Source organism: Symsagittifera roscoffensis, chromosome 6 (genome assembly GCF_963678635.1).
Source record: "Symsagittifera roscoffensis chromosome 6, txSymRosc1.1, whole genome shotgun sequence".
Taxonomy (NCBI): Eukaryota; Metazoa; Xenacoelomorpha; order Acoela; family Convolutidae; genus Symsagittifera; species Symsagittifera roscoffensis.
This window is the reverse complement of record NC_087067.1, coordinates 19,054,814-19,167,966: the sequence shown is the minus strand read 5'-3', so window position 1 is coordinate 19,167,966 and position 113,153 is coordinate 19,054,814. Positions and strand designations below refer to the sequence as shown.

General features: G+C 35.2%; 2 protein-coding genes across 2 annotated transcripts; both read right to left on the bottom strand.

Moving 5' to 3' along the window:
• Nucleotides 1-58,532: 58,532 nt before the first annotated feature.
• Nucleotides 58,533-62,101, bottom strand: LOC134848045 (uncharacterized). Its single transcript, XM_063865380.1, has 4 exons — nucleotides 61,754-62,101; nucleotides 60,944-61,168; nucleotides 59,922-60,021; nucleotides 58,533-59,013 (listed from the first exon to the last, which is right to left on the bottom strand). The coding sequence occupies exons 1-4, from the start codon at nucleotides 61,938-61,940 to the stop codon at nucleotides 58,839-58,841; spliced, it is 687 nt and encodes a 228-aa protein (XP_063721450.1). The 5' UTR covers nucleotides 61,941-62,101; the 3' UTR covers nucleotides 58,533-58,838.
• Nucleotides 62,102-66,987: 4,886 nt separating this feature from the next.
• On the bottom strand, nucleotides 66,988-111,402 carry LOC134848632 (neurogenic locus notch homolog protein 1-like). Its single transcript, XM_063866151.1, has 5 exons — nucleotides 111,368-111,402; nucleotides 110,891-111,078; nucleotides 109,998-110,022; nucleotides 100,285-105,246; nucleotides 66,988-67,198 (listed from the first exon to the last, which is right to left on the bottom strand). The coding sequence occupies exons 1-5, from the start codon at nucleotides 111,400-111,402 to the stop codon at nucleotides 66,988-66,990; spliced, it is 5,421 nt and encodes a 1,806-aa protein (XP_063722221.1).
• Nucleotides 111,403-113,153: the final 1,751 nt, after the last annotated feature.

The following is a 113,153-nucleotide window of genomic DNA, read 5'->3' as shown; positions in this document are numbered from 1 at the left end:
TACCCCACCCCTTTTTTCTTAGTTTATTTTGCAACTGCAAAATGAAGCCGAGTGTTATATGCCAATCTGACAATTGACAACCATCTTAGATGACTTCAACTTTTCACATGCAATCAGGAAAACTCCGGGAAAGAAATTGAAAACCAAAACTCAAAAAAAATACAAAACTGAATTACCAAACACGTGCAACCAACTAATTTATAATCAAATCAAAGTTCAAAGCAAGAAAAACTCAAGTACATCGTGTAAACCAGAAACGATTACATTTTCGTTTTCTATAAAGGTTCCCCACCCGATCGCTCGTCATCATAAAATACTTGGTTGCATTTATTGCCCTTTGCAAATACCTTTGATAAAATTTCTACGCAATACAGCTCTAACAATGAAAAATTATCTCATATTTTAGAAAAGAAAAAATTTGAATGATTGAAAACAAAAAAAACATCAACAAAAAAATCAGCTCAATTCACAAAATTCAAAAATGTATGCGGTTTGATTTGAATCGCTGAACATAAGGAAAAGATTCGGAGTGCAGTATGAGCGATGTATGAGCAAAAAAGGGGGGCTGGAGACAAAATGTTTCAGATTCTCTAGAGTTTCATTACCAATGAGGAAAACTGTGAGTTCAGAGCATTCAATAAAGGTATACAGAAAAGGAGTAAAACCAATAGTTTAATTTGCTGTTGTGTTAAGAAGAACAGCAAGCATGATTTTTTACAAGTTGAAAACGTATAAATTGAGAATTTTTGTAGAAATAAACCGCAAAAAACCTCAAATTGTCTCTATAAACAAAATTAATCCATTTAAAATTACGTCTAATTTAAACTGGAGACTAGAGAAAATTCAACTACATAGTGAGTTAGGACCGAGGTGTAACTCATAGAGTAATTTCGGATAGGGTACACCGTCTGCTCGTCACGCTATCTTATTTTCGGCCGGATAGATTCGTGCAACTTCTTAGTCTAATACCGATCCTAATCTTACTCTTATACTATCTAGTCTCAGGTTGTTTAACTAGTCTCTGCTAGGCTCAATAGATCTAGGGTATACTGGTTTATTGCGGCTGCTGAAGTGCTCGGGAGAGTCCAACTAATTTCTAAGTTAAATTCAAATCTCTCTGGTGCTGAAATTACAAGTAACTTCAGCACTTACAAATAAGTGGGTTGTTAGTTAGATGGATCATGATTGGTTAATATTAAATACTTTACATTGGTAAAACATTTAATTTATCCAATCATAAAATATAGTTTAGATCAGGTTCCACCCATCCGGGTTTTACAGAGTTTTTTAGAACAGTTCTTCTGTAATTCAAGGATGGATGATGGACGTTGGTATTTGGCGAACATCATTTTTCTTTTGTTTCCTTTTTGTTAAGGAAGTTCCAGGGATCTGGGATTGAGGACACAAGACGTTGTGTTCTTCTTGTGACAACGACTGAGTCTCTGCAACAGCATCAATTCTGGTTTCAGAATGGTTGGCTATGTCAGGTTTTTCTGTTCTTCGGAAAGAACTTCTTTTGTGTTTGATCTAGCTCGGGAATGGCGTGGAGATTGTGCGTGGAGGGGATGCCTGGTTACTCGGATCTGTACGTATACTTGAACATCGAGGTGGTCATTGGTCTAGTTCAATGAAGTCCTTTTCTGCGAAGTCAAGTCGTACTCTAAATCCTTTGAGTTGTGATTGTGAGCGGCATATCGATTGTAGTTGGTCATTCTCTCTCGAGTGTAGTGAGGTCGTCTTGTCTTTTGATGTTCGTCCTTGGTGTTGTATTCTGATCTATATATTGCATCATGTAATTTTACATTTTATAAATCTTTTATTAATTTAGTATTTTTTAATAATGATTTTTGTTAGTTGTTTTCACAAAAGCTTTTTGTTTTAGTTCGGTTATTTTGAAGAGTTACTCACCCTTGAGTAGCTCTTATTAAAAATAAAGGTGTGGTCACAAAGCGTGGATGTAGCACGGTGGGTTAGGCCGGCTATAGAGCATGCTCAGGACGTCCTTTCCTGGTGGGTTAGGCCAGGTGTGGGAGTATGATTTCATGCGGTTTTTATGAGGGGTCCTGTTATGTGACAACATTTTATGTTGGGTTTGTTGTGGTTTTACTTATGTTTTGTTGGTTATGTACTTTTACTAAAAAGCGAATTGTTTGTGGTATGGGTTTGTCTTTTGACTTTTTTGTGTTTTATTATTTCTTTCTAAGACTTTGTAATAGTCTTCAAAAGAATAAATTATCCAGTTTTAAACTGGGTTAATCCGGTTTGGGTACCGTTGGTTTCCTTTTCTTAGTCATGCTGTTATTTTATGATTTGTGGTATTTAGTAAGCTGCGTTGGTTAGTTTTGTTTAGTATATGATTCCTTTCCAACCGGGTTAAAGGAAAGTTTGAAACTTGTTATTATATGTTAGAGTTGTTGAGTGTGAAAACTTGAAACTGAAATTCATTATTTTAAACAATTCTTCGTGGGCGAGCTGTGCGAGTGTGGATAGAATTTCTGTGCGAATGAATGAAAATATCAAAAGGTTAGTACTGCAATTGCATTTTATTAATTTACTGCATAGAATTTGGAAATTTACTGCTAGTAATGGGGGAATTTTAAGATACAAATTTTCATCATATGTAGAATTACTGCTTTGGGGGAAAATTTTATAAATTAATTTACTGCATTGGTATTATATTTATTTAATTGTTGGTGCAAAAGTTAAAAGGGTCTTAAACAGTTTTGAAGAAGTTTGCTATTTTTTATTTTTCTTTTGTGAATTTTTCAGATGATCGAAGATGAAGGCTAAAAATCTAAAGAAAACATGAATAAAGAATGGTGAGTTTTTTAATATTTTAATTAGTTAGTAATATTCATTTAATTCATACTTACCTGTTAGTCGTCGGGGAAAAAACCGTGGGGGAAGATGTCGTGAATTAGTTCTGAAGTTGTTAGTAGTTTAGCTAAGATGCGGATGATATTTTTAGTTTGAAGCAGTGGCCAAAGCAATTGAAGTGCCTTAATAGTGGTTAGTTCTTCAGTGCCTACTGCAAACTCATAAGGTGTGTTTTGGATTAAGTTATATAATTTGTGGTTAAATTTAGTGTTGTGGATGAATTCTAAAATTGGGATCTCTATAGGCTGTACAAACTCGTGCGGGATAAGGAAGGGTCGGGATTCTTCGGCGTTGAAGGTCTTGGTGATGGGGCAGAAAATGTACATTTGGGTTATGGGGTCATAATTACGAAGAATACCATGGAGGTTAGTGTCTTTAATACAATATGTGAAATTTAGGAAATACGGTGAAGTGTATTTTGAATTGATGAATTGGAAACGATGGTGTGGTTGTCTAGAGGGTGTGTGGAGGTCAAAGTGATTTTGGATGAAACGATAATAACTATATGTATGTGTTTGTTTAGTTCGCAACATAATATCGTGTGAGCAGTGTAAATCTCTTTCGTGTGGTGCAAGGAAATGAAAGGTTAGTGAAAAGATTTGGAAGCGTTCTTTAAAACTTTCGTATGCTTGTGTGTTTGTTAGTGCTTCTGAAATAATGTGATCAAACTTTCGGTCGAAAATATTTAGTGTAAATACATATGGTGTCTTGATGAAAAATTTCTCGGTGATTTGTGGATTAGCGAAGCGATCGTCGTCTAAGAATTGATCTTGGTTAGCTCTGATGATGTTGTGATCGTAGTATTCTAGTGTATATTCATTAGCTCTAGGTGCAGTGTGTATTTTTAGTGATTTTTTATATCCTACGTAAGTAAATTGTCTAGCGGTGAGTGGTGTAGTTAGTCGATATAGCATGTCTTTGTTTCGGTCTATATCGATGGAAGTGTTGGTTAAAGGTAAGCAAAGAGGGTTAGTGAAATGATAGTATGAGGTCCAAGAGAGAGTGGGCATTAAAACGTATTCGTCTACAAAGTTGCGTGTTTCGTTAGCGTCATGTGTGGTGTTTAAGGTGTATTGTGGAAATGAGGGTAAAGTGATAGCTAAAAATTCTTTGGTGTTAGTATGCTGGGGGTGGTTGATGTATTCACGGGCTGTTCCTGGTTTTGCTGGGAAAGGATGGTTGGGGAACTTTCTTTTAAAAGTGCGGTAAGCTCTATTAGTGTTGAGTGAGGATTCAGTTGATGTGGATGATGGTGCTAATGATTCAGTATAATTTGAAGAGGGTGTAGGGGGATTGGATGAATTGGTAGTGGAGGAGATTTGGTTTATGGTCGGGGTGTTAAGGTGGTAGGGTTGTTGTTGGAGGGTAATAAAATTGTCTAGCTCTGGGGAGATTCGGGGGGTGTCTGGAGATGATTGGTCAGAATGGTATGAGGAATAGGTTGGGGTAACTTGGGAAGCATAAGAGGGTGTGGGAGTGATCGGGTCAGGGTTATTTGACAATATGGGTTGAAAAGGAGGTTGAGAAAAATGAGAAGGGTTATGAAAATTATTGGATGGAGATGGTTCTGAGTCGGCAAATTCATCGGGGGTTTCAATATTCGGGTTATTTAGCTGTGAGATGGAGTATAAAACTGAAATTTGTGAGTTAGTGTCGGAATTCATGCCTGATGTTACATTGCTAGATGGAAAATCGGGTGGCGGAAAAGCAAAAAGTGGTATTATTGGGATTGAAGAAGGAAGGTTGGTTGGATGGGAATTTGATCGATGGAGTGATCCAAGTTGGCGGCTCATCGTGGGCTAAAAAAATTATTATTTTGAGATTGAAAAGCGGTGGTATGGGGTTGTTCAATAATTTGTTCATAAGTATTATCATCTTGTGATTGATGTGTTATTATATGTTGGACGGGACTTTGCGATGTATTGAGTCTAAAATTGGGATTATGTGTGATGGCTAAATTTCGAAAATTTCGTGGGACTAGGGATAGTGGATGGTTATTTGGTAGGGGTGGTAATTGTGGTGCCGTTGGCTGTGTGTCGACATTGTTATGTTCTTCGTCGTATGTATTTTGTCGTGTTGTTATTTTTGTGTTATATTCTTTTATTTGTGCGTCTAAAAGAATTTTGTTTATAGATGTGGAAAAAATTCCAAAAAATCCTGCAAAGAGTATGCGTGCTACGCTTGCTTGTCTGTTTACTTGTGTGTGTATAGCACATGTATTGTAGATTCCTTTTAAGAGTGAGAAAAGAAATCCAATAAAGTTGAACATTGCGTATAAAATAGTCAATTTTTCTAAGATGTAGTAGGGCCATCCTAGAAAATCGAGGATCTCATTTTTGAGTGTAACAAAGCTAAAAATGTTGATTGGTGATATATTTTGGGGACGGTATTTTTCGCCGTTTAGATATATATAATCTTTAATGTCTTTAAAATATCCGCTATAGTCTTGCGTGTAGATATCGGCAAATCCTGCGGTTTCTGCAAGTTTGCGTAAATTTTGGTCTATTGATTGTCTTTGTATAGTGTCCATTTGTGTTAATAATTCTTGGAATTGTTGTGTTCTAATGTGATGTTGAATATCTGATTTTGAATAGATTCCTATTGATTGTAAGTCTATATTTGGGTTTCGAGCAATAGCGCGAATGCTTTCTGGTGAAAATTTTTTGAGTGATTGCATTAATGTGGGATATGGAGTGAGAAGATAATATTTGTTTTCATCAGGGTTTAGTTGTACTACATTGTGGCTATTTTCTGATCCACATGGGACTGCGGTATCCCAGAAATAGGTTCTTCGTGAAAGTGTATCCACGAAATGTACTTTATTCTTATAAAAGATAGGGATTCTTTTATAACATCGTTTATCTTCAAAAACGTATAGTGGTGATACTTTTTTAGTACAAGTATAAAACCATAAGATGTTTCCTTCGTAGTCTAAAAAATTTGATCTATTTCCTGATAATAAGTATCCTGCGTAGGGTATTTTTAATACTGCTAGTGCAAGTGATTGTAGTATTTGTGTTCGTTCTAATTCGCATAGTTGATGTAGTGTTTCTAATTCGGAGAGTGACATTTCTTGAAAAATGCGACTAATTGTATAGTCTAGTTTCATATCCAAATGAATATCATAGTGGATATTACCAAAATATGTAGTATTCATTAGTGATAATTCTTGTAAGCGTGTGCTTCTGGTGTCATAAGGTTTTAGATGTCCACCAGGTTGTCCGTTGCTTTTTTGAAAATTAACTGGTATATAGGATGTTCCTTCGTTTGGAGGATGACCTGTGGCGTATGGGTCGATTTTTACTTTACCAGTGGTCATGTCGAATCCTTTTTCATATTCAACTAATATTTCAGAGTATTGTGTTCTGTGAAGTGGATTCCTGTATTTACATGCAAGTTCTGTTTCTTGATATATTTGAAAACGTGTCAATTTATTTTCTATATTATCTATGTTTCTAAAATCGGAACTTAGTTTGCGTGATGGATGGACTTGTTCATATGGAATTGATTGTATGAAATATTTTTCGTGAAATTTTATCATACGAGCGTGTATTTTTGCTACTTGAAATGTTGTACATGTGTCTTCGGGGAACCAAACAATTGTTGCTTGTGTTCTTGTTGTAGGGTCGCAATATCCTTGATCATTTTTACAAGGTAGTCGGATTCCTTGATAGATCATTGTATTATCAGATAAATCTCGTGTGAGTTGTATTTTTTCGAGTTGTATTTTCCAATCGAAAAACATTATTTCTTGGTATCCTTTATTTTTTGTGTCTGCTTTGCAGTTTGATGGGTTATTTATACCAATGTGTGGTATCCAATGTTTGTCATGTAGGTCATAGGTTAATCGTCCGTGTGCGCCGTTATACGGGTATTTTTCGTCTAGTTTTATATGTCCTTGGTGTCTTTCAAGTTGTGATTGATGTACAGAGTCTGAAAAAACTTGAAAATTAACTAACTTTCTTTGGGAGTTTTTATTTTGTGTGATGTTTAGTCTAAGTAATTCATTTTTACAATCGTCGGGATTGAGATGTAAAAGACGTTCTATATTACTTTGGTAGAATGATTCATGGTCAAGTCGGTTTTTGTTTCCGTTCGAGACTTGTGAACAATGTACTTTCTTTTCGGAAAATGTTGCTGTGAATTTATAACCTGTAACTGTTGTTGCTCGGGCTTTTGAATAGAGTGTTGCTATTATATCTGTGGTTTCTATAGCTTGTGGTTCTGTTTCACATTGTGATACCTGATTGATTGCATATTTATGTAGTGTTTTTTGTTCATTTTCTTCGCAATCGTAATGTGTTACTAATAAATCTTGTGGTCCTGTACGAGGGGAAGGGTTTATGTTTTGATTTGAGGTTATTAGAAAAAGGGTTTGGAGAAAAATTAATAATTTTAGAATATACATGTGTATGATAATCCTGAGTATGGGTTATAAAATGTAATGTAACCAATTGTGTTTTTGGTGTATCTGTCGTATTTGTATATTACTTCAGTAGTTATAAACGGTGGTGGTAGTGATTGAGCTGTTATGTTAGGTGGATTTAATGGGTAGGGATGTTGGGTAATGTTATTTAACTTAACTGTGATTTCAAACTTTAATTGTAAACTGTTTTGTTGGAGTATTTGAATATTGTGATCACGGATATCGTTGTGAATATCTTGGCGATATTGTAATCTATTAAGTGCCCAGTTATGAAGGCGGTTACTTTCTTGATGTTGTCCAAATAGTGGTGGAGGTGCTGTGAATGTGTTCCAATCTAATCTTAAAGGAATATTTATTGATGATTGTTCTCGATATCTGGCGTCGAGATTATTTGGAAAATTTAAGTTAAAGGGTAGTGGTGAAAATTGACTTATTGATGGTGTTGATGGTAGTGATAATGTTTCTGGTAGTGATGAGGATGTTGTTGTATCCGTAGAAATATCTATGGGGTCATTGACTAAATTTGGTTCACCTTGTGTGAATGAATTTGTAGTCCAATATGGCAGTCGTGATGTTAGGTTTGGGGGGTTAAAGGGATTTTCACGTATCTGTTCAGATGTTGGTGTTGAACCTAAGTAGTCTGAAGGTAGACTTGAAGTGCTTCGTTGTGAAAAAAGTGTAGGAGTTTCTGGTGTGATACCAGTGGTGTTTTCTGGAGTGGTTTGTGTTGGGGATTGAGGTATATCAAAATGAACTCGGGGAGTTTGAAAATTTCTATTTCGTCGAGGATGTATAATTTGTCTATTTATTTCTGCTGTGTTTTGGTTTTGACTAAGGTTTCGTATTCTACTTAGTTCTTGTGGTAGTGTTGGGTAAAGATTATATGTTGGTTCACTTAGGGATGCTTGTCGTTGAACTGGTTCTAGTGGTTCAGATAAACGAGCGTGCCGTTCTTCAAAAGTGTATGGATTGTCTTGAAAAGAAATTCGTGTAGATGTTTGAGGATTTTGAGTAGTTGAAGGTGGTGTTGGATTATCTTGGGATGATGTCGGTGAAGACTGATTCTGTGACTGTTGGGTAGCAATTTTTGATGGATTTTTGAATTGTTACTTTAGTGAGAAGGTTTATGTTTATTATAATATTCTTCTAAAAAAATAATTAAAAAAATTGTTGCTAGGGCAAACGTGATGATTGCTTTCTTTATGCATTTACATATGGTCAAAATGAGGGATGATAGAAATGTTATGAAAATTACAAACAATAAAAAAATATCAGTTCTACTGAAAATTGTTCGTATCATTTAGACAAGTTGTTAAAATCGTACCTGTGGATATATTCAAGGGTTTTGGAAAGTTGGAGGAATAGTTCAATTATTGTGTAGAAAATTAAAAAAATGTTACAAAAAATTATTATGATTATTAGAAAAGATTCAATGATATCAAAAAGAAATATTATAAAGGCTTGAAGTATTGAAAAAAAATGTTTAAAATTGATAAATATTTGAGCGACTGTTTGAGAGAAAAGCATTTAAGAAATGATCTCTTGGTCGAATATTTTTTGCTGTTTGAGGCGATTTTCTAGTGTGGTCGAATTATTTATTAGTTTTTTGACAAGTGGGTTGAGTTTTGTAAAAAATTGTTGGGGGCAATTTTCATGGTGACTGGGAGGTCGTCTTTTGCTTTATTTTTGTTTGTCAAATGATCCGGGGTATGGTGAGATTTTTATACTTTAGGCTAATTAAAATCTTCATTTTGTTACTTTAGGCTAAGTTATCAAATTTGTTTTGGGGGTATTCGTGGTCTGAGTTGGGGAAATATTGTTGATCTTTGGGTTATTAGATAAGGGAGGGGTACGGTATTATGGTGATATTTATTTTAACTGTCAAGTTGGAGTGGTTTGCTTATTTTTGACCTGGAGGTTGTGAAGTTATAGTTAGAGATGTGCCTGGAGTTCTAGATTATTCGTCTAATTGATCTTAGTTTGAGTTAGAGAAGGTGGCGGATTGGATGAATCCTATTGGTTGATTATGAACTAGAATTATTGCGTACTTGTGAGCATGTTATTTTGAAAAATTGAAATGAAAAATGTTACGGAGGTTTCAAGATTGTGAAGTATGAGATCTTAAAATTACTTTTTAAATTCTACTTTCTTTAATATTTTAGATTGGGGGATGAACATTTTGTAGTTTTTACGTGGTTGATTTCGGAGTCTTGTTGTTTTTCTATGTTCTGATTTGTCTATTTCTTCTTGGGGTATTATTTGTTCTGTCATTTTTCTATTTTTTCTTAGTTTTGGAGATTCTTTATGATTTTGTGTATTGTTTTTGGTGGCGGTTGGTTTTGTGTTTTGATTTTCGGTGGGGTTATCTTTTTGTTCTGTGTTTTTCAGATGTGGTTCGTTTTGAATGATTTTTAATCCTGTGAAAGAATATAATTGGGTTAATTCGCGGAGTGCGTATTCTTTTGGGTAATAAGGTAATAGGTTGTTTCGATGTTGAACGATTTCTTTTTTGTTTGAGTCGGTAATTTTATATGTGACATCAGTGGGTTTTGCAATTATTTGGTAGGGTCCTTTTCGGAGGGGTTGTAATTTTTTAGAAATTCCTTTTTGAGTATTAAAATTAGGTATTAAAACAAATGTTCCAATTTTTAAATCGGAAGCTGGTGTAAAACGTGAATTGATTTGTTCATTTATGTTTTGTCTTTGTAATAACTTTTTCGTTATTTTTTGGTAAATTTCATTGTGTTTCTTATCTCTATTTAAAATCCATTCGGTGTGTGTACCGGAGGCTAATTTAAGAATTTGTGGGTGATGAAAATGATCTTCATCGTGTGTATGTAAAGGTAGGTTATAACAAATTGAGTCTTTAGTTGGTTGACAATAACCTTGTGCGTTTTTATGGGAATTTGCTGTAAACATTATTGGTTTGCGTGGCTTTTGGTTGAAAACCATTTCATATGGTGACATTCCTAAAGTTGTTGTGATTTGTGAATTATATGCTAAGGGGAATAATTTTACATCTGCTGACCATTCGGTATATTTTGTATCATTTCCGTTGATGATACATCTAAGATATTCTTGTAGTGAACGGTTCATACCTTCGACTAAGCCGTTTGTCCAAGGTGCATGAGATGTACGTGGTTTGTGTTTAATGTTGTATAAATGACATAGTGTTATTATTTCATTATTTATGAATTCTGTACCATTGTCTGTAACTAAAATTTCTGGTAGTCCAAATTTTGCTATCCAGTGTTCATAGAGTGTTGTGTATGCGTAATAAGCGTTACAATGTGGTACTGGGTTAAGTGCTACATAATGTGTAAATGCGTCAACAATTACCATAATGTAGGAGTTTCCTTCGGATGAGGGTGAAATTGGTCCTTTGGTATCAAATGAGATACGGTGATTAAAGTACAGACTTTGTCCTTTAAAATCTTGTTTTTGTGCTATTTGTTTTTGATTTGGGTAAGGTTTATTTAGTTGACATACTATACAATCATTGCATAGTACTTTTATCCAAATTGGTGCATTTGGGAAGTAAAAATTTTGTATAAAATTTGAATATGTTTTCTCTGATCCAGAGTGTCCTTTAATATTTTGTGTATGTGAAATATTAAAAGCTATAAGAATCATACTTAAAGGGAGACAGGGAACTGTAGATTCATTCAGGTTATACTCTAAAAGGTCTGTATTTTCGTTAATTGTTGTATTGTTAAACTTGCGAAAGTATCGGAGGAGTGTTTTGTTTCCTAGAATGGTTGAATCTGCTTTGATAGGTTTAGTTTTATATTTATGCCATGATTTTAGTTGTCGAATTACTGGGTCAAGGTTTTGATATTGTTTCAGTGTTGAAATTGTAATTGTTTCTGTTGGGGGGAGAAAAATGTTTTCGATTTCTAATTTAGATAAAGGTATTGTATCAAGTGGGTCGTGAAGGTCAAAAACTTGATTTATTGTGTATTTTGAATCATTTGTTTGTGGTCCTGATAAATTTATTTTATCAGTTAAATCTTCTTTTTCAATTAGTGGAAAATGGTCTTTTTTAGGTAGGTGTTGTTTTGTTCGTTTTTGTTGGGTGTTACTTTTTATCCATTGAGAATATGGGATTGGTTTGAAAGTTGATGTTCCAAGTAGATCAACTTCATAATGATTATTTTGACAATCTAAATAAAGTGGGAAATGTTGTAAGTTATTTATTTGTGATTGTTCAATATCAGTTTTAACTGCATATTTGCATTCTAATCGAGGTGATGTTTCGTTTTCTGCAAGGTAGAATTTTATATTTTTGGGTATTTCAACTGTTGTTTTTCGTGTAAGTAATTCAGGTGGTGTATTTCGACTTAAGGTGTCTGGTAATGCAAGATTTTTTCCTGCAGTCCAAACTATATGTAAGTTTGGAAACTTCATTAGAATTAATTGAAATCTGTAAACTCGGTGGTTTGGGTTAGATTTTTGTGTAAAAAGAAAAATGATTGGTTTGTGGTCTGTGAATAAAACTGTGGGATGTTTTGATCCAAGTATCAGAAATTCATATTCTGTCAGTGTATATATTATGGCTGTACATTCTCTCATTAGGGTTGAGAGTCGTAGCTCTGCTTGAGTGAATAATCGGGAGTTTGCGGATATAAGGTTCATTTTGTTTGTACCATTATGTGATTGTAATAGTGCTGCACCGATGCCAAAGTTCGAAGCATCGCACATTGCATAAAATGGTTGATCAGGGTCTGGAATTGTGTTTGAAATTTGTTCAGTTAAAAGTTTCTTTATTTCTTCGAATCGTGTTTGATGTTCTGTATTCCATTCAAAGTTGTTTTGTTGTCTAAGGATGTTATAAAATGGTCGTAGATATAATTGCATTTTATAAACATATTTACTTAAAAAGTTTAACATTCCAAGGAACTCTTGGATTTTCTTTTTATTTGTTGGTGGTTGAAGTTTTTGAATAGCGTCAATGCGTGATTTCAGTGGAGTGATTGTTTTTCTTTCTATGTTATGTCCTAAGAATTTAACTCTTGTCAAAAAGAAGTGTGATTTATCGGGGGCGGCCTTCAGATTTTCATTCTGAAGTATTTGGTGATATGTTTCTAAAACTTTGAACATTTCGTCTTTTGTTTGTGATTGCATAAAAACATCGTCTAAATAGGTGATTGCGTTTTTCTTGAGTATTAGTGGTCTAAAAATTTTGCTCATAAAGGCTGAAAATGCTGCTGGTCCTATGGATATTCCATAGAATAAGCGGTTGAATTCATATTGTTGGTTTCCGATAACAAATTGTGTCAAACGTCGTGATTGTTCATCTAGTGGCATTTGATTGTATGCACTATTCATATCGGCGGTTGTAAAGTATTTGCCGTTTATTTTTGTTAAAATAACTTGTATTGGTTCAATGGGCCAATTACATTTTGATTCATCTATGAGTGAATTGAGGTATCTAGCGTCGAGAACGATTTTTAATGATTCTCCTTTAGCTAGAATGATAACGGGGTTGATGAATGTGTTGCCTTTTGGTTGTTCCTCTTTATTAACCGGTGATATAATGTTGTATTGTTCTAAAATATCGAGTAATCTGTTTACTTTATCATGTAAGTGAATTGGTACTTTACTTGCTCTTTGTTTTTTGAAAACTGCGTCTGGTTTTAATGGGAGATGTAGTGATGAACTGATTTTGCCAACATCGAATTTTGATGTTGCATAGACTGATGAATATTGAATTAGCTGTTTGGCTAACTTTTCGAATTCGTCTTGTGTTATTTGTGAATGTTGGAAATTAAACATTGTTAAAAATTTCTGTTGGTCTGCTGTGTAGTTACTTATGTTGAATGTAGGTTTGAAATATGGAGTTTTTGTGAAATAATCCGTATTTCTGTTTTCGTTACTTATTATATTATTTATAGATAATTCTTCATTAAGAATTGTAGACTGGCAAATATCTAGTAATTGGAGTATATTATTTACGCGATAGGCTTTTTCGTGTATTGGTGATATTGTAGCGTTAGTTTCACAATATCCTAAAAGTCCTAAAGGTAATGTTACTTGGTAAGGTGTGTTGTTATAAACATGTAAGGAAATAATATCTGAATTCGAATTTTTCAAATATTTTATTGAAGAGATTGTGATTTTGAAAAATTTATGAATAGGTTTGAATTCAAAATCTGACATATAAAATTTTTGTTTGTTTTGTTCTTTATCATATTGATGAACTTGTTTTATTGAGAAATTATAGATGTTTCCTGATAGTGGTTTCAGGTGTTTTCTTTGTTGGTTAAATATCGGATAAAATTTTGAAAAGAATGGTGGTTGTTTATTTAATCTTTGAAAAAATGTTAATGATGTTTCTTTTGTTTTTGTATATTTATCTTTGATTAATATTTTACTATTTAGTATGTTAATTGTTGGTATATACTTTGAAATAAATGGTATACCAATGATATTATATTTAATATCAGTGATATGAAATATTTGTTTAAATGGCTTATTTAAAATTTTGCTTTGCTCCATTGTTCTGGTAGGGAGGAGAAATAATTGGATTTTTCCGTAGTTTATCAATGTTGATCCTTGTGCTGTTGCTAGCTTACTGGAGGTTTCAAGAGGTGTTAGCTTTGGATGTAAAGTTTTTATTTCATTCCATGTGGGAATGTTTATTATGTTTGATTCTGCTCCTGAATCAATTAAAAAATCTATTTCAAGGTCTGGTGGTTGAAATTCTTTATTTCTTGGGCTTTCTAAGAGAAATGGTATTGTCCAAATTTTTTCTTTGGGTTGTTCTTTTTGTATATTTTGATAAATGTGGTTTGTATTCAAGCATTTTGTTTTGGTATTTCTATTGGTTTGATTTGTAGTGTTTATCTCGTTTGTTTCTTGCGTTGTTGGTGTGGAATTTATGGGTGTAGTGTAATTATTTTGAAGAAATTCTGATTGATTTTCATATATATGTGATGGAAAGGGTTGTTCATATATGACAGATTCATAGTCATTTTCGACTTTTATCATATTGATAGCAAGAGTGTTTTCAGTATCACTTTCTGAATCTGATGATGTACAGTTTATTTGATTGAGTTGTAACGCATCAGTTACTGTGTCATCAATACCTGGAGGGTCTGATGTTGTTTCTGGGTTAGATTGTACTTGATTGATTTGCCTTTGATGTTTAGGTGTATTACTTCTATGACGATTATTAGAATTATTATAGTTATTATTATTCCTATGTGGTGATTGGGAATAATTTCTGTAACGATTATTATAACTTGGGTGTCGATTTTGTGAATTATTTCGCGATCTGTTTTGGTAGTTATTGTTTGGTCTGTTATAGTTCGATCTATTATATGAGTTATTCCTTGATCGATTGTTCGGGTAATTCTGGTTTCGGTTGTTTGAATAACTTCTATTTCTATTATAGGAGTAGTTTCTATTCCTATTGTATGATGAATTTCGTGATTGGTTGTTTGGATAGTAGTTATTTCTTGATTGGGAATTAGATCTAGAAACAAATCGTTGTGTATTTGAATTTGATCTGGAGTAGTTATTTCTACTATTTGGTCTATTGTAGTGATTTTGTGATGGATTATACGTGTTTCTTCGTTCTGGTGATCTTCCTCTATAACTTGAGTTATATGGTGACTGATTTCTTGTATAATTTGTATTGTTCGGTAGTGGTTTTCCTGAACTGTTGTTGCTGTGGACTGTTTTGTTCGGTAGATTTTGATCTTTTTTCATGTATTGATAGAATGATTTATTTGGTTCTTTGTATTTTTGAGGTTTATTTTGACTATCTTGCTGTTTTTGTCTACATTCGGAAATACTATGTCCGTATCGTCGGCAATAATTACACCATTTTTTGAAAGATGGTTTGCCTTTAAAGTTTGGGTTCTTTTCGTAAATATTAAGTATTTCAGTGATTTTATCAACGAGGTCTGTTTCTGATTCCTGTATATTATTAATATTAGTGGGAGTCGTTTCAATTCTGTTAACGTATTGTAATTTCAGATTTTCCGTTTCTTCTAGTTTCATCGTGATTTCTGCTTGTTCTAGTTTGTCTACTAGTTTTCTAAAATCTAAATCGGGTTCTCGAATTGAAGAAGGATGGGATGCTCTCTTTTTTATTGCTATTTTCCTTAATTGTGGTGTTAAGGTCATCATTAAGATTTCTGTCATCTTTGTGTTTTTATAGTCATGTGTATTTAATGAGTATGCTTTTCGAACTAGTGTTTCGATTCGTACTGCTATTTGCTTGATGGTTTCGTTTGGTAATCTGCGAATTTCATTACATAAAACTCTTTGTTGTTGTTTGTTTCTTTCGGAGTCAAACATTTTTGAAAATTCTTGTGTAAATCTTTTCCAGTTTGATTTTATTTCTTGAGGTAGTACTGAAAACCATTTTTGGGCTGCGCCATCTAAGGTTGTTTGTATTAACGCTGTGCGTCGATGTATCCAGTTTTGATGTAGTGGCGTATTAATTGGTTCAGGTCCAATATTTAAAATCAGGTTTGCTGTTACTGCATTTAAATAATCTTCTACAGAGTATTCAGGGTCTGTTCCTGTGAAAACCATTAAAGGTTTGTTTGATGTTATTGATGATCCACCCATTAGGTATGGATTCATTGTCATTTGTAGTGATTCTGCTGCATTTGGCATTTGAGAAAAATTTGAAAGTTGGTTTCTTGTTATTTCATGTTGTTGGAGATAATATGGGAGTGGTATTTCGTTTTGCATTTGTGATGGTTGATACGAGTGTGTAGTCATTGGATTTTGTTGTTGAATTGGTTGAAAAGATTGTATATTAATTGGATTTTGTTGTTGAATTGGTTGTTGATATTGTGCATCTATTGATTGTGGAGAAAAATTTCTATGATTTGTACGTGTTTTTTGTATTCCTTGTCTACGATATTCTTGAGTATTTTGTGCAAATATATCTGGTTGTAAGAAATCATCATCTGAGGATAAATAATCCATTTGATAAGATGTTTGTTTTTTATTTTTATTTTGTTGAAAAAATGGGTAATTTTCACTGCGATCCTGTGGAGGATTTGGTTGAAAATTTTTGGAATTATATTGGGCTGTTGGGTTATCCCAGTTTCGAGGTTTTGTATATTGGTTAAAATTCCTTTGTGGTTGATAATTTGTTTTTGATGGATGTGTATAATTATAATTATGGTCTGCAAAGTTGTTTCTAGTGAATGTTTTGCGTGTTTTTGATGGTATTGTCATGGGTTTGTATGTTTGGTAATCCATATGTGAATATTTAGGGGCAACCGAAGGTTTAACGGTTGATTGTAAGGTTACCTGTGTTTGTGAAGGATTTGTATTTCTTGGTGTTGTTAAATTTGGGCGTATTGGTGAAATACTTTGTTGTGTAGTTGTTGTGTATACGATTTCTTCATTTATGAAGTGTGATGGTGTCTGGATATCTTGTTGAGTAAGATTCCTAGTTCCATTAAGGTTTTCGTTGTGTATGACTGTAGAGTTTAAACTATTATTTTGTGTATCGGGTAAAAATGTATTATAGTTTAATGGTGTTGCATCGATTGTTAATGGTATTACTCTTACGTAATCTCTTATGTAAGATATTGTACCTATTGCTTGACTTGAGATTGATTGTGGAAAGCTTATAAATGCGGGATGAGACCATTCGGGGTCCCAAACATAATCTGATTGTTCTGTGATAGCGGTATCATCGTTCGAATTTTGGGGTCTAAAATTTTTTCTTGCTTGTGCAATTAAATCAATATTGTGTGTGAAATAATCTATTATGAACCATGCCAAAATTTTTTGTAAATCGTGTTTGGTATGTTGTGAAACGTCATCTTTCGTGAAATTTTCTTTAATGATGTTTAAATAACTAGAGAGTAGTGTAATTTCATGTCGTACTCTTAAATGTTTGGATGTTTCTGTCGGTGAGACATTTGTTAATGGGAGTTCATTTTCTAATATCGAAATATAACTATATATTATTGCGAAAACTTCATTGGTGAAAATGGAGTTTGCTCTTTGTGAGTTATGGTATTGGATGCTTTTTATATATTCTGAAAAAACTTTTGAAAATTCTAAATCAAGATCGTCTGTTTGAATAGTATATGTTCTATTATTATGGTTTGGGGAAGTGAATTCTATAGAGTAGATTCCATACTGTTGTGTTATGTTGCATATATCTTTTAGATAGTGATCTATGATTTGTCTTTTGATTTTTACATCGGGGAACTCTGTTTTACATGGACTGATTCCGGGTTCAAATAAATTTACGAGTAAATTTTGACAAAATATGTGTTGTCCTCTATCAGTATCTGCATCTACTATAAAAGGAAAGATTTCATCATCATCTGGAGTTTCGTCACCTGGGGTGTGCGTTGAACTCATTTTTTCGTTCGATGACTGTTAATATGTAATTATTAATGTGTCGAATTGGTTGATTCCAATTGTATAAATGTACTGGTTTGTGTTTATACTGTTTTTTTATTCTTCTTTTTCCTCTTTGTGATGAATTTGAAGTTGTTTCTGAGTCAGAAAAATATAATTGATCGTGTTGTGGGCAATTTTTATCTATTGATTCTTTTAGTTTGTAAAGTTCGTCTAAACTGTTGGTTTCTGATTCTGAAAATGCGTTTCGATTTTTTGAAAATCTTTTTCGTGTTATTTGTCTTTGTTTAGTTATTATTTTTCTCTTTAGTGTTTGTCGTTTTGTTCGAATGTATCCAACTGTTTGTGTATGAGGTGTGATTACAAGGTCGTATTTTTTGTTGTCTATTTCACAATTGTGTAAAATGATTGTTTGTTTATTTCCTAGGTTTTTAAATGACATAAGGTTTAGGATGACGGATGCAAAGGTTGTTAAATGATTTCTATTTTCTTAAACTGTTAGTTCTTACGATTTTTTGGTTAGCTTAACCTGGGTCTTTTGTTCAGGGTTGGAGAGAAAAGTATATCGATTCCGAAGAATGATTTTTACTTTCTCGTGACTAGTATAAGTTAAGGTGTTAACTTACTTAATCTTACTTAGGGGTAGTGATTGTGTTCAAGGGTTGGAGAATAGTAAATCGATCCACAAGGTTCAGGTATAATTAGAACGCGAGTAGTTCGTTAGATACTATTTTAAACTTACTAAGTCTAAGATTTATCCTGGGTCTGGTAAGAGGGGGGGTCAAGTGAAGGATGAATAACCGAAGTTCTTCACTGTTTATCCTAATTTGAATGATTAGTTTTGTGTAAAAATTTCTATTAGTCCTGGGTTTTTAGAAAGGGTTGGGTAGTGAATCGACGTTTGAGGTCGTTAGACACTAATTAAGTGGGTGGGGGAGAACAAAGTTGTTCTGTTTGATCCAAGGATAAGCCTTGATGATCAAATTTGAAATTTAATTAAGTAGAAAATGATTTAAGATCCAAGGATAAGCCTTGATGATCTGGTTTTAAAATTAAGTGACTTTAAGTTTTAATAAAATTTTAAATGTGTGTAAAGGAAAGATTTAGTGTTTTGATGATATTACTGAGTTGATGATTGCTGTTATGTTTTAGGTGATGAAGCTGGAACAACAAGATGATTTATGATTACTAACCATTTATTGTCATGCTGCTAATTTTTATTTTTATTTTCCAATAAATATTTTTCAAACATGTTTTGTATAATACTGCAGAATTTTAGGAAAACGATCTTAGATCTTTTTATCAATCGTTATTGTATAATATTAATTTTGTTTAGCGCCTGAAATGATTTTGAAGATTAACTTCAAGGTTTTATGTTTGCAAATGGAAATCTAAATTCATTGCAAGTAGTATTCGAAATATAAAAGTTTGTTCTGGCTTTTGCCGAACTATCATATAACTATACGGCAAGTTTCTACTTTGTCGTATGTCGTCTTTGGTTCGATGTCTTCTTCCAATTCCGGGTAGTTCTATTATGGTTCGGAATATTGGCTCGGATCTATTGAGTCGGAGAGACATTTCAATTAAATTATTGTCGTATAACATTTTGTAAATGTTTTTGTCTAATTTCTAATCTATTTTTGGTTAATTCTAATCTAGTAAGGTCTTGTTCGAGACTTATGGTCGCACCAGATGAGTTAGGACCGAGGTGTAACTCATAGAGTAATTTCGGATAGGGTACACCGTCTGCTCGTCACTGGTTCAGTGAACCAAGCATACCACTCGGCACATAACAGGACCCCTCATAAAAACCGCATGAAATCATACTCCCACACCTGGCCTAACCCACCAGGAAAGGACGTCCTGAGCATGCTCTATAGCCGGCCTAACCCACCGTGCTACATCCACGCTTTGTGACCACACCTTTATTTTTAATAAGAGCTACTCAAGGGTGAGTAACTCTTCAAAATAACCGAACTAAAACAAAAAGCTTTTGTGAAAACAACTAACAAAAATCATTATTAAAAAATACTAAATTAATAAAAGATTTATAAAATGTAAAATTACATGATGCAATATATAGATCAGAATACAACACCAAGGACGAACATCAAAAGACAAGACGACCTCACTACACTCGAGAGAGAATGACCAACTACAATCGATATGCCGCTCACAATCACAACTCAAAGGATTTAGAGTACGACTTGACTTCGCAGAAAAGGACTTCATTGAACTAGACCAATGACCACCTCGATGTTCAAGTATACGTACAGATCCGAGTAACCAGGCATCCCCTCCACGCACAATCTCCACGCCATTCCCGAGCTAGATCAAACACAAAAGAAGTTCTTTCCGAAGAACAGAAAAACCTGACATAGCCAACCATTCTGAAACCAGAATTGATGCTGTTGCAGAGACTCAGTCGTTGTCACAAGAAGAACACAACGTCTTGTGTCCTCAATCCCAGATCCCTAGAACTTCCTTAACAAAAAGGAAACAAAAGAAAAATGATGTTCGCCAAATACCAACGTCCATCATCCATCCTTGAATTACAGAAGAACTGTTCTAAAAAACTCTGTAAAACCCGGATGGGTGGAACCTGATCTAAACTATATTTTATGATTGGATAAATTAAATGTTTTACCAATGTAAAGTATTTAATATTAACCAATCATGATCCATCTAACTAACAACCCACTTATTTGTAAGTGCTGAAGTTACTTGTAATTTCAGCACCAGAGAGATTTGAATTTAACTTAGAAATTAGTTGGACTCTCCCGAGCACTTCAGCAGCCGCAATAAACCAGTATACCCTAGATCTATTGAGCCTAGCAGAGACTAGTTAAACAACCTGAGACTAGATAGTATAAGAGTAAGATTAGGATCGGTATTAGACTAAGAAGTTGCACGAATCTATCCGGCCGAAAATAAGATAGCGTGACGAGCAGACGGTGTACCCTATCCGAAATTACTCTATGAGTTACACCTCGGTCCTAACTCAATAGAAAGAATTGCTAAAAGAAGGACTTGTTTCAACAAGCTGAGCATTATGTACATTGTTCGAAAACGATCAGTCTCTGGGGTTCCAAATCAGATTTCTGATCTAAAAATTGAAACAATTTTTCAATAACTATCCAAATATTTTTCATCACAGAGCAATTTAAAAATTTACGTAACATGTTTCTCAGCAATTGCATTCTGGGTTGATTGGATTATTCTAATATAGTTTGGTTCAAAAATTTTTAGGCTAGTTGTTGTTATTCCAGAGCTAAGGTCAGTTTCTGTTTATAAAAAAAAAACTATTAAAATTTTCAAAACAAAGTTTTATATTATCAGAATGAGTAAATCTTTCCAGCTATTTTGGTTTCTGAGGAGACCGTAGGCAAAATTCGAACTATTTTAAAACTATTTTTCAAACTATGTCAATAATGAATAATTCAGCTCAATTTATTTGCAAAATGAATTCGATAACAACCGATAATGATTTTTCTTTTTTTTTCCAGCTTTTGATTGTCTTGCTGGGACTCCCACATCCTTTTGTTTGATTCTATGCGATGCCAATTTTTTTCATTTGTACTTGAAGATCTGATATCCGTTTTGATTAGTTTCTTTGATTTTTTTCCGATTCTTCCATTTTCAAATAATGTTCATCTGATGTGCTTTTCCATCGAGCAATAACACACATTGGCACTAAGCCGACAAGTTCCAAGATCAGGCATACATAGAGCAGAAAATATCCCCAGGAATATTTACAGCCATGCTCTTCATTTCTATAGTCTTTTTCGAGCCAATAAGTAGTAATTGAGCATGATGCAACGACCATAATGATTTGCAGCAAAAAAAGAGCTGCCGAGGTTTTTCGGAGAGAAACACGGTTCGTCTTCGATGTAAACACGCATTGTATTATTTCGACGACAATGATAGAGAGCGCTTCAAAAATTGTAAAATAAACCATAATTTTGGCTTTTTCACTCCAGCTGAGTCCACATGCTCGGCAATTATAATAATAAATGAATGAGTGATCACTTTCTAAATAAATGTCCGAAGCAGTAGTTGATATTTCAAATGAAAGTGTAATGGGTCTCCATGATTGAAGGTAATTCAAAACGTTAGTTCCGATCACCATACATTCACTATCCACATAACTATTATAATTGACACAATGAGACCAGTAATTTACCCGAACCATATCGACATTGGCAAATTTGCATTCCATGAAATAAAAGCTTTGTAAATTTGTGATAAATAAGAGTAAAACACAGACACTGATTAAGATAACCAGAATAGTCATATGGCTGAAGAAAAATTTCAAACGGCTAGCCATATTTTTTTTTTAAATTTCAAATCCGGTTGCAAAGTTGTTTAGCATTTTTGACGCACAAATTTTCTTATCAAGTTTGTGAGTTTCACAATTGAAAATTTACAAAATTTTTACAATAAATTTATTTTTTCGAATTGGGAAATGATTCATGAAACTTGCATAGGAGAAATATGAACTTGACTCAGCAAAAACACACTTACAAATAAAAATTTACAAATATCCAACCTTTATATTTCGGCTTGTAAATTGTCTATAGCAAGCTTCAAATGATGCTAACATCTGTACAATAGATATGGGCAAATAAAAATTGATTTGTTTTCAGTGTGTTTCACATTCATTCAAATTTGATTGGAAGCATTTTGAATTCGCGTGTTTTTCCCACACAAAATCAGGTACGACAGATAAATTCGGGCCTGGTCTCTCTTTCAATTAATTTTTTCGGTCCGACTGATTTTTTTTGAATTTTTCGAGCTCTTGCACTACTGATTCCCTAGAATGTTTATAGTTAACAAAATATTTTGCAAATCAAGTTCTGAGCCGTTTTTGGAAGGTTTTAATCAAAACAACTATCGGCACGTTGTTCAAAGCAGTCACCCACCCCCCTAATCCTCCTCCTCCTCAAAATTAGTATTGGCTATGAAGGAAACATTTGAAAACGTTTCAGCATTGGTCCAGTCGGAAATCGTAATAGAACCAAAGAACGAACCTTGTGACAAAAATGTCAGTCCAGAGTTGAGGTGGGTTTGTCGGCTTAAAATTATATATCGTACGTCATTCTCGTTTACCCGAAACTTGAGCAGAAAAAAAACTCGAAAAAATCAAGAATCCGACGGAAAAATACCGAGTGAACGTGCTTTTAAAATCTATTTAGCTAAGGCTTGTTTCCCTATCTCTATATGGCCGCAGTAACAGAAACAATAGTTATTTATTCAATATCAAAACTGTTAACAAATAATACAAAAAGTTTAATAAACGCATTAATTGACGGTCACCAAAAAACGTGAAGATCTTCAGTTTTTGTTTCAATTTTTTTGAAGGTAAAAAAATGTTTTTTTTTCTAAATGCAAATAATGCGAGTGCAGGGCCGATGAACTACAGGCATTAGTCTCTTCTGGTTTAAAAGTAACTGTCGTTCAGGGTATTCTGAGAGGCAGAGTACTCTATAGAAAATTAATTGATCATTGATTTCACAAACGTGTCAGCAAAACGAAGATAAGATGTCAAAAATTGGCTCTTTTCCAGTTCACCCCTTTGATTTTTAAAACGTGTCAGCGTGAGCAGGGCAACAAATTTTCACAACTTTTTTCGCTTGCAAAATGCCGTGTGAACAATTTTTGAACAGCTTTGTATTGAAATTTTACGAGGGGGGGACTGGAAAAGAGCCCAAAAATTTAATTAAGTAATAGAGTCAAATAACTTGAATCAGCAAAATGATTTGTTTATGTTCTGAATATGTGGAGATATGAAAAATGTTGACACAGGGAAAACATGGGTAAAAATTGAGTGTATTATGTAAAAAATTGACTTGAAGAAAAATTTGCAAGTTTTCTCTAAACAAAATTGGATTTAAAGACAAATACAATACAAATTTAGATCGAAAGAGTTCAAATCATAAAATCTCCTAAAAACTTCTTCACGAGGCCAATCTGTGCATTTTGAGAATCGCCAGACAATTCCACAACAAGGACGCTCCCTTTGTTCTTTTTTTGGTCCTTCGTTTATTTCCATCGTTTCGACAAAAAAATAAACATGTTTATTGACTTGTCTCTGGAATTCAGCTGGAACATACAGATACAAAATTGTGCGCCTATCCAGTGCACAGTTTGGCCTCGTAATGCTATCAGATATAACTTTGCAGGAAGATCTTTTCTTGTGTTTGACCATCACAAATATGACCGCAATTTTTTCAACACGAATGCTATGGATACTAAAACCAGAGTAAATGGAGAATTTTTTTTTAAATCATCGTAACTTAGCTGTCGAAATACGATTTTTCCGATAACTTTCAAATTTGTTGTTTTAAGATCCAGTTTTGACAAATATTTACACCAAATTCAAATCATGCGATCAAATTATCGTCTCTACAGAACCTACTTAAACATACCACTACTCTAAACAGACCAATGAAAGTTAACGGGGACGTTAGTTGTAGCATACAGATAAAAAACATAAGCAAAATTAAGAAATCTGGAAATTCGTTCTGACCGACTTTCATCCAATCAGAATTCAGAAAATAAAACCAGCTAACAATTGAAATTATCTTATTATTAACGATGAGAAATTTTGAATCAATTAGGCGCGGAAAAACAAAAAGAATTATTTTTCAATGAAATTTGTTTCAAACGCAAAAGCAAAAAATCCAAAAAAAAATACATTTTGTTTGCTCTGAGACAAATTGTTTAGTCGTTCACCTACCAATGTAAACGATAGTCAAATTAAATATGAAACAGAATGGGATACAATTGCAATATAAAATTTCCGCAAACAAATGCACCAAGCAATTGATAGAAACCCAGCACAATCTCTCAAAAAACTTTACGACGAAATAAAATCTGAAAATTCTTCAACAAATGTTCTGCCTCTCGCTTCTGCAAAATTTCGCTTTTTAGTAAAATCAAGAAGTAAGCAGCTTCCTCAATTTTTAAAAAATATATGAGAACTTTACATTACTGGAACATAAGCAACAACAAATGACAACCATTTTTATTGGTCACAAGCCCAGAAATTGGGCGATCATTTTTTCTTCTAAAAATGCCTACTTCATTTGCAAATCAATTCCACGTAACTGTGCGATGGTGCATTCCGTACAGCTCTGAGACCCTTTGAACAGCTTTTTACAATGTTTTGTGTTATTTTTAACCTTTAAATTCCGGTATGTTGGGTCTTATTGGCCGGAAAATCATTATACTTCGGATTGTCAAACTAGATTTTTGGCAGCTTTAAAAATCGAGTTCTGTACTGCTCTGCGGTTTGGTGGCAACTTCTATTTTCTGTTTTAATCAAAAAGATTCAGGAAATTTCATTTGCTAGCGTATTCCATGCAATATCGATCATGCAAAAAAAACGACCACAAAAATTTTTAGTGCTGGTTTGTTGACCCCCTCAAATGTATCCTGAATATTCGAACAACTTGCCAGAAGAAGTGTTGTCCAACAGCTATCAATTACTTATCCATGGATCAAAATTACACGGTTTCATTTTAAAGATTTATTGATAAAGTTGGAGTTACTGAACTTTGGAACGTTTTTGACGCCCAAATGGTCTCCGAAAAACGAATACAAGCAAAAATTTGCATTCGATCTAGAATCGACAATTTGGCAGAGCCAAAATATTTTTAAACCGACATATTTTAGTTTTAGTCAGGAATAAATTTGCTCTTTGATTTTTATAAATTTATCATTTCAAAATTTTCTCCAATTACACGTTCCGTCTTTGATCTCCTTGTATATGATAAACACTCTATGAACAGATTATTGTTTTTGTTTTATAACATTTTAAGGCTACGCGACAAAAGTTCTTGAAATTAGCTTTTTTCTATGCTATTTTATCTGTATTCTGTTTGATACAAACCCAAGGTAACAGCTCTTTTTATTTATTACGGACTAAAATTGCACAGCACAGCCTTTTGAACGCTTTTTTTCTGATTGGCTGGAAATTCCAATTGATAGCCAAATGTTGTAGAAACAAAATTTAAGCCGCTCAAGTTTATTTCATGTTTTTTGAGTTTAGGCTTGGAAAAACAAATGCTGAATTATTACACATATTGCGGAACTCCGTTAAAAATGGAACGAAAAACCAGCTGATTGAAAAATAACATAATCTACTGAGAAACCGTGGAATCCAAAGACAGTTTGTAAAATTTGTTTTTTTTTTCATCCATTTTTGTTTGCGTTTGAGCAATTTTGAGTGGTACAGTGTTTTAGTTATGTGTTTGTGAAATCCAAAAGAGCAAAGAAGATCAAAGAAAATAAACGATTTGACAGATTCCACAAAAAATCTGGTTTTGTCCTTTTCTGGAGTCCGATGACAATTCGCAAACCCGCATCCAACTCTACCCTAAACAGGCCTATCAAAACACAACACCTATTTATCAAACTACGATTGAAACTGAAGAACGTTGCTTGCGCTCTGTATAGAATTGTAAGCTATGGTTGGTTTACAACATCATTTTAAAACGGAATATGAGATAAGAATGATATTTTGTGCTGCGCATGTTTAATCTTTCTATCAAGATGCTCTGTTGTTCCGGTTTTCGAAGAGTGTGAGGAATAAAAATATGCTCTGGGTGGTTGTTTCATTCAGACCGAATTTAGAAAATTTGATTGCATTTGGATGGCCGATGTACAACAGTGCCGAAAATGAAAATTGTTCAACAATGCCGAAAAACGATGATTTTTACTACTATTGAAAAACGATTTTATTTTGGGAACATGAAGTTCGGCACTGTTGAACGCCCTGCTCAGGGCAGCACAACAGAGCTAAATTACAAAAGTGCTAAAATGAAATGTAAGTTTACAAAAGTGCCAAAAAGAAAGGTATAGTTCAACAGTGCCGAAAATCATCCATTTTTGGCACTGTTGACCAGTTTTTCATTTTTGGCACCGTTGCACCTTGGCACTGTTGTATGGCGCCCGTATGGGCATCGATCCGGAAATCTTTGAATTTCCTAGCAAGTTATGTTTGCACTAGACTAAAGTGCTGCTTGGTTACTGGAGTGATACTCTGATATTTAGTTTCAACTCGCGAATTATTTATGCGTGGCGAATTATCCGCACTCATAAGTGTTCCAAATTGAATTGAGGCAAACTAATTGGTCTTATTAATTCCACAAACGACTCAAATTTAAACACTTTGAAATTATCAGCCTAAAAATCATAGCTTGTCAATATATCATTTACCAAAAACTATGCGAGACTATTTAATGGGCAGTCAGAACATTCAGGGCTTTGCCTTGATACGAGCAGTCTTGCAGAATTAATTGACAAACTGCGGAATTAACAGGCAAACTGGGAAATCCAGTGGGTTAAAAAAGATCATAAAGAAGGATAAAACTATGGTATCCATTAGCAAATTGTGGAATCCACCGACGTTTTTTGGAGTTCGCTTCAACGGCTAAATTGTGTTTGCTTCGAGCAAGTTTCACAGAAAATGATGGCTTTTTCAGCCTCATTTAGTATTGCGATCAATTGACACGAGCGTTTGAATTACTAAAGTCGTTTTTAGTTGAATTGGAGGCAAAATTTTGTTCGTAGTAATAAAACCGAGCTTGGATGAATCGATGAATGAAAACGATAAGGTGCGGATGGAGTTGGGTTTGACCAACTGAATGGCCTTTTTTGACCTTTTTTTTCTATTTTGCGACGTCCATTTGTTGTTTGACTTGCCCTAAATACTTTCAAAAGGTGCCTTAGGAGCCAATATTAATTAATTTTAAGCAATTTTTTTTCAAAATGTGCTCAAAAGTGTCATTTTTGCACCGTTTTTTCTTTCTGAAAATTTTGCCTGCTAAAGTGGATGTGTTTATAGGGAGAGCTCGTAATATCAATTGTGATCACCCAAAGTTTCTTCGGTCAGCTCCTACGGAGGATGTTAACTTGGTTCAAATTTACTTTTGTCAAATTTTTATCGATCAGCAACATATTCACTGGAAGTCTGATTGCAACGGACAATTGATTCTCATTAAATTAACAAAAGTCTAAATATTGCTTTGAATATATTAAGCTTAGCAAAAATGCATTTTTTTTGTGATTATGTCAAATGTTGAATTTTATTATACTGCTGTTCCCTCCATACTCCCGTCCGAATCATTAGAATGAATACTATCTCGTCTCTTCCTATCTTCTTCTTGACTTTGAACTCTGATCGTTTTCAGACTCGAGTTTTTTTGACTTAGTTTCGGGGATGGCAACATAATAGTTGCTCGCTTGTCGCGAGAATCATCCGAGCGATCCATCTCGTATAACTCATCGCCATCCTCAGTCCGAAGCAATACAACACACATGGGCACTAAGCCGACAAGTTCAAGAAGCAGACAGACGTACAGCAGAAAGTACCCCCACGAATAATGACAGTCAAAGTTCTTGTTGTAATACCACTCAAGCCAAAATGTCGTTACAGTACAAGATCCGATTAGTAGAATCATTTGAAAGAGTAAGAAAAACGCAAATGTTTTTCGTCTTGGAACGCATTTATTCAGATGTTGACATCCACTCATGATCATGAGAAAAATCAGGAAAATGAGAGCTTCCAGAATTGTAAATAAAACGGAGAATTTAGAAGCGTCATTCCAATTAAAATATTGGTAATTTTGCTCCATAAAAATATTTTCGGGTACTTCGGGTAATTCTGAAGGCAAAGTGAAAAGATATGGCCACATGTTCATCCCAATAAAATAGCATTTTTTACCCGCATTTGCTATGTTTGTGTAGCAGTTGGACCAATAATTTACCTGCAAATAATCAACTTGATTATTCTGGCAATGCAAAAGGTAAGGGGTCTGCAAGTTGGCTACTGCTAATAAGACACATACACACACCAAAATAACTAAACTAGTTATATAACTCATGTATACTTTGTTCTTGCTATTCATCTTGAATTGGTTTTTGATCAGAAATTGAGAAAGTCACGACATAAGGTTGAGTTTGAGGAGTTTTTGGTTCGTGGGATTTTGATGGTATCAAGGAATTTGAAAACAAAGGGTTCAATTTCATTGTCTTAGTTTCCTTGCTCAAATAGATCTAGTTTTATATTGTTTAGGACCCTGAGAAACGTCAGGTTGATTCGTCAACTTAACTTGGGCTCTAAAACTGTCGACCTTAAAACTAAACTTAGAAACAAATACAATATAGACATGCATTGATGGTACACGGTGAAATTCGTATTTATATAGAAAGTCAGAATAAAGGTATCAAGTTTTCCCTAATCAAGGAACAAGCCAGCGCTTTTAAACAGCTTAATTTGTTTTGGAATTTCTCGCGCAGTCAATTAGAGAAACAATACACCAAAAAAATATTAGCTAATGAATAGAATATCAAATGAGCCGCAAATTACAAAAATAAACGTTTTCCTAAAAAATTTTATCGAAAAAATTATTGGCTTCTGATATTGCAAGTAAAACGATCACTACGTTTTTTCTTGCACTACTTGGTAAAATTGGCTCTGACCAATTTCTAAATCACTGCAAATTCAAATCAATGTGAATGAAAAATTTCGTCACGTGTTCTGACCTCAAACTGTTCAGTCAATCATGAATTTTGAAGTTTTCACACATGAGTTCGTCTGAAGAAAATTACCATTCAGCTGACGAGCCGACAAGAAGCAACCTCAAACATTCTCGACGTCACTCGGCTGACCAAAATCACGGACGACGTAGACGAAAGCGAAGAGTTAGAATGCAAGGCCCGACGCCGGAGAAAAAACCAAAAAGCAACAAACATCATCATTCGAAAGCAAAACGGACTGTAATTCCTGATACTGAAGAATCGTCGCCTGTTTTGGATAAGACTTCATCTTCAGGAGGTGATGATATTTTGCATAAGAAAACATACCGGGCGTTGTACATTATTGGAATGATAACTGCTGTGATAGCTATTGCATTCATAGCTGTAGGGTTCAGCCATCAAGCGGCCACGTGTAAATTTGGCAGTGTTGATTTAACGGATGATGTCATGGAGAGCATTTTCCAGGTAGGGTTTTGACACCTTAAGTGACTGGTGAAAAAGATAGTTTCAAAAGACGAATAAAAAAAAACTTCAAAAAACATTTTAAAACAAAATGGTATCAATTAAGTAACTTATAAGCACCTAAGTATATCAATGACCGAGAGGCACATTTAAATAGTATATGTTTGATTCGAGATTTATAAAAAAAAACCTCTGATCATGATTTCTTATATGATTTTAGACTCTGAAAACCAACCATGTTTTGATTCTAAATAGTGTGTAAGATGCCCAATGAACGTCTCCAAGTATAAAAGCGACATGGCATTGATTCAACAAAAATTTTTATCAAACTTTGAGGAAATGTCAACCATAGAAATTGAAGTGCCAATTATATCTGGTCCCAGACTCAGTAAAAGATAAATACGATGAGCCAGAAGGCCATGGAAGAGCTTAAACTCGTTTCTTCGCAAATATTGTTCACTTGGTCCGGCAGTAAGAGGTGTAGCATTATCTTGTTAAAAATCCCAATTTCTGTGTACTGTCGCATAAATGGCACTACTTCGGGTCTCATTTATGTACCTTTTGTTCTTAGATTTTCCTTCAAGGAAAATTAATTTAGTTAGAAATTGTTCAATAATGCCAGCCCAGTCCATAACTCCTGTTTTTTTTCAGCACTCATTTTGTATAGCATTCAGTTTTTGGTGTTTTTTTTGTTGTAATCGCAAAACTTATGACCATCATTGCTATGGAGGCAGAATCGAGTTTTATTGCCATAAAAAACTTCTTTCCATTGGCTTTTCCAGCGAAAGTTTTGGTGGCAAAAATTCTCCGTAATTTTTTGTTATTTTTGGACATTGTTTGATGTTTTAGCGATCTACATCATCAAAAACCGTCTTTCGTAGATTTCGCTAATAATTTTTGGCTTATGTCCCAAGAAGTTCCAGTTTCGACTGCTGTCAAAAATGAGTCTGCGCAAAAGTCTCGATCAATTTGCCTTTTTTCGCGATCTATGGTTTTTTCGTGACGCCCCCTCTGGAACCTGATCTAAACTATATTTTATGATTGGATAAATTAAATGTTTTACCAATGTAAAGTATTTAATATTAACCAATCATGATCCATCTAACTAACAACCCACTTATTTGTAAGTGCTGAAGTTACTTGTAATTTCAGCACCAGAGAGATTTGAATTTAACTTAGAAATTAGTTGGACTCTCCCGAGCACTTCAGCAGCCGCAATAAACCAGTATACCCTAGATCTATTGAGCCTAGCAGAGACTAGTTAAACAACCTGAGACTAGATAGTATAAGAGTAAGATTAGGATCGGTATTAGACTAAGAAGTTGCACGAATCTATCCGGCCGAAAATAAGATAGCGTGACGAGCAGACGGTGTACCCTATCCGAAATTACTCTATGAGTTACGCCCCAGTCATAACTCATCTGGTGCGACCATAAGTCTCGAACAAGACCTTATTAGATTAGAATTAACCAAAATTAGATTAGAAATTAGACAAAAACATTTACAAAATGTTATACGACAATAATTTAATTGAAATGTCTCTCCGACTCAATAGATCCGAGCCAATATTCCGAACCATAATAGAACTACCCGGAATTGGAAGAAGACATCGAACCAAAGACGACATACGACAAAGTAGAAACTTGCCGTATAGTTATATGATAGTTCGGCAAAAGCCAGAACAAACTTTTATATTTCGAATACTACTTGCAATGAATTTAGATTTCCATTTGCAAACATAAAACCTTGAAGTAAATCTTCAAAATCATTTCAGGCGCTAAACAAAATTAATATTATACAATAACGATTGATAAAAAGATCTAAGATCGTTTTCCTAAAATTCTGCAGTATTATACAAAACATGTTTGAAAAATATTTATTGGAAAATAAAAATAAAAATTAGTAGCATGACAATAAATGGTTAGTAATCATAAATCATCCTGTTGTTCCAGCTTCATCACCTAAAACATAACAGCAATCATCAAACCCACTAATATCATAAAAACACTAAATCTTTCCTTTACACAAATTTAAAACCTCATTAAAACTTAAAGTCACTTAAATTTAAAACCAGATCATCAAGGCTTATCCTTGGATCTTAAATCATTTTCTACTTCATTACATTTTAAATTTGATCATCAAGGCTTATCCTTGGATCAAACAGAACAACTTTGTTCTCCCCCACCCACTTAATTAGTGTCTAACGACCTCAAACGTCGATTCACTACCCAACCCTTTCTAAAGACCCAAGACTAATAGAAATTTTTAAACAAAACTAATCATTCAAATTAGGATAAACAGTGAAGAACTTCGGTTATTCATCCTTCACTTGATCCCCCCTCTTACCAGACCCAGGATAAATCTTAGACTTAGTAAGTTTAAAATAGTACCTAACGAACTACTCGCGTTCTAATTATACCTGAACCTTGTGGATCGATTTACTATTCTCCAACCCTTGAACACAATCACTCCCTTAAGTAAGATTAAGTAAGTTAACACCTTAGCTTATACTAGTCACGAGAAAGTAAAATCATTCTCCGGAATCGATATACTTTTCTCTCCAACCCTGAACAAAAAGACCCAGGTTAAGCTAACCAAAAAATCGTAAGAACTAACAGTTTAAGAAAATAGAAATCATTTAACAACCTTTTGCATCCGTCATCCTAAACCTTATGTCATTTAAAAACCTAGGAAATAAACAAACAATCATTTTACACAATTGTGAAATAGATAACAAAAAATACGACCTTGTAATCACACCTCATACACAAACAGTTGGATACATTCGCACAAAACGACAAACACTAAAGAGAAAAATAATAACTAAACAAAGACAAATAACACGAAAAAGATTTTCAAAGAATCGAAACGCATTTTCAGAATCAGAAATCAACAGTTTAGACGAACTTTACAAACTAAAAGAATCAGTAGATAAAAATTACCCACTTCACGATCAATTATATTTTTCTGACTCAGAAACAACTTCAAATTCATCACAAAGAGGAAAAAGAAGAATAAAAAAGCAGTACAAACACAAACCAGTACATCTATACAATTGGAATCAACCAATTCGACACATTAATAATTACATATTAACAGTCATCGAACGAAAAAATGAGCTCAACACACACTCCAGGTGAAGAAACTCCAGATGATGATGAAATCTTTCCCTTTATAGTAAACGCAGATACTGATAGAGGACAACACTTATTTTGTCAAAATTTACTCATAAATTTATTTGAACCCGGAATTAGTCCATGTAAAACAGAGTTCCCCGATGTAAAAATCAAAAGACAAATCATAGATCACTATCTAAAAGATATATGCAACATAACACAACAGTATGGAATCTACTCTATAGAATTCACTTCCCCAAACCATAATAATAGAACATATACTATTCAAACAGACGATCTCGATTTAGAATTTTCAAAAGTCTTTTCAGAATATATAAAAAGCATCCAATACCATAACTCACAAAGAGCAAACTCCATTTTCACCAATGAAGTTTTCGCAATAATATATAGTTATATTTCAATATTAGAAAATGAACTACCATTAACAAATGTCTCACCGACAGACACATCTAAACATTTAAGAGTACGACATGAAATCACACTACTCTCTAGTTATTTGAACGTCATTAAAGAAAATTTCACGAAAGACGACGTTTCACAACATACCAGACACGATTTACAAAAAATTTTAGCATGGTTCATAATAGATTATTTCACACACAATATTGATTTAATTGCACAAGCAAGAAAAAATTTTAGACCCCAAAATTCGAACGATGAAACCGCTATCACAGAACAATCAGATTATGTTTGAGACCCCGAATGGTCTCATCCCGCATTTATAAGCTTCCCACAATCAATCTCAAGTCAAGCAATAGGTACAATATCTTACATAAGAGACTATGTAAGAGTAATACCATTAACAATTGATGCAACACCATTAAACTATAATACATTTTTACCCGATACACAAAATAATAGTTTAAACTCTACAGTCATACACAATGAAAACCTCAATGGAACTAGGAATCTTACTCAACAAGATATCCAGACACCATCACACTTCATAAATGAAGAAATTGTACACACAACAACTACACAACAAAGTATTTCACCAATACGCCCAAATTTAACAACACCAAGAAATACAAATCCTTCACAAACACAGGTAACCTTACAATCAACCGTAAAACCTTCGGTTGCCCCTAAATATTCACATATGGATTACCAAACATACAAACCCATGACAATACCATCAAAAACACGCAAAACATTCACTAGAAACAACTTTGCAGACCATAATTATAATTATACACATCCGTCAAAAACAAATTATCAACCACAAAGGAATTTTAATCAATATACAAAACCTCGAAACTGGGATAACCCAACAGCCCAATATAATTCAAATAATTTTCAACCAAATCCTCCACAGGATCGCAGTGAAAATTACCCATTTTTTCAACAAAATAAAAATAAAAAACAAACATCTTATCAAATGGATTATTTATCCTCAGATGAAGATTTCTTACAACCAGATATATTTGCACCAAATACTCAAGAATATCGTAGACAAGGAATACAGAAAACACGTACAAACCATAGAAATTTTTCTCCACAATCAATAGATGCACAATATCAACAACCAATTCAACAACAAAATCCAATGACTACACACTCGTATCAACCATCACAAATGCAAAATGAAATACCACTCCCGTATTATCTTCAACAACATGAAATAACAAGAAACCAACTTTCAAATTTTTCTCAAATGCCAAATGCAGCTGAATCATTACAAATGACAATGAATCCATACCTTATGGGTGGATCATCAATAACATCAAATAAACCCTTAATGGTTTTCACAGGAACAGACCCTGAATACTCTGTAGAAGACTATTTAAATGCAGTAACAGCAAACCTGATTTTAAATATCGGACCTGAACCAATAAATACGCCACTACATCAAAATTGGATACATCGACGCACAGCGTTAATACAAACAACCTTAGATGGCGCAGCCCAAAAATGGTTTTCAGTACTACCTCAAGAAATAAAATCAAACTGGAAAAGATTTACACAAGAATTTTCAAAAATGTTTGACTCCGAAAGAAACAAACAACAACAAAGAGTTTTATGTAATGAAATTCGCAGATTACCAAACGAAACCATCAAGCAAATAGCAGTAAGAATCGAAACACTAGTTCGAAAAGCATATTCACTAAATACACACGACTATAAAAACACTAAGATGACAGAAATCTTAATGATGACCTTAACACCACAATTAAGGAAAATAGCAATAAAAAAGAGAGCATCCCATCCTTCTTCAATTCGAGAACCCGATTTAGATTTTCGAAAACTAGTAGACAAACTAGAACAAGCAGAAATTACGATGAAACTAGAAGAAACGGAAAATCTGAAATTACAATACGTTAACAAAATTGAAACGACTCCCACTAATATTAATAATATACAAGAATCAGAAACAGATCTCGTTGAAAAAATCACTGAAATACTCAATATTTACGAAAAGAACCCGAACTTTAAAGGCAAACCATCTTTCAAAAAATGGTGTAATTATTGCCGACGATACGGACATAGTATTTCCGAATGTAGACAAAAACAACAAGATAGTCAAAATAAACCTCAAAAATACAAAGAACCAAATAAATCATTTTATCAATACATGAAAAAAGATCAAAATCTACCAAACAAAAATGTATACAGCAACAACAGTTCAGGAAAGCCACTTCCGAACAATACAAGTTATACAAGAAATCAATCCCCATATAACTCAAGTTATAGAGGAAGATCACCAGAACGAAGAAACACGTATAATTCATCACAAAATCACTACAATAGACCAAATAGTAGAAATAACTACTCCAGATCAAATTCGAATACACAACGATTTGTTTCTAGATCTAATTCCCAACCAAGAAATAACTACTATCCAAACAACCAATCACGAAATTCATCATACAATAGGAATAGAAACTACTCCTATAATAGAAATAGAAGTTATTCAAACAACCGAAACCAGAATTACCCAAACAATCGATCAAGAAATAACTCATATAATAGATCGAACTATAACAGACCAAACAGCAATTATCAAAACAGATCGCGAAATAATTCACAAAATCGACACCCAAGTTATAATAATCGTTACAGAAATTATTCCAAATCACCACACCGAAATAATAATCACTATAATACATCTAATAATCGTCATAGAAGCAGTACACCTAAACATCAAAGACAAATCAATCAAGTACAATCTAATCCAGAAACAACATCAGACCCCCCAGGTATTGATGACACAGTAACCGATACGTTACAACTCAATCAAATAAATTGTACATCATCAGATTCAGAAAGTGATACTGAAAACACTCTTGCTATCAATATGATAAAAGTCGAAAATGACTATGAATCTGTTATATATGAACAACCCTTTCCATCACATATATATGAAAATCAATCAGAATTTCTTCAAAATCATTACACTACACCCATAAATTCCACACCAACAACGCAAGAAACAAATGCAAAAAATACTACAGCACAACCAGATCAAAATGCCAAAACAAAATGCTTGAATACAAACCACATCTACCAAAATATACAAAAAGAACAACCCAAAGAAAAAATTTGGACAATACCATTTCTCTTAGAAAGCCCAAGAAATAAAGAATTTCAACCACCAGACCTTGAAATAGATTTTTTAATTGATTCAGGAGCAGAATCAAATATAATAAACATTCCCACATGGAATGAAATAAAATCCTTACACCCAAAGCTAACACCTCTGGAAACCTCCAGCAAGCTAGCAACAGCACAAGGATCAACATTGATAAACTACGGAAAAATCCAATTATTTCTCCTCCCTACCAGAACAATAGAGCAAAGCAAAATTTTAAATAAACCATTCCAACAAATATTCCATATCACTGATATTAAATATAATATCATTGGAATACCATTTATTTCAAAGTATATACCAACAATTAACATAATAAATAGTAAAATATTAATCAAAGATAAATATACAAAAACAAAAGAAACATCATTAACATTTTTTCAAAGATTAAATAAACAACCACCATTCTTTTCAAAATTTTATCCGATATTTAATCAACAAAGAAAACACCTGAAACCACTATCAGGAAACATCTATAATTTTTCAATAAAACAAGTTCATCAATATGATAAAGAACAAAACAAACAAAAATTTTATATGTCAGATTTTGAATTCAAACCGATTCATAAATTTTTCAAAATCACAATCTCTTCAATAAAATATTTGAAAAATTCGAATTCAGATATAATTTCTTTACATGTTTATAACAACACACCTTACCAAGTAACATTACCTTTAGGACTTCTAGGATATTGTGAAACCAACGCTACAATAACACCAATACACGAAAAAGCCTATCGCGTAAATAATATACTCCAATTACTAGATATATGCCAATCTACAATTCTTAATGAAGAATTATCTATAAATAATATAATAAGTAACGAAAACAGAAACACGGATTATTTCACAAAAACTCCATATTTCAAACCTACATTCAACATAAGTAATTACACAGAGCATCAACAAAAATTCTTAACAATGTTTAACTTCCAACATTCACAAATAACACAAGACGAATTCGAAAAATTAGCCAAACAGCTAATTAAATATTCATCAGTCTATGCAACATCAAAATTCGATGTTGGTAAAATAAGTTCATCACTACATCTCCCATTAAAACCTGACGCAGTTTTCAAAAAACAAAGAGCAAGTAAAGTACCAATTCACTTACATGATAAAGTAAACAGATTACTCGATATTTTAGAACAATACAATATTATATCACCAGTAAACAAAGAAGAACAACCAAAAGGCAACACATTCATCAACCCCGTTATCATTCTAGCTAAAGGAGAATCATTAAAAATCGTTCTCGATGCTAGATACCTCAATTCACTCATAGATGAATCAAAATGTAATTGGCCCATTGAACCAATACAAGTTATTTTAACAAAAATAAACGGCAAATACTTCACAACCGCCGATATGAATAGTGCATACAATCAAATGCCACTAGATGAACAATCACGACGTTTAACACAATTTGTTATCGGAAACCAACAATATGAATTTAACCGCTTATTCTATGGAATATCCATAGGACCAGCAGCATTTTCAGCTTTTATGAGCAAAATTTTTAGACCACTGATACTCAAGAAAAACGCAATCACCTATTTAGACGATGTTTTTATGCAATCACAAACAAAAGACGAAATGTTCAAAGTTTTAGAAACATATCACCAAATACTTCAGAACGAAAATCTGAAGGCCGCCCCCGATAAATCACACTTCTTTTTGACTAGAGTTAAATTCTTAGGACATAATATAGAAAGAAAAACAATCACTCCACTGAAATCACGCATTGACGCTATTCAAAAACTTCAACCACCAACAAATAAAAAGAAAATCCAAGAGTTCCTTGGAATGTTAAACTTTTTAAGTAAATATGTTTATAAAATGCAATTATACCTACGACCATTTTATAACATCCTTAGACAACAAAACAACTTTGAATGGAATACAGAACATCAAACACGATTCGAAGAAATAAAGAAACTTTTAACTGAACAAATTTCAAACACAATTCCAGACCCTGATCAACCATTTTATGCAATGTGCGATGCTTCGAACTTTGGCATCGGCGCAGCATTATTACAATCACATAATGGTACAAATAAAATGAACCTCATATCAGCAAATTCTCGATTATTCACTCAAGCAGAGCTACGACTCTCAACTCTAATGAGAGAATGTACAGCCATAATCTATACACTTACAGAATATGAATTTCTGATACTTGGATCAAAACATCCCACAGTTTTATTCACAGATCACAAACCAATCATTTTTCTCTTCACACAGAAATCTAACCCAAACCACCGAGTTTACAGATTTCAACTAATTCTAATGAAATTTCCAAACTTACATATAGTTTGGACTGCAGGAAAAAATCTTGCATTACCAGACACCTTAAGTCGAAATACACCACCTGAATTACTTACACGAAAAACAACAGTTGAAATACCCAAAAATATAAAATTCTACCTTGCAGAAAACGAAACATCACCTCGATTAGAATGCAAATATGCAGTAAAAACTGATATTGAACAATCACAAATAAATAATTTACAACATTTCCCACTTTATTTAGATTGTCAAAATAATCATTATGAAGTTGACCTACTTGGAACATCAACTTTTAAACCAATTCCATATTCTCAATGGATAAAAAATAACACCCAACAAAAACGAACAAAACAACACCTACCTAAAAAAGACCATTTTCCACTAATTGAAAAAGAAGATTTAACTGATAAAATAAATTTATCAGGACCACAAACAAATGATTCAAAATACACAATAAATCAAATTTTTGACCTTCACGACCCACTTGATACAATACCCTTATCTAAATTAGAAATCGAAAACATTTTTCTCCCCCCAACAGAAACAATTACAATTTCAACACTGAAACAATATCAAAACCTTGACCCAGTAATTCGACAACTGAAATCATGGCATAAATATAAAACTAAACCTATCAAAGCAGATTCAACCATTCTAGGAAATAAAACACTCCTCCGATACTTTCGCAAATTTAACAACACAACAATTAACGAAAAAACAGACCTTTTAGAGTATAACCTAAATGAATCTACAGTTCCCTGTCTCCCTATAAGTATGATTCTTATAGCTTTTAATATTTCACATACACAAAATATTAAAGGACACTCTGGATCAGAAAAAACATATTCAAATTTTATACAAAATTTTTACTTCCCAAATGCACCAATTTGGATAAAAGTACTATGCAATGATTGTATAGTATGTCAATTAAATAAACCTTACCCAAATCAAAAACAAATAGCACAAAAACAAGATTTTAAAGGACAAAGTTTATACTTTAATCACCGTATCTCATTTGATACTAAAGGACCAATTTCACCCTCATCAGAAGGAAACTCCTACATTATGGTAATTGTTGACGCATTTACACATTATGTAGCACTTAATCCAGTACCACATTGTAATGCTTATTACGCATATACAACACTCTATGAACACTGGATAGCAAAATTCGGACTACCAGAAATTCTAGTCACAGACAATGGTACAGAATTCATAAATAATGAAATAATAACACTATGTCATTTATACAACATTAAACACAAACCACGTACATCTCATGCACCTTGGACAAACGGCTTAGTCGAAGGTATGAACCGTTCACTACAAGAATATCTTAGATGTATCATCAACGGAAATGATACCAAATATACCGAATGGTCGGCAGATGTAAAATTATTTCCATTAGCATATAATTCACAAATCACGACAACTTTAGGAATGTCACCATACGAAATGGTTTTCAACCAAAAGCCACGCAAACCAATAATGTTTACAGCAAATTCCCATAAAAACGCACAAGGTTATTGTCAACCAAATAAAGACTCAATTTGTTATAACCTACCATTACATACGCACGATGAAGATCATTTTCATCACCCACAAATCCTTAAATTAGCCTCCGGTACACACACCGAATGGATTTTAAATAGAGATAAGAAACACAATGAAATTTACCAAAAAATAACAAAAAAATTATTACAAAGACAAAATATAAATGAACAAATCAATTCACGTTTTACACCAGCTTCCGATTTAAAAATTGGAACATTTGTTTTAATACCTAATTTTAATACTCAAAAAGGAATTTCTAAAAAATTACAACCCCTCCGAAAAGGACCCTATCAAATAATTGCAAAACCCACAGATGTCACATATAAAATTATCGACTCAAACAAAAAAGAAATCGTTCAGCATCGAAACAACCTATTACCTTATTACCCAAAAGAATACGCACTCCGCGAATTAACCCAATTATATTCTTTCACAGGATTAAAAATTATTCAAAACGAACCACATCTGAAAAACACAGAACAAAATGATAACCCCACCGAAAATCAAAACACAAAACCAATCGCTACCAAAAACAATACACAAAACCATAAAGAATCTCCAAAACAAAGAAAAAATAGAAAAATGACAGAACAAATAATACCCCAAGAAGAAATAGACAAATCAGAACATAGAAAGACAACAAGACTCCGAAATCAACCACGTAAAAACTACAAAATGTTCATCCCCCAATCTAAAATATTAAAGAAAGTAGAATTTAAAAAGTAATTTTAAAATTTTATACTTCACAATCTTGAAACCTCCGTAACATTTTTCATTTCCATTTTTCAAAATAACATGCTCACAAGTACGCAATAATTCTAGTTCAAAATAGACCAATAGGATTCATCCAATCCGCCACTTTCTCTAACTCAAACTAAGATCAATTAGACGAATAATCTAGAACTTCAGGCACATCTCTAACTATAACTTTACAACCTCCAGGTCAAAAATAAGCAAACCACTCCAACTTGACAGCTAAAATAAATATCACCATAATACCGTACCCCTCCCTTATCTAATAACCCAAAGATCAACAATATTTCCCCAACTCAGACCACGAATACCCCCAAAACAAATTTGATAACTTAGCCTAAAGTCACAAAATGAAGATTTTAATTAGCCTAAAGTATAAAAATCTCACCATACCCCGGATCATTTGACAAACAAAAATAAAGAAAAAGACGACCTCCCAGTCACCATGAAAATTGCCCCCAACAATTTTTTACGAAACTCAACCCACTTGTCAAAAAACTAATAAATAATTCGACCACACTAGAAAATCGCCTCAAACAGCAAAAAATATTCGACAAAGAGATCATTTCTTAAATGCTTTTCTCTCAAACAGTCGCTCAAATATTTATCAATTTTAAACATTTTTTTTCAATACTTCAAGTCTTTATAATCTTTCTTTTTGATATCATCGAATCTTTTCTAATAATCATAATAATTTTTTGTAATATTTTCTTAATTTTCTACACAATAATTGAACTATACCTCCAACTTTCCAAAACCCTTGAATATATCCACAGGTACGATTTTAACAACTTGTCTAAATGATACGAACAATTTTCAGTAGAACTGATATTTTTCTATTGTTTGTAATCTTTATAACATTTTTATCATCCCTCATTTTGACCATATGTAAATGTATAAAGAAAGCAATCATCACATTTGCCCTAGCAACAATTTTCCTAATTCTTTTTTTAGAAGAATATTATAATAAACATAAATCTTCTCACTAAAGTAACAATTCAAAAATCCATCAAAAATTGCTACCCAACAGTCACAAAATCAGTCTTCACCGACATCATCCCAAGATAATCCAACACCACCTTCAACTACTCAAAATCCTCAAACATCTACACGAATTTCTTTTCAAGACAATCCATACACCTTTGAAGAACGGCACGCTCGTTTATCTGAACCACTAGAACCAGTTCAACGACAAGCATCCCTAAGTGAACCAACATATAATCTTTACCCAACACTACCACAAGAACTAAGTAGAATACGAAACCTTAGTCAAAACCAAAACACAGCAGAAATAAATAGACAAATTATACATCCTCGACGAAATAGAAATTTTCAAACTCCCCGAGTTCATTTTGATATACCTCAATCCCCAACACAAACTACTCCAGAAAACACCACTGGTATCACACCAGAAACCCCTACACTTCTTTCACAACGAAGCACTTCAAGTCTACCTTCAGACTACTTAGGTTCAACACCAACATCTGAACAAATACGAGAAAACCCTTTTAACCCCCCAAACCTAACATCACGACTACCATATTGGACTACACATTCATTTACACAAGGTGAACCAAATTTAGCCAATGACCCCATAGATATTTCTACGGATACAACAACATCCTCATCACTACCAGAAACACTATCACTACCATCAACACCATCAACAAGTCAATTTTCACCACTACCCTTTAACTTAAATTTTCTAAATAATCTCGACGCCAGATATCGAGAACAATCTTCAGTAAATATTCCTTTAAGATTAGATTGGAATACATTCACAGCACCTCCACCATTATTTGGACAACATCAAGAAAGTAACCGCCTTCATAACTGGGCACTTAATAGATTACAATATCGCCAAGATATTCACAACGATATCCGTGATCACAATATTCAAATACTCCAACAAAACAGTTTACAATTAAAATTTGAGATCACAGTTAAGTTAAATAATATTACCCAACATCCCTACCCATTAAATCCACCTAACATAACAGCTCAATCACTACCACCACCGTTTATAACTACCGAAGTAATATATAAATACGACAGATACACCAAAAACACAATTGGTTACATTACATTTTATAATCCATACTCAGGATTATCATACACATGTATATTCTAAAATTATTAATTTTTCTCCAAACCCTTTTCCTAATAACCTCAAATCAAAATATAAACCCTTCCCCTCGTACAGGACCACAAGATTTATTAGTAACACATTACGATTGCGAAGAAAATGAACAAAAAACACTACATAAATATGCAATCAATCAAGTATCACAATGTGAAACAGAACCACAAGCTATAGAAACCACAGATATAATAGCAACACTCTACTCAAAAGCCCGAGCTACAACAGTTACAGGTTATAAATTCACAGCAACATTTTCCGAAAAGAAAGTACATTGTTCACAAGTCTCGAACGGAAACAAAAACCGACTTGACCATGAATCATTCTATCAAAGTAATATAGAACGTCTTTTACATCTCAATCCCGACGATTGTAAAAATGAATTACTTAGACTAAACATCACACAAAATAAAAATTCCCAAAGAAAATTAGTTAATTTTCAAGTTTTTTCAGACTCTGTACATCAATCACAACTTGAAAGACACCAAGGACATATAAAACTAGACGAAAAATACCCGTATAACGGCGCACACGGACGATTAACATATGACCTACATGATAAACACTGGATACCACACATTGGTATAAATAACCCATCAAACTGCAAAGCAGACACAAAAAATAAAGGATACCAAGAAATAATGTTTTTCGATTGGAAAATACAACTCGAAAAAATACAACTCACACGAGATTTATCTGATAATACAATGATCTATCAAGGAATCCGACTACCTTGTAAAAACGATCAAGGATATTGCGACCCTACAACAAGAACACAAGCAACAATTGTTTGGTTCCCCGAAGACACATGTACAACATTTCAAGTAGCAAAAATACACGCTCGTATGATAAAATTTCACGAAAAATATTTCATACAATCAATTCCTTACGAACAAGTCCATCCATCACGAAAACTAAGTTCCGATTTTAGAAACATAGATAACATAGAAAATAAATTGACACGTTTTCAAATATATCAAGAAACAGAACTTGCATGTAAATACAGAAATCCACTTCACAGAACACAATACTCTGAAATTTTAGTTGAATATGAAAAAGGATTCGACATGACCACTGGAAAAGTAAAAATCGACCCATATGCCACAGGTCATCCTCTAAACGAAGGAACATCCTATATACCAGTTAATTTTGAAAAAAGCAACGGACAACCTGGTGGACATCTAAAACCTTATGACACCAGAAGCACACGCTTACAAGAATTATCACTAATGAATACCACATATTTTGGTAATATCCACTATGATATTCATTTGGATATGAAACTAGACTATACAATTAGCCGCATTTTTCAAGAAATGTCACTCTCCGAATTAGAAACACTACATCAACTATGCGAATTAGAACGAACACAAATATTACAATCACTTGCACTAGCAGTATTAAAAATACCCTACGCAGGATATTTATTATCAGGAAATAGATCAAATTTTTTAGACTATGAAGGAAACATCTTATGGTTTTATACTTGTACTAAAAAAGTATCACCACTATACGTTTTTGAAGATAAACGATGTTATAAAAGAATCCCTATCTTTTATAAGAATAAAGTACATTTCGTGGATACACTTTCACGAAGAACCTATTTCTGGGATACCGCAGTCCCATGTGGATCAGAAAATAGCCACAATGTAGTACAACTAAACCCTGATGAAAATAAATATTATCTTCTCACTCCATACCCCACATTAATGCAATCACTCAAAAAATTTTCACCAGAAAGCATTCGCGCTATCGCTCGAAACCCAAATATAGACTTACAATCAATAGGAATCTATTCAAAATCAGATATTCAACATCACATTAGAACACAACAATTCCAAGAGTTACTAACACAAATGGACACTATACAAAGACAATCAATTGACCAAAACTTACGCAAACTTGCAGAAACCGCAGGATTTGCCGATATCTACACACAAGACTATAGCGGATATTTTAAAGACATTAAAGATTATATATATCTCAACGGCGAAAAATACCGTCCCCAAGATATATCACCAATTAACATTTTTAGCTTTGTTACACTCAAAAATGAGATCCTAGATTTTCTAGGATGGCCCTACTACATCTTAGAAAAATTGACTATTTTATACGCAATGTTTAACTTTATTGGATTTCTTTTCTCACTCTTAAAAGGAATCTACAATACATGTGCTATACACACACAAGTAAACAGACAAGCAAGCGTAGCACGCATACTTTTTGCAGGATTTTTTGGAATTTTTTCCACATCTATAAACAAAATTCTTTTAGACGCACAAATAAAAGAATATAACACAAAAATAACAACACGACAAAATACATACGACGAAGAACATAACAATGTAGACACACAGCCAACGGCACCACAATTACCACCCCTACCAAATAACCATCCACTATCCCTAGCCCCGCGAAATTTTAGAAATTTAGCAATCACACATAATCCAAATTTTCGACTCACCACATCACAAAGTCCCGTCCAACATATAATGACACATCCACCACAAGATGATAATACTTATGAACAAATTATTGAACAGCCCCATACCACCGCTTTTCAATCTCAAAATAATAATTTTTTTAGCCCACGATGAGCCGCCAACTTGGATCACTCCATCGATCAAATTCCCATCCAACCAACCTTACCTCTTCAATCCCAATAATCCCACTTTTTGCTTTTCCGCCACCCGATTTTCCATCTAGCAATGTAACATCAGGCATGAATTCCGACACTAACTCACAAATTTCAGTTTTATACTCCATTTCACAGCTAAATAACCCGAATATTGAAACCCCCGATGAATTTGCCGACTCAGAACCATCTCCATCCAATAATTTCCATAACCCTTCTCATTTTTCTCAACCTCCCTTTCAACCCATATTGTCAAATAACCCTGACCCCATCACTCCTACACCCTCTTATGCTTCCCAAGTTACCCCAACCTACTCCTCATACCACTCTGACCAATCATCTCCAGATACCCCCCGAATCTCCCCAGAGCTAGACAATTTTATTACCCTCCAACAACAACCCTACCACCTTAACACCCCGACCATAAACCAAATCTCCTCTACTACAAATTCATCCAATCCCCCTACACCCTCTTCAAATTATACTGAATCATTAGCACCATCATCCACATCAACTGAATCCTCACTCAACACTAATAGAGCTTACCGCACTTTTAAAAGAAAGTTCCCCAACCATCCCTTCCCAGCAAAACCAGGAACAGCCCGTGAATACATCAACCACCCCCAGCATACTAACACTAGAGAATTTTTAGCTATCACTTTACCCTCATTTCCACAATACACCTTAAACACCCCTCATGACGTTAACGAAACACGCAACTTTGTAGACGAATACGTTTTAATGCCCACTCTCTCTTGGACCTCATACTATCATTTCACTAACCCTCTTTGCTTACCTTTAACCAACACATCCATCGATATAGACCGAAACAAAGACATGCTATATCGACTAACTACACCACTCACCGCTAGACAATTTACTTACGTAGGATATAAAAAATCACTAAAAATACACACTGCACCTAGAGCTAATGAATATACACTAGAATACTACGATCACAACATCATCAGAGCTAACCAAGATCAATTCTTAGACGACGATCGCTTCGCTAACCCACAAATCACCGAGAAATTTTTCATCAAGACACCATATGTATTTACACTAAACATCTTTGACCGAAAGTTTGATCACATTATTTCAGAAGCACTAACAAGCACACAAGCATACGAAAGTTTTAAAGAACGCTTCCAAATCTTCTCACTAACCTTTCATTTCCTTGCACCACACGAAAGAGATTTACACTGCTCACACGATATTATGTTGCGAACTAAACAAACACATACATACAGTTACTATCGTTTCATCCAAAATCACTTTGACCTCCACACACCCTCTAGACAACCACACCATCGTTTCCAATTCATCAACTCAAAATACACTTCACCATATTTCCTAAATTTCACATATTGTATTAAAGACACTAACCTTCATGGTATTCTCCGTAATTATGACCCCATAACCCAAATGTATATTTTCTGCCCCATCACCAAGACCTTCAATGCAGAAGAATCCCGACCCTTCCTTATCCCGCACGAGTTTGTACAGCCTATAGAAATCCCCATTTTAGAATTCATCCACAACACTAAATTTAACCACAAGTTATATAACTTAATCCAAAACACACCTTATGAGTTTGCAGTAGGCACTGAAGAACTAACCACTATTAAGGCACTTCAATTGCTTTGGCCACTACTTCAAACTAAAAATATCATCCGCATATTAGCTAAACTACTAACAACTTCAGAACTAATTCACGATATCTTCCCCCACGGTTTTTTCCCCGACGACTAACAGGTAAGTATGAATTAAATGAATACTACTAACTAATTAAAATATTGAAAAAACTCACCATTCTTTATTCATGTTTTCTTTAGATTTTTAGCCTTCATCCGACGATCACCTACAAAAACCACAAAAGACAAATAAAAATCGCAAATTTCATCAAACAAATTTCCAAAATTCTATTAATCTCTTACACATATAAATTTATAAATTCAATACCAATGCAGTAAATTAATTTATAAAATTTTCCCCCAAAAAGCAGTAAATCTACATATGATGAAAATTTGTATCTTAAAATTCCCCCATTACTAGCAGTAAATTTCCAAATTCTATGCAGTAAATTAATAAAACGCAATTGCAGTACTAACCTTTTGATATTTTCATTCACTCGCACAGAAATTCTATCCATACTCGCACAGCTCGCCCACGAAGAATTGTTTAAAATAATGAATTTCAGTTTCAAGTTTTCACACTCAATAACTCTAACACACGATAACAAGTTTCAAACTTTCCTTTAACCCGGTTGGAGAGGAATCATATACTAAACAAAACTAACCAACGCAGCTTACTAAATACCACAAATCATAGAATAACAGCATGACTAAGAAAAGGAAACCAACGGTACCCAAACCGGATTAACCCAGTTTAAAACTGGATAATTTATTCTTTTGAAGACTATTATAAAGTCTTAGAAAGAAATAATAAAACACAAAAAAGTCGAAAGACAAACCCATACCACAAACAATTTGATTTTTGAAAAAAGGACACAACCAAAGAAACATAAGTAAAACCACAACAAACCCAACATAAAACGTTGTCACATAACAGGACCCCTCACAAAAACCGCATGAAATCATACTCCCACACCTGGCCTAACCCACCAGGAAAGGACGTCCTGAGCATGCTCTATAGCCGGCCTAACCCACCGTGCTACATCCACGCTTTGTGACCACACCTTTATTTTTAATAAGAGCTACTCAAGGGTGAGTAACTCTTCAAAATAACCGAACTAAAACAAAAAGCTTTTGTGAAAACAACTAACTAAAATCATGATTAAAAAATATTAAACTAATAAAAGTTTTATAAAATGTAAAATCACATGATGCAATATATAGATCAGAATACAACACCAAGGACGAACATCAAAAGACAAGACGACCTCACTACACTCGAGAGAGAATGACCAACTACAATCGATATGCCACTCACAATCACAACTCAAAGGATTTAGAGTACGACTTGACTTCGCAGAAAAGGACTTCATTGAACTAGACCAATGACCACCTCGATGTTCAAGTATACGTACAGATCCGAGTAATCAGGCATCCCCTCCACGCACAATCTCCACGCCATTCCCAAGCTAGATCAGATACAAAGGAAGTTCTCCCTGAAGAACAGAAAAACCTGACATAGCCAACCATTCTGAAATCAGAATTGGTTTTGTTGCAAAGACTCAGTCGTTGTCACAAGGAGAAGCGAAAGAAAATTGTGATGTTCGCCAAATACCAACGTCCATCATCCATCCTTGAACTACAGAAGAACTGTTCTAAAAAACACTGTAAAACCCGGATGGGTGGAACCTGATCTAAACTATATTTTATGATTGGATAAATTAAATGTTTTACCAATGTAAAGTATTTAATATTAACCAATCATGATCCATCTAACTAACAACCCACTTATTTGTAAGTGCTGAAGTTACTTGTAATTTCAGCACCAGAGAGATTTGAATTTAACTTAGAAATTAGTTGGACTCTCCCGAGCACTTCAGCAGCCGCAATAAACCAGTATACCCTAGATCTATTGAGCCTAGCAGAGACTAGTTAAACAACCTGAGACTAGATAGTATAAGAGTAAGATTAGGATCGGTATTAGACTAAGAAGTTGCACGAATCTATCCGGCCGAAAATAAGATAGCGTGACGAGCAGACGGTGTACCCTATCCGAAATTACTCTATGAGTTACGCCCCAGTCATAACTCACCTCACTGTTTGGTCGGCAATAGTGCCAGTTTGAACAAATTGTTGATTTGACTGTTTTTTTATTTTTTGATGACGGTTAAAAACCTAAGTGCAGATGAGGAAAACTAGCATTTTCAGACCCGGACTAAATTGTTAAGTCGAAAATTAATTTTTTCAATGATATTAACTGTGATGATTTGCTCATGAGCAATGTAAAACTTTGCTCCATTTTGAAGTGAATTTTGATGAAAGCGGACATTGACATTGAGCATTTTCAACAGCCAAAAAAAACTTGATTTTGCGCTGATTATCTCACTAGTGTGATTGCGTTTTTCTCTTCAGTATAATTTGGAGATAAAAAGTAGCGCAACTAGAAAACTTAAACCTTGTTTTAAAGAAAAACTAAAACAACAATCTAAAAAGAAAGAGGCACTATGCTCTCAAAAATTTGCAGTGCATAAATTCGCCCTTCACTGCAAAGATTTTATAAGTTTTTTAATCCCTTCATGGTTAAAAGATTTCCAAGGTCTCTGTCCAAAATATAGTAAAGTCTTGAGATTTTCTTGCCGAATTTTTTATTTCATGATATCCCATGCACTCTCAAATAGGTTCGAATCAAGAATTTGAGAAAGCGGAACTGCATTTTTTTCTTCTAAAAGTTGCTATGTACTTCGGCTCAATGGAATGGATAAAATCTTGCTGAATGGCGATAACTCGTGGTGTAACACGCAAAAAATGGTAACATTATCTATAAACTTTGATTGCAAAGTGCTGCTGCGGTGAAAACTGCACCAGTTAGCAAGTTGGTGGTAGTTGTTAAAATGCAGAGATTCCACATGATTTCAAGAGTTTTTGATTGGTTGTTCTATCAAATTGACGATTGTTTTCATCCACATTTGGGCAACTTTTCTGGATACAAATAATATATAACTTGTCGTGTGAATTTAAAGAGAAGCGACACTTCTCACTGACGAGAAGGTTTTTGATACCAATATCTCCATTTTGAACACGGTATTGACCAACGAAGACGTTTTTGGCAATGTCTCTGCAGAAAAATTGGATCGCTAAACGGTCGTATACATTACAAACCAAGCAGATGCAAATTTTATTCAATAGTAGAAGCTGTAACTACACGCAGTGACGTTATTGCAGCATTCTGAAAAAGATTTGCGCAGTGTTGACTAAAATTTTCTCGAATCGTTTTCAATTTCAATGCCGTTGGTCTTCCTGATCACCTTAACTTGTCCGGTAGCTAGGTATCTCTTCGTATCGCAGCGTTGTCTACTACTCTCCGAACCAGTCTCGAATCTGCTGCCCTTGGTTTCAATGTTTGCCTCAACTTGTCTTACATTTTAATTTTTTTGAAATAGTCTTGAAATCTTTGATCTGTGGAGCATCAAAATTTTCGTCATCGAAAGATCACATTGACTTCTACCAATTGATTGGTTGCTATTTGAGTTTTAAAATCCTGGTCTTTTTGCAACTGGTCGCTGTAATTTTTGTCAGCAAGTGCCAAAACCTCAAATGTGTGATAACGAATTCAGAACTCTTAAGGCTGTTTTTCAGTGTAATTATCAGACGGAGCCGAATCATTTAGCAGGTTCAAGCTTTGTTACTTATTAGTCAACCGATAATGAAAAAACCGAAAGTTGTTTTTAATAAGAAAAACGTTTTGAAAGTTTAATTTTCTAGACCAAATAATAAAAATAAACAGCTTCTCATTTTGATCAACTGCTAATGAATGTTGCTAAGATTTACTTATGATAATTTAATTAATTTATTGGTAGCTCGGTTAATTTTCTGTTCATCCCCACACGCACAAAAAAACTACAAGAGCTTTAAAAATGTAACAAGACTGCTCGCATCAGGGCGAACCACTGAAGGTTCTGACTGCCCTTTATATTTTATGCAGTTGTATTCGCTTTAGGAAAAATTGATGAATCATTCAATATTTTTTTCAAGTTTTTTTTTGGGTAAGATTTTTTGCACAGCAAACGACTTTCTTCATAAATGCCGTAATCTAATGAGCGATGATGATTTCTAAGTAACATTGTGATTTGGTGTCAAAACCTTATCTCATCCAGGGCGGGGAAGGGGGTGAAATTGTGAACAGGAATGAAACAGTTGCCCTGGAATTGGTATTTGGAGTATGGAAATACTGTGCCAATGGAGAGTGCGCAACTGTGAGAAACCAGAAGCAAGATGCTAAAGTCGGCGAGCTCAACAGTAAGAAGTTTAAATGTTATTATTTCGAATACTCTTCATAGAAATATCACTACGTTATATTAAGAACTTACCCGCTGTTTCTTGGTCTCGAATGAAAATTTTTGTCATTTGCATTAAAAGTTTGCAACGGCGAGAAGGCTTCAAGAAAAGTTAAAATGGTCAAAATCTGCGGACACCAAAATCTGCAGACTTAAAATTTATCGCCGCTGGAACATTTTCAGGCTCTTTTCGATTATACCTCCGCCTCCCAAAGGATGAAAAATGAAAGAAAATTTTTTGCTCAAAAAAAGTGATCAATTTTTAAGGCAGGATATTACTATCGAACACGCCAAAATAAAGCAACTTATCTACTTTAGCCTTAAACAGGTTCTTTTATTTATTCTTTGCTGTATTTTTTTCTTATAAACTTCACGAATATGGGAACAAAAGCCTTTTCAACTGTCGTTCAATTCGGTAGGGCGACAATTCCTAACAAGAAAATATTCGTAACAGGCGACAATTCGTAACAAGCGACAATTTGTAACAATGCATTGGCAAGTAGAATACACTTGCTCCGCTGCGCTTACATCGGGCACGAGAGGAATAGTGCGTATAAATTAGTGTTTGCCACTGAAACTATAGTTACGAATTGTCGCTTGTTACGAATTGTCGCCTTGTTACGAACTGTCGCCTTTTTCGAATGGTCGCTTCACGGTTCAATTCGCAGTTTTGCAATTTATGTGCCGATTCAACGCTCTGAATATCAGCCCAGTATTTTTTAGTAAAACTAATTCAAATTCGTAATAGCGACTTTCATTTTCATTTTTTCTCGAAAAGGGGAAATAGGAGGAGATATAACTGAAAAAACACAACTTTGAAGAAGTCAGCAAAAACAGGCGGATAAAGTATGAATAGTTAGAAACAGTATTTGACATATTACGGAAGAATAGTTCAAATTATACAATCTCAAAGTAGTAAAAAAAGAAAAAGCCAATTTCAGTTGAACATATTAACAAAAAACCTCGAAAACAGGCGCTTAAGAATCAAGGCTCAAAAATTATCTCTTTTTTTCTATATTTGCTTGTAATATTTTGTAGTTTATCATTCTAGTATACATTTTGGAAAGAATTTTTTCTGCCATGTTTCAGAGGAGTTCCTTAAAATGGGTCAAGTTCAAGCAGCACAATCGATGTTTCTCATCAGCGAGTTCATCCTAGTCGGAATAATCACTTACCTGATAATAGCCACTGTCAAAATGATGACCTTAAAAACGCCTTTGCTTGTGTTAAACTCATGCTACCTTTTCTTCCTATTGGTCGGATGCTCTCTCTTCACTGATTGGCTGCTGAAAAACATCCGAATGTACGAGGGCTACTGTGAGCTCGGCGTACCTTTTATGATGCCATGGCTTGGGCTTGTCGTTTCTTTATATGGACTGTTGTCAATCAATCTAAACATGTTCTTCTTAAAATTTGCAGATTCGTGAAAACGAAAGCGCGAAACTCTCAAGTGTAATCAATCTCCGCAACTCTATGAAATTGTAATTGTTGAATGCTGATTAATTTTGTAACAAACTGACTCTTATTCACTTACTAAACTGATCGATCAAGTCATAATCTTAGAGAAATAGACATTTTGACAAAATAAAACTTGAATTGACTAAAGAAGCTAGTGGAATTATTCAGTATTACAGAATGATGCGTCTAGTGTACTTACTTTAGTGTATGTGCAAAAAGCCGAAAAAAATATTTAAGTAGAAAGCGATAAACCTGTTTAACTAATTTATGGAGAATTTCGCAGAACTGAACTGAAGTCTTATCATGGACCCTTTTGCCATCACGGACCCTTTTTAACCTTTTTTTTAAACAAAAATCTTATTTTTTGATACTTCAAAATGAAATTATTGCAAAAATTTGAGTTCTTTAACAAAATAGACGCAAATTTTAAACATCAAAAAATTTAATATGATTGCTTTGAAGAACCTTAGTGAAGAAAAAAAAAACCATCTAAAATACCCTTAAAGACTTAACCTGAATCTGCTTTTGACCTTTATTTGATTTTGAAAATTGATTTGCTCTAAACTTATTTGAACGCGCACATAATATTCGGTTGTGATTAGGTGTGAAAGCAAGAAGTGATTGTGACTTATGTAGGTCGTGATAATTTAAGCCACAATCATTTCTTGCTTTCTCACTTAATCGCAAGCAAATATTATGTGCGCGTTCAAATAAGCTTAATGCAAATCAATTTTCAAAATCAAATAATGGTCAAAAGCAGACTCAAGTTAAATCTTTAAGGGGAATTTAGATTGTTTTTTCTTTACTATAGTTCTTTAAAGCAATTATATTAAATTTTTCGATGTTTTAAATTTGAGTCTTTTTTGTTAAAGAACTCAAATTCTGCAATAGTTTCATTTGAAGTATCTCAAAATAAGGTTTTTGAAAAAAAGGTTAAATAGAGTCCGTGATGGTAAAAAGGTCCATGATAAAACTTCAGTTCAGTTCTGCTAAATTCTCCATAAATTAGATAAACAGGTTATCGCTTTATACTTAAATTTTTTTCTATCGGCTTTTTGCACATACACTAAAGTAAGTACACTAAACGCATCATTCTGAAACACCGAATTTTTCTACTGGCTTCTTATTCAATTCAAATTTTGTTTTGTCAAAAGATCTATTTCTGCAATCAAGCGTGAAAGCAAGAAGTGATTGTAACTTATGTAGGTCGTGATGATTTTTGTTTATTTCTTTTTCAGGAAAACATTACGAGGCCAAACTGTGCATTTTGTGCATTGTAAGCGGATTCCGCAAAAAAGACGCTCCCTTTGTTCTTCTTTTGTTCTTTACTTTCCTTTAATCGTTCCGACAAAATTTTCACATGTTTAAAGACTTGTCTCTGGAATCCAGGAACATACAGACACAAAATTGTGCTCCTATCCAGAGCAGAGTTTGGCTTCGTAATGAAAACTTTTTAAGCCAAGTTTGAATTTTTGCGGATTTCAAGTTGAATTATTTTCAAGTTCAGTTTGTTTCCGGTTTTAAAAACAAAAAAACCCTTATGAACAGCAAAAAAAGTAAGTCACTAAAAATGTGATTGACTTTTTTCAAAAATGAACTTTATTTTTTGAATTCCCAGCGTAATAAAAAAATAACTGCTGATGAATTTTTCTGTAAATAGGTTAACTTAAGTATAACTTGGCAATTCATAAACAATTTTGAAATTGAAATAGCATCAATGTAATATATATTAACTCGAAACTCGAAAAAAAAAACAGTTTCAACAAACTTTAGTCTATTTTTTTTATTTCTTTGAGTTGTTTTACACCACTTTGCGACCTCCTGTTGGCTATATTTTTCCTAAGAATAAACCTTTGTTAGACTATGAATCAGTTTAGTTTAGCTTTGATTTAACTTCGATGCTCAATTTGGTCCTCATATTGATAAAATTGTTGAATTGATATTTTTTTAACAGCTGAGCAACTCAAGTTCAACTTGCTACACGTTTTTCTTCAAATGCCAAAAACTCTGTGGTCTATTACAATACATTTTGATGTTCGTTTTTTGTTAGATCAGCTCCTGGCACTTACAACAACATTTTAGAAAACAAAATGATCGAAAATTTCTCCCCTCGCAAAAAATACACCATAGTTTTTATGATGGACTCTCTGAACTAATTTCCCCTTTACGCTCTCGTTTGCGATCAAGGGGAAGAAATAATTCGATTCCTAAAAATGGCCTTTGACAACATCATCATCGAACATCATCTGCCATAAAATGCAAAAAAAAATCCATTTATTAACCACAGAAGAAAAATAATCAAAACATTTTTTATTCTTGATTAACTGAGAGTTTTCAATAATCAAGTATCAAAAAAAATTAATATCCTCCAACTTTCAGCCGGCTGGCTCGCTTAAATCTCAGGAAATTAGAACACAAATTTAAAATTTGAAACGGGTTTATCTCAATTTTGGAAATTTTTTTAGTTCAGTTAAATCATGCCTGAAAAGATTTGATATGATGCATTAGTCAACCAAATACTATAGCGTTTTTAGTGAAATTGATTTTGCTGAAAAACAAAGACATCAGAAAAAATAATGAAAACAAACCTGCAGGCAAATTTCCTTCCCACGTTCAGTGGTCGGAACAACTAGTGTGTATGCTCAAATGTTTTTTTTCCATGGTAGTGTAACCTATAAACTGAAAATCATCTGAAAACCATTAATGCCTTTAACTAAAAAGAAAAATACACTCCAACTTTTTTTTCGTAAATTTATGGGGGATTAAAAAATTGCCAAACCAATCAAAATCAACGCGCAAAAACATTCGTCATATGGAGGCGTTATTGGAAAATTATGTAATTGAAAATGGAAATGAGCTATAAAATTAGTTTTACTTTTACATAGACAGACACAAAAGAGGTCACTTTTTATTTAAAATAGCGCCTGAAATCATCATTCTAAATCTGAAAGAAAAATAAAGGAAAAAATGAAGAAAAAATTGCAAATGATTGCTTTTTCTATTTTTTTGCCATGTTTTGTAAAAAAACTTGTCATCGGGACTTTAAATGGTGTTCAGATTATGTAATCACTTTTTTTTGAAATTATATAGAAAATGACCATGAAACTACTTTATTATCTATTTATAATTTGTTCAGCCATGTGTAACTGAAATTAGTCCCCTGCTGTTCGGTTTCAATTTTTTGCGCAAACTTCACTTTTAATTTCTTTTTTTCCTTTCAACTATTTTCTGTATTCAAAAATTCAGGGAAGGGGAAGTTAAAAATAGGGGGCTCAACAATTGCTAATTTTGTCTTATGCATATATTTGTATGTGTATGTATTTTTTAATCTATGTATGTATGTATGTATGTATGTATGTATGTATGTATGTATGTATGTATGTATGTATGTATGTATGTATGTATGTATGTATGTATGTATGTATGTATGTATGTATGTATGTATGTATGTATGTATGTATGTATGTATGTATGTATGTATGTATGTATGTATGTATGTATGTATGTATGTATGTATGTATGTATGTATGTATGTATGTATGTATGTATGTATGTATGTATGTATGTATGTATGTATGTATGTATGTATGTATGTATGTATGTATGTATGTATGTATGTATGTATGTATGTATGTATGTATGTATGTATGTATGTATGTATGTATGTATGTATGTATGTATGTATGTATGTATGTATGTATGTATGTATGTATGTATGTATGTATGTATGTATGTATGTATGTATGTATGTATGTATGTATGTATGTATGTATGTATGTATGTATGTATGTATGTATGTATGTATGTATGTATGTATGTATGCATGTATGTATGTATGTATGTATGTATGTATGTATGTTAAGTATGTATTTATGTATGTATGTATGTATGTATGTATGTATGTATGTATGTATGTATGTATGTATGTATAAATGCAGTAAAGATCTATGATTTTTTCGAGAGAGGAGGGCTGGTTTTGGCTCAGCTATAAAAGCCATAAAAAGGCGTTTTTAGGCAATTTTTGGAAAATATTGACCAAAAAATCGCGTTTTTTTGGCTCGCGCTCCTGCCTCAGAATTAGTATATATTGGCGCCGAAGACGCCTTTAGAAAAATTTTAGGGTCCGTCACCAAAAATGGATATCTTAAAATAGTACAAGGGGGGACCCTTTGGGTCGACAGGTGGTCGAATCCCTGAGAATGGAAGTGTCCGCCCCTGATGTTGACAATATTTAGACAACAAAATATTAATTAAACTTTTCACTTTATTTACATGCAGAATATAAAATGAATATCGGGCATTTTTTGGTTATAAGCCTGGATCTCGGAAATGATAAAATTTAGATATATTTCAAAGAAACTCTTCTAATAGTCTCCCATTGTCATGACATGACATACATGAACATGGCATTTAGTTGACTGACCGAAATTTAATTAAAACAAAAGCAATTCTCATATGCCGGGGTGTAAAGAAAAATTGTTACGCATCGTTTCGAAGAAGCTTGTCCAGGAGCCGGAGGGCATTTAAATCGCATAAGTTTAATTCTGAGGAAAATACATTGTTAATTTTTTGTTCCGACCATTGAAAATGCGGAGGAACTTTGTATTCCGGTGTGTTTTAGTCTTTTGCTTTTTGTTTTCCTCGCAAAATCAGGTACCACAAATAATGATCGGACCGGTTTGAGTGATATATCATATTAAAGCCATTTCAGCCGTAATTCGAACGACATAAAATAACTTTTTCAAAAAATTGTCCCATTATCGAGAAAACCCGGTTTGATATTTTTGATTTTTCGTCTTAATTCGAGCGAAGGAAGCAAGCGAGCGAGCAGGCTTACAACAACAGAATTACACCTAATTTAAGACCTTAAGGCTTATTTTTAAGCAATTAAAGTAGTTTTTGGAGTTTTTAGTTTCAATTTTGGAACCAAAATTTTTTTAAAATCAAAACTTTTCTGTAAAAATTTTGAAAAAAAAATTATAAACATTTTTTAAAATTTTTTTCCAGTCACTTTTCTACAAAAAGTTTTGGTCCAATTTGCCTATATTACTATTACTTTCGAATATGCCTTAATAATATTTTACATCAGATCTTTTTATCACACCAAGCAGAAAAAACTGCACTAATTTTGAAAAAAAAACGTTCTAAGACGTTGTTTTCAAAAGACTATGGTCGGAACATTCTGTGCTGCTTGCACAGTAACCGGTTATGCTTGTTATTATTTTATTTTCTTTATGCAAAAAAATTGGCATTGCTCAACAAAATAACCAGTTTGGAATGTGGGAAAATAATAGAAACGAAATGTGTTTAGACAGGCCTGATAGCTTTTGCAGTTCGTCTGCGAATTGCAGAAGTTCCAAATATTTTTATTATTATTTATTATTGTTTGATTTTCACTTTCTGCACTTTGAATAAAATCAATCATTTTTTAAATTGAGCTCCAGTTTAAGAAGCAGGCCAATCAAAACAGTCGAGTATTAGTATTTTTGTCAGCTTCGAATAGGGATGTCAAATTAGAGCGTACAAAATTTCTCAACATTTTTCAAATAAACAATTGCATTGAAAAACTTTTATTTTTCAGGTCAAAGCCACCCATGAGAAAAGGTATTTAAATGGTATACGCTCTGATTTGTTTTCACCCGTCAATCACTAATATTCACTCGGCCTCGACTGCCTGTCCGAACTGAGTCGTGGCTTGTTCGGTGTCGGGATTAGTCGTAGCAGTGTTCGTATCTCTTCCTTCGTCCACGTCGTACGAATCATGAGGGGTGTTCATGTCGGCTACTGTTCCCACCAGACTCATGAGCAGACAGAAAAGTGAGAGGGCGAACCTTCAAACAGTGATTGAATTTCACAATTTTCATGAAAAAGAAAATGATCATGGTGTAGATTTAAGGCATTCATTAAAAAGCGATTCAGTTTTTGAAAAAATTAGGCAAGGAGTTAAGAGTCAGCTTATATAAGCGAAGAAGAATTAAGAGTTTACTTGATTAGCTTAATTTTAGACTGAAAAACAAGTTTAACTCTTCTCTTTTGCTTTTCTTTGAACATACTGAGTACCAAATCGGACTGTATCTCTATAAATGACTAATTCAAGGGTTATGCATACGTGCATATTTGCCTTTTGCCTTTTTGAACCTAGAACCAATGCTCCGTCCCCTTGATTGGTTGTTGAGAAATTACGGATCTCTAAAAGTACTACCCCCCCCCCCCCTATTGCAACGATTCGTTATTATAACCGCTTAATCGGTGAATTAGTCCCCTCAAGAACGGTGGAGATATTCGTTACAAAGAACGGGGAGGGTAAATGGGTAGTTAAGGTATGCGAAAATTTGAACTTTCAAAGAGACTCTTTCTCTGCTGTGTGAATCCCTCATGGGCGAAAGACCGAATGCGCGAAAGTTTTGGCAACCAGTCACAGCTCAATATTCAAAAGTTTGTACGAAATAAGCGATAGTTTCAGACCAAGCTAACATCCCCCAAATCCGTTTAGGGGGAGGATGTTAATTTGGTTCTAAATTGGGATGTTTCAGCCAATGATAATCGATATTTTTACATGCAGCGCTTAGCAACTTTAATGCGAATTAAACCCTGGAGCGGTAGATCTTAGCTTAGTCTGTTTAGAATGAATGGGGGGGGGGGTGCGTGGGTAGGATGTTAATTTGACTCCAGCTTTGCTTCGGTTGAGAATTTTCGCTCATTCGGTCCTTCGCGCTTGAAATAGTCCCCGTGTGCTTACCCTGTCCAAATGAGAGCGCCACTCCACTCGAGGTGGTCGACGGCGGAGATCTTGTTCAAGCCACTCTGCATACACGCACACGCTATCACCAGAAGCAACACTACACAAACACAACTACAGTTTAACTAGCCGGAAAGTTTTGTTCCGACCATTTGAAATATTGGAGGAAGAGCTTTATATTTCGGTGTTTTTTTTCTCACGCAAACTCTGGTACAAAAAAACATCGGAATGGGTCCAATGATATATCATATTAAAGCCCTTTCAGCCGTAATTCGAACGACAATAAAAAAATCTTTTTCAAAAAATTGTCCCATTATCGAGAAAAACAGGTTTAAAACTTTTGATAGTTAGTCTTACGAGCTAATAAAGCGAGCGAGCATGCTTACAAAAGCTTATACTAAGCTTAAATTAAGCCATGAAAACTTAATTTTACTTCATAAAGAGAGTTTTTTGAGTTTTTTTTAGCGCTCTTTTGGAACCAAAAACTTCGAAAATTTAGAAAATTAGCTTTTTTTGATTGTTGTTTTTCTAGTCATTTTTCTACAAAAATTGCTGTAGAACTTGCTTATTTTAATATGACGGTTGAATATGCCTAAGGCTCTAGTTTTTTTGTTCAGATCCTTTTATCAAACCTAGCAGAAAAAACGACACTGATTTGAAAAAACAATTTTTTTTTGTGTTTTTATGAGACTATGGTCGGAACATTCTGTTCTTCTTGCACAGTAATAGGCTATCCCTGTTAAATTTAGTTTTCTAAGAACAATTTATTCAGTAAACTATTTAATTGAATGTTCGTATTTCTACAACTTCATATATACAAGTTTTAAAGATATTAGAAGTCAAATCAAATCGGAAGTCCTGTAATTCAAAATTAATTATAAAAGTTTTCAAAAAACCGGCTTGAATTGATTTTTTATTTTGGGGAAAGTAGGGTCATTGCTTGTAAAGATCTTTGTGTCATTTTAATTATTTTGTTTGTTTTTGAATTAGATGAAAATTTATTGTAAAGTTAATCATCTCACTGTGTATGAGGTTGACGCCCACCAGTCCAGCCGCGCCCTTCTTGTCCTTCAGGATGTCGAGTGTGAACATGACGAAGAAGAAGAAGACAACGACTGAGGAGAAGTGGCTGAACAGGAGGAACACTCTGGCCGAGTTCACCCTCCTCTGAAACGATGAGTCATCCAGCAGAAGGGCTGTCTTGATGGAGGTGGGGATCAGGCCCATGTCTGCTTTGACCCCGAAGTCTGGTGGAAGAAACATTCAAATTCAGCATCTTTATTTATTTAATAGTTGAGTGGATTGGAGTAACATTAAGTTACCAAGTAATAAATGTCTTGATTTTGACTGGCTGAAAGTTCCCACTTGGAACCAAGTTAGCATCCTTCTACCAATGGCGTTAGATTGATTTTGATTTGGTCCATTTAAATTACTATTAACTTATTGCCTGCATCTTCAGCCGGTGAGAAAATATAAAAATTCGGTTTAATTCAAATTAATGCGGTAAAAAAATTTGCTTAAATTCAATTTTCCAAGTGTTTTATTTTGAAATTCTAACAATTTTACGCAAAAAAACTTGTTCGGGCGAGTAAGTTGAAGACAAACATCAAAAGATGTCTCTTTTATAAGAATGAATTTTCATTAAACACCGTTCCCGTCTCCAATACTTGCCAAATAATTAAATTACCAGCTGAATTTAATACAATTTTTACACTTTTTTCTGGCATTTATTCTTTTCGCTGTACAGATTGATAGCATGCAAAGTTCTAAGAACAATTTTTCATTTTAAAGGGCAAATGGGATAAATATTTTTCAGTGGAGTTATTTCTTACTCAAATCATAAGTCCTACTTCCTCCATTCGTTCCCACTGTCCATAAGCCCATAGTTATGGACCCATCGGCCACAGATACAATGCCTTGTGCATGACCCATCATGCACATAATACACGCTACGACCATAAGAACTGCAGCCACGCAACAAACAACATACTTCACCAACTTAGTATTACTCGGCGCCATTTTGAATAGTAATCACAGCGATAAACTTCTCTCAAAAAACAGTACAATAAAAAAATTGTATTAATTTTTCATAAACTACTAATATTGTAAACCATAAAGCAGCTACCAACTTGAAATACGATTAACAATAAAAATAAAATCCAGTTACAAAATTAACACAACGAATTGTGTATAAGTGGTTTGCAGATTTTTATTTGTATCTATGACGTAGAGGCAAAACTAAAAATATTTGATCGATACAGTATTTGCGTAGAGCTTTGAAAAAATTTCTGATGTTTTCAGATTCATTATAACAGAAAGCCAACTCAAGATGGTCATTTTGTGCTTCGGTGGAAACATAATAACATCTTTTGAGCCAATTTAACGTCAGTTTGAGAAGAGAAAAGCCTAAATTTAATCTCTTAATTTGAAGTCTGTCGCTGCCAAAAAAAATTTTCCATTGTTTTGTTTGAATCAACAGAATTGGAGTCTGAAGAAAGCAAGGATAACAACAATTTAAGAATTAATTTTATACAAAAGAAGCGTCTGCAATTTCAAATTTCGATTGATCACATCAAGTTCAAGCGGATTTTACAATGCTACTAGTTCTGTCGTATCATAGGGGTGTTTTTTTGGTACCTTGGCAGGGGCAGATTTATGGGGGGACGCCTCCTTTTCAGGGAGTCGACCCCCTGATGACCAAAATTGGTCCCCCTTAATACTTTTTAAGAAATCCGATTTTGACTGACCGAAATTTTTTTGAAGGCTCTTTTGGCGCCGATATATATTCCCTTTGACGGGGAGAACGCGCCCAAAAAGCCACGCGAAAAATTTTGTCAAAATATGGTCTGCTAGTTTTCTGCGAGCGTTGTTGGTCGACCTAAAAAAAGATCGACAAAAGATTGAAAAAACTTTTTTGAAAATCCACCCTCCCCCCTCGAGAAAATCCTAAATCCGCCCCTGCACCGTGGTACAAAAATTAACGGACTTACTTTAACCATGGCTTAACCATGAAATTAGTACCGCAAAATTCATTGTCAGTCTTTTTTATGGGAAAAACGAGGCACAACAAAAGCACGTCGTAAGTTTACAAAAATCTATCGTACTGAAACCTAGTGCTGATTTAAATAACTTGGACAAAACAAAGAAAGCTAGAAATCTAAATTGCAAAGTTCTGAAATTGGCTTCATAATCTGCAATGATAACAAAAAAGCTATGAATCATATCAAACTTAATAAGTTTAGGTCTTTTTACTTAGCCCGCCCAAATTTCGTAACTTTGATAGTTTGTATTACTCAATGTATAAATGCAGAGAACAGTAAATTGATCGCACTGATCGCACGTCTAATAAAAATGCAATCATTTTATTTTTTAGCCGATTCCTAAAAAGGCCAAATTTTGAGCGGATGTGAAGGTGGTCATTTTTTCCTGAAAATGCTTTACTTAAATTTTTGGGCTGGTTAAGGCTCAGCACCTAATTCAAAGCAAATTGTAGAAACTTATACCCTTCTTAACTTTTGTTGGGCCACATAAAACACTCAAGTTGATATATTTGGCTCTTCATTTCACCAAACAACTGCTTACAAAAGAAAAATGATTTTTTAAATGTGAATATACTTATTGCAATTAATCTTGAGTTTTTGGGTCTCACTTAATCACTCAAACTATGGACTTTAACTTAACGAATAACAGCAAGCAGCAAATGTGAAAAAAAATCTATTTGTGTTTTGTTTGCTTGCAAACATCTCTGCTTTGAGTACTTTCGCAGAAACCGAACATTTTTTATTTGTCGGCAAAAGAGTTGCATAAGAATTTTTATAGTAATTCATAAACATGAATTTTTTCACCTTTGAGTTCTGTCTAGAAAAACTATACACCGAATTATATTCAATTATAATAAATTTGAGGAAGTATTTCTATTGTTTCAAATGAAAAATGCAAACTTATTGTTTGTCTAAATTGCGAATTATTCATTCGTATTTTCCAGGTGCTTTAATGGGAAACGTTTGTCATGCATACAAAAATGTGACGGAATAGAGTTCCGTCTCAGTTATTTTTCGGATTTTTAAAGAAAGTGAGGAATATATATTATATGCTCAGTTGATCTTTTTTTGTTCACAATAAATTTACAAAACTATGGTCCCTCGGGGGATCGCTTTCTTGATCTAACTGGGCCTAGCCCGGTATGCACACCACTATACTAACCTACCATCAGACTAAAATTTTTAATTTTGCCAATATTTAAATTAACAAAAATTATTCGAGACCAAGTAAAAGGCAGTCGGAACGGAACATTCAAGTCTTTGCCCTGACACCAGCAGTCTTGTCCCTAAATGCAAAGTATGAAAAGCCTATTAGTAGAAAAAAATAGGAAGCAAGCAAGTTGCAAGAAAAGACACAATTCGTAGATTATGTAATGCTATCTCTTGGGACTTTTGCTCTATCTATTAAACAATATTCAAATTCAATGGAAAAATGACAAAATAATTTTTTTTTCATAATTCTTTGGCATTTGTGAATGAAAGCATACAGTATGCATGAATGTTAGCCGCCCTGGTTGATAATGCAGTGACAATCATCCCACATTCGGCCATCTCAGGATAGCAATTTTTGCAGCAATGAATCATAGATAAGTTATTGTTCCGACTTTCGTAACAAAAGTAACGGAATATTTGTGCTCGGGGTGGGTTTTTGTTTCTTCAGACAATTTTCGACTTTTTAACTAGCCATTTTTGACGAAATATTTTTTTATCATTCAAAAATATTTTTGTTCAGAGCTTAAATTAAAAAAAAAACAATTCACCTTTGATCATTTTTTGTAAAGTTGTGGGGGTTTAAATATTATCATTTTGGCCAATTTTGGACAATTAACGCGCGGTATATTTCGCGCTATTAATGCGTAAGCGGAGACTTAATCCGTCTTGGAAACCATTCCAAATTGGTTGAAGGAAGCTTATTTGCCTCAATTGATATGTTACTAAGAACAAAATTTATCACTTTGTGCTTTATATGGCGTCAAGGGGGGATGATTTTCAGAAAAAAAATCTCAATTTTTTTTTTCAATTTATTTTATTACAATTAATTTTTGCATGTTATTTTTTGCTCCATAGGCCTCAAAAGGCAGTCGCAACATTCAGGGTTTCGCCCTGATACAAGCAGTCTTGTTGAACATTACAGCAATAGATCAGTAACTCAGTAATTATTCGTCAAAAATTTAATGTAACTTAAGTGAGTGTTTGGTATTTAGTACCAATTTTTTGTGTAAAAGTTGTCAACAATGGCGCAGCAGGAGTTGTTGTGGTTAAAGATTTGAATATTGAAGGCTCAACCCGGGGTTTTTTTATTTTTGCTTTCCGAAAACCATAAAAATTATCCCTGATTCAGAGATGATTCGGTCTTAATTTAGAACTATGACCTACAGTACTGATTCACCAATGTTTCAGATCTGATTATGTATGAAGTGGATCAAATCCTGAATCAGAGATGACAAACACTGATCTTTATATGAAATAGCCATGATTATCACTGAGAATAACCGGTAGAGCAATTGTACGGTAAAAATTTTCTGGTCAAATTCACAACCAAATGAGCTGAATCAGTTCCCTTGGGATCGTGTTTTGAGACAATTATTTATATTATTTGCTAATAACAGTGAAATTATTTTAGGAAAACTGTGCCATGGAAGTTTTTAACCAAACGTGTTTCTAACTCAAACTGTTTACATTAAAACTTATCAAAAAAGGGAAAATTAAGCTCACGCGAACTTCGAAACGAAAGAAGCCAACGATGCAAGCTCACATTAGAGCAATTTTAACTATGAATTTCGGTTTTTTAACTAGCCATTTTCGACGGAGCTTTTTTAAATCATTCAAAATGTATTGTTGTCTTGAGCTTAAATTTGACAAGATATTTTACCTGTGCTCATTTTAAAAAAGTTTTGAGGGTTTAAAGATTGCTATTTTGGCCAATTTGGGACAATTAAAAATTAAAAACTATAAGAATCGCGATATTAACGCGTGAGTGGAGATTCAATCCGTCCTAGAAATTGCTCCGAATTGGTTCAAGGAAGCTTGTTTGCCATAATTATATTGCATGTGGGGGGATTTTCTTTTTATGTTATCACATTCAATTTTTTTGTTACTTCTGCTCCATAGACCTTAAAAGGCAGTAGGCCTGATACGAGCAGTTCTGTTGTATTAGATAAGCAACAGATATCTATTCCTCAAAAATTGCCACACAATTCAGGACACGAATACAGGACGGAGACATATTGAACACAACTGTTGTATGCTTAACTAACGCAGGTTTCAAAATTACCAATTCTGCCATTTGATAAAAACTTTTAAAAAACTCATAAAACTGTTACACTTTTCTTAAAAACGAAAACTATTTCTGATATATTTAAGGGCACCCGGATAGTTCAAGGTTTCGCATAGATACGAGTTTTATCAATATAAAAATGATTAAGAAACTCCCAATTTTTGGCTATTTTTTCTCATTTAATAACAGCGCAAAGTTAAAGTATTTTTTAATTGACCAAACTGAGTGCTCGAAAAATGGGAAATTGCACAAAATTGTAGATCGTATCGGATTTCTTGGTCAACCATGATTGCCAAAATTGTCAATTGAAAAGTTTTTAATTAATATTTTATTTTACAATTTCGTCGAATCAAATTGATGGACTTCAAATTCAAATCAATGCATCTGGGATAGTTAGATGTGACAGTCCGCAGAAAAAGTCTGAGTTGTGGCGCATTTGACCAGGTTTGTTGGTAATCATTCACATACTCAAACTTGATCAGACAATGCACTTTTTTCGAAGGTACAATTAGACGAATTAAAAAGCGGGAAAACAAATACCTGTCATTATTAATAGTGTTAGATCATTGTTAAAAGTGTTAGATCATTTACGGAAAAAGTTTTGAGCCGTTTATGTACAATAAGCTTAGCTTGCCCTTTTTGATTGTCATAATTTTGGTGTATTTAGAAAATATTTGAAAGAGTTTGAAAAAATTGGATAACCCAGACGATAGAATCATCGCGAACATATTTATCTTATAGATTAAAATCAGGAGTCGTGATTTGAATTGGTAGGTTCAGTATACGGATCTTCATCATTTTCTTTGTAATATACACCTTGATAAACGTCGTCGTTTGGAGCACAATATGGGTCTATAGAGGTCGTATACGGGTCGGCGTATTCCGTTTCTTCAATTTGCTGGGGACTGTCGATTATGATCGAAGGAGGGCTGTTTACATATTCGCCCAGATCGGTGGTCCTGAAATTAAATTTTCCACAAAAAAAGTTTTTCACAAAGTTTGTTCAGCAATTTCTGTTAAAAACTGCTACATCATCTAAATTTCTTCCACTAAACTTTAAAATGCGACAATTAAAAAGAAATAATGTCATATTTTACAATCTCATAACTTATTTTTTTGGTAATATTGCCAACAATTGATGCATCACTACAAAACAAAAATATGGTACTGTGAGCGATTTGAATTTTGCTGATTATGAAAACGTATTCGACTATTTGTTTGACTTTAACTCAACATGGGTTGATAAAGACTTGAAGAGAAAAATCCGTCTATGTTTCAACAAGCTATCAAAATACAAAAAATTTCCGGTCGTTTATTTAATGATTTACCACCGTTATCTAAATGAGTTTAAATGGTATCTGCAAGGTGCTTTTAATTGCACTGGCTTGAAATTTAGCAGGTTTGAGAGGTGTTGGAAAAAATAAACAATGAAATTGCAAAAAAGCAGAGTAACTCCTATTGATTTGAAAATAATTCACGAATTTTATCCGTCTTTGAAAGAAACTTATCCTGATAATTCTAACCGACGCAATTATTTTCTAGCTGCATGTTCTCTGTTTTTTGTTAGTTCTGATAACCTTAACTACGACATTTTAATTAGGTTGAGACCTTATGGTGGTTGATTGGTATTGATATTTCTTCCTTGGACAATACTTGAAAAAATCCAAAATTTTACGATTGCACGCTATTTTGCACGAAGCGGCCGGATTTATACACGAATTTTATCAACAGGGTCCCACGTACTCTTACATGTTGCCCTGGAACTCTAACAACGTCGTATTGGGACATTTGAGTGGAATAGCGTTCTGCCTTTCATTAAGATGAAAAAACCAGAAGTTTATCATTTACTAGAATGCTAGGCGAGAGATCAGTTGTGCTTGATGTGGAGGGCTTTCGTTACAAGAAAAACGCCTTTGTGGTTAAAGAATTAGCAATAACAACTTCAGACTACAGCGATCGACTCATTTTTTTTTACCTCCAGTGAAATTCAATATACTACCAAAGCTTGAACAAAAAGCTTACAACTGGTTAACAAAAAATTTACACGGTCTCCATTGGGAATACGGTGATTACCTTTACATAAACTCGAATCAAAAACTTCAGAGTTTTGTGTTGAGAAATCCCGGTGCCGTTTTTTACGCTAAAGGAAAAGAAAAGACAGAATTTTTGGCCAAGTACTTGGACCAAAAGGTTGAAAACCTAGATGATTTGGGCTGTCCTTGGGTTGAAAACTTATTTTTTAAAAATTATCCAAGTTGCAATAGACATATACCTCATTACAACTCCAGAAATCATTGTGCCCTGAAAAAAAGCAAAGTTTTTTATGATTGGTTGAAAAATGAACAACAGCGAGAGATCAGCGAAAGTGGAGACATACCTATCATTAAATTCAATGCTTTGTGCGTGGATGACTCCAGAGGGTGATATTAAAATTTCATTTACAAGAATAGAGCGTATTGATTGCAGCGGCAAAATTGTTCAGAGGAAGGAGCAAATGATAATTTCCGAAGAAGAGTTGTCTACCTTAAAGAGATTTTTTCCAGGAATTGATCAATTTGTATACTTCCAGAGATTCAAGTTTATCAGAAATGTTAGCCAGCAAGCGAGGAGTATATCTTCCCGAACTAGTTTTAGTGCCCAAACGTCAACCAGGAGTTCAGATGGATCTAAACAGCAGTGAATTGCCAGATAAGATTAAAAGGATAGTGAAAGAGGATACTGTGAAGAAAATATTGTACTATGAAAAAACTGCAAATGTCCCAGCAAACTTAGTTCTAGAAATGCATGACATAAATGATAGAGACTTCACACGTCATGAAATTTTGTACTGTTCATAATACTAATTCAATTTATTGTTTTTTTACAAGCTTCATTTGCAGTGAGAAAAAGTCTAACACAGTCTGCAGAAAAAATCAGATCTCAAATGTCAGAAACAGCAACAGCAGTAGATGAACCTGATGCGACAATAGTAACAGAGATTGTTTATAACGAGACAAACAGTGAAAAAAAATCATGGAAGTTTTGTAACAATGTTCTCAAACTTTCTGTCACTAAATTCAGTTGCAAAGAAACTTCAGTTTGGTTTTCGATTTTATCCGGCTTGGTTGCTTACGTATTACCAAATCCGAGGATATGAATAAAGTGATTGATACTTCGACAAGAGTTTTCATGGCAATAGTGGGACCCTCAGGATCCGGGAAAACTGAGTTAATTTTCCAAATTTTGATGGGAAATACTTTTTACCCTAAAATTGGAACCGTTCTATATCTTTACAAAGAGATACAACCTGCATTCTCAGAAAAAGTGTCTTCTCACGAAGTAAATGTGAAGTTCATGAAATTCAACGGATTGGAATCTATAAGAAATTTAGAAAAAACTCTTCTAGTTTTCGATGATTCATGTGAAGACATCTATAATGACAAGGAATTTGTCAAATTAGCGACAGCGGGTAGACATAGAGGGATAGATGTAATATATGTTAAGCATAACTTGTTTCAACAAAATCGATGGTCGCGTACGATTGATTTGAATACGTCACCCATCATTCTGTTCAAATCGCCTCGTGACTTTCAGCAACTAGATTTTTTAGGAAGACAATTGAATAATTCAAAGTTTTTGAGAAGCTGTTACGAATTAGCTACCCGAGACTCTTTTGGACATCTTCTAATCGACTGTTCAAATATCATACGGCCTGGGCAAACAGTTTTTTATTTACCCTTTTCGAAAGCAGAAAATATTCCAATCACAAATGAAAAAGAAAAACGTATCTATTCTGCGGCATATGGTACAACTGACACCTGACGAATTAAGACGATTAAATAGAAAAACTTCAAATTGCGAGATCATAACACTGATTTGTGAATGTTTGCTCAATGTAGTCAATCGAAACGTACCCGTTAAAATCGCAAATATCGAACAATTCGAGACAGCATACAAATTTTTAATCACTCCAAAAACCAGTGTTGTCAAAAAACGTGCAATTATTTTGAGTAAAGAAGGTTTTCATTTAGTGCGGCAAATACTTTATTTTTGTTACAAGTACCTCACAACTTAATCATGACTGCTGAAGAATTCAGTCTAACTCCGGAAACTTATATGTTAAAGAGCAGCCAGATGCTGCACGTGTTCTTCACGATAATAATCTTAAACATAAAGACGCTCAATTATCCTACCTTAACCGGCTTAGACCCCAAATACTTCCTCAAACTAGTAAGACTACTGCAACGAAGGAAAAGTTTAGGGAATTTGTTGCTGAGCCCCAACAAAATCAGCTTGAACTGTTAATGGACAATGAAGAAGTAAAGGTCTAACGTGATAAAGGTGAAATATTAGAAGAGAAAAGCGACAACCAGACCGAAAGTATTTTGGGACAGTTACAGGTTTTAGAGAGAAAAAAATTTATTAGAGCAAAAACCATACTTGAAATCATAACAAAATCAAAAAAGGTAATCAAAAACAGTGACAATGAGGTGATATATGTGGACCAAAACCAAAAACCAAAATAACCAAAAACGTGAAAAAGAGTCAGAAGAAGGTTCTGACTCGTACGGAACGCCCTATAACGATTCAGGTTCCCCAACGTCAGAAAAGACGAAGGCAAAAACAAAACAATGGGAAAATTACCAAGATTGAAGAAAAAATGTTGAAAACTAAATACAGTGACAAAGGTCCCGCGTTGTTTGGTAGTGTGAACAACTTGATAAAAGCAACCAAATTGTCGCGAAATAAAGTTCAACATTTCCTTAATACTGAACCTGCTTACACGAAATATCGAACTGTGATCCGAAAAACGCCGCGACTCAAGGTCATAGTTTACGATATCGACGAAACCTGGTCATTAGATCTGGCCTTTGTTGTTAAACTTGCCCAGTACAACCATGATGTTAAGTATCTGCTTGTTGCAGTTGACTGCATGTCCCGCTATCTCAGAGTGCAACCCTTGAAATCAAAGTATGCTACTACAACAGCAGAAGCGTTCAAACTAATTATAACGACAAAACAACCGAAAAAAGTATGGGTGGACAAGGGCAAAGAGTTTAAAGGGTCCTTCGAAGAATTATGTAAAAAGAAAGGCATAAACACATGCCGCACATAAATTTTCTATTTATATTGTAAAACCTTGAAAATACGATGTGTAAATTCAGAAAATTGTTAATTAAAATCGATGCGATAATTAACAATTGGTATCAATTACGTCATCCAGCAGTTCGCTGTATCGGACATACAGGCATTTCAGCGTTGTCAGTCATTGCGGTCTGAAGGAACACACTCAATGAGCCAGCTGTGTCAATATAAACTGAGTGTTCAATCAACATTACCTACTCAGCTTATTGGATAATAAAAGCAACACCTACCAACACAAAATCCCCCAACATACAATTTGATTTATTCTAACAGAGAACCGATTGAGGGAAAATTTTACGAGTCTGAATTAAATCGCGTACTGGAGAAGGAGAAATTGTAAGCAATCATGACTGAGGGCACTTCCAGCCTTTTCACCCACAACGTTCCCCCTTCCTTCTCAATTACCCTAGTTTCATCGGCATCAATGAACGTTTTTAAAGATAACCACTGGCCAACTTTAAAAACTTCCTGAGTGAAGAAATAAATTTGCAAGGTGAATGGCGAGTAGCAGTTACAGAAATTACCTTCCCAACTCAGATAAACAACGTAACTGACAACAAAATTGTGTACTACAAAAAAGATCAGGTTATAGCAAGCATGAAAGTTGAGAAAGACAAGATCTCCAGGCCTTACCTTGGAGAAACAGAGAAACAAACAAAAGGAGAGTATACGAGCATTGAACAACTACTGGATGCGATTCGTCGAAAGACAGAATTAGAGAAATTGGATTACGTAATAGATCCAATAACCAAACATCTTTCATTATGGCTGCATTATTGGGAAGGTATAACTTTTTCAAGCCCGCAAATTCCTAGTCTACTTGGATTCAAAGGCGTCAGAGATGGAACTGGTTATCATATAGGTTACAAACAAGGAAACTCGAAACATAGCACATTCACTACCCAAGATCTTGTTGCTGACTATCCTGTTGATGTATGTGCTGGTACTCAGCTTAAGTTTTTTTACCTGGACATAATTCATTATCAAATAGTAGGAGACACAAAAGCACCCCTTTTACGAGTCATTGATACAATTCGTCGATTGAAAAACGTTTACGCATGTACAATTGAACCGAATCATCGTAAAGTGTTTAGTAATTTGGATTTCAAAAAACTTTTGGTCAACAATATTTCTAACATTTCTGTAAATGTGCGCACAGAAACTGGAGGACTTGTTCCTTTCGCTGTAGAGAGAAAAGTTGTTCTGACTGCGAAATTTCAAAAGTTTAGCAATTGATCAATATGGGTTCATATTACCACAACATAGCAAACCTACCACAACTCTCGGGGTGTTATAGACAACGAGGCAGTGGCTTCGGTGCATTAGCTTTGGGAATAGGAAGAATAGCACTTCCATTGGCTCGAAAGTTTGTGATACCGGCAGCAAAAAAGATCGGAAAAGAACTACTTCTTCAGATAGCTCTAGAACTGATACAAGTTGCAACAAAAAGAAAAAACCCGAAGCAGGCACTCAAAAGCACGGTCAGAAAAACCATCAAAAAGCAAGTAGGAGGAGGAAGAAGATCTAAAAAAATTCATCCGAATAAAAGAACAACGGTGATGAAACGAAAAACAAGACGCGTCATTCCCAGAAAACGAACTGCACATAGAAGTCGCTCCGATATCTTTACAAAGGTTAAAAATGATTTCTAATTTAATCCCGAGTGAATCGACTCACAGCTCCCTGGACTTATTTAAAAAACCGCGTTTCCTTGTCAGTTTTGAAAACGCATTCACCCAAAAAGTGGACCTTCCTACTCTCCTGATGGTCCTATGCTCAAGTTTGAAGTACTCGGTGACAGAAAAAAAAATTTCATCGATCTTCAACGTACTCGTATGGAAATAGTTGCACGAATTGTTCGAAACAATGGAACCGTGCTTAGAAAACATGCTACAGAAGCGGCAAACAGAGATACGCCGTATTTTGTTAACAATCCTTTATCTGGGCCAACAGTTTTTTATTTACCCTTATCGAAAGCAGAAACTACTCCAATCACAAATGAAAAAGAAAAACGTATCTATTCTGCGACATATGGTACAACTGACACCTGACCAATTAAGACGATTAAATAGAAAAACTTCAAATCGCGAGATCATAACACTGATTTGTGAAAGTTTGCTCAATGTAGTCAATGGAAACGTACCCGTTAAAATCGCAAATATCGAACAATTCGAGACAAAATACAAATTTTTAATCACTCCAAAAGCCAGTGTTGTCAAAAAACGTGCAATTATTTTGAGTAAACAAGGTTTTCATTTAGTGCGGCAAATACTTTATTTTTGTTACAAGTACCTCACAACTTAATCATGACTGCTGAAGAATTCAGTCTAACTCCGAAACACTTATATGTTAAAGAGCAGCCACATGCTGCACGTGTTCTTCACGATAATAATCTTAAACATAAAAACGCTCAACTATCCTACCTTAACCGGCTTAGACCCAAATACTTCCTCAAACTAGTAAGACTACTGCAACGAAGGAAAAGTTTAGGGAAATTGCTGCTGAGCCCCAACAAAATCAGCTTAAACTGTTAACGGACAATGAAGAAGTAAAGGTCTAACGTGATAAAGATGAAATATTAGAAGAGAGAAACGATAACCAGACCGAAATTATTTTGGGACAGTTACAGGTTTTAGAGGGAAAAAAATTTTTTAGAGCAAAAACCATACTTGAAATCATAAAAAAATCAGAAAAGGTAACCAAAAACAGTGACAATGAGGTAATTTATGTGGATAAAGTACCAACAGGACTTAAAGCTGCAGTATTTTTATACGACATACAACAACCAACAACAAAACTAAATAATCCGGCGGTCATTATCATTTTAACTGCTCTCAAATTTAATGAAAAGCTGGTAATAAATCGAAATGCCAAACACGCGGTTCAGTCAGCGTCTTTTACCGCTCAAGAGAAACAAGAACCCGGGCCCTCAAGAACACGCGCAACATCCCCCGTTTTGCAGGGAAGAAGTAGTTCAAACCTTAAGAGAAGTAAAAAACAAAAGAGAAAAAGCCTTAGCGATAATAGAAAAACCCGAAACCAAAAACGTGAAAAGAGTCAGAAGAAGGTTATGACTCGTACGGAACGCCCTATAACAATTCATATTTTTATCAACATCAGAAACGATGAAGGCAAAAACAAAACAATGGGAAAATTACCAAGATTGAAGAAAAATTGTTGAAAGCTAAACTTAGTGACAAAGGTCCCGCGTTATTTGGTAGTGTGAACAACTGGATAAAAACAACCAATTTGTCGCGAAATAAAGTTAAGCATTTCCCTCATACTGAACCTGCTTACACGAAATATCGAACTGTGATCCGAAAAACGCCGCGACTCAAAGTCATAGTTTACGATATCGACGAAACCTGGTCATTAGATCTGGCCTTTGTTGATAAACTTGCCCAGTACAACCATGATGTTAAGTATCTGCCTGTTGCAGTTGACTGCTTGTCCCGCTATCTCAGAGTGCAACCCTTGAAATCAAAGCAAGCTACTACAACAGCAGAAGCATTCAAACTAATTATAAAGACAAAACAACCCAAAAAAGTATGGGTGGACAAGGGCAAAGAGTTTAAAGGGTCCTTCGAAGAATTATGTAAAAAAAAGGCATAAACACATATAGCACAGAGAGCGAGAAAAAATCTGCATTCGCTGAGAAATATCCGTTCCTTGAAAAATCTTATTTCTAAGTACCTGGAGGATAAATGGACTTCTTCATACATTGACAAATTGCAAGATTTTGTCAATGCAATTAATTCGAGAACAAATCGTGTCACAAATCTTGCACCAAATAAAGTAACTAAAAAGATGTTCCTCGCCTGATTTCATTAAGAACAGAACAGTCATTGAAATTAGTTCGACGTCCAAAGCTTTATGTTGGTGATTATGTTAGACTTGCCAAAGTAGACATACCTTTTCGCAAGGGTTACAAACAATCGTTCACCGATGAAGTGTTTGAAGCTTTTGACATATCAACAAGAAACCCCCCAACATACAGTTTGATTGATTCTAACAGAGAACCGATTGTGGGAAAATTGTACGAGTCTGAACTAAATCGCGTACTGGAGAAGGAGAAATCGTAAGCAATCATGACTGAGGGCACTTCCAGCCTTTTCACCCACAACGTTCCCCCTTCCTTCACAATTACCCTAGTTTCATCGGCATCAATGAACGTTTTTAAAGATAACACACTGGCCAACTTTAAAATTCTCTTGAGTGAAGAAATAAATTTGCAAGGTGAATGGCGAGTAGTAGTTACAGAAATTACCTTCACCACTCAGATAAACAACGTAACTGACAACAACAACTTTGTGTACTACAAAAAAGATTGGGTTATAGCAAGCATGAAAGTTGAGAAAGACAAGATTTCCAGGACTTGCCTTGGAGAAAGGAAACAGAGAAACAAACAAAAGGAGAGTATACGAGCATTGAAAAAGTACTGGATGGGATTCGTCGAAAGACAGAATTAGAGAAATTGGATTACGTAATAGATCCAATAACCAAACATCTTTCATTATGGCTGCGATATTGGGAAGCTATAACTTTTTAAAGCCCGCAAATTCCTAGTCTACTTGGATTCAAAGGCGTCAGAGATGGAACTGGCTATCATATAGGTTACAAACAAGGAAGCTCGAAACATAGCACATTCACTACCCAAAATCTTGTTGCTGGCTATCCTGTTGATGTATGTGCTGGTACTCAGCTTATGTTTATTTACCTGGACATTATTCATTATCAAATAGTAGGAGACACAAAAACACCCCTTTTACGAGTCATTGATACAAATCGTCGAGTGAAAAACGGTTATGCATGTACAATTGAACCGAATCATCGTAAAGTGTTTAGTAATTTAGATTTCAAAAAACTTTTGGTCAACAGTATTTCTAATATTTCTGTGAGTTTGCGCACAGAAACTGGAGGACTTGTTCCTTTCGCTGTAGGGGGAAAAATTGTTCTGACTGTGAAATTTCAAAATTTTAGCTATTGATCAATATGGATTCATATTACCACAACATAGCAAACCTACCACAATTCTCGGGGCGTTATAGACAACGAGGCAGTGGCTTCGGTGCATTAGCCTTGGGAATAGGAAGAATGGCACATCCATTGGCTCGAAAGTTTGTGATACCGGTAGCAAAAAAGATCGGAAAAGAACTACTTCTTCAGGCAGCTCTAGAACTGATACAAGTTGCAACAAAAAGAAAAAGCCCGAAGCAGGCACTCAAAAGCACGGTCAGAAAAACCATCAAAAAGCAAGTAGGAGAGGGAAGTAGATCTCAAAAAAGTCATCCAAAAAAAGAACAACGGTGATGAAACGAAAAACAAGACGCGTCATTCCCAGAAAACGAACTCCACAGAGAAGTCGCTCCGATTTCTCTACAAAGGTTAAAAATGAATTCTAATTTAATCCTGAGTGAAGCAAATCACAGCTCCCTGGACTTATTTAAAAAACCGCCTTTCTTTACTTGTCACTTTTGAAAACGCATTCACTCAAAAAATTGGACCTTCTTACTCTCCTGATGGTCCTATGCTCGAGTTTGAAGTACTCGGCGACAGAAAAAATTTCATCGATCTTCAACGTACTCGTATGGAAATAGTTGCACGAATTGTTCGAAACAATGGAACCGTGCTTAGAACACATGCTACAGAAGCGGCAAACAGAGATACGCCGTATTTTAATAACACTCCTTTATCTGGGCCAACAGTTTTTTATTTACCCTCATCGAAAGCAGAAACTATTCCAATCACAAATGAAAAAGAAAAACTTATCTATTCTGCGGCATATGGTACAATTGACACCTGACCAATTAAGATGATTAATTAGAAAAACTTCAAATCGCGAGATCAGAACACTGATTTGTGAATGTTTGCTCTATGTAGTCAATGGAAACGTACCCGTTAAAATCGCAAACATCGAACAATTCGAGACAGCATACAAAAATTTAATCACTCCAAAAACCAGTGTTGTCAAAAAACGTGCAATTATTTTGAGTAAAGAAGGTTTTCACTTAGTGCGGCAAACACTTGTTTTTTGTTACAAGTACCTCACCTTTTAATCATGACTGCTGAAGAATTCATTCTAACTCCGAAACACTTATATGTTAAAGAGCAGCTAGAGGCTGCACGCGTTCTTCACGATATAAATATTAAACATAAAAAAACGCTCAACTATCCTACCCTAACCGGCTTAGACCCAATTACCTCCTCAAACTAGTAAGACTACTGCCACGAAGGAAACATTTACAAAAAATGCTGCTGAGCGCCAACAAAATCAGCTTGAACTGTTAACAGACGATGAAGTAGTAAAGGTCGAAAGTGATAAAGATGAAATATTAGAAGAGAAAAACGATAGTCAGACCGAAAGTATTTTGGGACAGTTACAGGTTTTAGAGGGAAAATATTTATTAGAGCAAAAACCATACTTGAAATCATCAAAAAATCAGAAAGGGTAACCAATAACCATGACAATGAGGTGATATGTGTAGATAAAGTACCAACAGGACTTAAAGCTGCAGTATTTTTATACGACATACAACAACCAACAACAAAACTAAATAATCCCGCGTTCATTATCATTTTAACTGCTCTCAAATTTAATGAAAAGCTGGTAATAAATCGAAATGCCCAACACGCGGTTCAGTCAGCGTCTTTTACCGCTCAAGAGAAACGAGAACCCGGGCCCTCAAGAACACGCGCAACATCCCCCGCTTGCCAGGGAAGAAGTAGTCCAAACCTTAAGAGAAGTAAGAAACAAAAGAGAAAAAGCCTTAGCGATAATAGAAAAACCCGAAACCAATAACTTAAAAAAGAGTCAGAAGAAGGTTCTGACTCGTACGGAACGCCCTATAACGATTTAGATTCCCCAACGTCAGAAAAGACGAAGGCATAAACAAAACAAGGGGAAAAATGCCAAGATTGAAGAAAAATTGTTGAAAGCTAAATACAGTGACAAAGGTCCCACGTCAATTGGTAGTGTGAACAACTTGGTAAAAAGCAACCAATTTGTCGCGAAATAAAATTAAACATTTCCTTCATACTGAACCTGCTTACACGAAATATCGAACTGTGATCCAAAAAACGCCGCGACTCAAGGTCATAGTTTAAGATATCGACGAAACCTGGTCATTAGATCTGGCCTTTGTTGATAAACTTGCCCAGTACAACCATGATGTTAAGTATCTGCTTGTTGCAGTTGACTGCATGTCCCGCTATCTCAGAGTGCAACCATTGAAATCAAAGTATGCTACTACAACAGCAGAAGCGTTCAAACTAATTATAACGACAAAAAAAACCGAAAGAAGTATGGGTGGACAAGGGCAAAGAGTTTAAAGGGTCCTTCGAAGAATTATGTAAAAAGAAAGGCATAAACACATGCCGCACATAAATTTTCTATTTATTTTGTAAAATTTTGAAAATACGATAAGTAAATTCAGAAAATTGTTAACTAAAATCGATGCGATAATTAAAAATTGGTATCAGTTACATCATCCAGCAGTTCGCTGTATCGGACATACAGGCATTTCAGCGTTGTCAGTCGTTGCGATCTGAAGGAACACACTCAATGAGCCAGCTGTGTCAATATAAACGGAGTGTTCAATCAACATTACCTACTCAGCTTATTTGATAATAAAAGCCAGTCATTTACAATAATTGGTCGACTTATTTAAAAAACCGCGTTTACTTGTCACTTTTGAAAGCGCATTCACCCAAAAAATTGGACCTTCCTACTCTCCTGATGGTCCTATGCTCGAGTTTGAAGTACTCGGCGACAGAAAAAATTTTCATCGAGCTTCAACTTACCCGTATGGAAATAGTTGCACGAATTGTTCGAAACAATGGAACCGTGCTTAGAACACAAAGTACAGAAGCGGCAAACAGGGATACGCCTTTTTTTGTTAACAATCCTTTATCTTCATTATTTTCCTAGTGTACACTGTCACTGAATGGTGAGAACATATCAACTACCAACGCTAATTTTGCCCATAAAAGCTTTATTGAGACCGAGTTTTCATACGGTAATGAAGCCAAGAAAACATGGTTGACTTGTCAAGGTTATTATTATGAAGAACACCCATCAGCTATTGACGGTAATGGAAGAGAGCTGAGGATGTTACGGAGCGTAAAGGTCTCGTTGCGGCCTCGAATGAGCTGAAGCTACTTGGTAAAATTGCTTGCGACTTCTTATCGTGTGACAAGCCTATTTAGCGATTTGACAATTAGATTGTCTCATAGACGTTCTCCTAACGATTTTCTTGTCATATGAGAAGATGCAGCTAAACACTACAAGGTTCAAATAATCGAAGCTAATCTCTATGTCAGAAAGATGACTGTGACTGACTATGTTCTCTCATCAATAGAAAAAAAGTTAATGAAGAACCCGGCAATTTACAATTACATCGAAGTAGTACCAAAAACTTTTCTCGCAACTGCAGGAGTACAAAGCTGGCGACAAGAGGGTGTTTTCGCAAAAGAACCTGTTCGAAGAATGATAGTAGCAATGAGCATAAACGAAGCATATTTGGGTACTAATAGGACAAACCCCTTTCATTACCAGAAGTTTGGGTTGAATGAGATCATTGTGTACAGAAACGGCTCTCCCATTGCCGGAACTCCCATCTCAACATCAAACAAAAAAAGAATTTATTACAATACGCTTGAGGCTCTTGATTTTGCTTTGAACACTTGTCCTGGAATCAGTCTCGCTAATTGTGATAATCATTATATTATGGCTTTTGATCTCACGTCTACTCAGGAAGCTTAACACGATTTCATTCATCCTGAATTGACCAATTGCACTATTTCGGTCGAACTCAAATTTGACGCAGGTCTCGCTAATAACGTCGAGTTATTATTTGTGGGAGAGCGTGCATCAACAGTTTATGTGCGTTCAGATAGAAAAATTACCAAAAACCTTCTTATGACGTAAGCTAGACATAGATAGTCTTCAAATAATGGAACTTGTTAACTGTTGTAAACATTTGAAATATCGCTTTAGAGGTATTTTTCCGGCAGACTTTCCATGCTCTTCAGTACTGAAAAACGATAATACGTTCATGTTTATGAATGCGTCACCATCGGATCTATCTGGAACCCACTGGTTGCTTTTTGCTCAAGCTGGAGGACAGATATTCTTTGCAGATCCTCTAGGTAAAAGAGTATATGATTATCCCCTCGTGTACAAGAATATGCGACGTACAATTCACGAGGGAAATCAATTATTGATGAAAAAACCAATACAATCAGCTGATTCAGTGTTATGCGGACTTTATTGCATTTATGTTGCTCATGTTATAATTACAAATAGATTTCCAATAGTTTTCAAACTTAATGATCATGATTTGATTAGATTTGCTAAACATATGTTATTCTAAACTATTTAATTGATGTTTTTGTAAAATTTATAAGCTCAGGTTTTTTAATTCATTCTTATCAACAACAGATTTTCTTTTTCTACAAGTTTAAGTGAATCGAGAAAAGTTTCATATCAAGTCCTTCGAAATATTAAATCATGGCTATTTGGTTTAGCGGGCAATAGCTAACCCGGCGTTGCTCGTCGCTACGCTCCTTGTGTAGTAACATTTTTTTTGATTTACAAGAGAGCGAAAGAAAACCAATATTTAAAATTTGACTTTCGTCTGCATGATAAATTTCACAAACAAAGTGTTTGAATCAATTTCCATACAACCATACCCACTTCAAATTATGTCAATTATTCTAGAAAACTCAGCAGCATTTTCACCATTCAAAATATTAGTAAAGCGTTTAATTGTTACGTTAGTAATCAAGTCAGTTTGAGTTTGAACAGATTTAGTCTGCGAGCCGAAGCAAACTTGAGGCAATCGTCGGCGAACTGGAACACACTAACATCTGGAGTTTTGATGGAGTTAGAGCAACCCAAACTTAAATATTTGAATGTAGAGAGAAGACAAAGGACAACGAAGGCTTTTGAAGTCATCTTGTTTAGTAAATCGGTAGACTCTTTTGTGAATTCGACCAGCACTTGATAATGTTTTTTGTTGTCAATCGAATGATTGCAAAAATCTAATTTATTCGAATGGGAGGATACCGCAAAATTTGCTTTTGAAGCGAAGCCTGAGAAGTTGGGTTCATAATTCAGGTTGAAAAATTTGTAATTTTTGCGGAACTGTTTGAAATATTCAGGGGATTGCTCATACATTGCTTCAACCATTGCTTTGAAGTTTCAATAGAATAACGAGTTAATAATGTTACACAACCCGACAGTTATCATCGTTTTCACTTTCGCATTCCTTTTCAGAGCATGAAGATTTTTTAAATTTGTTTCGCTTTTTTCTAAATTTTTCAATCACGTCGCAACTTTTTGCTTTTGTCAATCTTTCGATTTTTGTATAATTGGCCGCCAAGGACTCGTATTCACCAGTTGACAAAGTTATTCCTTGTCGATACTTGAAAGTTCCCTCTTCGTCTTTTTTGTACAATTTGATAGTTATGTAAGTACCGGTCTGTGCGAATATTTTAGCACCGACTCTAACTAAACGTTTATCATTCGAAGATATATCCCTAAAATCATCGAAATAGTCAACATCCGTTTCAAGAGAATTGTACATTATAAGTGAATAACAACCAACTCGTTTTTAGTGTGGAACGTTGAAGAGTGACTGATCACAGTCTACGAGACAGATCATGCGCTCCCAAAGTAAAAGTTTAGGTGATAACTTTTACGAGCGCCTTAAGCCATATTGATAAAAATTAACCACCAAGGATATTTTTTCTTTAACGATAACCCACTTTTCATATGGGGGTTTAGTTACTTTTTCCCCCGGCTATACTCTGAAAATCTTCCAGTGTTTTTTTATTGTGACGGTTATTTTAATGACTGCTGTGAATCATGGTAATGTATTTCTAACAGCATGACAAAAATGTCTGGCAAACTATCATGAAAACTTGATTTTGAGTGCTTTCGCCCGTAGCCACTATATAAAAGCTATCACATAAATCCAAAAAATTGGGTTTTCACATCCATTCTTAACATTACCTCAGCCGTCATGCGTAAAAAAATGAATAAAATTTGATAGCCTCGCCTAAAAAGTTATTAGTTTTGACCTAATTGAACCATGCCACCCCTTTTCTGATCTCATTTTTATTAATAAACTTTTCATACTTTTCATTCTCTCAATTTCACTTCGGTAACTCAGTCATTTTATTTTAACAAAACTTTAAACATCTTCAAGTAATGACTAGTCCTTTACAAATAATTACAGTGTCTGATCGAGAAAGAACAATTATCTACCAAACATACACGAGAGAGTCGATTGCCGTCATCCATCAACAGAAAGAGAGAGTTTCTCCGTCTACAGCAAGTCCGTTCAATGAGTTGTCTCCCCGAAAAAACGACGGGAATCAAAACGAGGAATGGACTACAAAAAGTCATATCATGCTATCAAACTACCTCCTTGATCACATCGATCTACTTCGACAGAATCGAAAACGAATGTACGAGAGTTGCACTATTCACGAGAGCTATCCGGCATTAGAAAAAACGAAGATAAACGACTCAACCTCGCTCGAGCAGTCCCAAGAAAAATTCTCTTCGCTTATGACTGCGAGTCAATGCCGTTGTATGAAAATCAGGAGGGATGTATTCGTGATTATGCAGAGCGCGAAGCGTACTGGGATATTCCGACAGCAATGTCTCCCAAGTCGTTTGTTAGAGGAGCAGTTTCAACTCCAGAACACTCAACTTCCTATCCAGATGCTCGGGTTTCATCGAGTGCGGAGACAATTGATCTAGTGACCCCAGATCTCATTCAAGGCACCTCCAAATGCATTTGCTATGCGCCAAAAAAGAGAAAACTACAGTTTTGAGAGTTCTAATCACTTAAACAAAAAACTTTCCCTTGTTTTAAATATTATTCCAAGGTTTTATATTTTCATTTTTGTGTGATTTGAGTTTTAAGCTGTTTTAACATTACTGCGAGTATTTTTTTTGTCTCAATTATTATTTTGCTTAATAGATCAATTAAATTTTGTCCAATAAAGTTTTCAGCAAAATGTTAGAGATACACTTGAAAAACTAGTAAAAAATAATAAATCGAGAATAATTTTTCGTTAAAATTGTTGTTTGAGAAAGAATGAAAGAGAGAGAGAGAGAGAGAGAGAGAGAGAGATAAATATACTTTCTCAGTAGTGAACCCCATTTGGAATATCCTTTTCAGGATATTGGTTTCTTTTCAAAAGAAAGATAAATATGGAAGGGTCCAACCATATTTATTTGGCTTTTTTATTAAACACTCTCTGCTCTCTCTCTCTCTCTCTCATCATAATTTGTGCCCGGTGGGGTTAGCCAGGTCTTACGCAAAGTAACAGAGAGTGTTTCAAGCCATAATTCGGCTTTATATTACATTTATCTACATGTTTTTGGTGTAAAACTGACAATTTTTTGGTAAAAAATTGAAAAAATGAAAAATTATGTTTTTTTTTGAAAAATGATCATGAACCTTAACCCTGCTCAGAAATTCATGGCAAACTGATTGAGGGTAATTTCAGTGGATTTGGAGAGAAAAATTTTTTAAGCGTCTACTCTCATTGATTGGGCTATAATTGTTTTTTAATTTCTACGCTTGTCCTAATTACGTATCAGATAGCTCCAAAAAATTTCAAACCACATTCACTTGAATTTAAAATGAGAACGAATAATTCAAGCTAAAAATGTAGAAAAAAAGTTAAAAAATTATGTTTTTTAAGTTTCGAACACGACCAGTAGAAGTGTGCTCGAGATCCGATAAAACTTACTGATTTTTTTTGTTGATAGATTTAAAAGGCATTTTTTTAAATATTACTTTTTCTTTTTTCACAACATAATAAGTTTGAGGTTTTCTTTTATTTTGAAAAAAAAAAATTTCACTTGAAATTACAGAACGGGAGGCGTTCCTGAGGAGCGTAGCGACGAGCAACGCCGGGTTAGCTATTGCCCCTTAAACCAAACGGCCATACCTTAGTTTTTCGAAGGACATGATATGAAATGTTTCACTGGACACTGAATGTCATGAAGGAAACTTTGATTCCGACAATATCTTTTACACATTCAAATGACAATCTATGCTTATCATGCATCGGTAACTATCAAGGTATCAAATTTGCAAAATTTTCATTTTTTAAGTTAATTATTTTATTTCAACTTAATTAGTTAGTTGAGGGCTTTACTTTCTGAATACTTTTATCTCATGTTTCTACTTTTTATTATACTTATTTACGCAAACCAAAAAGTGGGCTTGAAATCATTAGGAAATTACTGTTTCACAGTTAAAATTAGTCAGTAAAAGTTTTAGGCTCTATCTGAATCATTCTAAGCTTTAAATTTTGTAATTTAGTGCTGAAATGTTAATTGAAAGTCTAAACCATTCCCCTAAAAGTTGCCAAAACTTGAAAAATTTGTGGCTACCCCTTAAAATTAACAGCAAAAGTTTGAGGCTGTAAATGAATCAGTTTTAGTATACAAAACCCTTGTACTTGAACAGAATGATGATACATATAGAGCTTAAAGCTGTATTAAACCCTGTTTTTGGAAAGGAAAGTACTTATTGTCAAGACGGCGAAGTATAACTCTCGTTAATGGGTTCTACTGGCCCTTACCCGCAAAGTTTTTAGTCCTAGTCACTTCTCGCTTTTGCTTTTTCATAACCAGTTTCACTTCAGTTATGACATTTTCCTGAACTACTTCAGTAACTTCAACAAATAATGCCGAACTCTACTTCTATCGCGACACCTGTTCCTTGCCAGCAAAGCGGAAAAAAACTGAGCTGTAAAAGGAACTTGAGAAGACATGAGCAAAAAGTTCACAAGATCCTTCCTCCCCCTCCTCCTCAAACTGTTTGCGATGAGTGTCTCGAATCATTCGAGAGTTTGTCGGAAGCCCGAGAGCACGTCGAGCTGGTACATGACATGACTTCCAATAGTCATTGTATCTATTGCCATACAATATTTCTCACCGCGGAAAACTATGGACAACACTTGCTGAAGAAGCACGCATTGCCAGTTTGGGACGGCATTGAGACGACGTCTTCCGCTGCCCCAACGAAAAGCGCGTTCAGAGGCAAATTGCGTCGATACGATCTCAAAGTTGGTGAAAAAGAAAGGATTTGCTTCAAGTCATGATGCAAAACAAGGAGGAAATAGATGCTCTCATACTGGAAAGGGTCAAAGAGGGTCCCACCAAGGTGCAATTCCGCGTGAAAGTGGGATTGATCAACATTCCCACTGTGCAAGACGGGGACAGTGCAAACTTCGAAAGGACCATGCTGTTTCTGAACACTAAGATATTGACAGTGTACTTCGAGGGAATAGCTGGGGATCAATTCTTGGAACTGATTAAACATATGGTCAACCAAGTCAATTCGTTCTCTTCTCATGGTAGCGGATGGATTATTGACAGAATTGAAAACTTGCAAATCAGTTTTGCGGCCTTCTCGCCAATATGGATCCTACCTCGAGCTACTTGATGCACTCAGCGCAGCATCCACTCTGGTCACAAATATCAACACTAAAGATGATGAACGTTGCTTTCTCTACTGCTTTGCTGCCGCATATCACAATGTGAATGAGCCGGCCCTCTACCCCACATCTAGACGGTGGCTGGAGAAAAAGAAAGTCTCAACCTTCGATCTCGACAAAGAAGGAATTGTGAAAATCAATGGGGAATACGAAATGCGAACACCCTTTATATTTCATTCCAAACCTAGGTACAAAAATTATTTTTCTTTTCAGGCACAACAAGTGCGAATTGTTGCCCATAAAAGTATCGAGGAGATTCACTACTAGCTTGATTATGGACTTGTTGCTGCTGACAGATGGATCAAAATATCACTATGTGTTGATAAGTGATTTCCAGAAACTGGTCGAGTACTTGCGGCACAAAGTGCACCGATTTCAATCTGAGATTTGCCGCAAACGTTTCCACACATGCGCTTCATTCGAAACTCTGAGAAGACATCAAGAACTGTGCTTCCAAGACGAAGATGTCGTCAAAACAATGCCCAAGCCAGGAAAATATGACTTTTTAGTACGTACCCAGAGCTCGTTGGTACGTACCCAGAATAATCTACTTTGATTTGGAGTCACTGCTCTTACCAGTATACGGATCGCAACCTGATCCGCAAAAATCTAGCACGCAAACAATTGAAATCCATCAACCGTGCGGCTACGCATTAGCAGTAACCGAATTTGGGAAGAAAGACCTGTTAAAGTTTGAGCTTAAAAGAGGACCTAATGCGATGGTAGAGCTAATTAGCTCCCTTGAATCGTTAGCGAGACAAATTTACCTAGAAAAAAGGAAATAATACACTTTCACTGGTATAACAGACCAGGAACGGGAAGATGCTACAAATTGTTGGATTTGCATGAACGATTTATCCGACAATGATCAAGTGGTACTGGATCATTGCCATTACCCCAACAAGTTCCTGGGTTGGGCACATAATGAGTGTAACGTTAATAGAAAAACAACAAATTACATTCCAGTGGTAGCTCATAATGTGTCAAACTATGATTTATACTTTATAATCAAAGCGCTGGCAAAAAGCGATTTGGAAAACACTTTTGCCGTAAAACCCGCTTCTGAAGAAAAATTTATATCAATGATAATCTCAGTATATATAAAAACGTACACGGACAATAACGGAAAAATCAAAAAACTCTACAAAAATCTGAGATTCATCGACTCGTATAGGTTCATGCTTGCACCGTTGGCAAAACTTGTCGATAATTTGCCCAACAAAAAGTTTTTTCTGCTGGAGAACTATTTTCAAAAACTCGGCCACTCACCCGAAAAAGTCAGTATGTTGAAACAGAAAGGGCATTACCCCTACTCATACTTCAACTCTTTCGAAAAATTCCGAGAAACTCGCCTTTCCCCACGAGCAAAATGGAAAAGTAGTCTAACAGAAGGGGATCTGAGTGTTTCAAGAAGCGAGTACATTCATGCCTTAAAATTTTTCACAGAACTGAAGTGTGGTTCACTTGGTGATTACCACGAACTGTACTTGACTACAGATGTGCTTTTACTTGCTTCCGTTTTCGAAGCTTTCCGTGAAGTTTGCTATCAAACATACGGGCTGGATTGCCCCTTTTACTTCACGGCAAGTAACCTTTCCGGCGACGCCTTTCTAAAAGTTTGAAAGCCCGAACTGAAACTTTTAACGGACCGTGAACATCTGGACCTTGTGAGGCGAATGATACGAGGAGGCGATTCGTCGGTTTACGCGCGCCGATTTTACAAAGCAAACAATAAATACCTCGACGATTTTTGCCCTCAGAACCATCAAGCTACATCCTCAATATTGATGCAAACAATTTGTACGGGAGGATAATGAAACACTGCCCTTTGCCAGTAAACGATTTTTCAATAGTTGAAAAAAGTCTGGCAGACATACTGCTCATAAGCGAAACCTCAGAGTGGGGTTATACAGTTGAAGTCAATTTAACCATACCCAAAGAGCTTCACGACTTCTTTGCTGATTACCCCCTTGCCCCCTCTCGTGAAGTAGTGGACATCGATGAAATATGCAACGAGCAAGTCGACATGTTGTGAAAATTGGGAATCATCACACTGCCAAAAGTGCCAAAGCTTCTACAGACCTTGCATCCTAAAGAAGGTTATGTTTTGCACTACCTTACCCTAAAATTGTACCACGAGCTTGGAATGAAAATAACTCACCTCGGAAAAGTTCTTCAGTTCCGCCAAAGTCACTGGATGGCACCCTTTGTCGACCTCAACACCCTAAGAAAGAAGCTGGAGATTGTAAGGAATGAGAGAGAACTTACAAAAAACAGCTCTGAGCACAATGAAAAGCTTTCAAATCATTGAAGATCAATTAGCCCCAATCAGCTTTTCAGTAACAAAAATATCGTGGGACAAACCTATGATAGTTGGTGCGACCATTCGAGACCTCGCCAAGCGTTTCATGTTTCAGTTTCATTATCAAAAAACAAAGCATATCTAAACTTGGAACTCCTTTATTCCGACACGGATAGTTTTATTTATGCCATAAAAACTGATGACGTTTACCGAGATTTGGAGAAAATAAAAGCTGATTTCGACTTTTCAAATTACGATGAGCACCATTTCTTGTTCGAGGATACCAACAAGAAAGTTGTGCTGAAGTTCAAAGACGAGACTGGTGGGAAACCAATCAGAGAATTCATCGCCCTAAAACTGAAACTTCATTCGGTCGTCCTCAATGGTAAATAAAATTTAAGCCACCCTTGCACCCCCATTCTTACCTTTTACAGAACAAAATTACAACCACCAACCTCCCTACCCCCTTAATTTGTTGCATTAAACTATGGGCATTTAGCTTATATAGGCAACATTATACAATGTTGCCTAAACGTTGATTTATCCGACAACATATTCCCTCTCTTTTCTTTTTTTTTAATCATAACTTAGAGTCTTTTGCTCTTTTTTGGTAAAATGAACAAAATTTGTTCGGTATAAATTGAATTGCTGAAGTGAAATGAAACTATCCCTTGCGTTGTAGAAAATAATAATAATTTTGCTTCTGTTTAGAAGGCACTCAAAAATTGAGTGCCAAAGGAATAAAACGGAGTGCACAGAGAGAACTGGTCCACCAAACCTTCAGGGACACATTATTCACTGGAAAAACAATGAGAGTGTACAACTATAATAATGTTTCGAAAGGTCACACCAATATGACAGTGAAACAAATCAAACTTGCATTATCACCATTCGACTCAAAACGTTGTCTCCTTTTCGACGGAATTTCGACAGTGCCCTTTGGCCATGAAGCCGCCGAAGAAAATGATTTTCTAGAAGACATTTACATGGACACCGAGTGGGCCAACTCATACAATGAAACTGATAACAGTTCTCCCGATTTTCAACTTCCGGATTGGGGATTTTTACAGCGGCCCTACTTAGAAACAGAACTGCAAGAAGAAGAAGCATCTAGTAGCCGAGTCCGTGAACGTCCTCCTATAAATAACCCATTTATTTTATCTGAAGCTTCAGAAGAACGACCATCTAAAAAACAGCGCAAAGAAAACCAAAACAATAAACATTAATTTCTTAAACATATATTTTCAGATGATTTTTACTGTTCGTCCTTTTTATACTTCGACTTGCATATGTTTTAGTTTTTACCAAATTTACAACTAATAAAATACTCGTTTTGAGCTCAATCACTGTTTTGACATTAATAGCTTCAGGCAAATAAACTAGTTGACGCAAACCAAGTGTTAATTCAAACAAATGTGTGAAATCCTTAGGCTCGTTTTCAATAACAAACTTTAATAGCATGACAAATTTTTGATGAAAAGAAAGAAAGCCAGGAAATGATATCCACAGGAAACTAGGACGAAAAAGAAAAGTTCAGGAATTAGGACGATTAACTTTAATTATCGCGGGAAAAGGGACCGCTTTAAAAGGATTAGAAGGAATTATTGTATCGGGTCGCGGTTATTAACCTCAGCTTAACAAGATCCTAAGGAGGGGGTCTTTTACTTTAGGGGTGGGAACTTGCGTTCATATACAAAATCCTAGGATAGGGGTCCTCCAAAAAATTAAGGACCCCTTTCCTAGGATTTTGCTTTACGTGAGGACCCCCCCCCCCTTAGGAAGGACCGCCCTTAGGATCCGGGACACGATACAATACTACTTGAAGTGTGAGTAATCAGAGCTCTACAGAGACGAAACCACAAAAAACATATATGTAATAACGTACTATATAACGTAGAAACTGTAATAAATAAATTTGACGCTCTTTTGCCGATAACCGATAGAAAAAATTTCACATTTGCAACTGATCTCCAAAATCCATTTTTTTCCAGTTAATCCAGCCTCAAAACTTTTTTTAAATGCTTGAAGCCCCAGCACTTACAAAAAAGTCAAAATTTTTACAAAAGTATTAAGTCTGTTATGTTTTTTTTTGGTGACAAAAACACTGACCAAAATTTCCTACCATTTCTGAAACGCCCAAGGTTTGCCACTCATGCGAAACCTTCGGACAAACGTTTACTCAAAACATTGCGGTTTAATTTGATTCAAAAACCATGGCCCAAAATCTTTGAATTTTACTTGAGCCATCATAAGTCCCCGCCTACTCAAAATTTTCCATTCGGATTTGTTGAACTAAAACAGCTTCAAAGTAGCTACATATTCTAATACCTGTATTTAAAACCAATGAGGCGGTCTCTAAAAATCACGCCAACTGTCAGGAAATAACAAAATCTTTCAATCCAGAAGCAGGTTAAGTTCTCTAGCTCAGCATGGATGCTATTTCAACAGGCAAATGTGAACTTACGTTTTTTCGTATTCGTCATAAGGATCTTCTGGTGGCTGAGAAGAAAGGCGGTTATTACTGAAACAGAAGCGTAGGATTAAATTGTATTCAGTTTAGATCAGAAAACTCAACGCCATTCGTTTTTCCGGCCACTTGACAAATTCCTACAAATTTATTAGCGCCGCCATGCTTTTTCCTCGCTCCCAAAACACAAACTAAGAAATATTATGATTATTATTTTTTCCATTTTAATACTTTGTTGCAAGAAAACAGTCTGAACGATTTTTGCTATATGCACAGCCACTGTTTTTTTTTGTTTTTAACAAAGTAATGTTGAAAAACTATTATGGTTACTTTTTTCGGACTAGCATCTTTCATGTTAAGAGCAAGGGAAATGTATGACTCGACTTAGGACATTTTGTTTTCACATGAATTTTGATGAGTTAACTGATGCTTATAAAAAATTAAATAAGTCGGAACAGACTGTGATCAGTGAAAAGAAGACTGATTTGACTTTTTGTCAGAAAAATAACAATTTGGTTTTCAAAGAAAAAATATTTGTCGTTTAATTTTTATTTGATTTTAATTATTTTAGTACTCCAATTCTTTTGATAGAATACAAATTTAATTTCTTTTGAAAATTGGAAGGCAACTTACTCAACTCAATTCGAATGATTAAAAGCAAATAGGTTGCAGTTTCAACAGGTGTCCCAATTTCAGTAGTTTTTCGGTTAACAAAAATTGCGTTAACAAAAATTGATTCCATGTTGAATAAAACTTTCAATGTGCCCTATTTTGCCTACTTTTGTGTAAGTGCTAAGTTTTCAAGGTGGCTATTCAAAAAAACGAAAATAACAAATTGCAGTAATTCAGGGCAAAATTTTGAAATACTTTGAAGGTAAAAAGGCAATAGTGTGAAAAATTACTTTTCACGCAAGCACATATCCGTATAAACCGATCTACTCGTTTACTATGGCAATTTTTCACTTAGATCTGCTTCTATTTTTTTTAAATTTTACTTTTTTTGTTTACTTTGAAGTTTTCAAAATTCAAGTTTGATTGGCTAGTTCATTTTTTGAAAAACCAGTCTTCAAATATATGAAGTGTGAGAAACGTTTTTTTTTAGTTTCAGACATTTCAGACACAACACCCGGACTGAGGTGCTCGAGTCATGATTCGCACGAAACGGTCGAAAAATATCAGTTCATGACTTTTTCAGCCGAAAGATGTTCGTTTTCGACTTTTTGAATCGAACTATGTCTATTTTCGACTTTAACGGACATTGTTTGGATTCGTTCGTTTTTGCACCACTTTGTTGGACTATATCGGACATTGTTCGACTTTGTTCGACTCTACAGGACATTGTTCGACTGTGTTCTACTTTGTTCAACTTATTTACGACGAAACTACGACATCATTTGACCGTTTCTGTCGAATCAATTGTCGGAAACCTTAGCCTGGACAGCAGCAAAACATAAAGAAAAAGTCACAAACTCAAAAATTGTAGATTCCTATAGCCCGGTGGGTTGAGGTGATTGGTTTAAGTCGACCAATAACGGCTATGTATCGAACGACTCGACCAAAGGAAAAATTGTGTAAGACGGTGCTCGATGGAAACCTACTATGTTTTGAGCAACTTGACCCAACTTGATCGAAGGAAAATGTGTTCGACGGAAGCTAACTATATTTCGACCGCCTCGACAAAATTGCCGTTGTTTCCACCATCTCACCCGAAAGAAACTGTTAAAAGCATCGATCAGACATGAGTTTAGGAGTTACAAAGTGAAATGAAATATCTGGGGCTTAATCATTAAAAAAAAGAAATTATGTATGTATGCATGTATGTATATATGTATGTACCTACATATGTATGTATGTATGCGTGTATGTATGTATGTATGTATCTATGTATGTATGTATGTATGTATGTATGTATGTATGTATGTGCGTATGTACGTTTCTACGAACGTATGTATGTATGTATGTATGTATGTATGTATGTATCTATGTATGTATGTATGTATGTATGTATGTATGTATGCATGTATGTTATTATGTATGTATTTATGTATGCATGTAAGTATGTAAGTAAGCATGTATGTATTTTTGTATATATGTGTGAAACTGTGTTTGTTTGTATGTGTGTAGGCATGTTTTTTTTTAAAAAAAGTGTTTATGTTGAGGTCCCAGCCTCATATCAGGACTTTTGCGACCAAATTTAGGCATGACCGGATTTTCGCGAACCAAATTAGGCATGTCCAGACTTTTTGGTTGCGGCATTTTTTTGGTTGCGATTTTTCGTAGCCGCAAATAAATGCAATTATTGGATACTGGGACTATGTGTAGGTCTTATCCTGCCGGTCTTGCATATGATCAGCAACTATGCTGGTCTAATAAATCGCATATTACAATCACATTTATACTGGATTAGTTTTAGCAATATGCATCTGCTTACATTCTTGCCAGCAGCAAAAATCTGACAAAAATTCATTTTTAAAAAATAGCTGTTATCATTCGACCCTAAGCGATTCATGATTGATCCCGTTCAACTAATGATTTGACCTAGTTCGACCAAAGACTCGACCCTGTTTGAGCCATGATTCGACCCCGTTAGAACCATGATTCGACCCCGTTCGACCGATGACTTGACCCCGCTCGAACCATAATTCGATCCGATTCGACCCATGATTCGACCCTGTTCAACCTATGATTCGACCTTGTTCGACCCATAGTTCGACCCTGTTGAACCCATGGTTCGACCCATGGACCCTGTTCGATTCATGATTCGACCCTGTTCGACTCTATCGACCCTGTTCGACTCATGATTCGACCCTGTTCGACTCTTGATTTGACCCTGTTCGACTCTATCCACCCATTTTGACTCATGCATCGAGCCATGATTCGACTTTGTGTGGCTATAGTCTTCGTTCGATCGTCATAATTTGTGAGGAAAATTGGACATTGTTCGACCATGTCGGTCAATTCATGAGGCAAAAAACTCAGTTCGGTCAATACTACATCAAAGCAGGCTGCCGCCATGAGAATCAGCATTACCTCTGAAGTAATTCAACTAGATCTGGGATTAAAAAGCGTGAAATTAAAATTATTAAAGAAATCTTTGAAAATTTAGTTATCGGAAACATTTCATGCCAAAAAACGTGATGTGATTTTTTGTTCAAGTTATCTTGACCAATTAGTTTGGCTCGATTGGTTAGCTCAAATTTCCGCTTAAATTATGCGGCAAGAGAAAAAGTGATGAATAGCGTGCAGTATTTTTTTGTCACATTGACCAAATGGAAGTTTTCAAATCCCCAAAACTTTGAATATATATTCATAGATGATACAAAATTTATCAGTCTTGAGCGCTTAGTAACAATAGCTTTCAAAAAGAATAAAAACTTCTTCAAAACAGCCTATCAAAAAGTCCAACCAAGTCCGAAAAAAGAAAACCAGTTCCAGCGCAGAAAATGCGTCACGTTCTTCGAAACTCAGAAAAATGAGGAACACGTCACAAAAATTCTAATAATACCAGCTAGTGGGAGCTCTTAGGGTGCATCTTCACTTTGCGTCAAAAAACTCTAGTTATTTTACAAACGGTTTGTGTCTGGTTTTCCAGTATGCACGCAAAACGTATCGACAGGGTTGCTTTCGACTAATTTTCATTAATCTAGGACATTGGCTATCTTCCTAAATTTTGTTGCTTTATGAAAGGAGTTTTTAATTAGCTTAGAATGCCCAATCTACCCAGTCCCTCTTGCCATAGCACGTTCTTTTTAGTACGTAAAGCTGATCGTTATCATCTGAAGTATTGTATAGCTTCAAAAAAAAACTTTTGAATTTTCAACCTTGCATTTTTGAAAGTTACATTCTGTTAATCTATTGAAAAACTTCAAAAACGTGTTCTGCTATTAGATAAATAGTTTAACCCAACATTAACTAGAGTTTATAGATTTTTAACAAATGGTTTTTGAAAAAGCAAATTTCCACAAAACAAGAAGGACGTCCTTGCCTAGCCAAAGACTGAGGTAGCATTAGCAATAAAAACAAGTTTAATCAAGTTGTGATTTCACAGGAGCAGCCAATGTTTTGGCAATTTTGAAAAATAACTAAAAATTTTGGCTAAATCTCGAATATCATTTGGGTGATTTTGGGAATTTTTTTGCCAAAAAAACATTCGAGGAAATCAAAGAGTTTTCAATAATTTACAAAAAATATTGTTCATTTGAAATCTTTTTTCAAAATTTAGTTGTCCAGCTTCTTTGATGACAAGAAGAACTTGATTTTTGTCCGGTAACAGAAAGTTAGGATCAATAAATTTGACTCAATTGTGTTTGGAATAATTACTAGTCCAGTTTAATTTTCCACGTGCGTTTTGCGGCAATAGAAAGGGCGGATCAAGCTAGCATCCTCTTAGATCACTTAGAATTAAGTTAATATCCTCCCCCTAAACGTGTTCAGGGAGGAGGATGTTAACTTGGCCCGGAAGGTGGCATGTCACTGAGCTGATTCGCCAAATAGCCGAGAAAAAATATATTCCTTCCCGGATGGGCAAAAAACAAAATCGTTACCGAATAGTCTTGAAAATAATATATTGTCTTGAAAATAATAATATACAAAACCGTTACCGAATAGTCTTGAAAATAATATTGTTCCCGTATAGCCAGGGGCGGATTTAGGGGGGGGGGGAGGGGGGTGGACGCCCCCTTCTTCGGAGATTCGACCACTTGCCGACCCAAAGGGTCCCCCATTGATACTTTTTCAGAAATCCATTTTTGGCCGACCGACCCTAAAATTTTTCCAAAGGCGCCTTTGGCGCCAATGTATACTAACTTTGACGGGGAGCGTGCTTCAAAAAAAACGCAATTTTTTTTGTGTAAATGTTCCAAAAAATGTCCAAAAACGGCTTTTTGACTGTTTTTTCAAAAATTTGCCTGCGGCGCAGAAATTTTTGACTAACAAGAGGCAAAACAGTGCTATAGGAGAGCTCGAAAAATCAATTTAGTCGACCTAAAAAAAAGTCGTCAAAATTTTGGAAGTTTTTTTGAAAACCCGCCCCCCCCCCTCGAGAAAATCTCCCCCCCCCCTCGAGAAATTGTTCATTTGAAATCTTTTTTCAAAATTTAGTTGTCCAGCTTCTTTGATGACAAGAAGAACTTGATTTTTGTCTGGTAACAGAAAGTTAGGATCAATAAATTTGACTCAATTGTGTTTGGAATTATTACTAGTCCAGTTTAATTTTCCACGTGCGTTTTGCGGCAATAGAAAGGGCGGATCAAGCTAGCATCCTCTTAGAGCACTTAGAACCAAGTTAATATCCTCCCCTTAAACGTGTTCAGGGAGGAGGATGTTAACTTAGCCCGGAAGGTGGCATGTCACTGAGCTGATTGGCCAAATAGCCGAGAAAAAATAAATTCCTTCCCGGATGGGCGAAAAACAAAATCGTTACCGAATAGTCTTGAAAAAATTATTGTTCCCGTATAGCCAGGGGCGGATTTAGGGGGGGGGGGGAGGGGCGCGGACGCCCCCTTCTTCGCGGATTCGACCCCTTGCGACCCAAAGGGTCCCCCTTTGATACTTTTTCAGAAATCCTTTTTTGGCCGACCGACCCTAAAATTTTTCCAAAGGCGCCTTTGGCGCCAATATATACTAACTTTGACGGGGAGCGTGCTTCAAAATAAAACGCAATTTTTTTTGCGTAAATGTTCTAAAAAATGTCCAAAAACGGCTTTTTTTTTACTGTTTTTTTAAAAAATTTGCCTGCAACGCAGAAATTTTTTACTAACTAGGGGCAAAACAGTGCTATAGGAGAGCTCGAAAAATCAATTTAGTCGATCTAAAAAAAAGGTCGTCAAAATTTTGGAAATTTTTTAAAAATCCGCCCCCCCCCCCTCGAGAAAATCCCCCCCCCCCCCCCCCCCTCGAGAAATTGTTCATTTGAAATCTTTTTTCAAAATTTAGTTGTCCAGCTTCTTTGATGACAAGAAGAACTTGATTTTTGTCTTGTAACAGAAAGTTAGGATCAATAAATTTGACTCAATTGTGTTTGGAATAATTACTAGTCCAGTTTAATTTTCCACGTGCGTTTTGCGGCAATAGAAAGGGCGGATCAAGCTAGCATCCTCTTAGAGCACTTAGAACCAAGTTAATATCCTCCCCCTAAACGTGTTCAGGGAGGAGGATGTTAACTTATCCCGGAAGTTGGCATGTCACTGAGCTGAGTCGCCAAATAGCCGAGAAAAAATAAATTCCTTCCCGGATGGGCGAAAAACAAAATCGTTACCGAATAGTCTTGAAAATAATATTGTTCCCGTATAGCCAGGGGCGGATTTAGGGGGGGGAGGGGGGCGGACGCCCCCTTCTTCGGGGATTCGACCCCTTGCCGACCCAAAGGGTCCCCCTTTGATACTTCTTCAGAAATCCATTTTTGGCCGACCGACCTAAAATTTTTCCAAAGGCGCCTTTGGCGCCAATATATATTAACTTTGACGGGGAGCGTGCTTCAAAAAAAACGCAATTTTTTTTGTGTAAAATTTCCAAAAAATGCCCAAAAACGGCTTTTGACTGTTTTTTCAAAAATTTGCCTGCGGCGCAGAAATTTTTGACTAACTAGGGGCAAAACAGTGCTATAGGAGAGCTCGAAAAATCAATTTGGTCGACCTTAAAAAAAGGTCGTCAAAATTTTGGAATTTTTTTTGAAAATCCGCCCCCCCCCTCGAGAAAATCCTAGATCCGCCCCTGCTTATAGCCGAAAGTTTTTTTTGTTTCCCCGGATAGCCGTTGAGGGCTCTTTTTCCTTTTCCCCCCACCTGCAAATTTTTTAGAGTAATTTTTTTGTTCAAATTGTCGGATTGTTATCAAATTTGGCATACGGACTATTTAGGCCCTGACAAACATATTTAGTCTTCATACTCAACCTTGTAAAACCACTCGTTACACCATGAAGTCTATACTTATGTGAGGTGGGGGGGAAGGAAAAAGAGCCTCGTTGAGGACCATCTGTACAATTCGTCCTCCCCATAATATAATTAACTTATGGGGATAAATCATGTCTTTTTTATAGCCTGGATTTGTTCAAAAATAACTGTATTACCGAAAAAAAATTTGAATTAAGGCCTTAATTTATGTAATTAATAGCTTACAAATGCAATATCGCATAAAAATGTAAGAAGTAATTCATATTTGCGCGTTTGTATCAATTGCTTATTTTATACAGAATTTTTTTTGCAGATTTAAAACATGCTTGCGGAGAGGGCATTCTATGGTAGGCGACTTCGGAGGGTCAGGTTGTACGGTTGATCCACCGTTGAATTTTTATTGACCATATTACATATTACAAACGCACTATATAACCGACAAACACTAATCTACACAAATTTCTTCATTATTTACTTTTATAGGGTATTGTCGGTTCTATAGTGTTTTAAGCCACCGATCCCACCAACCCCCCCCCCCCCCGAAGGGATAGCTCAAAAGATGTTTGAGGTACCCCCTCCCCAACTTACCCCAGAACTAGTCCCATTTTCCTTTGTCTCCTCCCACTTTCTCCACATTACACGCATTACCCCCACCTCCTTATTACATCCCTAGAAGAAGGTAATTTTGGAGGGGAGTTGGGGCTTGGGGGAGTGTAATTGAAGAGAAGCGCGGGGGTTGGTGGGATCGGTGGCCTAAATGTGATGCGGTCTCAAAGTGCAATTACAGTGGATTATCATGACATTGTTTTCGACCACGAAAATCGATTATTACCCATGGATCAAAATAGTTAGAAAAAAAAAAAAAAACGTTTTGGCTAATCAATTTTTTAAAAGGTTTTCGGAGACTTGTTAGTTAACAAGCTGCAAGACTTGAGGTATTTCTTGTCCTATCAAAATTAGATTCAGCTTACTAATAATTTTTCTTATTTAATTTAGCTAAAACCGGAGGTATTTAGTTTTTTTGGGCTGGCTATCCGGGAATGCGGCTCCGTGGGTACTCACCAATAAAAAATCTGATGAAAAGTTAAATATTCAAATTTGACATTTTGGATTTTGATATGAATAATCTGCTAATCTAGTGAGAACTTGAACAGGTGAAAACAGTGTTCTCCAGCTAGATAGATAGTTTAACCTAAATAAAATACAAAAATTATAGGTCTTTATCAGATGGTTTCTTTGAAAAAAAAAATCCGCCAAACAAGAAGTACGTTCTTACCTAGCTAACAACTCAGATAGCTAACAAGCAATAAAAACTTTATTGATTCAAGCTGTGCTTTCCTAAGGTTGTCCAGTGTTTTGATTTTTCTGAAATATAACTAAAAATTCTGACTAAATCTCGATCACTTTCCTTATTTTGGGAATTCTTTGCCAAAAAGGATTCGAATATATCAAAAGTTTCTTTCTCAAGAGCTTTCAAAGAATTTTAAAGAAAATACAACAATTCCAAAAATTATGAACAGAAAAATTAAAAATTTGAATATTTAAGGCAGCTTTCTCAGTTTGCAATAAATAAATTTCACATTGACCAATTGGAAGTTTTCTAATCCCTAAAACATTCCAAAAAATAATCACAAAGGAACAAACGACTTCAATTGTGAGCTTTGAGTATCAATATTATTTTGAAAAGAATAAAAAACTTCCTCAGAACATCTAAATCCTCAAATCAAGAGAGAAAACCAGTCCCAGTATAAAATATCCGTCAGGGTTTTTGACAGTCAGAAAAACAAAGAACAAGTACCAAAAACCATAATATTATGACCTAGTGGGATATCTTATGGCGCATCGTCGCTTTGCGTCAAAAAAACGGTGGGTTTTTCTTAAACAGCTCGTGTCTGTATTTCCATTATGCACGCATCACGCATCGGCACGATTGCTTTCGACTAATTTTTATTAATCTGGAACATTTGCTATCTTCTAAAATTTTTTGTTGCTTTATAAATACGGAATTTCTGATTGGCAAATTATGACCAACCTACCCAACGTTTCTTAGCTCGACACGGTCTTTTTAGTATGTAATTCTGATGGTTAACAGCTGAGGTACTGTATAAACTCTCAAGAAAAATTGGTTAAATATTCAAATTTGACATTTTGGATTTTGACATGAATATTCTGCTAATCTAGTGAGAACTTGAACAGGTGAAAACAGTGTTCTCCAGCTAGATAGATAGTTTAACCTAAATAAAATACAAAAATTATAGGTGTTTATCAGATGGTTTCTTTGAAAAAAAAATCCGCAAAACAGGAAGTACGTTCTTACCTAGCTAACAACTCAGATAGCTAACAAGCAATATAAACTTTATTGATTCAAGCTGTGCTTTCGCAAGGTCGTCCAATGTTTTGATATTTTTGAAATATAACTAAAAAGTTTAGCTAAATCTCGAAGATCATTTTGCCTATCTTGGGAAGTCTTTGCCAAAAAAGATTCAAAGATATCAAAGATTTCTCAAAAAACTTTCAAAGAAACTTAAAGAAAACACAACAATTCCAAAAATTATGAGCAGAAAAATTAAAAATTTTAACATCTAAGGCAGTTTTCTCAATTAGCTGAAATCTAGATTTTCCAGTATTAGTTTAATTTAACTAATTTACAATCCCTTACATTCTAAGCATTTTTAGAAATCACAAATAAAATTACATGCTGAAAAAAATTGTATAACTAGTGTGCACTCTCACCTTTTTTTAATGTGATTTGTTGCCAATTGACTTCGTCTGAAAAAAAAGCAGAACACAGTGTTCACTGCTACAGCAATAACAAGAAACGCAACAATCCCACAGCCGATGTACACATAGAGCATGTTGAACTTGTTCGATTCCTCGTCGGTCAATGTTTCGAAGGACGTCGTGGTTAATGGCATTGATTCGCTGGTATTCTGAGGCAGCGTTTCGATTGTTGAAGTTGTCGCCCCGATCACTGTGCTGCAGTTATAGCACATACAAGTTGGCGAGAAGTCACCGTTCGTGCCAGTTATTTCACATGTACCCTTATCGCACGGGTTAGGAACACAAGGATTGTCTATTGAACACGTTTCTCCAATTCCGTCTATTACATTAGCGCAGTCGCACGAAAAAGTATATCCAACAGCATCATTCCCAGTCACTGAGCAACTTCCACCGTTGCATGGATTAGGGTCACATAGGTTATCCTGGCAAACCGCTCCGGTAAAATCGTTGGTCAAACAATTACAAGTGAACAAAAAATTGGGATCAACGCCGCTGATTTGACATGTGCCGCCGCCACCATTATCGCATGGGTTAGGTTCACAAGGGTTGTCTTGTGAACACATTTCTCCAATTCCGTCTATTACATTAGCGCAGTCGCATGAAAAAGTATATCCAACAGCATCGTTCCCACTCACTGAGCAACTTCCACCGTTGCATGGATTAGGGTCACATGGGTTATCCTGGCAAACCGCTCCGGTAAAATCGTTGGTCAAACAATTACAAGTGAACAAAAAATTGGGATCAACGCCGCTGATTTGACATGTGCCGCCGCCACCATTATTGCATGGGTTAGGTTCACAGGGGTTGTCTTGTGAACAAGTTAATCCAATTCCGTCTATTACATTAGCGCAGTCGCATGAAAAAGTATATCCAACAGCATCGTTCCCACTCACTGAGCAACTTCCACCGTTGCATGGATTAGGGTCACATGGGTTATCCTGGCAAACCGCTCCGGTAAAATCGTTGGTCAAACAATTACAAGTGAACAAAAAATTGGGATCAACGCCGCTGATTTGACATGTGCCGCCGCCACCATTATCGCATGGGTTAGGTTCACAAGGGTTGTCTTGTGAACAAGTTAATCCAATTCCGTCTATTACATTAGCGCAGTCGCATGAAAAAGTATATCCAACAGCATCGTTCCCACTCACTGAGCAACTTCCACCGTTGCATGGATTAGGGTCACATGGGTTATCCTGGCAAACCGCTCCGGTAAAATCGTTGGTCAAACAATTACAAGTGAACAAAAAATTGGGATCAACGCCGCTGATTTGACATGTGCCGCCGCCACCATTATCGCATGGGTTAGGTTCACAAGGGTTGTCTTGTGAACAAGTTAATCCAATTCCGTCTATTACATTAGCGCAGTCGCATGAAAAAGTATATCCAACAGCATCGTTCCCACTCACTGAGCAACTTCCACCGTTGCATGGATTAGGGTCACATGGGTTATCCTGGCAAACCGCTCCGGTAAAATCGTTGGTCAAACAATTACAAGTGAACAAAAAATTGGGATCAACGCCGCTGATTTGACATGTGCCGCCGCCACCATTATCGCATGGGTTAGGTTCACAAGGGTTGTCTTGTGAACAAGTTAATCCAATTCCGTCTATTACATTAGCGCAGTCGCATGAAAAAGTATATCCAACAGCATCGTTCCCACTCACTGAGCAACTTCCACCGTTGCATGGATTAGGGTCACATGGGTTATCCTGGCAAACCGCTCCGGTAAAATCGTTGGTCAAACAATTACAAGTGAACAAAAAATTGGGATCAACGCCGCTGATTTGACATGTGCCGCCGCCACCATTATCGCATGGGTTAGGTTCACAAGGGTTGTCTTGTGAACAAGTTAATCCAATTCCGTCTATTACATTAGTGCAGTCGCATGAAAAACTAAATCCAACAGCATCGTTCCCACTCACTGAGCAACTTCCACCGTTGCATGGATGAGGGTCACATGGGTTTTCCAGGCAAACCGCTCCGGTAAAATCGTTGGTCAAACAATTACAAGTGAACGAAAAGTTGTGATCAACGCCGCTGATTTGACATGTACCGCCGCCACCATTATTGCATGGGTTAGGTTCACAAGGGTTGTCTTGTGAACAAGTTAATCCAATTCCGTCTATTAAATTAGCGCAGTCGCATGAAAAAGTATATCCAACAGCATCGTTCCCACTCACTGAGCAACTTCCACCGTTGCATGGATTAGGGTCACATGGGTTATCCTGGCAAACCGCTCCGGTAAAATCGTTGGTCAAACAATTACAAGTGAACAAAAAATTGGGATCAACGCCGCTGATTTGACATGTGCCGCCGCCACCATTATCGCATGGGTTAGGTTCACAAGGGTTGTCTTGTGAACAAGTTAATCCAATTCCGTCTATTACATTAGCGCAGTCGCATGAAAAAGTATATCCAACAGCATCGTTCCCACTCACTGAGCAACTTCCACCGTTGCATGAATTAGGGTCACATGGGTTATCCTGGCAAACCGCTCCGGTAAAATCGTTGGTCAAACAATTACAAGTGAACAAAAAATTGGGATCAACGCCGCTGATTTGACATGTGCCGCCGCCACCATTATCGCATGGGTTAGGTTCACAAGGGTTGTCTTGTGAACAAGTTAATCCAATTCCGTCTATTACATTAGCGCAGTCGCATGAAAAAGTATATCCAACAGCATCGTTCCAACTCACTGAGCAACTTCCACCGTTGCATGGATTAGGGTCACATGGGTTATCCTGGCAAACCGCTCCGGTAAAATCGTTGGTCAAACAATTACAAGTGAACAAAAAATTGGGATCAACGCCGCTGATTTGACATGTGCCGCCGCCACCATTATCGCATGGGTTAGGTTCACAAGGGTTGTCTTGTGAACAAGTTAATCCAATTCCGTCTATTACATTAGCGCAGTCGCATGAAAAAGTATATCCAACAGCATCGTTCCCACTCACTGAGCAACTTCCACCGTTGCATGGATTAGGGTCACATGGGTTATCCTGGCAAACCGCTCCGGTAAAATCGTTGGTCAAACAATTACAAGTGAACAAAAAATTGGGATCAACGCCGCTGATTTGACATGTGCCGCCGCCACCATTATCGCATGGGTTAGGTTCACAAGGGTTGTCTTGTGAACAAGTTAATCCAATTCCGTCTATTACATTAGCGCAGTCGCATGAAAAAGTATATCCAACAGCATCGTTCCCACTCACTGAGCAACTTCCACCGTTGCATGGATTAGGGTCACATGGGTTATCCTGGCAAACCGCTCCGGTAAAATCGTTGGTCAAACAATTACAAGTGAACAAAAAATTGGGATCAACGCCGCTGATTTGACATGTGCCGCCGCCACCATTATCGCATGGGTTAGGTTCACAAGGGTTGTCTTGTGAACAAGTTAATCCAATTCCGTCTATTACATTAGTGCAGTCGCATGAAAAACTAAATCCAACAGCATCGTTCCCACTCACTGAGCAACTTCCACCGTTGCATGGATGAGGGTCACATGGGTTTTCCAGGCAAACCGCTCCGGTAAAATCGTTGGTCAAACAATTACAAGTGAACGAAAAATTGTGATCAACGCCGCTGATTTGACATGTACCGCCGCCACCATTATTGCATGGGTTAGGTTCACAGGGGTTGTCTTGTGAACACGTTTCTCCAATTCCGTCTATTACATTAGCACAGTCGCATGAAAAAGTATATCCAACAGCATCGTTCCCACTCACTGAGCAACTTCCACCGTTGCATGGATTAGGGTCACATGGGTTATCCTGGCAAACCGCTCCGGTAAAATCGTTGGTCAAACAATTACAAGTGAACAAAAAATTGGGATCAACGCCGCTGATTTGACATGTGCCGCCGCCACCATTATCGCATGGGTTAGGTTCACAAGGGTTGTCTTGTGAACAAGTTAATCCAATTCCGTCTATTACATTAGCGCAGTCGCATGAAAAAGTATATCCAACAGCATCGTTCCCACTCACTGAGCAACTTCCACCGTTGCATGGATTAGGGTCACATGGGTTATCCTGGCAAACCGCTCCGGTAAAATCGTTGGTCAAACAATTACAAGTGAACAAAAAATTGGGATCAACGCCGCTGATTTGACATGTGCCGCCGCCACCATTATCGCATGGGTTAGGTTCACAAGGGTTGTCTTGTGAACAAGTTAATCCAATTCCGTCTATTACATTAGTGCAGTCGCATGAAAAACTAAATCCAACAGCATCGTTCCCACTCACTGAGCAACTTCCACCGTTGCATGGATGAGGGTCACATGGGTTTTCCAGGCAAACCGCTCCGGTAAAATCGTTGGTCAAACAATTACAAGTGAACGAAAAATTGTGATCAACGCCGCTGATTTGACATGTACCGCCGCCACCATTATTGCATGGGTTAGGTTCACAGGGGTTGTCTTGTGAACACGTTTCTCCAATTCCGTCTATTACATTAGCACAGTCGCATGAAAAAGTATATCCAACAGATTCACTCCCACTCACTGAGCATTTTCCTCCATTACATGGATCTGGAACGCATGGATCATCCAGAGTACAATTTAACCCCAAAAAATTGGCTGCTGTTGAGCAGTCGCAATTATAGCCGGGGGTATTAGTTCCCGTCTCCTGACAAGTTCCACCGTTTTTGCACGGGTCGCTGAAACAAGTCGGTGTCTCTTGGATTTCACATGTGCCTCCAATGTCTCCGCACAACTGAAAGTTGAAGTATTCTCCAGTCTGCAAGTCGAATTGAGTCGGACAAACGAAGTCGGATGACCCGTTGAAAAGTGTTCTGCTTACAACTGAGCCTTGAATGCACCCGTTGAATGATGAATTCTGGAAAGTATATGGGAAAATGCAGACATCTCCCCTTTCGGCTGTAATGCACGATGGCTGACATTCGTTGTTGGTCCTGTAATTGAAGGAAAATAACAGTTAAAAAAGTCTTCCTCTAGAATGATTAATGTGAAAAACTGTGAGCCCATGATGAACAAAACAATGCAACGGTGTTAACTCATAAATACTAAGAAACAAATCAAGTTTTTCAGTTAATGTGCTAAAAGCTCAGAAAAATTCTGGTCGCAAAAACACTATTATGCTTTCATAAAAAAAAGGTATTTTGCATTTGATTACTGTTGAACAAAAAAGTAACTACTCGTATCAGGACAATATTTCTGAAGGGTTTTTGAATAAAAATGACAAAAGTTTGTGGAAATTTTTTTAAAGAACTTAAATGCAAAAATTTTTTTGCATAGTCATTCCATTACACGCCATTTTAAGCACAAAGCAAAATAATTATAAAAAGTTATTTATACAAACTGGCCTGATTCAATTTGAGTTGGAATGAAATCTAAGCCGCATTAATTTGCTGCTTGCACTATGATTTAAACTTAAATCATTATTATTTCTTACAAACTTAACGGTATGGAAATTTCATGAACATCGTGTTAAAAAACTGTTAAATGAGAACACATAGTTGGCCTGCAAAAAAGACACCAACTACAAAAATTCGTTAAATCGTTCAATAAAAAGAACAAGACTGCTCGTATCAGGGCGAGGCACTGAAAGTTCCGACTGCCTTTTAAGGTCTATAGAGCAGCAATAACTTTAAAAATTATATGTTAAAATAAATTTTTTTTTGATTTAAAATTTTTGCAAAAATCATCTCCCCACACGCCATATAAAGTACAAAAGGATAGATTTAGCTCCTTCTAACAAATGAATTATGGCAAATGAGCTTCTTTCAATCAATTTGGAACGATTTCTAAGACGGATTAACTCCTTGTCCTAAAAGTTAATTGTCCCAAATTGGCCAAAATGGCAATCTTTAAACCCCCGTAGGTTTACGAAAAATAATCACTGGTGAAATATCTTTTCAATTTTCAGCTTAAAACAACAGCATTTTTCGAATTATAAAAAAAAATCTGGCAAGTCAAAAATGGCTAGTTAAAAAGTCGAAACTTGTCTGAAGAAAAAAAACCCACCCCGAGCACAAATATTCCGTTACTTTCGTTACGAAAGTCGGAACAATTAGACAACTGGTTTAAGACAAGATTATTTTGAACACCACTGCTGCCTTGTAAATTGACTAAGGTCGTTGTTTGTAGAAAATAATCTTAAGATTTCAAACTCAATCACTACTTAATTTTTTTTGAGCTTTCATTCCGAACATTCGGCTGACATAATTCAGTAAGAACTGTTATATAACTTTTCGTTGCCAACGAAATGTTCAGATTTTTTCATGTTTCGATTCTTTTTCAAGAAAAATTTGTCACAGTACGCTAATTGTCTAGTAGTTTTTGATGAAGTTTGCTTTACAATGAAATTTGAATCAATATTAGTTGCCTCGAACTAAAAAAAACTATTTTGAACGCAAATTATTTCGCTTGTTGTCTTAAATTTCACAAAAACTCAGACAAAACGCAGATTATACAAGAGCATGTTTCAATTCTGAAGAAAAAAAGCAAAGAAACAAATCGAATTTTGAACTCAAGCTATCGTGGCAATCAAAAAACTTTTGATGGTCAAATTTGGCCAAAAAACACCGTAAAAATTAGTAAACATTTCAAATAAATACCGACTGAGACAGGTACAAAGTGCTTTCTCATAAAATATTTCAATAAATTACACCGGTTATTCGTCACGCTATCTGTTTTCAGCCTAAAATTATTTTGCAATTTCTTGGTCTCATACTGGTTTCGGTACAATATTTACTAAGCGTTTAGTTATGGTCATGATTGATTTTTATCAAATATTTTATTACAGACATCCAAGTAAAAATCTTGAAACGAAGTAAGAATGACAAAAAGCTAGAAATTTTTTTTAGAAAATTAGAACAAAGCAATCTTGGACACAATAATAAATCATACAGGGTTGAAGTTGAATTGTGGGATGGCAAAAAAGCAAAATAATAATTTCAATTCCTGTACTTGTTATCTAACCATGAGTAGAATTGAACTTATAGCATAAATTTTTTAAAAAAATTTGCTGATTTTTTTATAGTAGATAACAAAAATAACGGATTAACTGTACATTGTTCCCCCAAATCGATTTAGGGGCAAAATGTGAATTTTGCGGGAACTAATTTTAATATAGCAAAAATTTATTGGAAAAAATGATTGAAAAATATTTTTTTGTTAATTATCAGCATTGAAACACAATTTTACTTTAAAATTATGAAAATCACTTTTATGTGAGCGTTTGTTCGAAATGCGTACTTGATTGTACAGTTGATGCAAAATAACTTTGAAAAGTTATACAAAATTACATTGAAAGCTGATTTTTATCCAAACCTTGTTTTGATGAGTCAAAACTTTATTTCACTACAAAGACTTGTGTGCTAATTTGCTTGCCCACATCCGGATAACTTATCCCATTTTGAGTTTGTTGCTCGCAAGGGGGGTAAACAACAGTACAGTAGTATTTATTTTAAAGTTTTTGTGCACTAGTAGTTCAATTGTGAGATTTTAGCATGCCTCAGTTTAGCTTAAGACAACTATTTCGAGGTGGGTTGAAACGCAGCCGTCAGTTTAAAAGTAAGGAAAAAGTATGACTTTCTTTGAAAAAAGGGCGTTCTTACTTATTCCGCCCAAAAATCAATGTTTCAAAATCTTGAGCTGAAACTATGTTGCTTCATTCTGATTGGCTAGAATTAGCCAATCAAGTTTCAGCAAAATCTCAAAACTTTTATTAAAATTTTAGTAGGCTTTTATTAAATAAGCCGACTTTCTCAAAAAATATAATGTTTGGCCTACTATTTTAATTTATTTTGCAAATAGGAGCAGAGTTTCAAGTGGACCCAAAAAAAGCATACCAGAAAAAAAGAGCTCCTGGAAAAATGATCTCCATTAACCTGCTCAAAAATCGGTCATGTTAAAAATCGGCAAAGGTCATCGCTATTGAACTAGGCAAAACAATCATTTAGGTTAAACATTGAATAATACAAAAACTCAAAAAGAATAAATTTGGGCTGAATAAGTATAAAGACCAAAAAAAAGGTTGAGGTTCAATCATACTTGCTAGTAGCCGGGCAAAACCCTAATTGCTTTGACTGCCGGTTAAGGTGCCTGAGAAAAAGTTTTTCAGCAATTAGTATAATTTCAAAAAAAAACATTTTTTATCATAATTTTTTTTCATGCTTTAAAGCAAAATTTAAAACAGTATTTTGGCGTGATTTTGGTTGACAGGGAGTTCTAATTCGATACAGTTTGAGATGTACTCTTCTCTTTCCGAAAAATTGGCGAAATAGCTCAAAATGATTATCTCACATGTGTCAGAGTAGTCCGAAAAACAAAAACGAACCCTCGGGGAAAATGAGCCGACCAAACTGTTTGTGGTTTTGCGCTCAGGATATCAGTTTCAGTCAATTTTGTCAAATTGCATTCCGTCAGCAATCCGCTCATTTAAAAGACAAAAAGCAGATTGATGAATAACCGGAGCCAAAAACCACAATCTTGATCAACAGAGCCAAAAACCACAATCTTGATCAACAGAGCCGTAAATTATTTTGAATACTTGCTTACGTAGTATACCAAACAGGCCAAAAAAGATTCAGCTAGCACCAGACTGAGTCTGGCTTATGGAGCAGAATCTTTTGTAAACCAGCAGATAAAGCAGAAGTGCAATCATGGTTAGCACTTAACGTAGTGGTAAAGCGTCTACTTTGCGATCATCAAATCGTGTAATCGATCCCCTGTACGTCAGTGTTTTTGTGTGAATTGCAATAGTAGACTGACGTGAAAGTTCTGGACGCAAAAAACGCCCTTCAGTCTCAAAAAAAGAGCTTCGCTCAACAAAATATCTCATATTTAAATGAGGGGAAATAAGATAAACGGACAATGCTTAGACAGTCAACTGGTTTCAGCCAATAAAGAAAAATTACGTCAAAAGTAAACTAAGTAAAAAGTGGAAAATGGTCTGAATTAAAAGTTTTCTTAAAAAACACCCAAAGCACAAAAAGGACACAAAGAGTTTTAAGGCAATTTTTGGCTGTTTTCTGATTTTACAAACTACACAGAAACGAGTAGTTTCTAAAAGGACATTGATCTAGACGTTAATTCATTTATAAGTTGCTTTAGTTTGTTTTCAAGTTTTCTTTTTTTCTCATGAAATATTTGTTTCACAATCGTAGGTTAGGTAATTGTTCATTTACAGTAGTAAGGAAACTTTTGAGTAGTACGGGAGTCAAAAACCCCGATGGAAGATTTTTTTTAACCCGCCCCTGATCACGTTGAAGAATCTTAAAAGCAGATTATTGAAAGAAAGGGTGTTCAAATATAAAATAAGGAACGAAAACACTGAATATTTTGTTTTGTTTGCCCGGTTTAACTGCAAAATTCAAATTGGTTAGGTGCCTAGTTTAGAAAGATCTTGTCTTTCTCACAAATGAAATGTCTAGAAACATAAAATGGTCTAATTATGTAATAGGAAACATAAAAAGCATAATATCCGTATAATTTTTTTAAAATTATTTCGAAAAAACGGGCAAATTTGAATTCTCGCAAATCGAGTTTTTAAAATGAAGACCCATTATGATTAATTCTCTATCCTTAATACGCGCTTTCTTTTCGAGGTTTTTTTTATCATAACACCACACATTGTTTAGTTTTATGCCATCATGAAATATCAGTATCACAATCGTTGGTTAGACAATGGTTCACTTACAGATCACAAGGCGCAATTTCTGTCCCTGAAATGATTAGTATTTTGTCCTCAAAGATACAATTATCTTTTTGGTTGAAATTTCATATAATTTGAGAAATTCGAGCATCAAATTAACATTGTACCACACCATTTACCACACTGTACCACACCAGTTTAAAGGTGGAATGTTCGCTTTTGCTGTCTCGTAAGTTTGAACTTTCAGCCAATGAGAAGAGTATATGAATCAATCGTACAGTCAATTTAGAGGGTGGTGATGGGGAGGGGGGGGGGGGGGGGTGGAGACTTAAAGTGTTTTCTAAAATGTACCCTAAAACTTCACTCTTATCATTTATATATACTTATCTTGAAGGGTGCACCGATAACAGCATTTTTGTCTCATTTTTTTCTCAAATTTTCCAGTGGCGCAAATTTTTTTGTTAAAATAGGGTCTTTATAGTGTTCTGGGGTCGCTGGAAAAATCAGTTTGGCTGGCCTAAAAAAAGTCGACAATATTTCTGAATTTTTTAAAATCCGCCAACCCCATCGAGAAAATCCTAGATCCGCCCCTGATATGAAAACCAATTATGTTTGTTATAGCTTAAACAGTCCGTATGCTAATTTTTGTAACAGGAGATTGTGAACAGAAAAAGTATTCTTAAAAAATAGCAGGTGGGGGAATGATAAAAGAGCCAGGCGGGTTTATATATGAAACTAAATGTTTATTTTGCACAAATGCTTCAGTGCAGCCGCCTCAATTAACAAAAAAAAACCAGAAGCTCTGGTTCAATTCAGTATATATTCTGGACACTCATGCACTCATGCACGAATGAGTTCACGATAGAAGAATCGATGCAGCTTTTACTGCAGTTAATAAGTTTTAAAAAAAACTTTTTTCAGTTTTTTTTCAAACTTACCGGCCTCGTTGACGTAGCACGAGGGTTCATTGACTGGAACTCCTGGCCCTATATCCATGGTACACTGTTGGGTTAAATTAGACGGTGCCGCATCCTTGATAAGGGAGTCATAATTGAAATGACATCTCTCTTCTCCCGGAGTGACGCTAGTAGTGGTACACATGCCACAATACCTGCCTCTGACAGCCCTGAAAAATATCTATTAATCAAAAAGAAACTGTTGAAAAATCATGGATTAAGCTAAATGTGAAGTTTATGAATTTAACCTTCAACCTCAATTATGTTTCGAAGTCAATTTACATACCTGTCAAAAATGCAACGGCTTCTGAATCTAAATGATTTCGGTCACTGTTCGTAATTCTAACGTAACTTTTAATTAAGCTTAAGCAACTGATCTTTAAACTAGTCCTAGTTTTAGTTATGGTTTTTACCCTTTTAAGCCGAAACATCTTTTAAACTAATCTTACTTTAAATTACCTCCTAAACTCTGCCTTAGATTCGCTGCTTAACATTCTAGCTTAATCTCAGTTTTTAACATGGTGCAGTCTAATGAGCCGAGTGTACGTAATTTAGAACTTTTTTTGGAGCGAGCGTCGAACGACAATCAACAAAATTCGTTAAAACGGTCCGAAAAAATTTCAGTGCAAAAGGTTCAGTCGATATCGAAAGTGTTATCCAACCAATCCAACCAATCAACCAATCAGAAACGAGTTGATCTAGCCAATACGAAAACCAGCGGAAGCAACCGAGCGAGAGAAGAGATAAGCAAATGAGCAGTTCTTGTATATAATGAGGAAAACCAGCGGAAGCAACCGAGCGAGAGAAGAGATAAGCAAATGAGCAGTTCTTGTATATAATGAGGATAACTGCAAACCATTTAGGACAATGCAAAATATCATGAGTTACAGATAAGGAACGTCATCAAAAAAAATTATCCAAACTAGCAAAAAATATATAAATTGGAGCATTGAAAAGAAAAAATAATTAGAGAAGTTTTCATTACCAATATGAGAATTGGGAACATCCAGCAAAAATGTGCCTTAAGTTTCCAACCCCAGAAAATGCGTTGGAATACATTCTAGTTCAAGAAAAAGGCATTAAAAAGATCAACAAAATTTTAAAAGTCCTGTAAATAGCTTTGTCCAAAAACTCTTTCAGGTTCAAAGCGAACCTAAAATCAAGAAAATTAAAATCTCAAGAGCCAAAATTGCCGTCAACAATTCAGAAAAAACACCTTTCCACATGCACAGCTAGAGATAGAAATTGTCACAACTGTGTTCATAAGAGCCATTTAACTAAACACTGCAGAAGTTCAGCCACGAACCAACCAAACGTGTTAGAACCAAACTCAAAAAACGGTGTCAACAATCACACTGGTACAACCCTCAGGAAAACCCCGATTTCGATGTAAACTTGGATAAATCTTAATTTGAACTGAAGATAGCGACAACAAAATTTCTTAGAGTTTCATTGAAAAGAGAATCAGAACATACTTTACACACGATAGAAACAAATTGAGGAAAAATCTTGCACGTGGTGATTGGAAATGTTAACCCATTTACTACAGAGGTGAAAATAGATTCAGCTACCAGTATAGTTTATGAAAAAAGGTTTACTTCACTAACACAAGCGAGGAGAAAGACTATTAAAAACTGAAGCAGTTGTGAAATTTACCAAGGAGACCTACCAAGGGTTAGGAAGCAATAACAATAGGATCGAGAAGGTGGGGGTAGAAACTCAATCGAACTGATAGGACGCTAGAAAATGTAAACTGTTCATAACCGAAGGGGCGGAAAAGTAAGCTGGGAAGTGATACCTTGCAATATCTTGGAATCAAAGTTTCTCAACATTAGGCACCAGCCGCACAATCGAATACTCGGACAGTCAAAAAGAAAAATCCCGTCAGCACGCATTTTACAAAATCAATTTCGAGTCAGATATTTGTAGCAACAACATTTTCAAAACAACCCATCATCGTGAAGTTAAATAGTATATATTAAACAATAATCTGAATCAAATTTGTAGAAATGGTAGATCTAAAATTTTTTCAATTAAAAACATGTTTTAACGATCAATTGAAACCGACACGAGTCCAGGGAAAACTAATTCCCAAACACTTATTCGAACAAGTTAAAAATTGTATTGACCAACCACTTCGGGAAACTCTTATAGTTTTTTCTATGAAGTAGTTTTGCAAAACTATGTAGATCTTCGAAAGATTGCTTTACATCCCCAATCCTCATGACCGCGAGAAGAGATGGGT

Excerpts from the sequence above, each read along its gene's own strand:
- LOC134848045 (XM_063865380.1), bottom strand. The coding sequence starts at position 61,940 with ATGGCGCCGAGTAATACTAAGTTGGTGAAGTATGTTGTTTGTTGCGTG. Across the intron at positions 61,169-61,753 it reads AAGTAGGACTTATGATTTGA|ACTTCGGGGTCAAAGCAGAC; the intron begins GTAAGAAATAAC and ends TTCTTCCACCAG. Across the intron at positions 59,014-59,921 it reads GGCGCTCTCATTTGGACAGG|GTTCGCCCTCTCACTTTTCT; the intron begins GTAAGCACACGG and ends CACTGTTTGAAG.
- LOC134848632 (XM_063866151.1), bottom strand. The coding sequence starts at position 111,402 with ATGTTAAGCAGCGAATCTAAGGCAGAGTTTAGGAG. Across the intron at positions 110,023-110,890 it reads GTGCTACGTCAACGAGGCCG|GGACAGAAATTGCGCCTTGT; the intron begins GTAAGTTTGAAA and ends TAATCATTTCAG. Across the intron at positions 105,247-109,997 it reads GAAATTGCGCCTTGTGATCT|GACCAACAACGAATGTCAGC; the intron begins GTAAGTGAACCA and ends CTTCAATTACAG.